Consider the following 108,195-nt stretch of genomic DNA (forward strand, 5'->3'; position numbering starts at 1 on the left):
TGAAGTGGTTATCATAATTGAGCTAGTTAACACGTCCGTCCTCACATTACCATGTGAGGTAATGGACATGTTAGCATATTTTTCTATGTGGTGCAAAGCTCTACTCTCAGCAAACTTCAAGAACACAATACAGTAACTAGAGTCACCATGCAGTCCATTAGATCTCCAGGACTTATGCAGCACGCAGGACTGAAACTTTTGTACATTTTGATGAATATCTCCCCATTTCCTTCAAACTCCAACCTTAGGCAACGACCACTTTAAAATTTCTGCTTTTATGAGTTCAGCTTTTTTAGAGGCCTGCCTCTCATTCTTTTTAAAGCATGAAGACGGTTCCATCGTATGGCTATGCCATAGTTTACTTAACCCCCTTTCCATGGATGGAGATGTAGGTAACTGCTGTGTTTTTTCCCCCTTAACTATTACAAACAATGCTCCAGCATATAATAATGAGGGGTTCCTCGGTGGCTCAGGGGTAAAGAATCCGCCTGCAATGCAGGAGCTGTAGTTGTCATGGGTTTGATCGCTGGGTCAGGAAGATCCCCTGGAGGAGGGCATGGCAACTCATTCCAGCATTCCTGCCTGGAGAAGCCCATGGACAGCGGAGCCTGGCAGACTACAGTTCATAAGGTCACAAGGAGTCTGACACAACTGAAGCAACTTAGCATGCACACATAAAATAATGATGGTTTATTAACATAAAAGAAACCAATCTAGGGATAAATGAGCTAGGGCAAATTTGGGAAGATAGTTCATAACAAAACTCTTCCTGTTTGAGCCCAGTGTGGGAAATCAGAGGTGAGTAGAACCGTCTCAGTTTAGCTCTCCACGTGTCACAGTGACGACCGGCATGGAAGAACGAACCCAGGGGGAAAAAAAGAAGCTACAGAAAGCAAGAAAGAAAGCACAGCAAGATTTTTGAGCAGTCAGGTGAATTGAATTAAGGATAATTATCAAATGTACAGAAACTGTACAGAGAAACTAGCTATAAAGCTCTGATTTGTGGCATTGTAAGATGGAAAATGATGGCGAGGGTGAGAAAGTGTTTGAGCATTTAGTCTCCACGACAATCCCTCCCCACCCCCTCAGGATAGGGGCTGTGTCTTAGTCCTTCGTAGCCTTGATACTGGGCAAAATTCCTGACAAGTAAAAGGTGTTAATAAGTATTTAAAAAGCAAGGAATACTTCTCTCCAGAGCAAAGCCTTTTGGACATAAGCCAGCAGAACCTATCTGAGTGTAGATAAATCTTGATTTGTGATGTAAAAAATAACTTGAAAATATAAAAATATTATCTTGAGTTGAAATGCAGTAAGTTAAAAAATAGTTTCACTAAAAAGCCTCTGTTTGTAATTTACCTGACATATTTCTCTGCTTACTGTTCTTTGTGTTTTAATTCATTGCCTGCTCACAAACATATATTAAATTGTAACCGGACAATAAATTTAAAAAATGTTGAATCGACCCCATCTTCTTGAACCCATCACTAAGTTGTTTTGTGTCTAGTTGCCACTTCTGCCAGTTGGCTGATTTCTGCTGCTTGGCTTCAGCATCCATGCTCCTAAATGAAGTAAAAAGAATCAAGTGCCCCGTGGCACATCTTCAGTCTCGTTAACCAGGAATTCAAGAGAAAAGTTTAAGACATAATCCTATGTGTGATGGTCCTATTGATTAGGTAACTATGTTCCAGTCAACCAGAGATCAGATAACTTGACTTGGGTGTGTGTGTACATTCCTGAAGATATTTTTATGAGAAAAGGATAAGTGAAAGATAAGCAAACTGATGTGAGGGATTTACTTTTAAAGGGGAGAGAGAGAGAAGAGTCAGCTTGATCATCCTCACCTTCTGCATCAGAGTCAGAAATTTACCAAAAATACACCAAAGGGAAGATTGCCAACCCCTGTGCTTCATCAGCTGAATTCTCCAGAGTGGTAATCCATACTCATTATGACCTTAACATACTAGGGGAAGAAAGACTGAATTAAATTCAGTAGAATCACTGGTATTACATTTCAAAGCTCCATATATTCATTCATTCCATAAATATGAGCAAAACCACTAGATAATCAGAAAGACCATTCTTGAGTCATTCGGAATCAGCAGGATTGTTCTGCAGTCTTTTAATGAGTTCAGTACCCCCTCAACCCCGCACCCCCCAAAACTCTTGAATCCTCTTTGTCCATTGGAGCCGAAGTCCTAGTTCATGATGAGACATACTCCAGAGGGCTCTCGCTGGCAGGGCAGGCAGGGTGGAGCTGGAAGAGGATGTGAGGAGCTGGAGGAACTGCAGACATTCTTCAGTCACCCTGGCAAAGCAGACATGCCCTCCTCTCTGATGGCTGACACAGAAGCAGCAACGACCACCACTACGAGACTTGATTCAATACAACCTGACTACAAGAGCGTTTCAGGTGGTGCTTATGTAGGTTATGCGACTGTGCAGCGCTATACAAATGATCTCAGCTCTTACATAGTCATTATTTGCGAAACGTGGGGCAAGAGTGAGAGGCCGTGGAGGTGAGAGAGCCTGACTACCGCTCTCTTGGCTAATCTGCTCTTTCCCTACAGCTCTGAGTTGGCTTATGGAGAGAATTATTTGCAGTGTGGTGACCCAATGGCCTTGTATAAGAGAGAAGGAGTGATCAGTTTAGGAAGTCATCCTTTAAATTGTCATTTTGGCAGCCTGGCTCAGAGGGTAGAGAACTAGGATGGGGTCAGAAGTCTTGGGTTCCAGGCCTTTATTATTTTAGTGCTGTGTGACTCTGGACTTCAGTTTCTTCATCATAAAATGAAGAGTTCAAAAAGGTGACTGTGGTACGGGGTTGAGTGCCTTCCATCAGTGTATAGTTGTTTTTCAGTCACTAAGTCATGTCTGACTCTTCCCAAACCCAGGGACTGTAGCCCAGCAGGCTCCTCTGTTTGTGGAATTTTCCAGGCAAGAATACTAGAGTGGGTTGCCATTTCCTTCTCCAGGGGAATCTTCCCAACCCAGGAATCAAATCCATATCTCTTGTATCTCCTGCATTGGCAGGCAGATTCTTTACCACTGCACCACCTATAGGATAAAGGATGCTGATAAAATCATACCAAGGTAAGTTTCCAAATCCTAAAGACTTATGAGTCTTTATAGAAATGAAAACAAAACTCTATAGAGATTCTAAGGGGACTCTTCAAGGACACCAGCCCTGGGGTGGGTTTTGTCCCAAATCAGATGTTCTTTGTACTCAGGGATCCTGGTGAGAGGGCTCCCTCCTAAACTAGATCGGCTGTAAGCCCTGTTCTTCCTGAAGGCCAAGATAACCTGGAGTTTGCATCAAGGTATACATCTGGCATAGGGTGCTATGCCAGCAGTTCCATTTCCAGTGCTCTGCCCAGAAAGGTCTTTGTTGGTATTCCCTCGAGCTCTATGAGACCCACCCACGGCACTAAACCCCAGGCTCCATCTTCCCTCAGCTCCCATCTCAAAAGGAAACCTCAGCGCCTCTCAAAGAGAAGCCTTTCATAGGGCTGTTGATTGGGGTTGAAACTGAACTCCCTGGCCCTGACAGAAGACATCATTTGTCTCATAATTGTGACCCATTTGGAGGAGTTAAGAAAGTCTCAGCTCTTGGGCTCTTTACTTCTGTAACCACTGTCAGGCAGATGATGCCTCTTGTTATCTTTTGGTTATTTTAGGTACCGAGAGTTGTTCTAGAAGAAGAGAATCATAAAGATGAGTTTTCTGAATTGTTTCTCTAATCTGATTAGATTTAAAAGCACTTAGGACCGTATTTTCTGTAGTAAAGAGGATACTGACAGTCCATGGTATGTTGCGGCAACAGAGATATACAAAATAAGATCACTGAATACTCCGAAACAAATACTTGTAAAAGGCAACGTTCTTCAAAGGAAACCCATTTCTGGCTCTTACATGAAAGAGTTGTCCTTTCCTACCCTCACCCCTTTCCAGATAAGACAAAGACTTAACGCTACCCTGAAGAATTTGACTTTGGAAATGGCCGGTTTCACTTTGCTGAAAGCCCTGGGGCTGGAAGCAGCAGCCTAGAGGCAGCCTGTGTTGTGTTACTTGGCCAGGAGAAATCTCGTGAGGCAACATGAAATTATGTCTCTTTGGGTCATTTACTTTTCTCCTAATAGTCAGTAAAATAATAACACCACCATAACAATAGTGATCACTCACATGGCCCTTGCTCTGTGCCAAGTACATAGCTCTTAGCCACAGACAGATTCATGTTTTTAATTTTTACAACAACCTTATGAGGTAGGTATTATTGTTAATCCCATTATACAGTTGGGGAAATGGAGGCAAAGTCAAATAGCTACCAAGGAGGTATGTAGGATTTGAACCCAGGAAGTCTGGCTCCAGAATCTAGTCTCTTAGCACGGCTGGGTGATGAACAGATTTGGACTGAATCCTGGCCCCGGGGACAGGGTCTTGGACAAGACCCTGAAGCTCTTCCAGCCTCTACCTCTGAATTTTAACATAGGAATAGTAACAGCTTCTGCCTGATAGAAATGCCGCAAGATTGAAATGGGTTGATAAATGTAAAGGGTTTGGTCCAGGGCCTGCTGCATCAAACTCAATAAATGGGCTTCCCATCCTCTGAGATGCTAATGTGCAGCTGCTGCAAATAATATTTTCTCCCAGTTTGGACCCCGTCTTTTCATCCTCTTAACAATATCTTTCACAGAGCAAAAGCTTTTAATTTTGGTGAAGTCCAATTTATAGATTTCTTTCCTTTGGTGTCATATCTAAGAACCCTTTATCAACTCTTAGGTCCTGCAGATTTTCTCTTAAAATTTTTATAGTTATGAATGACTTTTTGAAAGGGCATTTTTTTCCAAAATAAAAAAGAAAGACACGCCTATTGTAGACCATTTGGAATATAAGGAAAAAATTAGGAAAGTTAGAATCACCAATAAAATCAACATACAGAAATACATTTGGTATTAGATTTAAGGTTTTGCAACTTTAATAAAAATGTCACGTCTTTTATAATGGGGAAACAGAATTCTCCAACAGTAAACTGCATTATTGAGTACCAACTGGAGTGCTGATGGTAGGCGCTTCTCTTAATGCCAAGATCAGCTGGGGGAGTTGCCATTCAGAAAACACTAAGAACTACTGACCCAAACAGTGAAACTCATGTTTATGAACCGCAGCTGTTAGTCACAGGCTGTAATTGCCCCACCAGATAAAGAAACTATTTAAGAGAGCAGGTTGCTATAGCTGAAAAGAAACAGAAAATAATCTTTTTGGAAATCACAGGATTGTAACTAAGGGGAATGTCAGGTTTGAGGGTGGAATGGATCTTTGTGTATTTGCTGACTTGGAGACAGACAGGCTGATCTGGCATGAAGACAGTCCAGCCTTGGCTGCTGTTCTGTTTTGCTGGAGAGTAATAGATTGAGGAAGGCTTCCCTGATGGCTCAATGGTCAAGAATTCGCCTGCCTGTGCATCTGATGCGGGTTCAATCCTTGGGTCCGCAAGATCCCCTGGCAAAAGAAATGGCTACCCACTCTAGTATTCTTACCTGGGAGATCCCACGGACAGGAGCCTGGCAGGCTACAGTCCATGGGGTTGCCAAAGACATGACTGAGCAGACACACACACATGCACACAGTCGGTTGAGGATCCCTTTTTCAAGTCCAGGTGTGTGGGGACTTCCACAGCTAGAATCCCTCCAGCCTACCCACGTCTGATTCTGACACCTGGAATTCTGCCTCTTGTCCCACCGCCATCACCTGTCTGACTTGTCAAGTCAGTTGGTAACACCTGTGATCAGAGCCCCTGCCCTCCCATCCCACCTCTGCACAGAATACCTGAGGTGATCTTAAAATAAAGCATTAGACATTTCAAGAGACATCCCTCCCTACCTTCATTGCCAACCTTCTGAAAAGCTGATACATTTCTAAAGGGCATTTTGAATGAAAGAGGTGAGATTTGCTATTTAAATTGTTTAGTGAAGTTAAGGAATAATTTTGAAGTTTAGATTTTCATGTATCAAGTTTGCACCCAGTGGAACATCACGTGAAGTACTTAACTATAAACCTGCAAAGAAAATTCTATTTCTTGATTACCAAGTATCACTGTTGTTGGTTGAATTTTGAAGAATCAAGTATAATCCTAGGATGGTGACTGGTACAAAAAATTTCATGAAAACTCAGATTAAAAGTTAATTATGTGGTGAAAATTGCAATCTAAATGCTCATCCAAATATATATAATTATAAATTATTATATATTCATTCAGATGCTTGACATTTATTGCCACAGAAAGGTGCCTACATATACCATGTTTTTAAAAATTGGTTATAAATGAACAAGTAGAATTGGATCCTATTCTTTAAGAGGCACTGGGAAAGACATACAGTTGTCTCCCTTTATCCAAGGTGGTTACAGTTCAGGACTCCCAATTGGATGGCTGAAACTGTGGATAGTACTGGATCCCAGATATACTGTTTTTTCCTGTACATACAAACTGGTGGTAAAGTTTAATTTATAAATATATAAGGTACAGGACATTAAGGACAAAAACTAATAATAAAATACAATAATTATAACAATGGTGCATGCTAAGTCTCTTCAATCGTGTCCAACTCTTTGCAACATTATGGACTGTTCAGTTCAGTTTAGTTCAGTTGCTCAGTCGTGTCTGAGTCTTTGCGATCCCATGAATCGCAGAATGCCAGGCCTCCCTGTCCATCACCAACTCCCGGAATTTACTCAAACTCATGCCCATCCAGCCATCTCATCCTCTGTCGTCCCCTTCTCCTGCCCCCAATCCCTCCCAGCATCAGGGTCTTTTCCAATGAGTCAACTCTTTGCATCAGGTGGCCAAAGTATTGGAGTTTCAGCTTCAGCATCAGTCCTTCCAATGAACACCCAGGACTGATCTCCTTTAGGATGGACTGGTTGGATCTCCTTGCAGTCCAAGGGACTCTCAAGAGTCTTCTCCAACACCACAGTTCAAAAGCATCAATTCTTCAGTGCTCAGCTTTCTTTACAGTCCAACTCTCACATCCATACATGACCACTGGAGAAACCGTAGCCTTGACTAGACAGACTTTTGTTGGCAAAGTAATGTCTCTGCTTTTTAATATGCTGTCTAGGTTGGTCATAACTTTCCTTCCAAGGAGTAAGCGTCTTTTAATTTCATGAACCCGCCGTGATTCTCCAGGCAAGAGTATTGGAGTGGATTGCCGTGTCCTCCTTCAGGGAATCTTCCCAACCCAGGGATCGAGCCGTGTCTGTTACATCTCCTGCATTGGCAGGAGGGTTCTTTACCACTAGAGCCATCTGGAAACCCCAATTATAAGAATATACTGTTTAAAAAAAATTACGTAAATTGTCTCTCTCTCTCAAACTATAATATTGTACAGATTTAATGCTTTTTCCATCTTAACCCAGCACTCTCACTCACTATGGCCCTAAGTTTTTCAGTTAGAGGTGAAACAGCAAAACTAACACAAATTTCTTTTTCCTCCGTCACAATTCCATGGATAGAAAACTTGTTCTTACCATGGATCTTAGCAACTTCAGCACAGTAAAGATTTTTTTTTCATTACTTATTAAATCGAGAACTTTCACCTTTTCACTTTGAAGGAAGCACTTTATCACTTTACTCTGGCATGTCCAAATTGCCAGCATCACTACACTAATGAGCTTTGGGGTCATTATTAACTAAAATGAGGGCTCCTTGAACACAAGTACTGTGATACCTAACTGTTGGACTGATAACCAAGATGGCTACTACGTGACTAAAGAGCGAGATTTCATGGAGAAAGAGATAATTCACATCCAGGGCAAGTCGGAGCTTTGGGCCCAATTTTATCAGGCTACACAGAGTTTAAGACTTATAACTTGTATATTTCTGGAATTTTCCACTAATATTTTTGTTATGTGGTTGACTATGGGTAACATAAATTGTGGGAAGTGAAATCTTGACTAAGGGGGGGACTTCTGTATACCAAGAGAATATTAGTGATAATCTCTGGGTCATTCAGTTATGACAAATTTTATTTTTTATTTTTTCCTGAGTTTTCCCAAGCTAATTGCATTGAGCTTGTACTGCCTTAATAATCAGAAAACAAGAAAGAAAACTAATTCCCCACAACGGTCATCAGGTGGCATGTTAAACAGAACTGTATCTGTAGTTTACAATGTTAATGGTTTTGTAAGTTATAAAAAACTCATAGTTAAAATATTCAAAAGAGAGAATAGGACGAAAAATAAGACTCTTTTCCTTGCAAATCCTCAGACCCCCCTCCACATGTAACTACTGTCAGCAAAAATATATATTTAAAGGAGAAACTGAATAGACAGAGCAGATATGAAATATGGAAGCTACTGTGAAGAAGCCCCAGACAATGTTGAAGAGAAGTGAATAAAACTCACCAGCTACCCCTCTCTCAGGACATTCCTTCATAATCACATGCCACTTCACATAAAGGAAATCACCCTCTTTACACTTTGAACACATAGGTTCCTATAGACACTGACACCTAGCCAAGCATGCAAATTAGTATGGACTCTAAATTCCAAATGAATCAAATCAAATTTGAACTTTGTAGCACATTGGGTAGAGAGCCACAGAAGCAGCAGACCCTGCCCCTGGGTGTGGGGAAGGCTCTTCCTTCTTGCCCATACCCACCCCCCGCCCCCCGCCGCCTTGCCCAGATGTGCTTATTTAATAGTTTAATATTTGACACTTTCTCATCCCCATGTGTGTCTGTGTGCTCAGTCGTGTCCAACTCTTTGCCATCCTGTGGACTGTTGCCAACCAGGGTGTTCTGTCCATGGGATTATCCCGGCAAGAACACTGGAGTGAGTTGCCATTTCCTTCTCCAGGGGATCTTCCCAACCCAGGGATCCAACCCGGGTCTCCTGCACTGCAAGCAGATGCTTTACCATGAGTTGCCATTTCCTCCTCCAGGGCATCTTCAGACGCAGGGACCAAACTCAGGTCTTGCACTGGCAGGCAGATTTTTACCACTGAGGCCGCTGGGAAGCCCCACTCTCATTCCCCACGCTTCAGCTTAAATGTCACTTCCTCAGAGAAGAGACAAATGGCCTTGGCTGGATGGGTGTAACTCCCCCTACACCCTTTATCCTCTCACCATTCCTGATAGTATCCTTGGGAACACCTATCACCATTTGTACTTTTTTACTTTATGTATTTATGCCTGACCCCCACCTCTCCCCTCTCCTCAGGTTGTAAACTTCACAAAAGCAGGGACCCTGTGTGTGCGTTTGTGTGTGTTTAATAGCTGACTTTGTTTAGTCAGCTTTCAGTCCATAATAGGCATTGAATAAAACAATGTTAATAAGATGAAATATTTTACCAGTTCATTTTTGAGCTGATATTCTAATTTTAGAAATGTTTTAGATAATGGCTGGCCCTTAAATGGCAGGTCTGTTCATTTCTTCATTCAGTCAACCAACAGATTTTTGTTAAGAGCCTGGTATTTGCCAGGCCTTGTGCTAGGTACTGGAGATAGAGGTGCCCAGCAAGGAAGAGAAATCAAAATAGGCATATACGTTCTAGGGAGACACAAGCTGTAATACAGGTTTTAGGAAAGAACTGAGTTAGTAATTTCCTGAGCCTTATGAGAACCACAGCTGATTTTTTTCTCCACCCAAGTCACCCTGTGGCATCCATTCAAACTCAACAACTTCATACCCAAAACGTTGACTGGGGTTATCTGTGTATCTGTAAGTTTGTATAGGAAAGATGATAATCAATTTTTTAAACAGAGATTAAATAGTGTAAGAGGTGACACTATAGCAGACGAGTGAGAAACCAGACAAATAGTTTTAAAAACGACCTCCGCAAAGTAGGGCTCTATAAAATGCATTCTCTCTCTCTCCTCCATCCTTTCCTCCCTCCCTCCTACTTTCTCTCTCACACACAGTTCAGACACAAGACATGGAGAAGCAAATGTTTTCTGACTCGATGACTTCAGCGGATTAACGCTCCTTTGAAAGTGATATTGCTACAGCCATAACGTGTTTATGTGTAACACAGACATCTTTATGTATAATGCAGACGTGTCTGTGTGGGGAACATTAACATCCTGGCCTTGTCATTTAGTGAGGTAGGAAGTTCAGCCTAGAACTCGAGATCCCCAAAGCCTTGGGAAATCTTGATACGGGAGGACGGAGCAGGAGAGAAGAAGGGAGATTATTTTAAGGGTTATTTCTCTTTTTTTTCTAACCCCCCTGGGCTTAACTCCTACTCTCAAGAAACAATCCTTTGCCAGCACAGCTGGGATGGTTGTCAGGCAGAGGTATCCTGGCTGAGGATAGCAGTCATCCAAAAAAAGAGTCAATTAGAAGATGCTGGTAAATCACAGAGACACTAAAGTGAGAGTTCCATTTTCTAATAACTTGATGGCAAAACATTTATTTGAGACCCTGACCCTCCATCCCCAAAGAAATTAAGAAGAGTATTTTCTCAAGAATGTTCTTTACATATCAAAATATATCCTGGAAATTATCTTTTTACTTTAATATTTTAAAACTATTGTTCTTTGTAAATTATGAAAGTTACCCAGGCTTACTATAGCAAAATCAAACAATTCAAAAGTATATCAAGTAAAAAGTTAAAGTCTAGCTCTCTCCCTTCTCCCACTACCCAAAGCAGCACTGTCCCATAGAAATGTAATGTGAACCACACGTGCAATTTAAAATTTTGTAGCAGTCACATTGAAAAAGTAAAAAGGAACAGGTGAAACTAGTTTTATATATTTTATTTAACCTAATGTATCCAAATATTATTGCTTCAACATGTAATCAGCAAATTATTCATGAGCTGAAAATGATTAAGATATTTTCTGTTATTTTTTGTACCAAGTTTTCTTGGTACAAATCTGGTATGTGTTTTATACTTATAACATGACTCAATCTGGATGCTAAATTTTCATAGAAAAATTTGACCTATGATTGAGATGTCTTAAAACATATAGTTGAAAAAGATTCACATATCCAAGTTATTGCAAACACTACAAAGTTTTCCAATAACTGAAGTATCAGTTTTTAAGTTAAATATGAAGTAATTAAAATGAAATAAAATTTTAAAATGTGATACCTCTATTTCACTAGCCACATTTCAAGTACTCAGTAGCCATATGTGTTTGTAACTACCATATTGTAGCATGTAGTCCTGTGGGAAACACTGTTGTAAGTTTGGTGTGGAACCTTCTTCACTTTTTCTCCATTCACATATACATAAATACATAATTTAACAAACATATGTATGTTACACATATCTGTATTTAATTTCAGAGAATTGTGCTATATATTTTATTCAATCTATTTTTTCAATTAAAGTTATATTTTGGATATTTTTCCATTACAGAAGGATCTGTATTTTTTAAATAATGCTTGTGTAGTGGGTTTATTGAACCACTTCCCTACTAATGGGCACACAAGTTGTTTCTCATGTTTTACGTTTATAAATATCTGTGCTTGCCTATTATGCTAGTATTTCCGTAGGATACAGCCCCAGAATTGACTCTTCTGAGCCAAAGGGTATATGCATCAAAAAATCTGAATGCTAAAGCCAAATTATCCTCCCAAATGGTTAGGCCAAATTTTATCCAACACTTTTGGCTGTCATTTCTTGTCAGCACCTGTAAATACTTGAAATGCCAGAATCATAAAACATGAAAAAGATCTTAGGGATCATCTATTCCAGTCCCTTTATTTTATGAACCAAGAAGATGGTGCCAAAACTATGGGAAGAGGCCATGTAGCTTATTTGTGGCCAAGCTGGGACCTGAGAAGCTGCCGGGTTCTTGCCTTCTGTCTGGATCCTGGGGAGCACGGAGAAGCCGGGCAGCACCTTTCCAGGCATCCTCAGGAAGGTCATCCTTTCTCTGGCTCCCCGTGCTGTATCATCATCAAACCCACGCTGGCCAGCTCAGCAGGCCTTTCAATGGAGCGTCGCATCACGCCTCAGTAAACAAGGAGCAGGAGTCAAGGGAGCCTTGCCTTGACATTTGTATCCAAAATTGAATTCAGTCTGCTCAAATGCTCGCTACAGTTTCTAGTGTGCCTTTTCCACCTCCCTTCTGCTAAGCACCGCCAAGTCATAGACTCAGGCAGAAGGAAAGAAAGTGATGGGTGGGGGTGGGGCGTGTTTTGTTTCATGCAGAAATAAACTCCACTGGTCAGCAGTTCCTGGCTGGCCAGCTCAGAAACAGTCTTTAATAGGAGTCACTTTGGGAGGCCATGGCAGAAGGGTGTGAAGGTCTTTTGCGGGGGAAGGTGGTTCCCTCTAGCCACCCTTAAGCTGGTGGGGCCCTTGAGATGCCTGAGGCATCTTACATGTCAGTAGGACGGGCTTCTCCCGAGGACTCCTACCCTACAGTTCCCTACAGCGTTACAGAGCCCACGAACACAAGTGCTGGCCCATAGAATCCTTCCAGGGCAGGCACCATGCTCGAATGTGCACTGGTGGCAAACGGCTAGAAACGATCTCTCTTGACTCCATCTCCAGGACACCTCTCTCCTCCTCCTCATTCAGCCCCCAGCCCCATCCCACACCCTGCTCAGCCACCAGGGCCCCTCTCTCCTCTGTCTGTTGCCTACACCCTCAGCTCAACTTCATCACAGACATTAAAAATAAAAAACATATTTGCTTGTGCTAACTCATTTATTTAAAAATCAACTCAGACATCTTAATTCTATTTAATTTTTCTTTCTTTCCTGTCCTACACCCCCACTTCCTTCCCAAATATGATGCTTTCTTGACATATGGGCACCAAAGAGCCAAAATCCAAATTGAATGCTCATACTTTCATTATATATGGGCCAAATAGTTCATACTCCTGCTAAACTTGGAGACGCCTTTTGGTCCTAGTTTTTATTTTTCTGATGTTTCTTTATTGGAAGGAAGGAAAGAGGCATCACAGTAGGAGAAGATGGAGGGTGGGGAGAGCAGAAAGCAAAATAAGGATTTATTTCATGCTGTTTTAGCAGGCCATTGTAAGGCTTCTAACTTTGTCATGCTTGGCACATTCTTAGCCCCTAAATGCAGTTCGTCAACAGACCTCGCTGCTGCGATATCCTGACCTCTGCAATATCTCTAAGTCTACACATTTCTCTTCCTTTTGACCATCTTCACTCTAATTCAATCTTCCCTCAGTTAGCTCCTATGATATTGTACCCACTCTGGGCTGGTAAGTGTATGTCTCACACTGTAGGCAGAATGACTGCAAAGGACTTTTAAGCCTCATGTTAACCCCTGTAGGGATAAGGATAACAATTACGAGCAGCATTGTTAAAATTTGTTGAGCACTTCCTTTGTGCCAGGCACAATTTTTTAAAAATTTTTATCGGAGTATAGTTGGTTTGTGATGTTGTGTATCAGGTATATAGCAAATGAATCTACTTACACACACACACACACACACACACACACACACACACTCTATTTTAGATTCTTTTCCCATATAGGTCATTACAGAATATAGAGTTCTCTGCTATCCAGAAGTTCCTTATTGGTTATCTATTTCAGGTTCCTTTTTTTTAATGCTTAAATATCTGAGTCATTTAATCTTCATAACCTTAGAGGTAAATATGATTATTCTCATTTTAGAGATGAAGAAATTGAAGCACAGAGATGTATGTAATTTGCCCAAGGACAAAACAGTTAAGTGGTGGAACTAGTTTGGGAATCCAATCTAAAAGAATTATTAAGAAATGCCCGAAAAAGAGATGCAGATGTATAGAACAGTCTTTTGATCTGTGGGAGAAGGCAAGGGTGGGATGATTTGAGAGAATAGCATTGAAACATGTATATTATCATATGTGAAATGGATCGCCAGTCCAGGTTTGATGCATGAGACAGGGTGCTTAGGGCTGGTGCACTGGGATGACCCAGAGGGATGGGATGGGGAAGGAGGTGGGGGGGGGGGTGGGGCAGGATGGGGAACACATGTAAATCCATGGCTGATTCATGTCAATGTATGGCAAAACCACTATAATATTGTAAAGTAACTAGTCTCCAATTAAAATAAATAAGTTAAAAAATATATATATTCCCCCCCCCAAAAAAAAAAGAAATACCCGAGTGATTAACATTTACATATGTGGCAATGACAAAAAGGTCACAGACAGGTGTAAATTTTTATACAGACCCCACAGGATGGCAAGGGAGTTGCATCTCACTGATTGATTGGGAGGAACTGCCTGGGCCGCTGGGTTGAGAAAGATCACAAGGCTACATCGGGACCCAGTGGGAAACTATGAAGGATTAGAGATGTCTGTCCTGGGCCAAGTCGTGCCTGGAGTGAGTAGTGCATTTGTTTCCTTGTGCAACAAATTACCACAAATTTAGTGCCCTAAAACAACACAAATTTATTATCTAACAGTCACAGAGATCAGAAATCCCAAGTGTGTTTCCTTAGGCTAAACTCAAGGCATGGGTTGGGCTGCACTCCCTTCTGGGGGTTCTTCCTAGTCGAGAATCTGTTCCTTGCCTTTTTCAGCTTCCAGAGGCTGCCTACATTTCCTGGTTTGTGGTCCAAATCCAGGAATTGCATCACTCTCACTTTACTTCTGTCCTTACTTTTCTGTGACTCTGCCCCTCTCGTCTGCCTCTGTTGCTTAAAAAAATTTTTTTTATTCATTTATTTGGCTGCGTGGTCTTGGTTCCAACACATCAGGATCTTCAGTCTTCCTTGTGGCATAGAGGATCTAGTTCCCTGACCTGGGATCAAATCCAGGCTCCCTGAATTGAGAGCAGGGAGTCTTAGCCACTGGACCACCAGGGCCTCCCCCTTCTGCCTTCAGTCTTTCCCAGCACCAGAGTCTTTTCCAATGAGTCAGTTCTACACATTAGGTGGCCAAAGTACTAGAGCTTCAACTTCAGCATCAGTCCTTCCAAAGAATATTCAGGGCTGATTTCGTTTAGGATTGACTGGTTTGACCTCCTTGCAGTCCAAGGGACTCGCAAGAAGTCTTCTCCAGTTTGGGCTGCTATAACAAGTTACCACAGACTGTGGCTTATAAACAACAGAAATGTATGGCTCACAGTGGTGGAGGCTGGAAGACTGAGATCAAGGTCTGGTTCTGGTGAGAGCTCTCTTTCAAGATGCTGACTTTTCACCGTGTCCTCACATAATGAAAAGACAGCAAGCTAACTCTCTGGCCTCTCACTAATCACATCTGCGAGGGCTCTGCCCTCATGACCTACTTACCTCCCGAAAGGTCCACCTCTGAATACCATCACATTGGGGATTAGGATTTCAACAAAGGAAATTTGGGAGTAGGGGTGGGAGCACAAACATTAAGTCCATAGCGTGAGTCTTTTCTTGACATTGCTATCTTCTAACTGCACCAGGGGACAGAGGTCTGATAAGAACACAAGTGTGTTGCATCCGTTCACTCCTACAGAAGACAGTGGGAAGGGGGGGTGAGTTGCTAGCCTTGCCGCAGCTTCGTTCTTCCATGGGGAGAACATCTCTCCTTTCCCAGCTGCAGCAGCTGGGATTAGAACAATACCAGTCTGAGTCCCAGATAAAGTCAGGTCTTTCAGGAGCTCTCACTCTGCTCAGGATATAGTTCTAGATTCTCAGCAAAGGTGCCCTGTGCTCTAAGCCTTGCCCTCGTCTCCAGTCTTGCCTCTTATTCCACTCCCCCTACCAGCAATCCAGCCTCCAAGTCCAACTCCTGCCTCAAGGCCTTTTGACATGCCGTTCCCCAATTCTGGAATATTCTTGTTACCTCCTTGTGTCCAATTAATTCCTACATTGCTGCTGCTGCTAAGTTGCTTTAATCGTGTCCAACTCTGTGCGGCCCCATAGACGGCAGCCCACCAGGCTCCTCTGTCCTTGGGAGTGTCCAGGTAAGAATACTGGAGTGGGTTGCCATTTCCTTCTCCAACATACCCTTAAGCTCAGCCTAAAATTATATCCTGGAAGAAACTTTCTTTAACCCACCAATCTAAATCAGCACCCCTTCCCCACTCAGGTCATAAAACATGGGGTAGTGTCAGGAACTTGGGGCCTGGACTTAACTGCTTGACCTGCTATCCTAGGCCCATCTCTCATTAGCTTGGGCAGGTTATGCAGACCTCCATACCTCTGACAGCTTCTACTGCAGAGTATCACCATGAGGATTAAATGAGATAATCCATGTAGAAAGTTTGGAAGAGTGTACTATGAGTATAAGCTATTGTTTTCCTTTATAGCAGTTATCCACATTATAATTATAAAATTGCTTGTGTTATTATTTATTTTATATCTGTTTTCCAACATGTAGCAGGTTCTGCAGTGGTAAGGTAGTGTCTTTCTTGTCCGCCACTGTACTGGAGGTATCTAGCATGCTGTCTTCCATGCTGAAGGTTCTCAACAGGTATTTCCTGGATGGATGGGTAGATGGATGGCTGGCTGGCTGGATGAACATATTACCTATTCCTGGAGTAGGTCCCATGAAAAAGTATCACTTTGTCAGAAAATAATCAATACAATTAAAGGGCATTATCTGGAAATTTTTGATTGTCAGATTCCAGGCTGATTAGTAGCCTAAAGTTGGATGCAACATTCACCGTCTCTCCCTTTCTGGGGCCTGTTCTCACCCAGGGCCTTGTGATGCCCATTGCTGGGCAGATTTATGAAACATCTCAACCGACGCTTACATTCCATATGTCACCATTTACACATTCCTGCTGGGGTCAAGGTGGGGAATGGCATGCGTGCTAATAGCTGCATTTCTCACATGAACTTTCTCATAAACCCTCTTCTCAGCTCATTTTACTGATACATTATAATATGCTTTTATAAACAAGTGTTCAAGGGCATGAATGAATGCTTCCTAATTTCCATTTTTTTGAGGACTACAAATCTTGCAAGGACAACTAGAAGTTTCTTACCTTCACCCTTCCACAGGCTAGAATTCCATCTGAACCATTCTAGAGGCTTCCTAAGGAAACAGGACAACATTTTCCAGTGATTCTAAGCTCTTGCCAGATCCTCCTTCCTTAAGTTTCAAGGATACTACATCTATATGTGTTAATTGTGTACTTCTTACTCTCATTCTGTCTGAAGTCCTATAAAAAGGGCTCTTTTGCCAGAAAATAGCCAACAAAATCACCAAATCCAAATGGCCACCGCTGAGCCTTGTTCATCAAGTTGGTGGAAACCTCCCACGGAATGTTTGTTTCTTGGCAAGGAGGCCAACCAACATCAGTCTTCCTGTGCCTTCATTTTCTCTCTGACCTGAATGGTCAGCCAAGCCCTATCTTTGTTCCATTTGTCAAAACACCATTGTTCTTTCTCCTCCCTGTGGCAGTTTCATTTCTATTGTTAAAAAAAATCAGAAGTCAGAGCAGCCTTGGGATGACAGACACAGGTCTTGTTGACTGTGTAGTCTGATTTGTGGCCAAGAGCCAGTCTCATCTATAGCGCTCAACTGACTGTGGAAATCATCTCATGCTAACCAACTCTGGCTCCATCAAACTACAACCCACAAAAGAATTTCTGTCACCAATTGTTCGGTGCTGGGGGGGGTCACGATTTATTGGGTGGTGGTTTCTACAACAGGGCAATCTCTTCTTCCAGCTATAACATCCTCACGTAAAACAATAAGATCATTAAGAAAAAAACAGATCATTTTTCTAAGAGAAATGCCTGATAAATCTGCATTTTGGTGAGTAGGTGGCCCCAGGTTATTACTGAAGAAACACACACAGTTCAGTGCTGGCCTCAGCCTGTTTTATTCAACAGCAGTTTTCATCTGAGCCTAGGGCGACTGAGGCCTTTTTAGATGCTGAATAGAAATACTATGATTTTGGATGCTCCCACTACCATGAACTTTCCCTCTTCCTCTCTTAACATTATTTGCCCAGAATATGTATTTTAAAACAGAATTTGTAATTCAGTACCTATGTTAGATTGGATTTTAGATGCTACTTAAGGGGAGAGGGATTTCTATGAAAATGGGTAAGACATTTTTTCTGTCTTTAAAAATTCTCTGTAAATCATCATTCTAAAATAATTTTTGGGACAATTTATTTAATAGGTAGATTCTTTTAAACAAAGATTATTGGGAATTGAACCGGGCAGTTTGGGGGATTTCTGAAGAGAAGATCCTACCGACTATCAGAGAGAAAAAGCTTATTTCATACATGCGCTCCAGAATCAGATGACTTTGTATTCCCCAAAGACAACGTCTAGAAGCTAAAAAGCAAAGAGCAATGCCTTAAAAATCCCAGGGGAAAATTATTTCCAACCTATCATTATTTACCTAGCCAAATATCAGTCAAGAAAAGGCTAGATTAAAATTATTTGCAGATATACAAGCCCCCTCCAAATCCATCTCCACCTTTCTTCACCCTACCCTGGGCCCCGGGAGGCTGACCTGAACTGACTGCATCCATGAGCTCTCTTACCTTCCATTTCTCATAGGATTTGGTCCATGCAAAGTACTGGCAGGGCTTGGAGGGAGAAAGATGAGATCAGATTATTTGTCCCCGGCTCCTTCCCTGCCAAGTCAGCTCAGGTTGACTTCCTTACCCAAGGCCAGGGTTCATGAAAGGTGGGCCTCTCCACTCTTTCCAACAACTTCAGTTTCTCTGGGTTCCAGGAAACTTTGCTTGCCCCCGTCTCAGTCCCAGGGATGGTAACAGGATCCCTTCACTGACTGTGGTTAGGATGCTTCACTGCCCTTATTGGTTTGCCTTTAACCCTGCCCATATCTTCTTAAATAGACTCTTCATTAAACATTCCTCAATTACCCCATGGGAATGTGGGGTAAAGGACCTGTTTCCTAAAGGACCCCAACCTACGCAAGCAGTTGCTTGGATGACAGTAGATGGTTTCCCTCACTGCTTGAAGGCAGTATATTTACGATGAAAGGCTTCAGCATCATGTCAACCTGGATATATATTCCAGCTCTGCTATTTTGTACTTGTGGAACTTTGGACACGTGACAAGCTTTCCACACCTCATAGATAAAATGGGGATGTTTATGTGACTTTCCTTCCAGTTTCTATGAGGATTGAATGAAATAACCTAGAAAAAAATGTATTGCAGTGCCAGTCATTTAATGAGGACTTCCCAGGTGGCACTAGTGGTAAGGAACCCACCTGCCAAGGCAGGAGACATAAGAGAAGTGGGTTTGATCCCTGAGACAGGAAGATCGCCAGGAGGAGGGCATGGCAACCCACTCCAGTATGCTTGCCTGGAGAATCCTATGGACAGAGGAGCCTGGCGGGCTACAGCCCATGGGGTCGCAGAGTCAGACACAAGTGAAGCAACTTAGCATGCATGCAGGCACAGTAGAAGGTAGTTATTATTAATTATTATTCATGTGCCACGTCTAGCCTGCCAACAGCAGTCCATACTTCGAAGGGCCAAGTGACCCAAAGGTCAGAGATGCCACCCTCATAAGCCTCAAAACCTCCCTTGTGAATCCTGAAGGGATGCCCAAGGATATGGAACCACACAGGGACCCACATACCCAGCCCTGAAGTGTGGTTTGGGTTGAGAGGGCTGCTCTTGCTTATGGAGGTGGGGGTGGACTCTGACAGGCAGGGTGGGGCATCCTCTGGCACCTGGCTCCAAGTTCTGCCCACTGTCCCCAGTTCATGCTCACAGTGGTCTTTGCCAGAGTAGAGGGAAAACTGAAGTCACGATGTATTTCTCAGTAGAGTTCTGATCCCGAATACCTGGATGAGGGTTCTGGTTATCTTCCTTTTGAGGGCTTGACTCCCTGCCTGGGATACTTAACCCCCCTCTTCTACCAGCATCTGAAAACCTCCAGAAAGTCAGCTTTGATGGAGTTCTGTCTTTTAGTGTAATTGCACGTTCCCAGTTTGCCCCTATGGGGCCATCTTCCTTTTTTAAATTTGCAATATTCCTTTAGTTCAAGACTTGAGGATTGTTTGTATGAAGGGGAGCGTGGAACAGAGATGAGGTATAAACAGAAGTTGCTTTTTCAGGAGAGGTAAAAATGAGAAAGCCCAGGTCTGTAAATGTCAGATATGTGCATACGCTTGTGTGCCTGTGTGTATGCATGCTTGTGTGAACAGCTAAACGTACATATGAGCTTCTGGGTTTATACATGTGCATTTTCTTCTTCCTGTGATCACCAGAAATAGCCTAGCTCTGAGATCTTTTGAGAGTCTTCTTGCTAAAAACCTAGGTAGAGTCTTCAGTAGAGCTGCCGCCTGCCTTATTTAGACACAGCATTGGTGTGCGCCCACATTTCGTCTCTGCTCCCCATCCATCCTGGCATACGAAAAGTCAAGTCTGGAGAGAGGGAGAGAGACAAAGAGGAAGAGAGGAGTGATTCAGGAGAGAAAAAAAAAATCAACTTGAGACTCCTTGAAATAGCACATTCCTTGAAATAGCACATCCCCCACAGTACACTGACACAAATTCACGTATTTAACAAAAAAATTAATTTCAGGGACACAGCCATTGTATTGAAGCAGGGTATGCCAGAATCTGACATAAACAGGAAGTGGGTGGGTCAGACTTTAGTTGACACTGTGTGGTAGAAACAGATTCTGTGGCAAAAAATATTTATTTTTACGTTGGCCCATGGATCTTGTCATGATTGGTTAGGACATTAAGTCTGATTATGAGGATAAACTCTGTGCCAAGGGCTGGTGTTGAAGTGGATCCCCAAGGTCTAACCACTTTACTTCCTTCCAGAATTCAGAAGTTAGACTGTACAGAATGATGACCGTTGCTCTGGTTACACAACCTTCTAGATGGGCAATAGTGGACAACCCAAACCGTCTGGTGTCTATTTGCTCATCTTGGGCATGGTGATAATAACTGCTAATTAAAATGGTTGTTATGAGAAAATACAGAGAATGCATGAGAAAGCCTACGCACTTTATAAATGATGGCAGATAATTACTATTATGCAAAGGAGAGGAGGAGGAGGGAAGGAGGGATGGAGAAGGGAAGGAGGGGGAGAACTAATTACATAAAAAAGTCACCCAGAGGGCCATCTGGGGAGCATAGAGTCATTTTATAGTACCCTTTAAAGAAATTGTGTTCCACATTCTCTTAAATAAGCTTGCTAATTTCCCTGATGGGGCTATTTCTTTGTTTCTAAGCTTCAGCATTTTATTCTGTTGTAATTATACAATATTTCAGGTCTGACATCAAAAAGTGCATCATCTGTTTTTATCTTTCTCAGCCTCATCCACATCCTTAGTGACTGGTGCCAGGTATCCTGGGGTCACCCAAAGTACTTTTGTTCCAGAGACCTTGCAAAGTAAGCCAGTGCAGCAATTTAGAAAACTTCTCTTGCTTGTGGACAAAAATACATTAAAACAACCAAGGGAGTGATTACTCTTTGGGATAATTATTTTTAATGTCTTACTAAACACGTTTGCAATGTTTTTCAGGTCCTTTGAGATTCAAATTAGAAGAAAATCTTTTTTGTTTGTTTTGTTGTGTATCTTGGAACTTGATCATGGGTAAATGTCTGTGATGTTTGCATATTGTGTTAACACTAAACTCTCCCATCCCCACTCCTTACTTCCAAAGGCTGTCAGGATTTCATCAGCATTGAATAGGCAACAATATCAAAATACACGGTGGAGAGAATTAATGGTTTCTTTGTGGCTTTCTGGTTATCTTCCTTTGACTGTGATACCAAATGCAACTCTGAAAGATGCTTGCTGTGCTTTGGCGTTTGATCAGCCACTCACTTCAATTCAGTTCCAAACCAGAAGAGCTCCCCCTTGGGGTATCTTTGTTGCTAAATCTGTATGAGGCATCATTGACTACTTTTAAGTGAAAAGATCCTGTCAGCATAGTAGGTATCTTGTTAAGTCCTCCTTAAAGTACAATGATGCTTTCCTAATTTTAATAATATTGTGGTTAGCTAATTATGTCACAGGCCACTAGAGGCCCTCTCTCTAAAACCTAGTCTCCCTGATCACCATACTGAGGAGTTTAAGAGAATTCTTGGACTTGATCTAAGTGAGACCTGTTACAAGGAGACTTCTTACAGCACAAATTCCACATCCTGCTTCCACTGTGACCGAGTCCTACAGCATAGCCAGACAGTGAGCAAGTTGAGAGCAAGAACTGTGTCTCGCCAGTTCAGTTGCTGGGCCCATAACAGGCACACAGTAAGTGTGGATGAGTGAATAAATAATACATGTTAGTCACTCACTTGCAGCCAACTCCTTGTGACCTATGGACTGTAGCCTGCCAGTCCCCTCTGCCCATGGAATTTTCCAAGCAAGCATAATAGAGTGGATTGTCATTTCCTACTGTGAGGGATCTTCCCGACCCGGGGATCGAACCCATGTCTCTTGCATCTCCTGCACTGGCAGACAGATTCTTTATCATTGCAACACCTGGGAAGCCCTGGATGAGTGAATGCTATTATACAAAGATGGTTCTCATCCAGCACCAGCTTGGCCTTGGGGACAGCTCTGCCACTACCTAGCTGTATAATCCTGGGTTAATTATGTAATGTCTTATCTGAAATATAAGGGGTAGGGCTAGAAGCTTTTTAAAGTTCCTCGCAGCTGGAACCTGCCGCAAACTGCTGCTTTACCACATAGAGAATTTATCTTCTATATCCTGTGTGCAATGAGTGGTACCTGGTAAGGCTTCATATTGAGTGAGGAAAAGGACATGGTGAAAAACTTCTTAATAGGTGATATTTAGATTCCTCTTGCCCCAAATGATTACTTAAAGCACGTGCAAAATGAAAAAGTCCAGCTGTCTCAAATATTCTCATCTTTTGAAAATGGTTCTGTTGATAGAATCCACAGGGTAACTGAAGTCTCTGTGGAGTTCTCTATGCACGTAGCCTATCTGAGAGGAGCAGGTGAATTTTTTTTTTTAAACCCAGCCTCAAACAGAGAGATGATCAAGAAGCAGTTATGGCATTAATAGGTTCACTTTAGATCTATCTGTGATAGACATAATTAGAAATGCGTTTAGCAAATACAACTGCCTTGAGGAGATGGGGCTAAATTGACCTAACAGATGTTCATGTCCAATAATAATAATGATACACTGTGTTTATTTGGACACCGATTAAACTGTTCCTGCTGACTTCAAGGTCCCAGTGCAAAATCCTGGATTCAGATCCTGTGGATTTATCACACCCAATGGAGGACACTGGCTCTCTAAACCTCTGAATGGATTATCCTCTTCCATTAGAGTGGGCTCATCCTTTCCAAAAGATAACATCTTGTTTCTCTGGCCTGAATTTCCCTTGACTTCTTTCAAAATACAATTTGTGAAAACAATGTGTGAGAACACATGACAATGGGAAGTACTCAGTGGGAACCCTGCAATAAACATGTCAGGTGTATAAACTAGCTGATGCTATTTATTTGGTCCTTAAGAAGGAAGTATTGGGATAGGATAAATTGCAATCATTTTTCAACATCTTAGATTTCTCCAATAACGCATATATGTTGGCAGACCTTAGCAGATCATGCTAATTTATTTGTAAGTCATCAAAGGAAAGAATAAAATATATGACTTCAGGCAAATGAATGGACTGGAAAACCAAATTTGGGCAACAGCTATATTTTCTTACGCCAGAAATAAACATGTCAACATGGTAAGGAGGGTTTTGTCCCACTCCTGGCTGAACTTTTGAGGGGTGAGATGGCTAATATCGAGGGACCCAGTTTTGTGGTCTTTTCTCACAAATTGTTCCACGATTTAAGAAAAGGACAATCTGCAGCGTGACACAGCAAACCAGGTCAGAATAATATTTCTTAATGGCGATTCCTGCAATGTTCTATTAATTACAGCAGCGGTTCAGAATTTTCTGTGCCTTGATGGGTTGTATTTTTAATAAACAGGCACCCATTTTAAAAAATTTAATGTGATATAAAACTGAGTTCCAAGGAATCTCTAATATGTAAGTGATGAAAAATGATGTGGGAGAGAAGAAGCAAACATGTGCCTATCTATATATACACCATACACCAGTGTCCAAAAGATGATCTTTGTGAACATAAAAGTTTATGCTGCCTCTGATTTGTGTGACTTTTAAAATGCACTCGCAATATTTAGGGATCTTGGAGCATAACATCAGAATAGAAACTCTTTGCCCTAAATTTGCGTGTACTCTCTGGCTTTCTCTCTTACTTGCTCCACATGGATTCTCCCTCTTTTCTAGCCAAATTAGTTTACCCACAATTCCCTTTGTGGATGGCATCTCTACAACATGCCTCACCTTACAACATTCTTACCTGCCTATTTCTATTGCCGCCGTTCCTTGAATCTGGGGACAGGGATCCTCCAGCTCCTATGGGGTGGGGTGGGGTACTCTAGTTCAAGTCCCACTCCTCTAAGAAGAATTTTCCTTTCTATCCCAGCTAGCAATAAAGATCTCTTCTACTGATAATATTCTAGGGCAGAATTTCTCAACCTCAGCACTTACTATTTTAGGCTAAATAATTTTTTGTCATGGGGGGAATGCCCTGTGCATTTAAGAATGTTCAGCAGCATCCCTGGCAGCTACTCACTAGATGCCAGTGGCATCCAGCTTCCTACTCCCACAGAGTTGTGACAATCACAGATGTCTCTAGACATTGCCAGCTGTCCTCTCCCCCAACACCAACCTCGGGTTCAGGGCAAATCACCTCAGTTAACCACTGCCCTACAGTTCTTCCCAAATCAGATCACTGATTCTGGAGAACAATGATCAGGTCCTTAGCAGTACTTTGGTTCATGTTCTAAGTTATTTGAAGATTAACGAATAAAAGATGTTTTTTAAAAATTATCAGTTGGGAGTTTCTAAAAATTAACACTAGGTTAACTTGAATCAAGTACTCTTGCCTGGAAAAACCCATGGATGGAGGAGCGTGGTAGGCTGCAGTCCATGGGGTCGCACAGAGTCAGACACGACTGAAGTGACTAGCAGCAGCAGCAGCAGCAGCAGATCCTCAGAAAATTTTAATAGGAGTGTATATTATTGCCTTGTCCCTCTTAAAAAAAGCTTTATAGAACTATAATTTTAATACCACACTATTGAGTTGAAATGAGAATACACAAGTTTACAGACTGTCTCTGCAACTTTAGAAACATTACTGTTGAAATTACTAACCATTGCTGATAACCCTTATAGAAAATTCAGTGATGTAAGTTCCTCTCAAATAATAAGCTCCGTTTGTTGCTAGAAAAGTTGGTCTCTTCCGAAAAACTAGGTTTCTTCTTTCTATTGCCTAGAGAGAGATATGTAACTAGTTTTATTTTCCCTTTTTGAGTTGGCTGTCAGGAAGCTCAGAGCTAAGATTTATGTTCAATTACAGTAGCTATTCTCATTTTTTCATTTCTAACATCAGTCCAATCTTTCCTCCACTAGCTCCACTTAACTCTTATCTTTCACCTTTGCTCTAACAGCTTTCTTAAATCCATCTTTTTTATAAAATAAAATTTTAAGCAAGTGGAGTCCTTATCACTTACCATCAAAACCAGGATGCTTTTGGAAGTAAAGGGAAAATAATAACTAAGCTGGGACAACAGCTTAAACTGAAGCTTCCCTGGGCAAAATCAAAATGTGATGTCACTCTAGAAACACATAATAAATAGATGACAGCAATTACTCCATTCCCAGGTTGGGGATAATTAAAGATAAACATGCGCCCTGAATAGAAAGTCAAAGTTATGTGCTTCTTTCTTATTTATCATGTGTCAATCTGTTGATTAGAGTTTAACATTTATTATCCCTTGGGAAATGTTGTAATTAACCTCTATATTAGTAGAGGGAAAAAATTTAGGCATTCTTAATCTATTTAATTTCTACCAAAGGGAAGAGGGGGGGATCCTTCAGATCTGGAACAGTGATCACAATAGAAGTTTCATCTGTTTGTGATTTATGGAGACTTGGAATTAAATGCACTATTGACCAGTATCAGATTTCTAATGACTCTATCTTGTTTTTCCTAAGCAACTTCTCATAAACTTTTATAATATCTTGAGCAGCCAGCTAATACTATGTTCAAGCCTGTTTATAGAACTATTAATAAATGCTGTGTGGTAACTCCAGGAAGACAGTCAAATTGCTTTTTCTCTCCACTGGCTGAAAACAGTTTCCTGCTTATTTTGAAAAAGCATGGGATGACCAACATCTTTGATATATGTTAGATATTCTGCAAAGATCCCAGTGGAACTAAATAAAATTCTAATTTTTATCCTAAAGAGCTTATAGTCAAAAAGGAAACACTGTCAATGCCTTGATTGCAAAGTCTTTCACAAATGAAAGAGTGAGATATCTATGCAGCCCCAGGTAGTTTAAAAGAAGATAGGAATTTGTTTCTGTGTGAATGCTCAGAATCATGTTATAATTCAAGTTCTTGAGGGCTGATTTGTTTTTTGAAGTCAGCTAATATTCTCTGATTAGACAAATTAAAATTTAATTACTACCATTTAGATTTCTGACCACATGCCAGACACCATGCAGGCACTTTACATGCATTGTGTTAATCTGTTCTCAAAACAACTCTGAGGCAAAGGTATTATTAGCCCCATTTTACAGTTACAAAAATTAAGGCTCAGAGAGAATACAAAAGTCACCCAAAGTCTACAGAAAATAAGTAGCAGAGGAGGATTTAAGCCCCAGCCATCTTATCCTTAAGTCAGATTCTTTACACTAGTCTGTGCCTCCAGAGTAAGAAGCTACTGGTGTGAAAGTGTAGGGCCCACCTCTGAGCCTAGGAAAATGACCAGAGAAGGATAATAATAACAGTAACAGCAACATCCATATAGCACACACTCTCTGCTGAGTATTGTTTACATGTATCTCATTTAATTCTCACAACAAACACAAGAGAAAGGCCCACTTTTCAAATGAAGAAAAACATGAAAGCAAATGATGGACCCCAGTGCTTCCAAGAGTATTCCTGTCCACTGTTCGTTCTCACGTTACAGATCACCCTGATAGTTCTGTGCATTGCCTAGAACTTTACAGTTTTCAGATCACTCTGTATACTTTATTTCATTGTTTTCATTATCCTCCTTTTCCAGATAAGGGTACTGAAAAATCAAGACCCTAAGTTATTTCTCCAAGGCCATGGTCATTGGCAGAGACAGGATTTAAGTCCAGGTTTTCTTGTGGCTAGCCTGGGATTTTTATTCTGGACCTGGCTGTATACCTGAAATGTAACTATAAGGAAGAAGGCAATCCTAAACTTTTCAAGCTGACTTTAGCCTTGACCTTTCTGTACTGAAAGGAAAGAAGTTGATTTTGAAGCAAAGTTACATATTTCCTGTTTCAGGGCCAGGTGTAGGGCACAATGATTTCAATTTACTTTAAGGTGGCAACATCCTTGCCTGAGATCAGACTCTTGAGCAAAGGGCTTCCCTTCCTGGCCTTCTCCCCGATCCAGCAAGAACAAAGATTGCTACATTTTCTTAACTCACACCAATTCCAGCTCTAATTCTAGAACTCATTAGTTCTTCATAGTTAGAAGCAAAAGGCAAAGCAACAGAAAACCAGACTGTATGTTAATATAGATAACAGCCACCATTTATGGAATGCTTCCTTTGGGCTAAAAAGTTTACATGCCTTATCTCATTTAGTTCTCACAACTTGAATAAGTGCTGTTATTTTTACCTTTGAAAAGGAGAAAGTCAAATTTTTCAGAGTCTCAGTACCTTTCAGTCCCTCAGCTAGGGCTGACAATTTTAATGCAGCTCCACCTAAACAGCTACCCAACCGATTCCGTAAAGTCCAGCCTGGTAGGCAGAGATTTATCTATACCAAGCATTCCAAATCCTTCAGAATCTCCCTGCATCTTGGCAGTAGGGTGGGATACTCAGTAAACATGTTAAAATACGGCAGTGTGGGTAGAGGGCAGAATGAAGTGAGAGCGATTTGGTGCTGCCATCCCCAGGCCTCCTTGTTCCTTATAGCAGTTATCACAATATGAAAGCACGTGACTTGTAGCTTGTCTGTCATTCCCACTGGAATGTGAGATCCATGGGAGCAAGGCAGACCTTGTCCCCACATCGCTTTAGTCTCAGTCCCTGCTACAATGCCTGTCACATAAGATGTGCCAATGAATAGTTGCTGCGTGGTGAATAAATGAATGGAAATGAAAGGATAAGGATGCCCCTGCTGGAGATAAAGGGGAGATTATTCCCTTTTTCTGGTTGACTCCATGATTTAAAAAAAAAAGCTTCAGAGCAATCATTCTAAAGACAAAACAACAACAAAATGCCCTGCTTTGCCGAGGTTTACCGAGAGCCCCGGTTATGGGTTTTTCAAGCCACTGCTCCTTAAACATTTTATCGATTTCTGTCTTGGGTATACCTCTGCTAGGAATGCTGGCAATTCCCTCCCCTTGCTCCCCCACACCTCTTCTCCCAGACGACCTCTAGTGAACACACATCCTTCTCCTGCTGATCAGCTGCATATCCGGGTTCGCAGACGAAGGCCCAGGTGGCCCTACCCTAACGGCTCATCCGTTATCTGTATGAAGAGCCAGTGCTTTTCTGAGCAGATTTTTTTTTAAAGCTAAACATTCTATAGAAAGCAATGCCTTTTGTTCTTTATCTCTTCTTTCCTTATTCCTGTGCTTCTGATCAAATATATCCTTTAAAAAACCTGTTTACTGAATATTCCAAATGCAAACTGTTCAGATTTTTCCTTTCTGTCACACATTTTGAGCACCACAGTGCTAACAGGCTGCTCTAAAGAATATTCCCTTCGTGCCCTGCCATGGCCCCCATGTTCCTTGCTTAACATTTGGATATTTTTACAACATATTCAGTTTGAAAGATAATACTGATACCTCGTTTTATATGAACATTTATACACCAGGACCCTGGCAAGGAACTGACTTCATTGGGATGTTTTATGGCTTAATTCATCTGAATGATTTATATCTCGTTTTGTCTAAGTATTTATGCTAATAAATTTAACAGATTCCCCCTTACTGCCTGGTCCTTCGTTTTCTTCAGGGGGTCAAAGTGAGAGGAAAATAAAGCAGCATGTTACTAAAGAAAGAAGGAAGAAATTGGCACAACTGATTTAGGACACAAATAAAATTACAACACAAATAACATCTCTGATTACAGTTAAGGTGGGGCAAGTAAAAAAAAAAATCCTAGATCCAGATAGATTTCCGTAATTAAGCTATCTCTCAAAGGCAGAATCGCAAAGGTGACAGAATATTTAGCAAGCTAATTTACTGAGGAAAGTTTTGTTCCTATATAATTAAATCCAACACTGAGGAAAAACTGACAACTATTAAATCGAGTGCAGTCTGGAGAGGGAAAGGGGATAAGATAAAATCCAATCTATAAAATATATTCCATTATCTTTTATAGGTTAAAAGAAATACTTGGAAAGAATCTTCTAAGATGAGAAGATTTTAAGATTGTGTGAGGATATTTTTTTTTACAGGTGCAGAGTAAGTTCGGGGTTTTTTTTCCTCTTGGTTTTTTTTCTTTTCCCCATCTTTTTTTTTTTTTTTTTTCCCATGTTGTTTGCAAAGTTGAATCTGGGGTCAGGAGTTCTAATTGTAACCTCAGACTGGAATTCCAGATGGTGCGCTCAGGACTAGAAGCAACTCTCAGCTCATCAATTTCATAGGCCTGCGTATCTGCTCTGGCCACGGCCCGGCCTCCATCCCCACTGTGGCATTAATGCAGAACAAATTGAGACATATCCTCTATATAATTAGTTCCAGAATTTAAAAAGATTTACGGTACAATAATAGAGGCAGCGCTGCGGAATCCTTTCATTGGGGACTCTCTCGCGGTGGCATCAGAACAGACGGGTAACCCTGACCGCTTTAGACACTGCGAGCCGGGGGTGGGGGAAAGGGGAGTTTTGCTCTGCGCACCTCGTAGTGCGCACGGGTCCTGGGACCCCAAACCAACTGAGTCTGAACCGTAGATGGGAGATTGGCCAAAAAGTCCAGTTAATTTTCAAATGAACAGAGGAGGCCGGGGGGTAGACAACAAAAGCCCTTCTCTTCCTTTTTTCAATTTAGATAAATGAAGCTGGGATTTCCACCGCCTGCGCGGGGATGGAAACCAGCCTAAGCGCCTGCCGCGGTCCGGGGTAGGCAGTCTGCTAAGAGCTGGAGTCGTCGGGGAGGACAGCAGCAGCGGTCAGAAGCGTGGAGCTCGGGCGCTGGCCTCTGCGCGAGGCGCTAAATCGAACGCTGACTCCTCCCCGGCAGCCCACCACTCCTTTTTGCTGTCTGCGGCCCCGGGCGCGGGCAGGCGGCCCCAGCCCTTGACAGATCGCAGCGCCTTGGTGTGTTTATTCAGTTGTCGGCGGCCGCGGGGGTGACGCCCGGAGCGCGGCTCCGGAGTACGGTCTGGTCCCTGGGGCCGCGGCTACAGGGCCAGGCTGGGCACTTGGTCAGCTCCAGTTGACGGCGCCGGGGTCAGAGTGGGGGTGGGGATGGGGGTGGGGGTTAGAGGACCTCCCTCCCCCTCCCACTCAGCCTCGATTTTAAAATCTTGGAATAATTAAGCCCCTTCCAGGCCAAGATGAACTTTACCAATGACACCAAAGCCACGTAGGTTTCCAGCATCTCCCTCCTTTCCTTTGCTCCCCATTTCATTAGCTCTAAAGAGGCCGAGGGTGGTGTGTTAAGCCCTGAGAGGAACCTGGGTTCCTTGGTTTTGCCACTAATTTGTTCAATGTCCTTGGACAATAATAACAAAAACCTCTAACTTTCATCGAGGACATAGGCCAACACTATCTTTTGTCTACTCCTGAAGTCTCCTTGAGGGTGGGTACTAATAACTCATTATTCCATGCGACCAGTAAGGAAACTGAGGCTCCCAGCGGCTACAGACCGCGTCTGGTTACCTGGTGGGAAGCTGCGGTCCCTTTCTCTGGCCACCCATCCCTTGAACTTAACCACTGCACGCCACAGCTGCCTCTCCGCCCTCTGCCTGGGCCTCAGTTTCCTTTTCTGCAGAACGAGAAGTTGAATTTCTAGCTCTGTCAATCGGTGGTTCAGACCACATCCTCTGCCAGAGGTCTCCTCGCTATCTGGGGAGTGGGAAGGTGAGTGAGAGAAAGGAGTAGCCAGGTCTCCGCAGCCCCCAGATCCCTGGGACCTTGGGCGGCTCTCGAGCTGCCGGAGATGCCGCCGATCGCCCTACCTGCGATCTGCTGGGGCGGGCAGAAGTTGGACCTTCTTTCCGACCAGACTGTCTGCCCGGCTAAGGGCGCGGAGGCTAGCCGAGCGGGCGCGTCCGCCTGGGGAACCGCAGAGCGCCCGCCGAGAACGTTATCTAGCGGAGGAAGACGTGGAGAGCTGAGGACCCGGATGGGCGCGGTAGTTTGCGGGTTTCCCGGGGTTGGCTCCGGGGCGCCTGGGCTCAGGGCACGGACGCGGGCGAGACCGAGGGACCTTCGAAGATCTCATCTCGGGGGAGGCTGCGGCTGCGGATGCACAGCACTTATTTCTCTGCGCTGTGGATTGCAGGGGACTCCTCCCACCGCTTCGAACTACAGGTCGGGGCGAGGGGGTACCCCAGGGTCGAAATGGGGATCGCATCACTGCTTTTCCCTCTCTCAAGAATTTGCAGGCAACAAGTAGAGTCCTAAATTTCCTAGCCCCCCCCCCCTTCCTCTCACCCCAGGCAAAAACTTTTTTCCCCCTCTTCAAGTCAGAATTAAGCGCCCTTGCTCTCTCTAGGATTCAAAACCACAAAAGGTCACAATCAAGCCACCCTCCTCCAAATACCCCCAACAAACTGCACAGAAGGATAAAAAAAAAAAAAACAAACCTCAAGCTTCCCCGTTTAGAGGTGGAAATCCCTGTCTTTTCCTAAATGGCTTGCTTTCCCTCACAGCGCTTGAGAAAAAACTACTTCGAAGTATAAATAAGAGTGAAAGGTGTGAGACAGGGGTTTAGGGCATCCTAGAGGGCAACTTGGCCTGAGAAGTCTGAGAGGCCTTTCTCCATCAAAAAGACTTAAAGCCCATGTCCTCTGCCCAGCGATGGAGCCCCGCGCAGGCTTACAGATGCGGCGTGCGGGAGAGGAGTGGGCGACCCACAACGAGTGTGGGCGAGAAGGAGCTGGCCTCGAGAGCCTTTTCACTTCTTTAAAAAGAAGAGAAAGAAAAAGCTTCTGAGCGCAAACTTCGAAAAGTCAGGCACCAAAGTCGCGCAGAGAGGTGTCCATCACTGCGAACGTGGTCCGGCCATCAAATGGGTAGCGCCTGTTCCCGACCTTTGCCCTCAAGGTTTCCTGCGCCTCCAGGACGAGCGACCTCCAGAGGGACCTGTACTTAGCGTGTAGGTGCCGCACACGCTGTGGGTCCGCACCCAGAGCTCCTGGCTTTTACTTAGTGCAAATTAATTAAAACCAAAGCTCCTTGTGAGTAAATCAAGGCTTTAAAAACGCCCAGCTTCTTTATAAAACTGCAACCACCTTGATTGTTGCTTCACGTGGACTTGGCTGAAAATCTTCGGGCCCCATCCGCGGCCAGCCTCGTGTCAGAGGCCAGGCGGCACCCGGCCGCTTCCCGCCCCGCGCTCCTGGCAGTCCCAGGCTGCGCCGTCGCCGCTGCCTCCTGGGCGTTTCCACGCGCCTCTGAAGCGCACTCCCATCCAGGTTGCCGGCGCTTCTAGCCTAGGGTCTTTTTTTCCGATAGAAGCCGACTATTTTAGAAAAACCAACATAAACTAAACAAAACCTCAAACACCTGTTCTGGGGCGCGGGACTCCCAAAGAACGACTAGGTAGAGCTAGGAACGTGATTTGGCTGCGCCAGGCGCTGGGAGCTCCCAGCGGTAAGAACCCTGCCTTGGGCCGCTTGAGGTGCTCCTCCGTCCCCTTAACCTGGCTTGTGCCTCTTGGGCAGTCACCGCGCATCCAGAGAGGTACTCCCGACTGGAATGAGCGGAGGCAAAGCTCAGCAGGAGCGGCTCCGGGAGCCAATCTCACCTCCTAGGACTTCGTATCCAAACCTTCCTCACCCCCTACCCTCCACACTCGGCGCCAGGATTCTCCGACCGGAATCTGGGCATTTTCCTAAGGGTTTTCTTTCCTCCCAAACTAGCCGCCATTCTGTTTTGCCGGCTTCACCGTCGAAGAGTTAAGATACTCCTCACTAGAAAGGGAGATGAGGTGTCGCTGGCACCGATTTCAGGTGCGCGGAAACCGCCCTTCTCTGGGCGCAAACCTCACCATGTCACCAGTCAATGGAATTACGCTCCGTTTATTACAATTGATGCAACCTCCAGGTCACCCACCTACGCCTGAGTCTGGCCTCTGGAATCCACAAAAAGCCACCCCACTCCCTAGTGACTCTGAGATTATGACCACCAGCCCAGTCTGACGGCTCTAGAAGCAAGAGCCGGACTCGGGGCGCAAAGCAAGAAATCCGCGGTTTTGAAGTCCAGGAAAGTTCTCTGCAGCTATTCCGAAGTTCCCGCCCTCGTGGAGCCCCCTGCCCCTCCCTCCAACCCGCCCTCCCCGATTAACAACCCCATCCCCACCCTCACCACAAAGGGATGCAGGGGGGACATTCCCTGCTCACCTGGAGCGGCTCGCCAGTGCCCCGAGGCGCCCACACTCGCGAAGGCCGAGAAGGGGAGGTGGGGGGGGGGGAGGCCTGTGTCCCACAGGCCAGCGGAGAGCGCGTGGCGGTAGGAGAGGAGGGTGTCTCTGAGAGGGACGCTCCCTCTGGCCCGCCCCCCACCCCCACTGCGAGGACGCCCCCAAGGAGTCGCGCGCCGGGCCTGGATCCGCTAGGGCTGCGGTGTGAATGGAGCCGCCGAGACTCCTGACTCCTCCTCCTCCCCCGCTGCCGGCCCCTCTTATTTGAGCTTTGAGAAGCTGGGGGCAGCCAGGCAGCTGGGGTAAGGAGTTCAAGGCAGCGCCCACACCCGGGGGCTCTCGCAACTCGACCGCCTATCCGCTCCCCCCTTCCCGCCCTCCCTCCCACTCATTCACTCACCCACCCACCCAGAGCCCGGACGGCAGCCCAGGAGCCGGGGCCCCGCCGCCTCCTCGCCGCGATCCTGGACTTCCTCCTGCGGCAAGAGCCGGCGTCCACGTGTGCCCCGGAGCCGGCGTCTTCGCACACGCTCCGGCCCGCGCCTGGGTGCCTTCAGCAGCCCCAGCTGCCGGGGTTCCGGGCTCCGGAAGGCATCTGGGCCAAGTTAGGCGCGGCGGAGTCGAGCGCCGAGCGTCTGCAAAGCCGGAGGGGCCGCGGAGCGTCCGGGGTTGAGCCACAGCAGATGGGCTCCGACGTGCGGGACCTGAACGCGCTGCTGCCGGCCGTACCCTCGCTGGGCGGCGGCGGCGGTTGCGCCCTGCCCGTGAGCGGCGCGGCGCAGTGGGCGCCGGTGCTGGACTTTGCGCCCCCGGGCGCCTCGGCTTACGGGTCCTTGGGCGGTCCTGCGCCGCCGCCGGCTCCGCCGCCACCCCCACCGCCGCCTCACTCCTTCATCAAACAGGAGCCGAGCTGGGGAGGCGCGGAGCCGCACGAGGAGCAGTGCTTGAGCGCCTTCACCGTCCACTTCTCGGGCCAGTTTACCGGCACGGCTGGAGCTTGTCGCTACGGACCCTTCGGTCCTCCTCCGCCCAGCCAGGCGTCGTCCGGCCAGGCCAGAATGTTCCCCAACGCGCCCTACCTGCCCAGCTGCCTCGAGAGCCAGCCCGCTATTCGCAACCAGGGTAAGCGGGCTGGGGAGCGCCCCCTACACGCGGGGCGGTGGCGGCTGGGTTGTGACCGCGCGCGGGCACTCCCCGGTCCTACCCCTTCCCTGACCACAGCTCTTACCCGGTCGTCTCCCGAAGGACTGTTAAGGGTAGAGGAAGCCGCAGCTGGGGCAGACAGGAGGCCCAGGGAAAGGAGGAAGTCCACAGCGTGGGTTCCTGACATCCTCCAGGGCGGGGAACCGGACCCTTCGCTTGAGCCGGGAGGTCATCTGGGGCCCTTGGACCCCAGGAAATTATCAGGCTACTACTCCCCGTGGGGATGGGAACCGGGAACCGGTGCAGTGCCTGGCTCTGCCTCGGGAAGAGGTTTTGTCGCCTAAGGCACCACCAAACGTCTGCAAGCATTGGCGTTTTAAGACCCTGGATTCAGAGTGGGACCAGCGCGTGGTGAGCAGCCCTTGCTGCGTCTGCCCGCCAAAAATGCCAGGAGCTCCTCTGGCCCTAATAGAGGCACCATAAGTACCTTGAAGCCCTAGAATAAGTGAATGAATGAGCTGGAGACAAAATAGTGGCTTTCCTGGATCCATGTGCCCGTTTGCGTTTGGCTCCAGTGTATAGTAGTGTAGAAGTGGATAGCTCCTGGGTACCAGCTCAGGTGCGGCCACGCGGGCTCCAGGGCTGGAGAACCCCGTTTATCCGATTCCAAACTCTGCGCGACGGGGTCCTACCACAGGCGGGTGAAATGAGGCCAGAGCGCCGGCTTCCTTCCAGTCCGCCTCAGGCGCCTCCTCGTCGTTGAACCCGGGTCGTAGCTGGAGAAAGATTCTTGCAAGACTTGAAAGTTAAAACAAAGAAAGTTTTATTTTCCGTTTTCAGTCCTCGTACAGCAAGGGACACAGTCTTGGTTTTCTCATTTTGAGCCGTCATCCGCTTTTTCTCAGGGACCAAAGCAGAATCAATCACGCCGACTTATGCATTTTATTTTGTTTATTAGACTTCTGCGCTGTTGTGAACCTAAACCAATTCTGGTTGATTCAATGTTTTAGGAAATGCTTTTAAAACGCAGGGGCGGATGCTTTTCCTAGAGCAAAAATTCGCTCGGGCCTAGGACTAGTCTGTTTCTGGAATGCATGAATTGGGAGCAGAGAGTGCGTACTGTTTGCAGGAGGTGCTGGGGCGCCCAAGGAGCGCGGAAGAAGGGCGGTGTTCTTCCCGCCTTGGCGCGCAAGTTCTAAATGCGTATCTTCATACGCGCGACCCCATTCACACCCAGCCGAGAGCACCTAGCCCGCCAGAAGCCCTGGCGAAATCGAAACCACCCTCCTCCCTTCGTTCGGGGAATCTGGGATCCATGTCCTGTGGAAAACCTCAAACCCACCCATGAGGTCCCTCCAGTCTAAATCTTTCATAAAGGAAAACTAGTGTTTGGAACTCAAGGAGTATTGGAACAGCTCAGTGACGATTGCAGATTCTTGTTCTCTGATCGTTCCACCTCTAATTAGCACGTTGGTGTTACCTTTGGTAAATCTCCAGATCTCAGTTTCTCTATCTTGTAAGAGAGCCCAGATGCCCAACCTGATGTCTGACTCTGGTTTGAAGTTCTATGCCACAGAAGTCCGCCCCCCGCCCCCCACCCGGGTTCTAAACACAGAAGGCAGCAGCCACCTAAACTTGGTTGGACCTAAAAGGGCAAGACTGGCAGGCAGGTGTATGAGGTGAGTGAGTCTCTGTTTGGCAGTGTGCTATTTGAAGACACCTTAGAAACCATTTGATCTAAGTACCCCATGTGCAAACACCATTATCATTTTGAGTCCATCTAGGTTCTATAGGGTTTTTAGAACTAGGACTCTGTGGCTTTGCTTGGATTCTTGTGTCCAAACTTTTACAGGGTCATCTGATGCCCAGAATTCCATCAACTCAAGTCTCAGGGTTGAGACTGTGGGCTTCCTAGCCAGTGTGCACTACACATAAGGGGAAAAAAAAAAATCTCAATTTCTCTCTAGAGGATAGGCCTGGGATGTCAAAGAGAAAAGGGGCTTGGGAGCTGGGGACCACAACTAATAAATAGGTAAAGGAACCCCCCCCCCCCAACTTCCTGGGAAATTACTCAGGAGAGAGGCCACAGACCCAGGCCACAGCCTGTAAGCTGGTTCCTGTCTTTAGGCTTAGGTTTTCTCTTGTGATAAAAACATAAGGGGTCACGCTTGCCCAGTCTCTGTGAGTCACTTGGCAGCTGGGAGCTGGGATGGGATGTCAGAAGCCACTCGTGGCTCATTCCTGGTGTTGGCAACCAGATTGGGCCCTGAGATTTCAGATTTATTCTCTTGATTTCTGGGCTTCCTGCAGCTCCCCCAGCTCCCCCTCCTCTCCCTCTTGGCGGGAGGCTTGAGTTGGGGAAAGCAAGGGCAAGAGTTCCTTCCCCACAGCCCATCAGCTGGCCAAGGCCAGTTCCAGGGGAGAGGAGTCAAGATTCTGGATCCCAGTCTCTAGGCAGGGCAACCTTCAATGGCTCAGGGGAGGAGACAATTGCTGGCATTCTTGCATCTCCCCCCACTCCAAGGTATCATACCTCTGTTGGTTTTTTTTCGAGTTTCTTAAATATTATACCCAGTATTCTAATTTTGCTTCTAAATACTCATTCAAGAAACATTTATTGAGCACTTATTCTGTGCCAGGCACTGGAAACTGAATGTTAAGACAGAATGTCTCAGCCTTTGCAAGACACTCACAGCCTGATACTGGAGGAAATCTAGACCCTTTAAGAGATGTGTCCAGATCTCTCTCTGGCAAAACTTGGGCTCAAACCCAGACCGTTCTAGGCTATTTCAACCTTCGCTTCTAGGGATCTTTGCCCCCCTGTTGAGATGGATTTCCTCTTCCCTGCTGGACGGCACTGACCCCACTGTAGTCTGTGTGTGACTGGTGGGGGATTTGTCAGGAGGGGGAGGACTTGCATTCCCAAACTAAGTGCGAAGTTTGGGAAGGGAAAAGGAAGACTGCTTGAGAGTCTGAGCGATTTCCCCAGCCTCACTGGAGCACAGAATCCTATCCCTGGAGGATACCTGGTTATCACCTGGCCACCTAGTGTCCCACTGGGGCACCAGACAGCCCTGGGGCCAAGGGCGCCCCCTTCGGGTCGCTTTGGAGAGGGTATTTCGTTGCGAGATAGCCTTCCCCGTACGCTGCCGCTTCCGCGGCTGCGGAGCCATCATTTTTAGCCCTTGGGACCACTTTCCTGATTGAGCCCGCTGTCCCCTCCACCCGTCAGCTCCCACGGGAGCCTGGCCCGGCCAGTCTGTTCCCGGACTCCTCCGCTGCGGCGGGCGGGGGAGAGAAGCGCAAAGCGGGTGTCGCTGCTCCACGCGGTCAAGGTTGCACTGCCGTGGGAAAGGCGCTACCTTGGCCTCTGGAGCCTCTCCCTCTAAGGCCTGTAACAATACAAGGAATCTTTGAACACGCTGTCCCCTTTGGCCGGCAGCTGTCCCTCCCCCGGCCCCCGCCTCCGCGCTGGGCTCAGTGCAAGGCCCCGGGACCACGCGCTCTAATCAGTCCCGCATCGGATAAGCTTCTAATTTAAAGGGCCTTCTCCCCTCCTCTACGAGGGCGCTTTCACCGAGGTGCACCCCCGCTCCGGGAAGGGGGGCCTTGGGAGCCTCGCGGGGCGCGGATTCGAGGCGATCCGCGCAGGAGCGGCCTCCCGCAACTTTGGCGGGGCCGCCTCCGGGGACAGCACGATGCTCCGGCCGCCGGCTCTGGAATGGAGAAGGCTCCGTCTAGAGACGACTTTTTTGTCGCTCCTGTTTCTCCTCTTTATTTAAAAAAGGGTGAAACAGATCACCAGCCCAGGCTGGGTGCATGAGACAAGTGCTCGGGCCTGGTGCACTGGGAAGACCCAGAGGGATTGGGTGGAGAGGGAGGTGGGAGGGGGACCAGGATGGGGAATACATGTAAATAATAAAAATAAATGGAAAAAAAAAATAAAACCAACTTGATATTTAAAAAAAAAAAATAAAAAACAGTTCTTTGAAAATTCGGCCTTCCCCTTGCAAAACTGGGCGCTCCGAGCCAAATTTCGCTTGTCAGAGGATTGGTAGGCCTCAAACAGCGCGGCCTCCGTTCCCAGAAGGAAGTGCCTGGAAGCCCCAGCGTGCGCACCCGGACAGCTAGCAGGCCGGCGGTTATCTTTGCCCACTTAGCAGGCCAGAAATAGAGGCCTCTGGGGTCATGCAAATTGCTAAAGCAGGTGGCTTCTTAAGTTGTCAACCTGTGGCGCCAATTGGTACGACGGACTTGTAAAATTCGTTTATTAAGACCTGCTCCAAGCCTCCCTTCCACTCAAAACAGACCACATTCCCCGAGGTGGACTGTAGAAGCTTGGTTTTTGTTTTTGTTTTTTTTTGGGGGGGGGGGCGTTTAAAAGACGTGGGTATTACCTTTCACTGTTCAATCTAAGTCTTCAGGAACGTTTGTTTTAGAGCCCTGATTATGCCTGGGGCAAGAGTTGGAGAATGGGGGTTGTTTGACTCACCCCACTCCCAAGAATCGAGGAGGGGGTGGTGGTGGTTGGAGGCTCAGCTCAGTGCAAGAGGCGGGGCCCAGCGAGGGCGGGGTAGGGGGACTGGGTTCAGCCCAGTGGCCCTGCAGGGAGCCGATGTGAGCTTCTGGACTAATATGATTCCTCCTTTGACCAGGACCTCAGTTCAGAGACTACGGAGCCTGCGCACAGGAAGGGACTCGATCATTGGGTTCAGGACTCAGAACTGATCTTTATCTTAGCTGGAGGATGCTTTTTCCCCAGAGGTAGCTACAGTTTTGCAGAAACCAGTGGGGTAAATGTTTCAAGTACTTTGGTGACAGTAATCACAGAAGGAGACTACGTTTTTTCAACCACCAACACGTGTTCCCCACCCCACCCCCACCTTCGGAGAGCTGGGGAAGAATGCCGCGACAGTGCCTTCGGTTTCCCGGTAGGGAAACTGAGGCATCGATCCCCGTGCGTATCCTGTCGGGAAAGGGAGGTACACTCTCAGGCACGCTCGGAAACAGGTTTCCCGGCCTGGGACGCAAGCAAGTCGGCCCCTGCGGTGATGGTCACAGTCCGATCCGCAGGGCTGATCCGAGGAAGGACGGGGGAAGGCGCAGGGTCGAGGCCCGCGGGCCCAACTTGAAAGGCCCTTTCCTTTTTTTTCTCCTCAGCAGCTTTCCCAAGGGCTTTGGGTGTCAGTGGTGTCGGGTCGCGCAGCCTCAGACAGATAACATTACTCAGTAATTACTCTTCCCCCATTTAAAGCCCAGGCCATTTAACTGGCCCCGAGTAATTAATGAAAGTTGGTGCGCGGGCCTCTGATTTACGGCTCCGAGTCAGCGCCGGGTCAGCCGAGCAGATCCATTTCGGTCGCCCGCCGCTGCCCCTGCGCGAGAACCGCGCTGTTTTGTTTTGGGGGGAGAACGACTTTCTCCGCCGAGCGTTTGAAAGTTTTCATACTGGCGAGGTTCGGTGTAGAAGCCGCGGACGCCGTGAAAGACAAGGGCGTAAATAAATTGGGAAACTCTGAGGAGGTCTGGGTGTTACTCGGGAAAGGCCGGGGAGCATGTCCCGAGGTCACACTGGGCCCGGCTTCCCTGGGGGCTGATTGGCGCGGGATCCGAATGCGGGACTGGGCGCTCCTCGCCGGGTTTCTGGTTCACGGGGTCCGTGACTCCCCGCTGACGCTGTTTCTCTCTCGGCCTCGCCCGCAGGATACAGCACGGTAACCTTCGACGGGACGCCCAGCTACGGTCACACGCCCTCGCACCACGCGGCGCAGTTCCCCAACCACTCCTTCAAGCACGAGGACCCCATGGGCCAGCAGGGCTCGCTGGGTAAGCCGGGGTGGGGGTGGGGGCCTTCTCCCCTTCTTCCATGCCACCCCTGCCTCCCCAGGAATTTCCAACCCACAGCAAACTGGGGAAGGGGGAAGAGGACAGCTAGAAGAATTTTAGAAATAGCCTAATCGCAAAAGAAAAGATTGTTTTCCCCCAATCCCAAGTATGTTAGCTCTACTCCGACGGGACTGCGAATGTCCAGAGGGTCTTTTCGGTGTTCTGTGCGGTGACTGCTTACAAGAAGGTAAAGGGAGCTTAGCTCACTGTGATCTGGACGCCCGTCTCTCGGCACGGCCCGGGCATCCGGGCCCCCGTGCGCCCTGCACAACCTGGGGCCCAGTCCCCGCCCGCGGCCCCACACCCAAGGCCCTCAGCGCCCGCTCACCCCGCTCTCCTGGCTCTCTGCAGGGGAGCAGCAGTACTCCGTGCCGCCCCCAGTCTACGGCTGCCACACGCCCACCGACAGCTGCACAGGCAGCCAGGCCCTGCTGCTGAGGACGCCCTACAGCAGGTAGGAAGGCGCTCCGCACCGGGTCTGGGTCCCTGCGACCCCGGAGGCGGTGCTCGAGCAGGCGGGCCCTGGAGTGTCCGCCGCCGGGCGGCCCCGCCTGCGAGTCCTGGAGGCCATGGGCGCCTCGAACCCACTGGGCTCCTTGGAGCAAATTAAAGCCCATTACTTGGCTCCTATCTGAAAGTCGTAGGTTTCCTGGTCTCCCGGCGGTCTGTCTTTGAATATCAATGAGGGCTGTTACTGTTTGCCGCTGAAAAGCGGAGCTTTGAGGATGTGTTGTTGTTGTTGTTAAGGGCTCTTTGCTAGGAGGACTTCAGCCTCCTGGGGATCAAGGATTAAACACGGGGTCCACTTCGACCCAGTCACCCAGTTTGTCTCCCTTTTCCAGCCCCTCCTCGCGCGCTGGACACACTCGCCAGCCTTCTCTGGGATCAGTTCGAGGGCGCGTACATTCGGGCCACCCCCTTCTCCCCACCCCAGTCCCCCAGAGTCTCGGGTGCAGCAGCGCCCTGGGGGCGTCTTCCCCAGCGCCCCGCTGCCCCGGCGCTTTTCGGGTGCGGGATTGCAGGCCGGCGGCTGCGGTGCCTCCGGAGAGACAGCTCCAGTCCGCGCCCGCCCTTCTTCCTGTTCCCGGGAGGCGGAAAACCAGCTTCTCCCTCTAAGCTCTTTTCCTGCCCCTCGTGCCTCCTCGGCGTTTGCTCCACCCTCCACCTTCTCTTCCCCCAAATTTATTCTTCAACTTTGGGTGAACTTGGCCGGCATCCCGCGTCGCCGATAGGGTTGCCTAGTAACTACACCCGCTGGAGCCGGGAGGGAAGTGGCCGCTCGCGGCCTTTTGAGTCCGGGGATTGGGCGTGCATTACCTCATTTTCCACCCTTACCCCCGACCCGGTGCTGCGGGGATCCTGATACCGACTGCCCCAGACTCATCTCCATCTTCCCTCCCCTCCGTTGGAAGACCCGGGGCTGACGTCAAGGGAAGGAGGTAGTGAGGTAATGAAGGAAGGAAAAGCGCCTGCCCTGGGAGATTGGTGGAAGGAATGGCCGGGCTTAGGGGCCCTCCAGCCCCACAGGTGGAGGAGGGGAAGGGGTCTTCGTTTCCGAGCTCGCAGCGGCTCATCCCAACCCCAACGCCCCGGAGTGTTTAGGAAGCCGAGCCTAGGACACTGGTCTGATTCTCCCATCCTGGGGAGGGACAGAGTCCAGCCCACCTACTTCTCTAGGCCTGGAGTACACAGACTTCGGAAACCTTTCCTTTTGGCTGGGGAAATCCGGCATATCTAATCTGATCTTGGATTCAAGATCACGTTTTTTTTTTTTTTTTTTTTTTTATCTCTTTATGCCCCACCTCCACTAGATTTTTTTTTAAAAGAGAGAGAGGGCAGTGGAAAAAAAAAAAGCATGCAGTTTGCCCAGGTTCAAGAAGATGTCCTGGAGAAGGGCATGGCAACCCACTCCACTATTCTTGCCTGGAGAATCCCAGGGACAGAGGAGTCTTGTGGGCTACAGTCCATTGGGTTGCAAAGAATCAGGACACGACTGAGCTACTGACACTTGCCCAGATAGAGATTGAATGATCACACCTTCTCACCCTCCTGTCTCCCTCCCGAGCTGGTAGAACCAGTTCTGTTCTTGGTACAGCAGGCCCAGGGATCTGCTCCTGGCAGCCATGGTTCAGCTCACTGGAATGGGTGCAGAATCTGAAATTTCTGTTGTGAACCATCTCCCCGAGCAAAACTGAGATGGTGGGATCATTGCTCCTTTTGTAAGGAGCTGCTTCTGCCTGTTTCCAGATTGGCATTGCTCTTATTCTAGCCTTGAGGTGGGGCGGGCTTTGAAGTGGTTCCTGGTCGGATGACCTTGGCCCAGTCCTTCCTCCTCGGCTCTTGGTTGATGCTTCACCCCACTCAGAGGAAGACCTTGATGCTGGAATGGGTGCTGTTTAAATGGGCTGGGATACCTCCTTGGAGGTTGAGGACTTGGGGGCTTTGGAGTCTGGTTCAGTAGTGACACAGCTACCCACATTTCTTACTCCCCTCTCTTCCAAGCCTAAGTTCACCCTGTGGGTCTCTAAGAAGGGACTGAACAGCCTAGAAAGGAGTCAGGGATAAAGTGATCACAACCTCTGGCTTAACAGCAATTCTCCAAACTGAGTCCCTGTGGTGGATTTTGACTTACGGCTGAATTTGTGGTTGCTATGAAAGTAGGAAAAGTCACTTGGATTGCATTTTATACATAAAAATTTCACATTTTCTAATCCATCTTCTAACTGGCTGCTGTATAAAGCACTCTTGTCAGGTTCATCTTTCAGAGTTATTTGCTTATCCCTTTCTTCTTTCTACATAATTGGAACTTCTTTGCTGACTTTTGTATGAATGTCATAAAAATACCATTTTCTCTTGTTATAGAAAAATTTCCAAGTAATAACAACTCCTGAAAAAAACTTTGTGACCCCTGTAGGAAAAGTTTGCTCCCTTGAAGTTGTTGCTGCCTGAGTCTTTGAAGCTCCATTCACCCTAAATTCACAACATTTCTAATCACCTTTCAAAAATCAGGTACTTCCCCTGCAGTAATGATGATGTACAGGTGTAGGAATGTTTTAGGATATGTGCATCCCCATTACTACTGTTGTGTCATTTCCTTCTTTCCTACTTCTAAAAAAAAGTTTGAAAGGTCATTTAAATGCTTTTGTGAACACAGTTTTTGAAAAACATAGGAAATACAACTAAACTTTAATCACTTAGATATTCAGTGGTTCTTCTGCTGGTCCCTGGCTCTGTTCCCTTTTCTGTCTAAAATTGGGACCTCCTGGGAAAGGCTTGCTTGTATTTTTTGAATTTGTATTTTGTTTTCCTTGTTGCACTTGCTAAGGCAGCCTGCCAGGACTCTTTGCCCTGCCCTTCCAAAGCTGCTTCTGTCTCCCCAGTCTTGGATTTAGTCTGGGGTTAGTGTATTTGGTATATACACTGACATTAAATAAACACTGCACAATGTGAATTTGCTTTGAGAAAATTCTCAAAATTCTCATTAGGAGAGAACTGTAAAGTGACTCCTCTCTTTCAGGTAACAGATCTGAGGAAGGTACAGCTGTATACAGATGTGATGAGTAGTGAACAAAAAATGACCCCAGTCTACTTATGGAAAGTGTTAAGAGATGGTTTTCTCCATCCTTCTCTGCCCGCCTCACTCCACATATTGCAGGTGGGCAGAGTTTCTTCTGAAGGTCACTAAGGATTCTGGAGCCAGATTTCAGCCCTTCTAGAGCCCAGCGATCAAAGCTGGGTGAAAGCTCGAGCCCTGATTACATAATCACTGGGCTTTATTGCATATTTTATGCTGTGGCATAGTGTGCTACATGCTTTGCTCAACTGAGTCATTTAATTCTTCTGATTACCTTTGAGGTCGGTACTCCAATCCCCACTCTGCTGAAGAAGAGATAGATTCAGAGACTCAAAGTAACTTGCTCAAGTTACCTAGCAGTGAGAATCAGAACTTGGATTGGATTCTCAGTGTCTGTCTTTAAAGCCCAAAGGGATTCCAGGTCACTCACTGTCCTCCACCTGAAATATTCCCCTTATATAGCACCTTTGTTAATAATTGATAAGAGCAAATGCTTACATAAGCTTATTACCTCCCGAAACCATTCTAAGCATTTAATCTTACATTTAATCTGAAGCTCTTTGAGATAGGCAGTAGGTTATCACCCCCATTTTGCAGGGGAGGAAACTGAGGCCCTTGGAGGTGAATTTGCTTGGTGAGACACAATATGGGACAGAAGAGGTGTGAGGCTCTGGCATCCATCCTCTCTCCCTGCCCCCAGCTGCCTGTCCTGATGCTTAAGGGCCCTTTCCTTTCCAAAGGTGCTGTCTGCTCTAGGTCTTGCTCGAGGAAGGTCTTTATTCCTCACATCTGTGAAAGAAACCCCTTGATCCTTTCATTTCACCCATAGTTTTCAATCAAAATCGCTCTGTGGATCAGAGGCAGTATTTTCATCAGTGAGTATTGTAAGAGCTAACTTGAGCTTTCACTCCAAAAAGTCTTTAACTTACAAAGCCTCCGTCTTTCAAACTCCAGACTCCTCCAGTTTTGCCTTTACCAGTAGTGTGAACTACTGAAGTGCAGTCAGGCTCCTAAAGAAACAGGCTGAAAGCGCAGAGACCTTTCTCTTCATCCATCTAGACCCAGGGGGAGCAACAGCTTCCAGGGCCACCCTGATCAATGCTTGCCCAGAGCAAGGCCTCAGGGAAGGTGGGACCTCCATGCTCTTAGGAGGGGCAGAAGTAGTGAAGTCCAACCCCACGAAGCACAGTTTTCCCCTGATGCTGACCTACAACAGGCAGCTAGCAGGACTTTCCCCACTCACTTCCCTTGCATCCTCTTCTACAAGTCCTCTCGTTCCCGCTGCTTGTGGAGCCCCTTAAAGCCAGCAGTCCTTGACCATGCCCATTTCAGAGGTTGATTCTCACAGCTACTTTGAAAAGGAGTTCTGGGCTTGAAAAATATTGCCACACGCACTAATCTTTTTAGACATGATAGTTTCCTTTTCATTTTGTTCTTTTACTAGATTTGCGTATCCATTTTTAGTAACTGTGCTACCAATTTAAATGAGAATGCTCATTTCCTTTGGCCCCTTGTCAGGTAAAACTTCGAATGCAGGAGCAGTAGTTGCTGATTTGAATATTTTTGATTGAATGGTGATGATTCACCAGGGATGAACAGATTGTCTTTCATGTGAGAGAAGCTTCTAACAGCTTATAGAGCTTCTGGGGAATTCAGTCAGTGGGAAGTACATGATCTGCCATTTAGGTTGGCCTTCAGTGTAGAATTAAATCAGAGAAGAGCTCTCACCTGAAGAAATAAAATCATAATTAATAATGTCTCTTTTTACATGTATGTCTACAAATACTTGATATGCTGTACAAGCTTCACTGAAGACAATACTTATTTCCCATATAGGTAGACATGAAGGCAGAAAGTCTGAAATGGTTTCCAGGGTGGTGGGCAGTGTTATCAAAGAAAGGCTTGACTTGAACTTGTCTCCAGGGAGCAGGAAAAACCTAGTTTCAAATATTCCTGCAACTTTTGTGCTGATCAAGTGTTTATGAATAGAAGTTAAAGCCCCGGTGGGTTTTTCTTTGGTTCACTGGTGAGCTAGAGAGAAATGACAATACCAAGAGATTGACTGTAAAATGATTTTTCACCATGGCCTGCTGGGCAGAAATTATTGAACAGGCCGCCTCCATGGCGCCTCGGAGGAAAGAACGCAGGAAAAGGTCTGCGTGGAAATTTGGCTGCAGCCTCGGTGCATGGGCCTTGGTTATCAGGTAGAAGTGTGGGGCAAAGCTATTACAGAAAACTCTGGGAACATGAATTCTAAGCACAGATGCCACTTACATGTGCCTTTTTCTTAGTGGGAATTTTTTTTTTCACCCCGGGAAAGACTTTTCTTCCACCAAAATGCTGGTTTGCCAGCTGATAACCGTCTGGCGGGGGGCTTCCTTGGTGGTTCAGTGGTAAAGAACCGGCCTGCCGTGTAGGAGATGTGAGTTTGATCCCTGGATCGGGAAGATCCCCTGGAAAAGGAAATGGCAACCCACTCCAGTACTCTTGCCTGGGAAATCCCATCGACAGAGGAGTCTGGTGGGCTGCAGCCCAAGGGGTCACAAAGAGTTGGACACGACTCGGTGAGTAAACAACAACAACCATCTGTCAGAGGCAACTCCGGTCTTAATCAGTCTTTGGCAGTCCCATTCCAGTGGTAACAAGGATTTTTCTACCTCATTCTTCTGAATATACTTAAACACACTTAAAGATGAAAATATACTTGAATTACACATGCATTTGAAGAGTGAGGGAGTTTTGGTCCAGATAACAGCAGAGAGCTTTTCTCTTCCTTTCTTTTTGTGCAGAGGTCGAGAACTCAGTAATCCTGCAGTCCAGGCCAAAACAAACTCTATATGATCTACTACTGATTTCCTTTTAAGTTCCCCTTCTTACTAGGACTGACTTCCTTTTATTTTACTCCAACTTGCATTAATCCCAGTTATAGAAGTTTTCTTTCCTCTCTCCCTTGCTTCCAACTTCAAACATTTCTTACATAGGAAAACAGTGACTTTTTTTTTTTAATTTCAAGATCTACTTAAAAGAAAATATAAAAGGCACCATGACTTTTGGAATATATTTTGGCAGCCGGCAGTTTCAGAGTTCCTTTCTGAGCAGACAGAGTTAGATGGGGAGCTGAAATGCCTACGTGACCACTGTGGTCGCTGTGAGCCAAACCACCTGCTTATCTGATCTCCTCTGGGAATGAGGTGGTCGACACCTACAGTGGTTATTTAGTAATTAGATGCTCTGTTTGCCAGGGGTCATATGTTCCTTAACTGGTGCTGCCTCTTTCTGTGGGTTTTCATGATGAGAGCTGGGTGTTACCGATCGCTTGAAGAGATCAGAGCTTGGGTCCGGTATTTTTAGCTCAGATTCACATTTTGTTCTCTCCCAGCAGCAGCTATTGTCATTACTATCATTGACGTCCAGTTGGAAGACGGTGCCAACCAAGCTGACTGACTGAGCCGCTGAGGTGCCCCGGCCAGCAGAAGGCAGGATGTGGTTAAAATTGTGCTCTGATTCTATGGCCAGCCTCAGGAAATCTATTTGGTTTCTTGTCTTTTGTTTGGTTTTTGCTTGGGAATTTTCTCAAAGCCCTTCTCCTTTGGCCCTTTTCACCTTCTCTTACGAGGATTTGCAGGCTGAACAATTATCAGGACTACTGAAATCCAGAAGTGGGGTTCCTCCTGGGACCCTGGTACTCTATTCTCTTTCACCTCCAGACTCCTGTCTGTATTATTATTGTATTGTTTTTACTGTTGTTTAAATAGCAGTGAAAGAACAAGGCTCAGAGTTCAAATAATAACAAGAATCCATTAAAGGAGCAGGGCAGGGTGGAGTACCAGGGGTATCAGGCAGGTCAGCACTGGGCAAGTCTCTGAGCCTCAGTCCTCCTCTGATAAATGACGACCATAGGCAGTCATAATGATGTCTGCCTCATAGAGTTGTCATGAGGAATATTGGTGATGTGTGAATGTACTCTACAAAATCTGATGGGTTAGAAAAAGTGAAATATGTTATCTGTGTAGTCTTGAAAGAGTTATTATTAAAGCTTCACAACATCCCTGTAAAGTTAGATTGACTGAGATTAAAATTCCCATTTAACAGATGAGAAAACTGAGGTGCAGAGACCTGAACTGATTTGCTCAGGGTCCTGAAACTTACAGAGGAACCCTGTTCAGTGGAAACATAATGCAAGTCATCTACTTAATTTGAAGTTTACCAGTAGCCACATTAAAAAAATTAGAAACACAAAATTTTTAAAATACTCTATTGAACCCCAAAAGCCCAACTCTTATTTCAGCATGTGGCACTCTCCATATTTCAGGTTCTAAACAGCCATGTCTCACTAGTGGCTACCTATTAAACAGTGCAGTAGAGAGGATTTTCAAGCCCGCACTGGGACGATACGTATATAAGGCATAGATTCCGTAATTAAGAAGGTTTGCTTTCTGGGGGCCAAGAAAATGTACTTAAAAAATTATTTTCTCTTTAGGAATCTGTTGGACTATTCTTTAAGTCTGTGAGAAAATTCCAGAATCATAAAGTTAGATATTTGGGACTCATTGACCCATATGTATAAACTCCTGTCACTCACCTTGCTTCTCAGACCTCTTGAAAACTACAATGTTGTTAGTCTTATGCAAGGATGAAATAATTTCAGAAAGATCCCAATCCCAGTAGGACCTAGGAAAATTGTCAGCCAGGGCTGAGTGATTTTAGTTGGTGAACAATTTTTTAAAAAATCAGTGACAAAAGCAGAGAGCCGCCTGGGGAATACAATGCCTGTTGGCTGAGATTAATGGCAAGATTAATAAATGGATTGCTTGATGAAAAGGCACAGAAGAACAAAAACCAGTAGAGATTGTGGAGGAGGCCGCTTATTAATGAACTGTCAGCCCAGAGAAAGTTCAAGAAACTCTTCTGTGTTAAATGCAGCAGGCTGGCACTTCTAATAAAAATTGGGGTCCTCCAGGAATTAATTACACTGGCCTTACAGCAAGAATTCGTGGAATTGCGAAATGTAGTGGCACAGACCAGCACCAGCCGCTGCTGCGAACAGAGAAGCTGCTGGAGAAACTAATCTTTTTTTTTTTTTTCATTGATATGTAGTATATTGTAGTAGCATAATAGCCAGTTGGACATGGGGATGAATGATGGGGTCCAGATAGGCGCTGACTAATGAAACTACACATACTTGGAGTTTGAAGTCACTTCACATTTCATATGTAAAATTCCCTCCTGGAATCTGATTTCCTCCTCATTCTGTGTACCCGCCACTGAGGAGTTCCAAATAATTTTCAGAGTCATTCTATGAGAGGCAGATGGACTCTACCGTGATTTATCAAGCGATGTTGAGAGAGAGAGCACAAGGTTCATTTATTCCAAGGGATGCATGCTGTTACTTCCCTAACCCCTCCACAGGTTCCCAGTTTGGCTGGCCTGGCAAAACCTTCTCTTAATTAAACTTTGGTGTTGCCTCTGCCGGGTGGATGAAGCAGCCCAAAGGAATGCGGTGACAAGGTGTAGATTGTCCAGAATTTGCGATCTGGTATCACACACGTTAGATACTGAAAGCTTCTTACCTTCTTTCCCTCCTGCCATGAAGGTGGAATGGAAATGGTCTGTAATGTGTTTAGACCAAACGTTCCCAGACAAAACCATTCATCTCTCGGGTCTCAAATTTCATAATTACCATTTTACTTCAGGACTAAATGTATCCCTAATAGAACTTGGCTATTTAGGAGATTTCTGGTGATCAGTTGTTATGTTAGTTTTCTAGGAAGGAGATGAAATTGAAATATGAAATTAATGAATTAGTAAAAATAAAGGCATGTAATAAAGATGTTGAGTTGTACCATGCAGGATACTTTTGAGAAGAATGTTATTTTAGGAAATAAATGTGACAGCTCTTCTATAATGCATTTAGAGAAGTGTTTTAAGACATATGCAATAAACATGGTTTTAAAAAGTTGTATGTGAAAAAAGAATAATTTTTGATTGGTTTATATGGTGATACAGTTTTCCTTTGGGGTCTCAATGTAAATGATCAGCCATTGTTTTCCCTTATATAATAAAGGTCTGGGTTGGGGCCTTTGAAAAAAAACTCCCTTTGACTTATACCATGACCATAAAATTTATAGAGAATGATTCGTTGAGTTGTATCTAGAGTTTATCATCCTCTTTCTTCTGCTTGTCACATCCTTGAGTATTAGACCATCCATCACCCATCACTCTTTGACTTTTCAGGCCCTCATAATCCACATGATACTTATCCTTTTGATTAAAACAAGTTAATGGCCTTTTCACGAATAATTAATCTGCTGTCTTTCTACTTTCAGCTCCAGGCTTTTAACTTTAATGTTGAGCTATCCAGCCTGTGTTGCCTTTCAAAGTTTCACTCCCTTTAGCCTCTTCCCTTCAGAGGTTTAATACCTCTTTAGAAACTTCAGTGTTTGCTCTACTAAGGTTTTTTAAAGGCTTCCAAATTGTTCTCACATCCTTTCTGCTGTGTGTGAGGTGAATGACATGTGGAGATCAGTGGGATGAAATAAAAATCATTTTAGACTCATGTATTCTGTCCATTCTGGAAAATGTGGACGCTTTCACTGTAAAGAAAAGTTAAAAGTCTATTGCTTTTTTGGGGGAAAAAAATTGCACATATATATGTTGTATACTATGAATTTCTAACTCTGGACGTTTTCCTGACAGTGACAATTTATACCAGATGACCTCCCAACTTGAATGCATGACCTGGAATCAGATGAACTTAGGAGCCACATTGAAGGGGTAAGTTCTTCTCTACTGTTTCCCTTCAACAGTAACTTACACCTGTTTGAACCAAGGTCCTTATACTGTAGGGAGAGAGCACAGTTGTAGAATAGGCGTGGCTCTCTACAGAATTAAGATGCTTTCCTCCTTCTCCCAGTTGATGAGTTTTGTTCAGTATTAAATTTTTAAGAATATAGTTAGGGGATGTTTTTGTCTAGAATGAGGGGGTTGAGAATACTGGGAAAACTCCATATGGCCTTTCCTTATTGAATGTTTTAGAGTTCCTCAAAGTTGTGTCCATTCAACCTTGTTTAATATTTATGTTTTGCTTGTGATATCACCGAGGTTAATCATTACCTCATCCTCCCAAGAAATGCTTTAAGTTTACAAAGTCCAAGATCTAAACTTGTAGCTGAAGGTGATTTGGACCATCCAAAGTCAGATGTGGGCACACCTGGTTGCCTCAGGAGGCTTTTATCACATTTGATACACAACCAGAATACAGAGAACACAGCAGTCAAACATAGGTAGGGGCAATTCTTTGCACCTGGAAATGAAAAATGCAAGGTGGGACTTGCTTTAAACAGTAAAAGAAGTCATTTTTAGTTTTGAATCTGAGTGGATAGGCCGTCGGATACGGCAGTCACGAAGCCCTCGTGGTGTAACAGGTACTCATCTGGGTCCCCTCATCCAATCTTCCCGATGGCATTATGATGCCTCCTAGGCACTGTTAGGATAAAGAAGTTCGTCAAGCTCAGACATTTAAGTAATTTCCCAAGCTCACATCATACTGTGTGTGATAGAGCTGCGATTCCAAGTCCACTTCTGATTCCAAAGCAAAGGCTCTTTCCAGTCTCCCCATGGGGCCTTCTACTCCCTACCCCCACCGTCGGCCCGAGTGGGTTCAGGGACCCAGTTCAGCACTCTTGACCAGCCGGCCCCTCGAATCTGTGTATTTCGTGGCTTCTCATTGGATTGTGGGATCTGGGCGTGCTGGAGCCTGGCACGCTCCAGTCCCCATCCCCACCTCTTCTTTTCTTCTAGAGTTGCTGCTGGGAGCTCCAGCTCAGTGAAATGGACAGAAGGGCAGAGCAAGTGAGTGGACGATGCGATGATGGCAAAGCAAACGGTGTAGGCCTTGTTGACTGGCAGCTGGGGTGATGCAGGAGTTAGGACATGACGGGTAATCAGGGCAGCAGTTGGTGCACAGGGATGGGAAGAAGCGATCCATTTTTTTTTCTCTCTCTCTCTGCCTCCTCTTATTTACTGTAGATATGTATGTGGGTAAAAATGGAGGTGGTGACATTTCTCATCCGCATACCCCTGGAAAACAATTTAAGAAATGATGCCTTAGGAACCCTGCTCGTTTCCTGGCAAATGTTTCAAAAAATATTTAATATGTGGTATTACACATATTCCTGTTACATCAGTCAACTCTTTCAGCCATACTTAACTTGCCTTTTCTCTATTTACCTTTAAATCTCTCAGGGAGAGCTTAATTTTTACCCCAAATCTATGGTCAGACTTTCTGCAGAGACTTTTTAGAATTCCTAAACATCTGTGTTTTCCCCAGCCTTACAGCCTGAACCCTGGGACATTTTTGTAACTGTTTCTTTTGATTTTGTTTTCTCTGCTTAAACACCAGAACCAGCCTCCCTCTTCTGGCCTTTCTTTCTTTTGTTGGTTCTGTGCTGTTTTTTGGATCATCCTTTGGTGATCAGCAAAGTTGTTTTTCATCTTCTAAAACTATTAGATCCTTCTTTCCATACCTAGCCCCCAATTTTGCACCTATTTTAACCGAATCTCTACTTTCGTTCTCTAGACCCGAAGTATAAAAGCCTGCTGTTGATTGGGAATTTTTCTCTCCCGACTTCCATCCAAGGGTTGATGACAATTTCAGCATTGTATCTTTCCACCTACTTGCAACTTACGTTATCTTTCCTGGTCCCAGCCTTTCTTTCTGAATCTCTTACTTTTCTTCTCCCTTCTCCTCTCAGAATTCAGTAACTCTCCCCAAACTACATGCCAAGAATAGAACATGATTATGAAGTGAGGAGTATGTTTCAGTTTTTTTAATTTCTTCATGATGGAATATAGGGTTGTTTTGTTTACTTAATTACAAAAATTATGTGTAAAGAATCTTGGCATATATTTTAATCTGGGTCTTTCCATTGGTGATATAATCTTGGTATCTTTTACGATCTTCAGGCACATGATATTAGTCACTTGCTAGGGAGTCAGAAGCTATGAGGATGAAGTGCTAAGTGCGAATAAATTTGTTTTGTTCAATCCTGTATAAGAAACAAAAACTAGAAGAGTTTTCATTGATCTGGTGTTTACATTTTGGAAAAGGATTCTTGAAATTAAAATGTACTTCTTGAATACTTTATTCAGAGAGCTGTGTGAAAAGCATCAAGTGACTCCCAGTAGATAGTCTTATTGAAGAGTACTATAACTCTTTGGAGAACAAAAAGTTACAATTGTCTAGTTTGTTAATATCTTCTCTCACATTGGGTTTTTAATCTCTTTGGCACATACTGGAAGTCAGCTAAGTGTTTGCTTCTGTGTGGGAATTGAATATTTATCTGAAGATGGATGGGAGCCTTATTTGGCCAGATGTGAAGGGCTTTATGTACTTCTCTTTTGTTTTCACGACAATCCTGTAGTCACACACATCTTTTCAGATGAGGGCTTGAGAGGTTATGCTACCTAACCAAGTTCACTTAGTGAGTAAGTGTCAGAGCCATGTTGGAACCCACTTCTGTCTGACTGTAGGACCTGGGCTCTAGATTAGAGTTTCTTAAACTTTTTAGACTGTGACCACAGTTAAAAATACCTTTACACTGAGACCGAATGTATACAACACACACATACACACACATTTTCACAAAACAATACTACATGCTTTACTTACTGATGTTTTCTACTTTATTGTATATCATCTTAAAAAATGCTGGTTGTGATTTTACAACTCGCTAATGTATCATGACCCACAAATTGCCTCTCTTTTAGCTCTAAAAATAGCAGCTCCTTAGCTCTTTGCTTCAAGCCCATGAACAGCTGAGAACTGGATACAATTGAAACTAATATCCCAGTAGAAAGTGCTTTTCCCCAGGGGGTGCATAGTCTGAGTAGCTGTCTTTATTCTCTGTACCAAATTTGTTTTCCTTTGTCATGGTATGAGAAGGCTGTTCATGAAAAATTTGGGCAAAGATACTCTGTGAAGAAAGGCAAAGAGAACTAACTGTATTTTTGCATTAATCCATAACTAGTGTCTGGACACTATCTGAAATCAGTGGTGTGAAAAGTCATGGTGACATCGTAGATCTGTAACAGGAAAACTGGATGTCTGAGTCATGTTTTGGGGGGGGGGGGAAGGATGTAATTTCTAAATCAGTCATAAAAGAAAGAAGCATCATCACATTTTTATTAAAAGATTGTGTACCTGAGACTAATACCCACTAAATATTTGTTCACATCTTCTTTCCTTGAAAATCATACTTTTTTAAAAAAGAATAAGCTTGTTTCCTTGTGTCCCAAGCAAGTCCACAGAGACATCTTCCATTAGATGTTGGGGAGCAGTGTTATACTGGGTGGGGATAGAGTTTTAGGGGGAGCAAGGGCAAGATAAGAAGAAAACATGAAACATGGGTGAGGAGGGGCTTCCCTGATCTGCCTGCAGTGTGGGAGACACAGGAGATGTAAGTTGGATCCCTGGGTTGGGAAGTTCGCCTGGAGGAGGAAGTAGCAACCACTCCAGTATTCTCGCCTGAAAAATCCCATGGACAGAGGAGCCTGGCAGGCTACAGTTGATGAGGTCGCAAAGAATCAGACACGACTGAACGACTACACAAGGGGGAGGAAAGAATCTTGCCACTGATTTACTCCTGTCTCTCCTCTCCCTTTAGTCATTTTCATCTCTGCATGTCCATAGGGATCAGAGCTGCTTTTATGACGTCAACTGGGAGAATGCTGTATTTCAGTTTAAGTCAAAGAGAAGATACTTTATGAAGCTACTTTCCTAACTCTGACCGCTTTCCTTACCTACAAAGAGTGAAGTTAAATTTTCTAAGTGGGTCATTGGGAGAAAAAATTGCAGGGAAATCTTTTTCAGCACTAGTCTGCTTTTCTGAATAATTTTGTGTGTGGCATCTTGCATTGTTGTCTGCTTTGTATTTCTTTAGAAGCATTTTTTGTGTGTTCCTGCCTGCTGATTTCCTAACGCTGCTCCCAAGCCCAGCTCCTCTGTCAGCCTCTGTTTTGTCTCTTCTGAAGAAAATATCCTGCAAAATGGAGAAACACATCAACCTTGACTGTGGTCCAAGTTGTTAAAACAAGGAAGAAGTTATTCTCTGGGGACTTGGGTAGGGGGAGTGGGAAATTGAACACAATAGAAATGTGAAAGGAGTGCTGAGCAAAATGAATGTCCCCTTTGCTGGTCCAAGAAGTTCAGACTGTTGGGAACACACAGTATTTGACCTGTGGATGCTTGAAAGGAAAAATGAAAGATCTCAGGATGAGTGATGTATGGTGAAAACAAAGCTGCGTTTTTGGGTAGGGCCAAGGCTGTCGAATCTGGAGAGAATCCCCACTAGACATGGTCTCATCCCTGAGAACCTGTGCCAGAAGAGATAGCTGTCTTCTCTGGCTGGGAGTTCCAACACACAGCCCAGCACCTTCCCTCTCCAGCCCGTGAACAGAAGGTATCCGTCCAAGAGATTTACTTCTCGAAAATGGATAGCTTGCTTTTCAGGGGCTCCTGGAGCTTGTGATGCAAACACAAAGGTGGAGAGAAGCGGCTCTGGGAATATCAGCATTCCTGAGCGTACTCCTCCACCTCCACTCCCAGGGTAAAGCTGTTAATTTCTTCTTTTATATGGTTACATTTATGCATTTCAACTGTGCTGGACTTGGCTAGAGTCCATTAGCCGGACTTCTCAGAACAAAGCAGAGGACTCTCCTGGGTTTGCAGGATTGAGATGGGGACTGTGATTTAGTCCCATCTCTCCTGTTCCTTTCCAGCGTGGACTAGTCCAGTGGTTTCTTTGTCTTCACTTCACTTCTCTGCTGCTGCTTTCCTTACTCTAGCTTTTCATCTCTTCCCGCTTTTCTCTTTGGGCATATAGTCAATTCACGTGTACATTTATAGAACAGAAAATCCAATTTTATAGGAAAGGAGATTAACACTTCCTGCAGCAGCCCCGTTGAAACTCCTGTTAATATTATGTCGCATACCCTTCAGACCTTTTCCCATTTGTGTCCTTTTCTTTTTTATAACAAATGATCGGCTTCGACTTAGATCTGATTCAGCAAAGGTAGTTCTGTAGGCCGTTGCAGAGGTCTGTGTTTTCAGCTTCATGAGAGTGCTTTTGAAAATATTCTCAACCTCTTAAAAATACTTCGCTTTAAAAAGTATTTTGGGCTTCGTAGACTTATCGCCTCCATACTGTGTTTCTAACTATTCTGTTTAAAGCAGGGAGTGAGTTTTATCTCGTAAACAGAAGGGTAAATGACAGATCTGTTCAGGTCAGGAGAAGAAAGAGACAGAGCGCTAATCATACAAAAGGAAGGTGGTGGTGAAGGGGGCCCAGCTGGGAATGAGGAGCATGGAGGACTCAGTGCAGGAAGGGGTTAATGAGGGTCCCAGTCTGTTGATAAAGGTGTGTGTTGGAGTTTGAGAAGGTATATCAGGTGAATGGAGGATCTCTTTCATGACCTCAAGGAGTCTTTTGGACCTCTCATGTCTATGGTTCCATCATTTGAGACCCTCTGCTCTACCATTTCGGAGAAGGCAGTTGCACCCCACTCCAGTACTCTTGCCTGGAAAATCCCATGGACGGAGGAGCCTGGTAGGCTGCAGTCCATGGGGTCGCTAAGAGTTGGCCATGGCTGAGCAACTTCACTTTCACTTTTCACTTTCATGCATTGGAGAAGGAAATGGCAACCCACTCCAGTGTTCTTGCCTGGAGAATCCCAGGGACGGAGGAGCCTGGTGGGCTGCCGTCTATGGGGTCGCTCAGAGTCGGACACGACTGAAGCGACTTAGCAGCAGCAGCGGCAGCTTTACCATTTATTCTTCTCCCTATCATCTACCCGCCCCTATCATAATCTCTAGCTAGAAAAACATCAATATAGAAGCTGCACTCATAAAACGTCATCCAAATAAATGCACCTCTAGGATGAGGGGCTGCTGCCTATTTTAGTAGGGTTTTTTTTTTCCTGTTGAAAGTGAGCACCTTCATTTATTCTAGTTACATTTCTAACTCTTCACTTTAAAAGCAAAGCCACAGATGTAGTGTTCTTAAGGCTAAGATAGTAACTTTATCAAAATGAAAACAGCTTTTTCCCCTTTGATTATAAAAGTAACACAGGCTTATTATATAATGAAAAAATTCAGATAGCACCAAAACATTACAAAGGAAAAAAGAAAAGTCACATGTTGTCTCACCACACAGAGATAACTAGTTTTTAAACATATTGGGGGTATATTTGTATCTGCAGAGAAAAAATTCTGGAAACATTTACTGAACTACTAACTGTCATTGCCTCTGAGAAGATTAGAGGGAAAGGGCAGAAGCCTGATAGAGATGAGTTTAAGAATCCCTGGTGGTTCAGCAGGTGAAGAATCCCCTGCAATGCTGGAGATGTGAGTTTGATCCCTGGGTCGAGAAGATCCCCTGAAGAAGGAAAGGGCAATGTTCTCCAGTAGTCTTGCCTGGGAAATTCCATGGACAAAGGAGCCTGGTGGACTACTGTCCATGGGGTCGCAAAGAGGTGAACAAGACTGAGCATGCATGGACTAAGCACTAGGAGGAGATATGCTGGAGACATTGTATTAAAACAACACACTTCATGGAGTTTTGCAGCAAAAGGAAGCAAAGAAGTGGGGTTCTAGCTCAGTGGGGAGAGAGGGTCAGGAAAAGTTGGATTTTTAAAAGTTGTTTTATTTATATTTAGATGGAAGCGCTTGCCTGTTTGCTACTGAGACATGATCAAGAAGAGTGAAATTAATGATGAGAAGGGATAGAATTGCTAGAACAGGGTCCTTGAAAGAGAAGAGACTGCATGGGCACCTAGGAGCTGAGATAGTTTATCTAGTGATAATATTGGTTTTCAAAAGCTGTTTGTTCCTAAGGATATTAACCCTTTGCTTGTCGTATATACTGCAAATGTTTCCTCTGTTTTGTATTACATTTCAACATTATTAATGTTTTTCTGTTAGAAATTTTTATTGTCATAGTAAAAATGATCAGCTTATGTTTCATAGTTTCAACTTTTGGCTTTTGTATTATGCCTAGAAAGATTTTTCCAATTCCAAGTTTGTTTGTTTTTTTTAATTTACTTTCTATCTTTTGGTATATTCTTTTGATTGACTTCTTAATATTTAAACATTTAATTTATTCTTAACTTACTTGACAATTGGATTCCATCTTAATTTATTTCTAAATTTATTTCTAACTAATTCTATCCCCAAACTGCTTTGAATAATCCATCCTTATTACCTTTATCAATTTTTGTCTCATTCTATGTATGTCAGATGTCCCTATTTTGAATTTCCTCCTTTTCAAGATTAATCTTAAAAAGATTCATGATCTTAATGCCTCTGGCTTCAAACATCTGTTTGAGAATGAGTGTGATTCCTTTTAACGTATTACAAGGTTTTTCTTCTGTTTCTTCACCTTGAAATACTTTATGTTACTAATGTCAGCTGAAAAAGTGAAAGTCGCTCAGTCATGTCCAACTCTTTGCGATCCCATGGACTATACAGTCCATGGAATTCTCCAGGCCAGAATACTGGAGTGGGTAGCCTTTCCCTTCTCCAGGGGATCTTCCCAACCCAGGGATTGAACCCAGGTCTCCCACATTGCAGGTGGATTCTTTACCAGCCGAGCCACCAGGTGAGCTCAAGAATACTGGAGTGGGTAGCCTATCCCTTCTGCAGGGAATCTTACCGACCTAGAAATCAGACCAGGGTCTCCTGCATTGCAGGCAGGTTCTTTACCATCTGAGCTACCAGGGAAGCCCTAATGTCAGCAGTAAGGTGGTGCCTTTGAAAAATAATTCTGTCCACTGGCCCTCACATGTACCAATCTCCATTTCAACTGGAGAGGCAGGAAAGGGCTTAGTCTTAAGACCCCTGAGCTTGATTCTGGGGTTTTAGGGAGGATTTTTTTTTTTTTTTTAGATAGTTGAGAATACTTGAGTAAAAATGTTCAGATTTAAGAGTGTATGAGCAAGCTGGGTGGGAGCTTTGAGAACTCAGGCTGAAAAAGACCCTGCTAATTTTCTATAGACATAGAATTTGTCTATCATGTGAATTTGGGACACCTGTTCTTAGGGTGAAACTAGTGGCAATCTCTGGCCATAGAGCCAAAGCATTGAGAATATAGAACCCAGTGAGTTAGATGAAATTTGGATTCTGATGAACTAGCACTTTAGTACCAGACACATGTAAGAGGAGATCCAGCTCTTTGTTGTATGGTCTGGTGAGGTCGTCTGTGAGAACATGAGTTCCTGTGTTTGTATGTGTTGAAGTAGGAAGCATGCCTGAAAATATTCTTCCCAGCAGTAGCAGTCAGTAGAGTGGGATTTCTTTTGAAGGGGAGCTGTATTCTCCCCAAACTGTTGTGGGAGACTAGATTTTAAATTGCTTTTAGCTGTGCTCTGAGTGTAAAATAAGAGAAAAAAAGACAGTTGGAGGAGGTTTGTATACCATGTCAAATGGTGAGGAAAGCTTGATGGTTCATAATGGCTGATTTATATAAACGTTGTTATCAGGCTATTAACCACTCAGCCTATATTCCCTATTAAATAGTGGCCAACGACTAGACTGCATCGAAGTGAAAACATGAACTGTGACTGTAAAGAAGCTCTTGAAACAGAAATCCAAACAAGTTTCAGTAGTAATAGCTAACATGGTTGGAACAAGTGGTCATTCTCCACAAGGTAATGCTTTGAAGGACCTTTCTCACTGCCCACGTATAGGTATCGTGTTTTGGTATGTTTGTTGAAAAATAAATACGATTACTTTTAGATAACTGTTATATTACGTATCAGCAGGAATTTTTCTATAGCAAGTGGCAGAACCCCAGTTGTAACTTGGCCTAGGTCAAAGAGGGAATTTAAATTTAGTGGCGTACTGTATTTTAAATCCTCCCGTATGGATTCAGGAGCTGAGACAGTGTCTTTAGAACACTGTTTAATTGTCCCTTGCCTCTGCTCTTTTGTGTTGGCTGTCTTCTCAGGCTCTCTTCGTTGTGACATAAATAGCTGTTTTTGGCACCTACAGTTTCATAAGACTGCCTCCCTTTTGGTTCTTCTCCACCAGAGGACTCAGGGAAGGCTCTGATTGGCCAGGATTGGGTCATGTGGCTAGAGAATGCAGTGATCTGATTGGCCAAGCCCTAGGCATGTACTCACTCCTGGAGCCTGAGGGTGGATTCGAGAGGGGTCGCTCCCTGAATGGAGAAGAGGTCTATGTTACCAGAGGAAGGTGGGCAAAAAGATAAAAGGACTTGCGAGGGATTTGAAAAGTCAGAGTTAGTGAAAGTGGAGTCGGTCCTCTTCCCCTCCAGATATGATGTGGAGCTGGATGCTGCAGGGATGTACAAGACCAGGATAGAAAATGAGGATGGAGTCGGGATGGGGAGCCTTCTTTTTAACGCTCATGGAAAAAAGTGTTCATTAAAAAGCATAATAGTAAGAATTATTAGTATAATATAATTTTTGATGAAAAATGATATACAGATATTTTAATTACACATAAAAATAATACATCTTTTTCTTGAGGTCTGAACTGAAACGAAACACCTAAAGGCAGGAAGAAAATAAATTGTTGAAGTAAAAATGTGGCTGATTGTTTCCTGCAGACTACTGAGGAAATTTTATACTCATAAATTATCAGTTTACAGATACTAAGTTTTTTTTAAACTCAGTCAAGTTTAACTTGGTTGTTTCATTTTTATATCCTGCTTTCTATGCTGGATTCGTAAAAGAAACTGCATCTTTCAGTCTTTGTTTTCAGTATGCTTGTTCTAGCTATAGGGAAATTACATTTTCATTCAGTAAAGCTTTAAACCCAGGCATTCTGGTGTGACCATGGAGGCTTCCCGGGGGACTTTTGACCCTGAGCCTCTAGGACTGATCAGTTCAAGTCTGTCTGTCTCTGGCTGGTCTGTGTGTATGGTGAGCATTTGTGCATATGGTTATTGTTTTGTTGAATTTTTTTGTTAATAATTGTTCTCTCTCATCTCTTTTACGCTGTAACTGCCCTCCCCACCCCCACCTCCTCTCTTTTTCTCACACTCTGATTTGTTGAAGATAGCAGGTCAATTGGTCAGTAGAATATTTCACAATCAGGTTTGGCAGATTGCTTCCTCTTAAAGTCTTTTAACTTGGGATGTCCGTGCCCTGTTTTTCCTATAAATAAGTAGTTAGATCTGGAGGCTTGATTAGATTTGGGTTCCTCTTTTTTTTGGCAAGAATAATTGAGGAATGGTGGTATGTTCAGTCTCATCTCTTGTGTTTAAACTTTCAGGAAGTGAACTTTTAAAATGTGATTCCGTTGCTCTTTTCCCTCCAAACTGGCACACTAGACAGGGGTGATGGTTCTGAAGGCTTGCAACAAAGAGTATTTTCTTTTTGCACTGTGTATTTTCAACACCAAAAAGAAATCCGGCATCTCAGCATCTCATATATAAGCTTAAGTAGCAAAATGGAGTGAGAAGAAGGGTTGATGAGTAAATTTCATTTTCTAGATACACCAGAGTATGAGGTTTCCCCATGTGTTTCCATTTAAATCTGATTAATTCTGCAGAGACAAGAGGAAAGAGGTGAAGATGGGGGGTTACTCACCTGGCCAAAGATTAGAGGTGGGAGAGAGAAATCACAGGTGGAGGTTTCCCCTTTTTGAATATTCATATCAAATGCTAGTTGCCCTCAAAAGGCTCTCTCTTTTTTTTTAAACCTCTTCTGTTGATAAGGGATTTCAGGGCAGCTCTGGTTTTCCTCATCTGTAAAACCTCAATTCCTTTTTATTAATCTTCTTGTGCCTGTGAAATATCAAAATTAATCATTTCTAAAGAAGCTACTCTTTAAACATTAAGTTTTTTTCTGGGTTGAACCTCAATGTACAAGTTTTTTGCAGGAAGAGGGCTCATAACTTGTGTTATATGAGGGACATTTTTCTGTTTTTACAAACTTTCTTAGGGCACGTGATTATGTATTTTAAAGCTGTCTAGGCAAAACAAACTTTCTCAGGATACATTTTAATGCATTTTAAAGCTGTTTAGGAAAATGTACAGTCTGTGTCACAGCCAAAAGTGGAGTCATGAGATGTATGCTTTGCTGATAATTTCTTACGCTTAGTTTATTTTCCCAGTTAGGTAGAAAGAAATTTTCTTGTAAAAATTTTGTTCACCGTCAACTGCTCTATTGCACACAAGCAGACCATTTCCTTCAGTGTACCTTGCCCTTTCTTATACCAAATAAATATTGTGCCTCCAAGCAGAAGCTCAGGTGTGCTAAGAGTACATATTTGAACTTGCCCCTCACAGCCCCCATTCTCCTATCCCACTCCCACTGTGTTTTTCAAACCTTCAAACATGAATAATTTCATTCATACTCCAGGAGAAAAGAGCTAGGGATTATTCAGGTGTCATGATGATAGAAGTGAACCCAGGCTGGGCTTGCACCACCAGAATTGTCTAGCTGGCTTTGAAGGAAGACGAGCTACACGGACCTGGACGCAAACACCCTGTCCGCTGCTTGCCACCTATCTGACTTTAGGCACATAATTCGATCTTTCCTTAAACCTCAGTATTCTTTGCTTTAAAATAGGGATAGCACTGTTTAGTGCCATTTGTTGAGGGCATACCATGCACCAAGCAGCGCTTTACTTACCTAATCTCATTTGTAACAGTCTGATGGGGAGTACTGTTTTTCTCATTGTGCATGAAGCTGAGGCCAGGAAGGCTAAGTCATTTGCCTCAAGTGATGCCCTCAGTGACTCCTAGCATTGTGCTACGGATAAAAACTATGTTTTATAGATCTCAATCAGGCTTCCCTGGTGGCTCAGTGGTAAAGAATCTGTATACAATGTGGAAGACCTGGGTTCAATCCCCAAATTGGAAAGATCCCCTGGAGGAGGGCATGGCAACCTACTCTAGTATTCTTGCCTGGAGAATTCCATGGACAGAGGAGCCTGGTGGGCTACAGTCCATGGGGTCGCAAAGAGTCGGACGTGACTGAGCGACTAAGCACACACACACATCTCAATCACCAGGCTTAGAAGAATATGAGAAATAACTCCTGTGGTTAGTCACCTCGTGCATATAACTGTAGACCTGAACATTTTCTTAGGATAAGATTACTGAGTGATTTTTTTTTTGCTTTTGCTCCTCATATAGCTTAGTTCTTTGGTTTTCAAGCAAATGTATAAAATGGGTTATTGCTTCATTTTACAGAGAAGGAATCTGAGTCAGAGTTTAGATGATTCACCCATGACCACAGAGTAAATAAATGATAGACGTGGGCCTGAAACACAGGCATTCAGAGGCAAAACCCATGTTCTTTCAGACTAATCTTTTGGGTTAATCTAGAGATAAAGACTCTAGGTTAATTTAGCTCTGTCAAATATATCTGAAAGAAACCAAACAAATCCAGTTCCTTTGGTATGGTAGGCTGAATAATGACCCCCAAAATATCCAAGTCCTCATTCTTGGAGGCTATGAATGTTGCTTTCTGTGGCAACAAAGGACTTTGCCGATGTGACTAAGTTAGGGATCTTGAGATGGGAAGACTGTCCTGAATACCTGAGTGGGCCCTCACTCTAATGAGTGTCCTCATAAAAGGGAGGCAGAGGGAGATTGGACTACAGAAGTGTGATTGGGGGTGTGATGAAGGCGGCAGGAGGTCAGAGTGATGTAGTGAAGTGAAGGAGGGGCCAAGGCATGCGGATGAGTTCTGGAAACTGAAAAAGACATGGAAAGAGATTCTCCCTTAAGCCTCTAGAAGAAAATAACCCTGCTAACACATAAACTTGAGTGCAGTGAAGCTTATTTTAGACATCTGCTCTCCAGAATTGTAAGAGCATCAGTTTGTGTCCTTTCAAGCCATCAAATGTGTGATAATTTGTTACAGCATCTGTAGATACACTTCAGCTTGTGTGTATGTGTGTTAGTCAACTCTGTTGTTCCAACTCTTTGCGACCCTAAGGACTGTAGCCCACCAGGCTTCCCTGTCCATGGAATTCTCCAGGCAAGAATACTGGAGTGGGTTGCCGTTCCTTTCTCTAGGGAATCTTCCCAACTCAGGGATCAAACCTGGGTCTTCTGCGTTGCAGGCAGATTCTTTATTGTCTGAGCTACCTGGGAAGCCCCATACTTCAACTTACTGCACAGCAACCGCTGTTTTCTATCTGTAAGTCAGTGCTAAAGCCTACTTTCAAATGGGCCAGTCATGTTTAGATGTAAACCGCTAACCCCTATAGATGATAACTTCTGGATTTTGGTCTAGCAGCACTGACCATTCCTGCTGTTCAAGTATGCATCCTTTCAAACTCTCAAGGGTTTGGAAGATTCTACTCACTTAGTACTTAAAGAATGAGACACATCCCCACCTCCACTCTGTTGCCAGGTAGGAGGAGGCAACAGAATCCAGATGGAATTTTCTAGCTTGCAGTTTAAACTTCACCGCTCAACCTTTAAAGCAGAGGTTGCAAATTGATTGCCCTTGGGCCAGAGATGGATTTTTTTTGACCTGGCAGGGATTCCTTACAATTTCAGTTATTTCCCAGAATTAAAACTCAGGTGATCTCACATAAAAGTTGTGATTTCTGACTTTCCTGGAGAATGGAAAGATCTGGCAACATTGGGGTTATGTGATCGATAGTATTTGCCTGGTAGATGGGGGTCCTCGCTGCCTCCTTTGGGCAGGAGTTGGGTGGCTGGGCTGGCTCTCCCTGTCAGTTTGTTGCCATCTTTCTTTCCAGGACCTTCGTCATTTATTTTTCTCACTTGCTTGGCCCCTGTAGGTAGGTACCTGAGTTTGTGGCTTTGCTTTAAGGGAAAAAAACCAAATCCATATTCTGAACAGTTTAGCAAAATCATTGACCCTTGGCTGATAATCATGGAAATTCATGGAGCGAGGTGACAGAAGAGTTGAGACTTTGCCTTAGTTTTTGCTTAAGTGAGGCAAATATCTTAGATTTTAAATAGGAAAGAAAAAAAAAAAACCCAGTAGATTCTGGAAACCATAGAGCAGTGAGATTAGCATGATTGTTGGTAAAGCTATTAAGCTGGATTTTGGAAAGCACATAGGGAAAAAAGCAAGAGTTTAGGAACAAAGATGTGTTAATCATGCACAAGGCAATACTCAAGTCTGTTTCTAGAATTACTAGTCTCCATGGAAGGTCACTAATGTAGTTGATCTTTATTGCAAAAAGACACATGATAGTTATTTTTTGATGTCTTTGTGGATAGTTATTGGCTGAGTACTTAAATGAGTGATTTGTGCCTAGTTGAACAACAAAACCTAAGGAGCTGTGTGCAGTATCTTTATCAGCCTGGTGAGTGGTGTCTGGTGTAGTGCTCCAGGGTGGGAAGAAAGCAGCAGTTGCGTTACCCTCAGCTTCCTCTCCCATATGGTTCCCCGCCTGCGCCAGGCGCACCGACTCTGCTCACCTGCTGGCCCAGGGCTGCCCTCATTACACCTCACCGTCCATCCCTGTGCTTTCTGTGATCATCTTGGCCAAAGAGTCATCAAATCCTTTTTCTCTGCCATTCAGCCGAGTCCAATATTTTATCTATCAGAGTATTTCGCGAGGCAACAAAGCATGAAAACATTTTATAAAGCACCATTTTTTTTTTCCTAAGAAAGCCCAGCCTCTCTCAGGCTTGGGTCACAGGCCGTGCCGTACATAGTGCTAGGGCTCCTTTGCCTTCCTCTCATTATTTGGTTTAGAAGGAAGTCACTGTGTGTGCATTTCAACCCCGAGGGAGATGTGGGACTGGTGGGCTTTATGCTGTCTCTAGAACTTGCCTTCTGATACCGATTGGCTCCATGAATAATAACACCCTTGTCTCTGGGTCATGACAAGTTTTTACCGCACCTCTGGAGCTCTGTGATTCCTTTCTTGAAAGGAGCATCTTTGGCCCCAGAAATTTCTTCTCTAGGCTGATAACTCCTTGCCCTTCTTGAAAGGCTTAATGGTTTCAGACCTCTAGGATTCCTACTCTCACTCCTATTTGGTTCATCTACAACATACTTACTGCAACATGTACTGGCTGATCTCTGGGAATAAAGCTTGGTTTCACTTGACCATCTAAATTAGCAGCTGGTTCTTAACAGTGGCTATTGATGTAATGGCAGCTGCCATCTTCCTGAGCCCTTTCTCAGATTGATATCTGCTGATGACTTTTGCTCTCTTGGACTTAACCCCATCTAAGTGACTAGATTCTTTATTGTAGCTTACCTCAGGGTGTCTCATGGAGACGCCTTTTAGAATCTTTTCACTGCCTGAATGTCAGAGATCAATTTTGCATACTGTAAATATATGCAGCAACAAGGAAGAGCCTTTTTTCTTATGAAAACATTGAAAAGGTACTTTTCAAATGTTGAGATAACATGAAATGGGATGGAAAGCAAATGATTTGGAAGTCAAACAGTTGAGGATGACTCTCTAAAGGAAATAGAATGGAATTTGAAAGATAAATGTGTGGTCCTGAATTGCAATAAAAAACAAAAATCATGCCTTCATGTTCAAGGTTGGAATACCTGACTTAATTGTGGTACATGCTAGGGTGGGAGTTAGAGATTCATTTGACCTGAGGAAGATCACCATGACCTGAGTGCTAAGAGAGGATGTGCTCTTACATGTGTTAGCAGCAATGCTTTGTCCAGGTTGAGAAGGGAAGCCCCAGACCCTCTACCCAGGGATTGAGTCCCAGCAGCTGGTGGGCATAATGCATCATATTGACTAGCATATTGACTTAAAAATTTTTGGAATGAAATTTCTCTGGGTGAGGCATTGCTCTCCAGTGTTAGGTATTTGTTACTTCTCTGATTCTAAAGACTCCTGTGATCCTTCCTTCCCAGTCCCTTATATAAATACAGTTCTCCGGGACTAGGGTCCACCCTAAGCCTACTCTTTGAGAGGGACTTAACAAAATGAAGGGGATGAAGAAGAGGATGTTCTGGATGGCACAGAAATGAGATGCCAGTTCACGTTGTTGTAGTTGAGAGAGCCACAGGTCTATAATCTGGAGAGTTGTCTTCAGATACCTGAAGGGTTGTCTTGTGGAAGAGGAGTTAGATTCAGTCCATCTTAGGGAACTCTTTTAGACTGTCTGCCTTACTTGAGTCAAAGTTGAGAGGTGCAGAAAGGAGCAGCTTGGTCTCTGTTTTCCAGGCTGTGTTTACTGTGCGGTGGAGGAGACACACACAGATGGCTGTAAAAGAGTACTATGGTTCTCCAGGAGACATAAGTGAGGAGGTGGATTTCTGCTCAGTTTAGAAAGGCCTTTCCCAACAGTTAGATTTCTCTTGGCTCAGACAGTAATGAATCGGCCTGCAATGTATGATACCCAAGTTCGGTTTCTGGGTCGGGAAGAACACTAGTGGAGTGGGCTGCCTTGAACACTAGTTACCGGTCATATAGTCCCGCTGATAAAGATGAGCCGGAGGAAGTCGGAATGGATGACTTTTCTGCCCTTAATCTATGGTTCAGGCCCCTCAACTGGCTTTGCTTTTCTTACCCGGGGAGAGGCATTGTCAACCTGAATGCCCACGGGTTGAACTCAGTGTTCTGGGTTCCATGCTAGAAAGAGTGTGAGGTGGCGTGGTTTCCACCAGGTGGAACTGCATTGGTGTGTTTGTTTTATGGAGACCCAAGAGCCAATGAGAATGGACCCGGCTGTTTTTCTTGTTCATGGACCTGCTAGAAGAATCTAGTGGCATATTTGGCGGGTACAGTCTTGTTGCTGCTTTTGTTTGTTGGTTGCATCTGGTGGTGAAGATCATGGCATCCCATTTGAGTGGGGCAGCATTTCATTTCCTGGGACAAGGAGGCTGAGAAAAGTCGGTTTCCCATGTTTCCCACCTCGAGGAATCCAGGTAACATCCAGAGATTAGCTGCTGAGACAGGAGATTCCGAGTTCTTCCCGTTTGATTAGTTATTGTTGTTTAGTCGCTTAGTCGTGTCCGACTCTTTTGCGACCCCTCGGACTGCAGCCCGCCAGGCTCCTCTGTCCATGAGATTCCCCAGGCAAGAACACTGGAGTGGGCTGCTGTTTCCTCCTCCCGGGGGATTTTCCCAACCCAGGGATCGAACCCAGGTCTCCTGCGTTGGCAGGTGCATTCTTCACCACTGAGCCGCCAGAGAAGACCTTCCCCTTGGATACTGGAACTTGAAAATAATTCAGACTTCTGTTGTTGGGTCCCTGAATTGTATGTCATATTTTGGCTCCGTGCAGAAGGCTGAACCAAGCAAAGGCAGCCTGGGCGGCAAAATGTTCTGATGGCACCATTCTTGTTCTGTCTGTCCTCTTTCTGCTGCTGTATCACCATTCTCATCAGCGCTCCCTTCCCCACTGTCTATAGAATGCAATTGTAAGGAGGCCAGACGGGACCTCTTTCTTTTGGCAGACGCGTTCTAAAGTTCCAAAAGGCAGACACTACCTGAGTTTGGCATTTCCTCCCAGTTTTGTGTGTCTGACCCTGGGTCGGCTCTTTGGGACATTTTCCCCCCAGATATGTCAAAAATCATCTGAAGGATGTGAAGATGAGGTGTAGGAGGTTAGAGAGAGCAGAACTGCCACCCACCTCCCCCAACTGCTCTCATCACTTCGTAGGAAGGAGACAGGCAGTTCTTTCTAGAAAGCCCGAAGCCAGAACCAGTGGTGAAATGCCACAGCTGCTGTGGTCGCAGGGTCTGTGGACGTGTGCATCGTCCCGACAGACACTCTTCCCTTCCAGGAATTCTCTCCCCTTGGGTGAGTGAGAGCTGAGCCAGCCTTGGATGGACTGGGCTACCGCCTCCTATATCGGGCCCCTGGGAATCTCTAGAGTAACAAGAGGCAGAGGGTGGGAGTTCCCAGTCCTGACAGTTAACCTTCACCCAGAGGCTTAAAAAATGCATGGACCCCAGTCCCCAGAGGTAATTTTTTTTAAATGAATACTTGCAATTTTATTTTATTTTTTTGGCACAGTCACTTTAATTTTTATTAAGCGTATGGTTGATTTACAATGTTATGTTACTTTCTGCTGTATAGCATAGTGTATCAGTTATACATACACAGGTAATCTACTCTTTTTTAGATTCTTTTCCCATTAGGCCATTAGAGAAATAGAGTTCCCAGTAGGTCTTATTATCTATTTTATATTTGGTAATGTGTGTATGTCAATCCATCTCCCAGTTTATCCTTTTCCCCACCTTAATTTTTTAAGAGCTTTATAAATTTCCATAGTGTACCGTTCACTCATTTGCTGTGTACAATTCAGGGGTTTTAGTATATTCACAGACTTCTGTGACCAGTACCACAGTTGGAGGACATTTTTAACAATCACGGGCTTCCCTGATAGCTTAGTTGGTAAAGAATCTGCCTGCAATGCAGGAGACCCCAGTTCGATTCCTGGGTTGGAGACATCCACTGGAGAAAGGGATAGGCTACCCACTCCAGTGTTCTTGGGCTTCCCTTGTGGCTCAGTCGGTAAAGAATCTGCCTGCAACACGGGAGACCTGGGTTCAATCCCTGGGTTGGGAAGATCCCCTGGAGAAGGGAAAGGCTACCCACTCCAGTGTTGTGGCCTGGAGAATTCCGTAAACTGTAAGAGTCGGACACAACCGAGTGACTTTCAGTTTCACTTTACCAGTCACTCTCCATTTCCCCTAAAAATCCTCAGTCCTCGGCAATCGACCACCTGTCTGCTTTCTATCTCTATAAACTTGCCTCTTCTGGACGTTTCTTGTAAAGAGAATCATACAGCAGGTGGTCCTTTGTGACTGACTTCTTTCTCTTAGCATAATGTTTTCAAGGTTTGCCATGCACTTCATTATCGTGTACTTCATTCCTTTTATCCTCAAATAAGATTCCATTTTAGGAATATACCATATTTTGTTTATCCACCATCAGATGACAGACGTTTGGGCTGATTCTCATTTTTGGCTATTATGAGTAATGGTACAAATTGTACAAAATGGTACAAATGGGTACAAATCTTTGTAGGGAAATATGTTTTAATTTCTCCTGGGAATAGACCTGGATGTAGAATTTCTGGGTCACATGGTAACTTTACATCTAAGCTTTTGAGGAACTACCAGACATGGTTCAAAGCAGCTTCGCCATTTTACAGAGGCATTTCATAAAAGCTCCCCATGGTGAGTCTAGCTGCGATTATAATGTGCTGCCCTGTGGGTTGCAGTTCTCACCTTGCCTCATTTGGCGGTGGTGGTTTTAGTTTTTGTAATCTTTGACCGCACCCTGTGGCATGCGGGAGTTTAGATCCCCAACCAGGGATCAAACTCACTCCTCCTACGTCTTAAGCACTGGACTCCTGGGAAGGTCCACTCGGCCTCATTTGGAAGTAAAACAACTGAAGAACAGAGAGCAGCTTTTACCCAAAGGAGAGAATATTTGTAGAGCAGAACATCCACCCCTTCCAAGGTCTTCTTTCCAACCTTCTCCATCCCTCAGCTCTCGCTGGTAGTCCAAGGCTAACTGAGCTCTGGCTCAGGGACTGGTCAGTCTAATGCTGGAGGAAGTGTCCACCTAGGATCTGGCTTGGCTGCAAAGAGTTAAGTTGATCTGGAAACCTGATCTGCGGTTGAAGTGGAGCAGAGCCCCAGATGTGTAATCCCCGCTTCTAAGGATGCGACATCTCTTCTTGTAAGCGTCATCGCTTTCTTGGTGCTATCTGGTAAAAATTGAGTCATGAGGTGCCGACAAAAAATCCCTTGCATTCAACGTGAAATTTGAGGCATCTGCTCATTCCTGAGATATTCACAGCTGTCAGTCCTGCTGTCTTGATGGTAAACAACTTGCTGGGAATGAACTCCTGCCACTGTGACTTTTCCCTGGCTTGTCTGAGAGAGGCGTGGACCCAGATGGTGTGCGCTGGAGAGTGTGAGGGTAAGGGGCTGCGTGGGGGTCACCCGAGGATTGAGCAGCCCCTCCTTTCACAAAGCGCTGCTTCCAGGGTAGCCCCAGTGGAGGGAGGCAGAAGCCAGCCGAGTTGTCCCGGGAGCTCTGAAGGGACATTCCTCTCCCTGCAGGGGCGCATGGCCCTGCAGTGTGCCTGTGAACCAGCCTGAGTCCTGTTCTCCCTTCTCTGTGTTTGCAGCCACGGCGCGGGCTACGAGAGTGACAACCACACCACGCCCATCCTCTGCGGCGCGCAGTACAGGATACACACCCACGGCGTCTTCAGGGGCATTCAGGTGAGTACCGCGGCCCCGGCTGCCTCTTTCCTTCCCAACAGCCTCTTAATTCCTCACTGCTGGCCGTTTGGCCCTGGCAAGTCTGTCCCTAACCATTGGCTCCTGTGTCAGCAGGGATCCCCCCTCTTCCACTGGTGCAGGCTGGGGGGCCTTCTCCTCTCCAGAGGCCAGTGTGGATGCAGCCACCTCACTCAGACCAGGGTGCTTTCTGCAGAATTCCCTTCTTTCCTCCTTCACTGTTTAATTCACCATCTCTAGAGTAGGCTATGCACATCTTATGTTGGGGCTAAATGAGCTTGAATTAATGACCTGGACTCTGGACTTTTAAGACTTGTTCTGCACGGTCAAGTGCCCAAAGGTAGACTCTGTCTTTGCTAAGGGAGAGTGAGGAAAGGAAAATAAAATGGAAACTGGACGGAAGACCATCTCCCGGAGCCTCTTTTGGGCGTTCAGAACCACGCACAGTTACCAAGGATTTGTGTTTGTGCCTTTGGCGTGTGATTCTGTGGTTGCAACAACATGAGTAACGGCTAAGATACTTTCTCCAGAGTAGTCAGCACGTTAGAAATAAGTTGTGTGTGGGCCAAGTTCCCACGTGATGTGTGGAGCAAGTGCTCTGAGATGTTCTGATGAATGTTTCCAGAGGCACCGTGGGGATAGAATAGCGTGTTCCCTCATCCCAAGCCTTCTAATGGTGAGAATAAAGGTGAGGGTGATGGAAGTATGGACATCTGATGGAAGTCAGACAAGTACTGTCGGGCTTCTCCACCAGGACCGGCTGACACTGACAACTCCGTTTTATTCCCTGTTGCCGTGTGTGCTGCCTCTGGGGTGAATTAAAGGAACTCTGTGAAACTCCTTTTCCCTTCCTTTTCACCAAGCCCAGTTTATCAAACTTATTGTGGCCTGTGTTCGTTTTCATATAGAGTGAACCAATCTGACACAGCTGGCTCCTCATTTAAGCTTATTCCACCTTTTGCCTTAAGACACTGTGTCATCAGTAGTAGAGCCGTATAGCACTACTGTATGTTTACTTTAAAAAAGGTCGCACAGCAAGAGGTGAAATAGGAGCTTGGACATGTGCTTGTGGATGGTGTGGGAAGTTCACAGGGCAGGAGTGGGTAAGCTTAGAAGTGGTCCCGGGTCTTAACACAAACTGTGGATGTGCTCTCGGGTCGTGACTCACACGTCTGTGTGAGGGCGAGAAGGGTTCAATGGTCCCTCAGCCACTTGCATTGCTTTTGTCTATGACTCATCAGTCCCCGGAGCCTAAGGAGCATTTGCCTCACTGTTTCCCTCTAGCTTCTTCTCATGGAGGACCGACCATGCACACACACTCCTACAGGGTAAAGGTGATCCACAGAATGCCCTGTGATGCACATATAAAGTGGGCAGAGGGCACACACACAGTGCTTCCTGGTGTCTCTATTAAAGGATCGTACTGGCAACACTGTGGGCTTGCTGTGGTTTCAGCTCCCTTCACAGACAGAACCCTCACCTCCCCGGATGTATTATTCTTCCTTGTCACTGACTCACACGTGGGAGGTTGCTCAGTTGGGGGCTCATTTTTCTCTAAAAAGGACTTCCCAACCCATTGCAGATGGGGCCCAAGGTCATGTGGCCTGGTGTCCAAGTGGGAGGCCATAGAATAGAACCTGGGGCTTTGACTTCCAGACCTCTTTGCCTCAAGATGAGAAGCTGAGATTGGGAGCTCTGCCAGTGTGCAGCATTTCTTTTCCAGATGTTCTGGATCAGCAGCCCCAAGACAGACTTCATCTCGGGTCCCGGTTATGGTTGATCATTAGTGATGATCTCAGGGCACTGCACTGTCGAATGTTCTGCTCTGTCATCCACTAGCAATGTCTCCTTTGGGCACCTCAGGTGTTGGGGGGAGTGGTTTCAGGCATCGCATCCACTGTCCCTGCTTTGGGAATACGTCAAAGCTCACTTTCCTTGGGACCAGTGTGAGTGTTCACGTGTGGCTCAAAACCTCTGTTTATCTTCTGCTCTGTTTGCAGGATGTGCGGCGTGTGCCTGGAGTGGCCCCGACTCTTGTCCGGTCGGCCTCTGAGACCAGTGAGAAACGCCCCTTCATGTGTGCTTACCCAGGCTGCAATAAGAGATATTTTAAGCTGTCCCACTTACAGATGCACAGCCGGAAGCACACTGGTAAGTGCATTTAGCGTCCAGCCTCGGTTCCGGTGACTCAGGGGAGGCTTAGGAGCCCCTGCTTCTGGCTGTCACTGCCAGCACACAGATGATTTCTAGAATGCAAAGTAGGCACTACTTTGAGGTGATGGAAAAAGGCTGTCAGGCCATTTTGTATCCTGAAGTTCTATCCTTTATTAAAAAAGGGAAGAGCACAGTAGGTAGAGAGAGAATTTCACAGAATTAAAGAGACCTATGCTTGAAGTCTGGTTTCACCACCAGGTGGTATGACCTGCAGCAAGTTACCTAACCACTCTTCAAACTTCATGTGCCTTACATGGAAAATGGAGATGATAGCCTCCCTTATACAGTTGTTGAGACTAGATTATCTTCTAAAATAAAATTGAATTAAAGGAATTAGAGATATGAACCATCTCATACAGTTTGCTGTGTCAATAAGTCTGAATAAATGCTCTTATTAGTTTTATCATAGTATTAGCATCTTTTAAGGGAGAGGAGCTAGCCTGGGAGCTTGGTAGTTGGATAATTCTAGGAACTTGATGTGCAAGGTCATTCTGGAGACTTAGGATGAGATGATCCGAAGAGGAACTTAACTGCTTGGGTAGGTAATAACCAACCAGGTAGGAATGGGAAAATGGCTTCTAAGTTTAACTTTGGTTTTGAACCTAAAAAAAAAGATGATGATTTTTGATGATGTTTTAAAGAATACTGAATTTTCCCACAGGTCACAGGGTCTGCCTCTGGAAGAGAACTGGCCACGTTTGGTTGTTGGCCACAGTGAATGTGAACATCGGTTTCACAAATCTCTGTTCTTGGTTGGCCTTGTGGGCACTGGATGGGAATGTGACTGAGTTTTCCTACAGGAAATCAGGGCAAAGTGCAGGCTTTCCTACTAGGGAGCTGGTACCATTTTTTTCCACAACTGAAGGTAGCTTCTTTGTTATAAGTACCATTATTGTTTATTATTGCTTCCCTCATAGCTCAGTTGGTAAAGAATTGCTTGCAATGCAGGAGACCCTGGTTTGATTCCTGGCTTGGGAAGATCTTCTGGAGAAGGGGTAGGCCCACTCCAGTATTCTTGGGCTTCCCTTGTGACTCAGCTGGTAAAGAATCCGCCTGCAATGTGGGAGACCTGGGTTCAATCCCTGGCTTGGGAAGATCTCCTGGAGAAGAATACTGGCTACCCACTCCAGTATTCTGGCCTGGAGAATTCTGTGGACATGACTGAGCGACTTTCACTTCCATTGTTTTATTGTTACTGCGGACTTTTCTTTGGGGAAGCTGAAGAAGAAAATGAACTGGTTTCAGATCCCTTGAGACTATTGGTCTTTGCTAAGCCATTGTGTCTGAAGGCTACAGTTCCAGCATAGACCTGAGCTTGCACTCAGTAGACCACCTGCTTTGATGCTGAATATGAGAAGTTGCATGTTATATTGTTATGTATTTCCCCAAATGAGATAATTTGAAAAGTAAAGATAAAGTAAATGATAAAGTATGATAAAGTAAAGAAATGATAAAGTAAAATTCTGCCTAGACAAATACAAGAGAAAACATTGAAGGCAATATGGTTGTAGAAATTATAATGGAAAAGAGGCACTTAGAAAACAGTAAGGGTTAGATGTCTATGGGAAGGGAAGGCAGTAAGAAAGATAGCCATGACCCTCAGACCTGCTGGAACCTTTAAGAAACTCATCCTTGCAGAAGACGAGGAGGGAAGGGTATTTAACATCACTGAAGTTCCCTTCTTGAAAGAGTGCCATCTTTTTGTATCTATTCCTAATAATAGTACAGACTATTATGTTAAGAACCTTTTATTAAATACTTTCCATGGGCCAAATTCTCTACATTCATTATTTCATTTTATTCTCTCACACAGAACAATTATCCAATGGGTAGGATATAGGGAAGCCAGACTGAAACTCATGCCTTTTAACTCCAAGTCACAAGCCCCTTGCTCAAAGAGCTGATGGTCTGTTTTGGAGCCAAGACATACAAAAGTGAAAAGGGAGGAGAGAATGTCTGATGATAGAGTGAATCTGGAGGCTCTGAGAAGATTCATTCAGAGGGTATTGCTTCGAGTGAGCATCATTTGTTTCTTGGAGAAGGAAGGGCTTGGGTTAACCATTAAAGGGTAGGCAGGGTCGGGCAGAGAAAGTAAAGGATGAGCAGAAGCAGAAAGGCAGAAAAAAGACATGAGACTGGATAGAAGTATTGCTTTTTCCAGCTTGAAGAGCTGAAGTTAAGGTGCTAGGCTGGATATCAATAGAAAGTTGAGGAAAGGTTCCTGCTTTCAGGATTTTCCAGCCTGTGGCACAAGGTGGATCTGACAAGGCCCCACGTCAGCCATTCTGTAATGAGGAAAGGAAAGGCTTTCTATGTGAACATGAAGCTTCCAAGAAGGCATCGCAGAGGAAACAGCGTTTGAGAGGGGCGTGCCGTAGAGTTTATGGTGGGTTAGGAATCTGGAGATAGGGACTAAGGGTATTTAGTGTGAGCGAAGTTCAAGGCAGGGTTCAGGAAGGGTGAGCTCTGTAGAGCAGGAATATAGATGAATTGGGGAAGCTGAGGAGGTCTGAGGCTAGAAAGATAACCAGGGACTGCCTGACAACAGAGAGAGCCGGCTGATCCTGGGATGGCTTGCTCTCCATCCCAGAATGCTGGTGACTCAGAATTCTCATAAGGAGGTGGGACAGTTCAGGGTTGCTCAGTGTACTCAGGGAGCACAGTTCCTGGGATTTGGCTGAACTTTTTCCTGCAAAGACAGGGGCGGGGCTTCTCCATTGTGAGGCAGGAGGTTGTGTAATCCCATTCCTGTCTTCTCTCGAGTCAAGGGATCCTCAGACCTCTAAGGCTCTGGCTCCTAGTTTAATTTGAGCCTCTTACAACCCTGGAGTTGTTTATACCTGACTCGGGGATGGGAAGTCAGTAGCAGAGAACACCAGCACCTTAGGCCATAAAACATCAAGTCCTTACTCCACGGGGCCAGCTCCAGGGGACATCCATCCCAGAATTCTGCCACAAACTCAAGTCTTGGACTCAAGACCGCTTTGGTTTATTATTTGTTTAAATATTAGCTGCCAGTATTTTTTGAGCACTGCCTCTGTGCTAGGCTCTAAGCTAAGCCCTTTCTGTGGATGGTCTGTTGTAATTTGTTTATAAGTCCTTGGAAGCTGTCAGGTCATTGGCCCCATTTCACAGTGAGGAAACGACACCTCATCCAGCAGATTGAAAGAGCTTGGATATTCCCCACTGTGTCAAACTCCATGACCCGAGTTCCCTTTGCTTCCAACTCAGCCTTATTCACCCAGCCCCTGATTCTGCGCCTCCTGCCCATGAATGTATGTATGTAGGTGGGACTTCCTCCTAACCCTGTGGTTGGCATGCATGCATGCTAAATCACTTCAGTCGTGTCTGACTCTGTGACCCTATGGACAATAGCCTGCCAGGCTCCTCTCTCCTTGGGGGTTCTCCAGGCAAGATACTGGAGTGGATTGCCATGCCCTTCTCCAGAGCATCTTCCCGACCCAGGGATTGAACCTGCGTCTCTTACCATCTCCTGCATTGGCAGGCCAGTTCTTTACTGCTAGCGCAACCTGGGAAGCCACCTAAGGTTGACAGCATATCCCTGAAACCTTCCGCCCACGTGCCTTTCAGCATTTCGGGATCCTTTCAGTCCCAGTAAGAGAAGTTGCCTCTAATGAGATCTTTATTTCCAATATCATTTTCCAATGGAATATATGTCTTCCCCAAGGTGAGAAACCATACCAGTGTGACTTCAAGGACTGTGAACGAAGGTTTTCTCGTTCAGACCAGCTCAAAAGACACCAAAGGAGACACACAGGTTTGTAGGCTCCCTTCTCGTTGCCGGCAGTGTGTTCCCTTGGGTCATGGTTGATTTTGTGATTCTCTTTATTGTTCAGTATGGGTGTAAGAGGGTCAGCTGTTTTTTTAAGTTTCTCCAATAATTTTCCCTCCTAATTGCTGGGGATTTACCTTCCCTTTAAAAAAAAAAAAAAAAAAGGAAAGGAAACATCCCACATTTTCTCCTGAAAACCACAGAGTCATGAGACTCCCACTAGCAATTTGCTGATGATACAACTGAGTCTCAGTAAAGAACACGGGTGGGTGGAGAGCAAAGTCCCATCTGTAGTGTGTGATTCACTTTTTCAGTCTCAGACACAGCTGAAACCTCCCTGAGAAGCTGGACACTTGTGGTTAAGCAATAGTTGTTCCAAGACAACAGGTCTTCAAGGATCACTGTGCTGCATTAGGTGGCTCCTGCTGGGCCTGGGGTGTTGGGGAAATCTGAGGGTGAGCCAGACTGCAGGTATGGCTGGAAATGCCCAACTCCTCAGGCTGCCGGGAAGCAGGCCTTGTGGGTCTTGCTATGCCCCCACGTGGTTAGGGCCGCGGCTAGACCTTCTCTGTCCGTTTAGGTGTGAAACCATTCCAGTGTAAAACTTGTCAGCGAAAGTTCTCCCGTTCCGACCACCTGAAGACCCACACCAGGACTCATACAGGTAAAACAAGTGCGTAAACTTTTCTTCACATTTATTTTTCTTTATTTTTTTAAACTACTGTTGAATGGAGTTGCTTGTGATGCGAGAGATTGGAAAAGATGGGTGTAAACGTTCTAAACAGCTTTAGATTCAGGAAAGAGAAAGAACAGTGCATGGCTGTCTTTAAATAATAATATTGTTTAAGAAGGAATGGGAGTGGGAGGTATGGAGAAGAGATGTGAAAAGAACTGTTTTCAGGAGTGTCCAGAATGAAATGAAGAGATAAGTTAGGTCCTTGCTGTTCCCAGTTTGTTGCATCACATCTTTATCACTCAGTTTGATAGGATAATCAACCTTGGAGAAAAACAGCAGAAATTCTAGCAAGCCAACCACTTGTACTCATGAAAGTTTGCATTTTATAATACTGTTTTCAGAGACATGAATCTTTGCTCTGCTAAAAGTTAATGCCCCAGGAGCAGTCATGGTTTCTGCCAGACTCATATTGGTGTGTGGGTATTATTTCCTTCATAGTAGAATAGAGGGAGGGACTTCCCTCGTTCTCTCTGGCCCGGTGGTTAAGACACAGCATTTTCAATGCAGGGAGCACAGGTTCAATCCCTGGTCAGGGAACTAAGATCCCACATGCTGCATGGCCAAAAATTAAAAATTAAACAAACAAAAGGAATATAGAGAGAAAGGACATTTATTCACAGCTGCTAAAAGTTTTTGCTTCTCCACAAGGCTGGTGTGATTCATAATGAAAATAGCACCATCTTTGTTTATTTTCTAGCTTTAGAGGGAGGACCAATGCTTAGGTTATCTCATTTTATCTTTACAACATCCTTGGAAGAAAAGTAGGATAGATAACATTTTATCCCCATTTTACAGATGAGGAGACTGAGGCACATAATGATGAAATAACTGTTTAAAGTCCAAAGCTAGTAAGTAGCCAGTTCTGTCTGCTCCCAGCCCACCTACCCACTGCTTCTTTATTGGGGAAAGAGTCTGTGTTCACTTTGTGGCCCAGGAAGGAGAGAGAATCAGGAGGAGACCCCCAGTCAGCAGAGTTGAGTTCCCTTGAGAGTTTGAGGAGGATGATGACTGACAGGGGAAGAGGTTAGGATTTGTCCATTAGGAGGTGACCTTTGACAGCATGGTTGGCAGTGGGAGCAGGGGACAGAAGCCAGATCAGGAAGGGCAGAGGGACAGTGAGTGGGAGGCGAAGGAAGTGTGAGCCGTGAGCCTCCGTGCAGTCCTGGATTCTCAGCCCCAGCAGGCTGTACTTGCAGACAATCAGAGTACCTGTGCCCCAGAGTCAGTGGGATGGACAACTCATTTTCTGACTCGAGTACCTTTAATGTCACTTCTTTGCCTTAGTCCTGAGCTCATAATTTGGTGGGAAAGAGTTATCATCCCTGGTACCCTGAGCCCCACCTCATGCATATCTGTATATGTACAAAATGACCCGTGTCACCAGCAGACTGTTTAATATCTAACTGGGAACTATAGTTGATTAGCCTCCAGTTCCGACCCAGGGACAGTGCCTCCCGTGGGATATTTCTCAGTGTTTGTCCCATCCAGTATTTCTCAGAGAAGGACTAGCTATATCCTGAGAACCTGCCCAGGTGGTGAAGGAATTGGCTCCTGTGACGCTTTTACTTAGGATAAAGCCACAGCTGTATTTCCGTTATGCCAAGGCCCAGGAAGTGTGATGCAACCAGGTGTGTCCTACAGACAGACCTGGATTTGGAATCAGACAGACCTATGTTTAAGAAGTCCTGCCTGTGTCTGCCCTCACCGAGGTTCCAGCCTCATCTGTAGAATGGGGATAGTAATGCTCACCTTACAGGTTGTTGGAAGGAGTACATGAAATTATATATATTATGTATAATTAATATATATAATTTTATATGTGTGTGTGTATATATATATAAAAATGATAACCCAGCATAGAGCTTAGTACATAGATGGGCATTCAGAAATGCTAATTGTCTTTCCCATCCAAAATGAGACTTGGAAGAAACTTCTGAGGCCTCCTTAGATAGAGAAGGAGGCTCGATATTTTGGTAAGCTTTTTAAAAATCTCAAAACCATGCCTCACCTCAAATCTTCTATATAATGGGCATTGCTCTCTAAATAACCCTTTAAGGTAAAAGAAGCAAATACCATATGTACTGATGTCAGTAATTTATTTAAAACACCCAGCCCATCCAGAATATCTATACAGACAGAGATATTAAAGCCGTAGTTACAGCTTTGCTACTGGATGGCTGTCCATTAACAGTATCCTGCGTGATGATCCTAAGTGCCTTGCCTTCCAGTTAAGCTCAGTTCCCTCCTTAAACAGCAAACGGGAAGCATTTACACAATTCCCGAAACCGTCTAATGACAGGGGTTTTGTTTTACCAAGTGTTTTCCCCCCTTGATTAAGTATGAAGTGCCCAGACATTTCCATTAACTAGACTCACTCCTTCTCTCCCACTTCCCAAGTCTTCTGACTCAGTAACATTTTGTCATTGTCACAGCATTTTAATCCTCGCGGCCCCAGAGGTGCTGCCATGTCAAGGCCGCCTTGTGAGATGAACTAGATGTGTGAGCTTAGGGAAAGAGCCAGAGGGAATCTGGAGTGGGTGCCTTGTGATGACTTAACTCAGGCCTTTGGTAGTTGAACTTGCAGCTCCGTTTCTCCACGGCAAGTGTCTCTGACTGGCCATTGTGTCAACAGGTGAGAAGCCCTTCAGCTGTCGGTGGCCCAGTTGTCAGAAAAAGTTTGCCCGTTCAGACGAATTAGTCCGCCATCACAACATGCACCAGAGGAACATGAGCAAGCTTCAGCTGGCGCTCTGAGGGGTCCGCACCGGCCACCGTTCCGTGTCCCAGGCAGCACAGAGTGTGGACTCCTTTCAAAGCTGACTTTAAAATTCCTCCTCACTCGCCTGTCAGAGAAGGAGACGGCGGTTGATCTTTCTTCATCCAGCGTCTGAGACAAGATGCCTGTACTACTGGATTCTACCAGGTTTGCCCAAAGGAGTTGGTCTCTGCTCAGCCAACTTTGAGTTGACGCGTAAGGCCCTGGAGAAGTGGCTCTCAGTGTCCGGTCAGTTAAAAGCCCGTCACCATTTGGTCTGGATTTTGCACTGTAAGCAGAGCCACTGTTGGCCCCTTCTCACTTTACGCTCATTTTCACGAGGAGCGGAGTCATTGTACCATTTTCCATCATAGAATATTTATGGGCCCGGGCATGTGGATGTGTCTGCTAATGTAAACTTTGTCATGGTTTCCATTTACTAACAGCAACAGCGAGAAATAAATCAGAGCGCAAGGCGCTGGGGGTGAGTCCTGTCCGACATTCCGGAGGTTAGGCAGGCTGCTAACCTGGACCAGGCAACTTTTAAAACTCAAGCATTTCAAGCAGCTGATAAAAAAAAAAAAGAATCAGAACTAACCAGTACCTCTGCAGAGATATCTAAAAGAATCTTAGCATTCAGTTAATTCATTGTTAACGTTAGCACAATGCTCTTAAGAAATCATGCTTGAGGATTGAAGATTTTGTTTTTGTGTTTCTGTTTGACTTTTGAGTTGTAGTCATATACATCTTCAGAGGTGTACATATCTCCTCACACAAAGGAAGTGGAATTCATTTTTATCATTTGGGGTGTCCTTAGAGTATACAGACCATGCTGGTTATGTGGCTTCAAGTTGTAAAAATTAAAATGACTCTAAAAGAACATAAGGGCTGGTCCAGAATTTCCACTGATAAGATTGTTCTTAAGTAACTTAAGTAACTTTGGGTCTCCAAATATATGTGAAAAAAAAAAATGAGACTTAATTGTGTGAGGAAATCCATTGTTTAAAGGTGGTTGGGTGTATGTGTGTGTGTTTTGTTTTTATTTTTTAAGGGAGGGAGTTTATTATTTACTGTTGCTTGAAATTATTGTGTAAATATATATATCTGATAATGATCTGCTCTTTGACAACTAAAGTTAGGATATGTATAAATGTTAGATGCATCACTGTTTTGGTGTTGATCTTCCAACATATTGATGATAACACTAAAAATGTAACCTGCATTTTTCACTTTGCTCTCAATTAAAGTCTATTCAAAAGGAAAATGGTAAGATTCTATCAGCTGTATTGTGTTCACATCTTGGGGAGAGTTGAACCTCTTTTCTACAGGTAAGATGCTGACACTGACATCAGTGACCACTTAAGACTAACCAGGTCCTGACCATTCTTTGTTTCTCTCTGTTGAAACTCAGGAGGCAATCACTGACCCTAGAAGCTGCCAGAGAGCATTGCCTCCTCTCATCATAAAGTAATTGTGATCACATGGGCTTTTGGCTGGACGGGAGGACTTGTGTTTTCAGAGTCATTTTCATCAGGCTATCATTGCATTACTTCTTATTCCATATCAGCAAAAGAGCCTAGAGAGATGCAAATGATAACTGGTTTTTTTTTTTTTTAAAGTTCACAGGTACACACTGCAATCAGGAAGGTATAAACTGAAAACCTAGTACAACTGAATTTGCAGTTGTAGTTGCTATGAAGTAGCTCAGCAGGTTGGAGACAGCTCAGGCTTTCCAGGGCAGCTGAGTGTGAAAGCAAAGATCTACATTATCTATAACTATAAACCCTCTTCCTGGTTCTGGTGGATAGTTTTTCAGTTGTAAATAAGGAGATTAATTTGGTGCCGCTTCTCTCCACTCCATTATCTGGGAACTTGCATGCATTCCAGGCTTCATTTCTTCATTTAAAATGTATCTTGAACAGACAGCAGCTCACCGCAGGGATTTTTCTGTGTTGAAGTGCAGCTCAAAGTTTGGGGCCGCCTGAAAGTCAGGTCCTGAGGCCCCACTTGGTTTGCATCTGGCTCTTGCATCACTGTTAATTATAGCGAATGTGGTGACTCATTTGTATCAGCAGTTTTTATCTTTTCCTGCCAGAAGACAGCATTTCTCTGGAGAAGCTCAGGACAAGCATGGCAAACGTCAGCGAGTCAGAGCGAGCCAGGTTTCACAACAAAAGCGGCCGCATTGTTTCAGCTGCTCTAGGAAGCCCAGAGAGTCTCACACCACCTCAGCAGGTCAGCCTGCAGTTAAGGTCATGGGCTTTGGAAAGCAGACCAAGCTGGGTTCAGATCGTGAGTCCTTGGTTTCCTCATCTGTAAAGTGGGGACTCTTTTGTCCCTGTCTGACAGATAGTTGTAGTGAGGATTAAACAGGGGGGGAAGCATTAAAACTTCAAGCACATAGCAAAGGCTTCATGAACAGCATCTAGGAAAATGATTACCCAAGAACTCATGCTAATTTCCTTTCCACTCCCCTCTCCCACCTCCCCGCCCTAAACACTACCACCACCTCCAGTGTCCTTTTGCGGTATCCAGATATCTTCACAGGTCAAGTCCACCAAATGACAAACAAATCCGTTTCACAAGCTCGAGTTAAGGTTCGCAGCAACAGAGCCCTTGTCAGCCTCCCCACAGAGACCACGTCTGTTGGTTTTGTGTTTGGTGATGCACCCAGTGGTGCTGAGTATGTGTTCTGAGACCTGTGCTGTTGGCCATGAGCAGATTGTCAGGAAGAAAGTTGGTCACAGGGAGCTCTCTGTAGCTCAGGCTAGAGGCTATATGAAGTGCAGATGTCAAAATGTACATTTTCCCATTTTACTTTAGTAAAGTGTGTGGTCCAGTATCTTTAAAAGGCCGCTATTTCCTGCCCTTCAGTGGTTCTTCCCAGACTCTCTCATCCTGGAACCTCTCTAGCACTTGGAGTACATAACATTCAATAGCATCTTACATGGGTGTTGTGCTTTCCCATCTAGGACCATCTGTCTATAAAGTTGACAGGATAAGTATTATTCCCACTTTACAGATGGGGAAGCTCAGGCTCAGTGATAGTAGTGACTGAGGCTGGTCTTGGTAGTCCATATCCAGTTTTCCTTCCAAAACGTGCTTGATGATGTAGACATGCATTCTGCTTCATAGTTTTATATCTGCAAGTTATACCTTCCTAACCATGTGTGAGCTCCTAGAGGAGTGGATCATCTCCCTCCCTATGTTACTTCTCAAGGACTTCTCAGCTTTTACTATCCACAGACATTTCCTATGGAACGGAATTTGTTCAAGTACAGTCTGCCATTCTGGAAGTTCTGGGGCAAGGCCTGAGACCACATTCCTGACACGTTCCCAGGCAGTGCCCACCCTGCTGGGCTGTGGACCACACTTCATGTTAGCCACTCAGTCGTATCTGACTCTTCACAACCCCATGGACTGCAGCCAGCCAGGCTCCTCTGTCCATGGAATTCTTATATTTCTGGTGGCTCAGATGGACCACACTTTCCAAAGACCTAAAGGCTGGGCTCCATAAATACTTTCTGCTGAGTTTTGCACCTGACAGTCCCAGGACCACCCCGAACCTGCTTATTAGCCTGTAGACGGTGACCATGAAGATGGCCTGGAGCTCTGCAGTAACGGGCCCTGGGGCTGAGGGGCAGGGCACTGGTGTTGAATGTGGTCAGAAGTGCTGCGTGCAGGCGAGTCCATCCCTGCAGAGGTTTGTTTTCAAACACAATCTGCCCATCCTCTGTCAGTGATGTTCCACAGGCAGAGAAGACACTCTCTCCCCCAACCCAAGTCCAGATAAGGAGAAGCATGGCGCACGGTCCGCCTGCAGATCCAGTCCTCACGCCCCACTGCCTTCACATCTCCACCACAGGCCTCTCCGTCCCTGACGCCATGATTGCCGGTGCCCATAGACCAAAGCCTTCCAGTTTTTTGGAGAGGATTTATTTCCCATGAGCCAGGCAGGAATCCCCCATGTCTTGTCCCCACTAGGGGCCAGTGTTTAGCTCTTTGGATACCAAAGGGAAAAGGGAGAAGGCAGTGTCTTCCAGAGCCCTCTGCTCCCTGCGGGGTGTTTGCACCACTGACTTTGGACTTAGCAGGTCAGGCATGTCAGGAACAGGTGTGTGTGTGTGCGTATAAGTAGAAGAGTGGTTCTCAACTAGACACATTTTTCTTCAGAGCCTTGCAGCCAGCAGAATGCCTCATAGGAATTGGTCACAGGTAAATGTGTAAGAACCACAGTTAAGAAACAAATCTCCAAGAAAATATGAAAGGCTTGGCCCTTTTTATTCAGGTCTTTGCTTCTAGTGATTATTTAATTGTATTTCAAATGATTGAAATCTGTGCAAAACTTAGTAAGTGATCACAATGATGACCACATGGTCTGATTTTTTTACACTGAGAAAGTAGCTCCCTCAGTGGAGGGTTCTAGGTTCTTTTCCATTTTTCAAGCAAAATCCTGATTGTGTGAATTCTCAGACTTGTCTTAAGAAGGAAAGAGATGCAGGTAGCAAGGAAAGGAAGGGTCACTTCTCAGAGGGCCAGAAACACAGCAGACCAGACAGCCATACTCAGTCAGGCTCTTCTGAATAAAGTTTTGTTTCAGAGACTGGTGAGGAGACGTGGACAAACTCCTGAGGACACTGAGAAGTCTGCACCTTTAAGCACAGATCGAAAAACAGCCTCCTCCGAGTGGGAGCCTCAGACAGAAAGATCTCAGATAGAAACAGCTAAGGCAGAGCAAATGAGCAAATATAATTTTAGGAGATCACAAGGTATTTGTATGGAGCTCAGAAGGATTGAGAGATGGTCCATGGGGATGGGGCTGAGCTCATTGTAGAGGGTGGGTTGGTTGAAACGAACGGCATCTCTTCATCTGGGCATCCTGGGAGGATTGATGTTGACACTGGGCAGTTGCTTGACACAGTAGGGACTCTGAGGAGGCATTTGGAGTCCAGGAGAAAGAGGAAGGAGGCATGGAAAGAGGGGGACAACCCTGGGAAAAAAGATGAGGGATGGAGTGTGGATGTTAGGGAAGTCTGACAGGAAGTGAGGGCTTCTGTCTGACAGGGCCCGACACCCACGTGAACCCATCCCAACTCTGTTAACATGTACCCAGGGCCTTTCCAAATGGGAGATGCTCAGTGATAATAATGGGGCCATTTACTAGATCTTTATGTACAGGCCGGTGCCATTGTACATAATTCTCTTATTGAGAATGTGCCTAGTTTACAGATAAGGAAACTGAGGCTCTATGAAACACCTCACACAGGGTCTCACAGCTCTTGTATGGCAGAGATTCAAACCAAACTCTGACTCAGATCCCACACCCTTAACCCCTTCATTTTACAACACTTACCCCCTCGTCCCAGAGCATGTTGGCCCCACGAACCAGAGGACAGAAGTGTTGAGAGAACACAGCAGTCATATCTTCTTGCCCACTAGCTTGTTCAGATACTAGGAATGTTTTCTGAGTGCCTGGAGGAAGGGTAGGTGTAATTGGTAAAATGTTCCTCCCATATCCAGTGATAGAGCCTGTTTGTGAAGTATGTTTTTATTCAATATTTTATATTAAATACCGGAACTTAAATGACATAGCATAATGTTAGGCGGACAGTGATAAAAGGGGAAAATTGAGAAACACATTTAAGAGTTCAGGGTCAATGAGTACTTTTAAAAAGCAGCATCCTGCTTTCCCAAGCAGCTCTACGTCAGAGGGAGGGGGCGGGGGAGGAAGCTGCTGGTGTCTGGTGATGGTGGGGGTAGGGGGAAGTCTTGGGACGGGTCCCTTGGACAGGTTTGTCCCTTGGTCTCAGCAGGCAGCCTTCATGTTTCGAAGACGACTTTGGGCTCTTAGCGTCCAAAGGAGGAAGTTCCAGGGAGACTCACAGCTGTCTCTTGTCCTCATTTTTCTGAGGTCTCCAAATACAATGATCCGTGTCAGTGGGCTTTATGCCTCAGTGCGGGCATAGCCTTCCTTCCAGCCACCACTGCAGCCGAGCTGGCCCCTGGCAGGGAAGGAGGGGCACGCTCTGCTTGGAAGGCTTGTGGAGGCCTCATGGGGGCAGAAGTCCAGCGAGGCCACACCTGCCCTCACGGCAGCAGCAGGCCGAGTGAGGCGGAGTTGACCCCCACTCACAGGCTCCGCCTGATAAAGATGCCTTTGAAATCTCTGGGTGGACACCACAAAGTTTGTCTGAGGAAGACTCCTGATGCTGTCGTGTGGAGATAAGCTGCTGCTGTTTTGAGACTGGGACTCCCGGGCCCTGGGAGAAGCAGCTGTGAACCACGCAAGATGCCTCCTCCACCTGTGTCTAGTAAATTCTAACTGCTAGTGGCAAGACACGATGGTTCTGTCTGCTGATCCAGCCTCTGGCCAGTCCCTCCATTCTCCTCTGACAGGAGGGGTCTAGAAAGGTCCAGAGCAGAGGGTGAGGATTGTTGAAAAAGGCCTTAGGGTCGGCATGTCCTCCAGGAGCATCCCAGCAATGAGATACAGGCTCTGCGGTTCAAACCGCCAGATCCAAGACTTCTGAACCTGAGCTTCTGCTCAGATAACAACACTGTTCTCCAGAGTGGTCCAGAAGCCTGAAGGGGATGCTCAGCTGGCATGCTCAGGCAGGGACGCCAGGTCTCCAGCTGTGCAATGATCGGGGCAAAGCCTTTCAAGAAGGACTGAGGCAGAGCCAGCAAGCCATGGCCCACTGCACTGCAGAGAGGAGACGGGGGCAGCGTGGGGCAAAGCCGGGAGGGGCAGGGAGTCGGTCACTGCCAAACCTCACTTGTCCCACAGTCTTCTGTGTGATCCTCCAGGAGACTGAAGGGGCTGGGACATAGGTCACCCTGAAGAGATGGCAGCTGTCAGTGGGACTGGCTGGGACCCACCTTCATCAGATGTCAGGTCCACGCCCTGGTGTCCCGAGGCATCTTTCATATAAAGGTCCTCGCTGAACCCTTCAGAATGCCTCCTGCTGATTTCAGCTTCCCAAGTAAGAGGAAAGGAAAAAAGTTTTCAGAGGCCTTGGCTCAGGCACAAAATGTGGGATGTGTCAGCAAGGGGGACAATACCAAGGAGTCTGCAGAGCCGTGGGTCGCAGTTTTGGGGTCTGTTTGGGTCTTTGGAAACAACCTGATTGGTTTCCGAACAAGAGGAACAGTGTCTCCAATAGCAGCAGCGATGAAAAACTCCTGGTTCTGGGTTCTGAGATGAATTTATAGTGTGTGGGTTTTAAAAAACCACAATGATAGATTCAGAGTTTATCAATATTTTACTACAGTCATCTCCATGGCACTACTAAACCGGGATGAAAATGGAAAAGTCTATCTACTGTAGAGCCTCCAGATACTTATTTCACTTTGCCTGTTTTCCTCCACACCAGTCCTCCTAGGATAACAGGCTGTCTGGATGGAGGTCACACCAGTTTCATGCCCCAGCGCTGCCATTTCCCAGCCCCACGACCCTGGATATGCATGCTGTCTCTTCAGTCATGTTCGACTCTTTGTGACCCCATGGACTATAGCCCCGCAGGCTCCTGTGTCCATGGGATTCTCCAGGCAAGAGTATTAGAGTGGGTGCCATGCCCTCCTCCAGGGGATCTTCCCCACCCAGGGATCAAACCCGCGTCTCTTTCATCTCCTGAATTGGGAGGCAGGTTCTTTACCACTAGTGCCGCCTGGGAAGCCTAAGACTGGACAGCTGGACTGAACCCTGAATTTTCTCATCTCTAAGGTGGGAAGGTAACACTGGCCTCAGGGACAGTCGTATGGGGCTAACCTGACGAAGTGCCTGGCGTGGAGCTTGGCACATGATAGGAAGTTAGTTAACAAACAGCAGCTTGTGCTTATAATTTTGTCTTTGACACAGTGGACACCCATGGGTGTCTGGCTTGGTGTGCCCTGGAGAACCTCTTGTCCTTTCCTGGGCACCCATTGCCTGCTGGTCAGGGAGGGGAGCCCAGGCAACCCGGAGGATGGTCAGTGTGGGCAGGGCATTCAGTCCTGGTGGATCTGCCAGGCCCTTTCCTGCCGCAAGCATTCCGTGCCTCCTCTGAAGGCAGAATGCAGACCCCAGGCGAGTTTGGTACCATGCCCCAGCCTGCCAGCACACACTCCTTGAAGCAGATACGTGTGGGCTCCAGCCCGTCAGAAGAATTCATTAGGACAGTCAGTGATATGGTGCTGAAACCGGAGGCTCATTCGGGCGGGCTGGGGATAGGGAAGTCTTGTCCCTGCTGAACCTCTCCAGCTGATAAAGGCAGCCTCCGCTGGCAGATTTCATTTTTCACTGGGCCATCTGTATCCAGTCAAGGATAACTTGTCTTTCTGAAAAAGCTCCTCGTCAGCATCAGCCCTGCAGAACATCCCCCTCTGTGAGTCAGGCACCGCTCCTGCCGCCTGAGGTCATGGGGATGGGGTGGTGTCAACAAACCAGTGTCATCGTAATATACACGGAAGCATTGAAGTGACCGAGTGTTTATGTGGCTGATGCCCTGTTGCTTTTTATCAGCCCGAGTTATTGCCGATTTAGCTCTGTGTTAGCTGGCCTATAAATCTTCAGAACAGTGTTTTTATTTTCTTAATTTTGTCATTGCTGTTATCAGCTTTTATCACCTGTTTATGTAGAGAGCATTACACTCTCTGCAGTCATTCTTATTCTTTATCCCTTCTCCCTCACTCCTTTCATTCCCTCCCTCTCTCTTACAGGTTGGAAATTCCCAGTTTGAGAGAGTCAGTCTAGCCCTTCCTCTGATGCTATGGCTCTCATGTCAGTCCTAAGAGGACATCTTAGAGGACATGGCCCATCGTTATGGAAGGCTCATAGCTTTGAGGGGAGCTTAAGAGAACGATCAAGTTCTGGCCTTCAAATCCACTCTGTCCTCTGCCTTTTTGTGACTGCCAAAAAGTTTAAGACCAACTGTAGTGGTTGGGTCTTCCCAGAACATCCCTTTGGAGCCAAGGTTGACCAGAGATGCTCTTGCCCTACAGTAGGTACTGCCAGTCCACAGCTATAGATAAAACATACCCTGCTAGCCACTGTTGTCCAGCCACTACCATTAGAACCACTTTTATGGACCTTCTGGAAACAGGGACATTTAAACTAGGCTAAGGAGTGATGTAATTCACTGTCTGACTTAAGGTCAGAGATAAATTTATAACGTCATTCATTTAGTAGTCACATATTGTGAGCCTTTTATGTGTTTGGCCCCTAGTTCAGAGATGAAGCAAGCATGATCCGCTCCCCAGGGCCTCACAGTCTAGTAGGAGAAGCAGAAACTAAAGCAGATAATACAGGTGTGGGGGAAGGATCAAGAATGAATTTTGCCTGAAGAGGCTAGGGAAGGCTAAGCTGTCAGAATAGTTTTCAGCCTGGACTTGAAGGATGCATATGAGTTTCTGAGAAGAAAAAGAAGGGGAAGAACTTTCCAGGTGGAAGGATCTACCAGAATTAAAAGGACCGGGAGGACTTCCCTGGGGGTCTAGTGGTTAAGACTGAGCTTCCAATGCAGTGGGCATGGGTTTGATCTCTGGTCTTGGAACTAAGATCCCACATGCCGAAAGTAAATAAATAGAATATATATGTTGAGTCGTGTCTCTTTGTGAACCCATGAACTGAAGCCTGCTAGGCTCCTCTGTCCATGGAATTTCCCAGGCTAAGAATACATGAGTGGGTTGCCGTTTCCTCCTCCAGGGGATCTTTCTGACCCAGGGACTGAACACACATCTCTTGTGTTTCCTGCATTGCAGGCAGATTCTTTACTGCTGAGCCACCGGGGAAGCCCATGTCTGTACTCAGAGTCAATTACTCCCTTCTCCCAGAAGCCCTTGCTGTGTGGTTCTTCAACAGCTGCTCCTTAAGAATGAGGTCAAAGAGAAACAGAACAACAATCTCTGATTTTTCTGTTTTGAAGATGGCTCAGTTTGCCAGGGCTATGTCCCTGCCCATATTCTTGTACTTCCTCCCCCGTGCCTGTTCTTTTTTTAAAAAAATATTTATCTGTTCATTTTTATTTATTTGGCTGTGCTGGGTCTTTGTTGCTACATGAGGGCTCTTTAGTTGCAGCATGCGGGATCTAGATCCCTGGCCAGAGATTGAACCCCGGGCCCCCTGCATTGGGAGCTCAGAGTCTTAGCCACTGGACCTTCAGGGAAGTCCCCACGTGCCTATTCTAAAGCCTTCTTTGCTTTAGAACCTAGAGTCCGTCCCTGCGGTGATCGGGACCATAGACTTGATTCCTCTCTCATGGGTAGGACAGCACTCGTCCAGAAAGAGATGCTGCAGGGCAGGAACTGGGCCTCTGGCCCTGGAGACCCCAGCACGGCCAATGGCAAGAAAGGAGTGATTTTAAAGAAATATTTTTTCTACCTTTCACTGAGTTGACCAGTAATTTCCTTGCCAGTTGTCATAGCTTTGGCCTTGATAACAGTGTATATAGTTGCTCAGGCCCTGAAACCTCTGACCACAAATAGTTGTCCCAGGGCAGTGATAGGAGGAATGAAATGTAACATGTTCAGACCACAGCTTTGCTGCTGACTGGTGGTGATAAGTGTATATGAGGTATTTGGACTTCTCTGAACCTCATTTTCTTCATCTGTATAATGGGAATAGAGTAACAATTTCACTTAGAGTTTCTGTAAGAATTAAGCTAGACTTTGTGTACAAAGTGCCTGGCTTTGCTGGTAATCAACCAGTTGCCCTGACTACTCCTACCCCCTGCCTTAGCCTCATATAGTGATGGAGGTTGATGATAACTTAAAAAAAAAAAAAAAAAGACGCATCTACCTACAATTCTGCTGGATCCCATTCATCAGGTTAGGAGAACAGTCAGTGACCCATCTGGATAGAAGACTGTAGCTGTGGCTTTATTATGACTATGCTCCCATCTCTCTGAATCTGTAACACTGAATAGTAATGGGTTTGCAGTGAGACTCCGAAGAGATAATGCCTTTAAGGTGCTTAGCAATTTTCCCAGTACATTGAGAGCCCTCAACAACGGACGCTGCTCTGATTTAAATCGCTCTGATGAAATAAGGCTGAAAGGATTCTGAGTCAAAGGACCATAGAACTGGAAAGGAGCTTAGAATCCAATCTTCTTCTTTTCAGAAAAACAAGGGGCCACATCATGAGTGGCAGAGGCCGGACTCAAATCCAGGTAGCCTAGCTCATAGTCCAGAGTTCCCTACATCTAATCATCTAATCAGCAGGAAATGGTTAATCCTCGCACAAGACTTTGTTTTTCCTACAAAGCTGGAAGACCAGAACAACCCTCAAGGAAGGTCATTAATATTGGGATTTTGTTATTTTGAGGCTAATTAGGACTCACATTGCTGTGTTCCCCAAGGGAGATACTGTAAGAGGAGGCCGGGGCTTCGTTTCCAGGAATATGGAAGCTGTTCCATGTTGCTTTTGAGCACAGCCCCAGTGGGGATCAGAGTCCCTGGGAGTTAAAGGGACATACATCATCCAGAAATCTGGCTGTCTTGAGCCAAATATTAATACAAATACAAGCAAGACCCCAAATTGGGATTTCAGCTCTCTTTAGCAAAATGAGGCATTTTAGCAGATAAGACAAAGCTGGGGAAATTGGCAAAAATCAAATATCAGCCTCAAAACAATTGTATTTGGAGCAGAATATTGACCATATGTAGAGAGTGTAAAAGTGATTTTTAAGTAGAATTTTTTCTGTTTTCTTTTCCTGTGTGTTTATTTTGGCCATTAGCTCAAGAAGACTATTGAAAATCTTCCTCTAGGAGCTGGCCTTGTTTTTACATTTTTTTGCCCTTGTTTTAGTCTGAAACAGCCAGGATCCATAAGCATGGGAAAGGAGGGGGTGAGGGGAGGTGAGCCCACTGCTCTGTGTCTCCTGCGGTGTTTTTACGTGGACTCCTAGTTAGTGGAGCAGATGGTGAAAGTCAAAGGTTTCAGAGCCCAGAGTCCCAGGTTTGTATCCAACTCTGCCATACCCCTCATATGATCCTGAGCAAGTCATGTAGCCTATCTCAATCTCATTCTCTTATCTTCCAAAAGGAAATAATAATAGTACTTGTATCTGTCTAGGTCCTATCAGGAGACAGAAACCGCACAATGATTTGGACAGGGGTGGCTTACTCTCAAGAAGTATTAAGCTCAGATATTGGTGCATTCAAAGATATGAAGAGAATCCTAAAGGGTGATCCAAGGCTGAGGGGAACTGCTCAAGGAAGGACAGACATGGAATGGGAGGCCTTCCTGAGGCTGATGTGCAGACCTGGTGGGAGAAGGTGTGGGTGGAGACCCCGGGGGGCAAGCAAGTCTGCCAGGTTGTTTGGTCCAGAGATGGTCCACAGTGGCCAGGCAGTAGGAAACAGCCCAGGTACAGGTGAGCCAAGGTGGGCGGGCAAAGAAGTAAGGTGATCAGAGTCCACTTCCTAGCAGGTGACATTTGGCCTGGAATCTGAGTGTTAGTATCAGGAGGCCACGGGAAATGATGGTCCAAGGCGCAGGCAAGCAGAGGCTGGTGGGCAGGTGTAAGGGGATTAGGGAGCCTGGGAGGGGCCTGGAGTGTCTGTATGAGGAAGATCAGAGGGAAGTGGTCACGGCTCTAGGTGGGGCTCCAGGCTGCTGAGAGACTAGGCACCCTAGGTGGGCTGGAACACCAGTGGACATCTCCACACATGCATGAGCAGAACAGCAGGAGCAAACAAAAGCAAAACAAGTGCAAAAAAAAATCCACCCCCCCCTCCCCACCCCGTAATGTCTCTCCATTGCCCTCTGTTGACAACGCTTGACATGGTGCTCCGTGTGAAGAAGAAATACATCAAGAATCCCATCTATCATTGCAAAGCAGGTACTGAAGGGTGAATTTGGAGCTGAGAGGCAATAAACTGATTAACTGGAACAAGACATCAAAGAGTTGTGTGAGAGATTAGATGAAAGAGATCATGGAAGGTCTTCGTCACAATGCCTAACTTGCAGTAAATGGAATCTGTTCTTTTGATTGATGCTAGAGGGTATTCATCTACATTTTCCAAAATGTATATGGTCTTTAATTTATTTAGTAATAAACTCCATTGTTTAATGAGAAACCAGCACAGAAGGACAGCCTCAATATCCTATAAATGCTGTAGATGAAAGCACTCCCACAAGGTACAGGCTTTGTATGGTGAAAATTAGCAAGTGACACCTTACGGATGCTTTCTGGGTGGATGCAGCCTGGCCACTCTGGAATAGGATTGTGATGACCTGTCTCCCATCCACCAAGATTTACAGAGGTGCTGAGGGGTTCCCAAAAAGTGACACTTGTTTTGCCTTTATACCCTTCCCCAGCCTGTGCCATGTCTCCTGGTGGCTCATTTTCACATTTCCTTGCATAAAAGAAGCTTCATTGGCCCCCAGAATTTTGGGAATAAAGTGAACTGGATCTTAGAGGCCACCTGTCCAGATTTCATTTTTCGGAGGAGGCCTGGAAAGCTAAAGTGGATTTCCCAAGATCATCCAGCTCCAGGCCAAACAGTGACTAGAATCCAGGACTTACTGAGTGTACCATGCCATCTACAAAGGGCGTGCAACAAATGAAACATGTGTTTTATAACCTGAAATTGAGTTCCCAAAAATGAGTGGATGTAAGTATGTGTATTTGTTTGTGCCCTCCCTGGAACTCAGAATATGATTTTATTCAAAAATAGGGTCATTGCAGATGTAATTGGTTAAGATGAAGCCATACTGGAGTAGGATGCATGCTTACCAATGTGATTAGTTCCTTATAAGAAGAGGAGAAGAGAGACAGAGACACAGGGGAGAATGTCATGTGAAGATGGAGGCAGAGATTGGGGTGATCACAAGTCAAGGGACATCAGGGTTGCCGGAAACCTCCAGAAACTAGGAGGTGTGCGTGAACAAATATTCCCTCTGGACCCTCAAGAAGAACCCAATCCTGCTGACACCTTTATTTCAGACTTCTGTCCTCCAGAACTGTGGTAGGATAAATTTCTGTTGTTTTAAGCCACTCAGTTGTGGGAAACTGAATACAGTGTGCAAAGATGAATGTCCAGTTATGCCGTGTGCCAGGAGGTCTTGTGCCTAGTGTAACTCCATCATTGCTTGTCTCATTTCACAGAGATTTTTATCTCAGTTCCTCGGTCTGACCATCAGGATTCACCAGGTGTCCATCTTCTAGCCTTATTTGTTCTGTCCTGTGGGAGATGCTGAAGCTTAGAGAGACAGAGTAATTTGCCAGGTCGGAAGGCTGGTGAGGAGCTGATTGATGTTTGGAGCAGCTTTGTTTTCTTCCCAAGTCAATGCTCATTCTACTGCACCATAAATTGTCTCTTTATAACATAAATATCAGCGGTGGGGGGATCTGATAACTGAGGTTATTGTATGAATTGAATTCAGTTTTCTCCTTAAATCTGACAAGGATGCAGCGCCACCTTTACCATGCTGCCCTCACCACCGAATAATTTAAACTCATTACCCTTGGGAAAAGATGCAAAACCTGTGTAACAAATGTATCAATTAGAACAAAGCAACGCTTATTTAAAGAATTGTCCACCATGGTTATGTAAGCCTTTTTCTGGGAATGGAAGATGTAATTTGTAGAAATTAAATGTTGCTGTTCAGTTGCTAAGTTGTACCCAACTCTGTGACCCCATGGACTGCAGCATTCCAGGCTTCCCTGTCCTTCACTATCTTCCAGAGTTTACTCAAATTCATGTCCACTGAGTCAGTGATGCCGTCCAACCATCTCATCCTCTGTCGTCCCCTTTCCTCATGCCTTCAGCCTTTCTCAGCATCAGGGTCTTTTCCAATGAGTCGGCTCTTCGAATCAGGTGGCCAAAGTATTGGAATTTCAGCTTCAGCATCAGTCCTTCCAATGAGTATTCAGGGTTGATTTCCTTTAGGATTGACTGCTTTGATCTCCTTGCAGTCCAAGAGACTCTCAAGAGTTCTCCAGCACCACAGGTCAAAAGCATCGATTCTTTGGCACTCAGCCTTCTTCATGACCCTACTGTCACTTCCGTACGTACTACTGGAGAAACTGTACCTTTGACTACATGGACTTTTCACCACTAGCACTGCCTGGGATGCTGGAAACTATTAATAGTTTCTTGTTTAACAGAAAAAAAAAAAAAACTTATTACTTACTTAATACTTATCTGGTAAATACAACCACCTTGAAAAATTGTTATTTTCCTTGGTCAAACTCTTAAAAATTTCACAGGAAGAATTTCTTCATACATCCACATACATCCACATGCATACACATGCAAATTAGGAAAACAATTGAGATATCATTTCACATTTACTAGACTAGAATAATACCAATTAATGGAGACAATGTGGAACACGGGGATTCTCATATACTGCTAATAAAAGTGTACAACAGTAAAGTCATTTGGAAAACTCTTGGCCCATCCCTTATAAAGTCAAATATACAACTACCCTATGACACAACAATTCCACTCCTCAGTGTCTATTCAAAAGAAATGGAAGCATACATCCACAATAAAAGTTGTACAAGAATGTTTATATTATCTCTATTCACAACAGTAAAAAACTGGAAACAGCTTAAATGTTTATCAGTAGGAGAAGGCATAAATAAATTAATTATGACACATTCATACAATAGAATGCTATGTGGTAATAATAAAAGAATCATTGCAACGAAATGGATGAATTTCAAAAATTTTTGAATGGAAGAAGCCAGAAACAAAAGTGAATGTATTGTATGATCCCTTTCATATGAAGTTCAAGATAAGGCAAAATAATTCATAGATAGAAACCAGAATTGTTGTTGCCTATGGAGAGTGGGGAGAGAGGATCTCAGGGAATTTCTGGGGTGATAGAGATGTTCTATATCTTTACTGAGGTTTTGATTACTTGGGTATATACATTTATCAAAAGTCATCAAATTTTATGCTTAAAATTGATGCATTTTATAGATTTTACCTCATTTAAAAAATGCTCCAGTCTACCCAACAATCTTTGAGGAGGATGAAGAGAAAAGAATATTTGGAGTAAGGGCAGTAAATAGAACAAGAATTTTTATTGTTTGTAGTTCAGTTTTACTAAGTCGTGTCCAACTCTTTGCGACTTCATGGACTGCAGCATGCCAGGCTTCCCTGTCCTTCACTGTCTCCCAGAGTTTGCTCAAGCTCATGTCCATTGAGTCAGTGATGCTATCCAACCACCTCATCCTCTGTCACCCACCTCCTCTTGTCCTCGATCTTTCCCAGAACCAGAGTCTTTTCCAGCTTGTCGGCTCTTCGCATCAGGTGGCCCAAGCATTGGAGCTTCAGCTTCAGCATCAGTCCTCCCAATGAACGCTCTGGAGGTGTGTTAAAGATTGTTGAGGCTGGGTGTTTAGGTATATGGCAGTTTAGTATGCTTTTCGCTCTACTGTTATGCCTGCTGAAAATTTCCATGATGCTTTAAAAAAATTAAGTGCAAAAGCCAAGGCATCCTCAGTGTGGAAGAATCCAAGAAATTCTCTTTCAGAAGGGAAGCAGACAAGAATGTCTTCTTGTTACCACGATTATTTAACAGAAATTAGCAGCACTGGCAAGAACTATTCAAGGAGAGATAGAGACAAGAGATATAAATAATAGAGACAAGACACAAAACACAAAATGAAAAAGTTTTGAACAAACATTTCATCACAGAAGATGTATAGGAAAATACATCCAAAATATCACTTATTTGTATTAACAGATTACATAATTATATATTTTGCTGATCTCAGGAAAGCATCCAAGAATGATCAGTAAGAGAAAATGAGTCCAGCAGGTGAAAATATAAGAAAATTCACTAGAATGGATTTTATTTGTGTATTGCATCTGAAATATGACTTTAATAGAACAAATGCTCTTCAACATTACACTTTAAATATCAAGACATACAGTTGTCTTAACCCAAAAATAATGGTATTTTTGCCTGATTCTCTTGCCTTTTCTATACTTAAGTATATCAAGTCCTCCAGTTTTTGAATTAAGAAAGATTTTAACCTCCAAAGAAACAATTTCATTATCCATGTTTGTTCATAATACGTTTGTTCACAACATAAATTTGTTCCTAGCAAACATGTCGGGGGTTACCTTAGGTGTGATTGAGTCTGACTACAAGACTTTCCATAAGACTAATGAGACCCAGTGAGCTTTATTTATGTCCCTGTATCTGAGGGTCCTCTGAATTCAGGTTGCACAATTCCTGCCTTGTCTCTACTCACAGAAGTCTGTATACCTCACAATCTGCTGCTTCACTTGACTGGCTTTTGCATTTGTTTGATTCTTAAGATATTTAAGTGTCTCTGGTCTAGTTTTAAAGACCTCTAAACTGGGTAGAATTCTGCATTCTTTTAATATTTTTCCAGTGTTGGAGTCCAACGACACAGAAGAGATATTAAAACAACATCCAACCCAACTGGATTCTGGATATTTCTCATTGCATTGTCTGACCTTGTGCTCACAACTTCCAAAGTTATCCTATTGATGATGAAGATGCGACAGGAATTTGAAATGCTGTAACTCTTTAAAGGGAAATGTTCCTTGAATCCAATTTTTCTCTTATGAAGTTGCTATGTTCATAATTATAATATTTAAAGGAAATAAATTGCTTCTGTTACCTCATAAATCAAAACTTTCCCTTGTAGCAAATGGTACTCTTGCCCAGGAAAATTAATTCCTCTCTCTGAGGGGCAAGTACTAATTAATTCCTCTCTATGAGGGGAAAATATTAATATTAAAACCCTAGGAGAATTTCCCCAGACTTCTTACACGTACTTGTGTGCCCAGATATGTAGATGGAGAACTCTCTTTGATGACAATACAAGATTGAAATCAGAGTGAAGAAAAGAATCAACTCATTGCTTTTGTCGCTGCTGTTGATATTGCTGAGAAAGGGCTGCCCCCCACCTCTGACGCCCACCCAGCTTCCCATCAAAAACAAACCAGCCTACTTAATCCTAGCAATCAACCCAAGTTTCCCTCCTCCTGGCTCCTCCAGGGGATACTGGCAAATTCCTGAAAGTGCACTCAGGGTAGTTTTCTTTTCTCTGAATTTGCTTAATGCTAATTGATGCCTTCACTTCAGCAAATGGCCATCCTTCCTCTGTTAATCCAAGGGACTTGGAATTAAAGTGTGGACATGAATACAGCTACAGGATCACTCTTTTCCTGGCTCGCCTCTCATTTATTTGCCTTTTTTGGTCCCTCTCTACCTGCCTTCCAATGGCTTTCAGAGCATGGTTTATTGAAGCATAGCACAGACCTGAATATAAAACTAAATAATAATAATAATACCTTATTTATTAAGCACATAACTATGTGCCAGATACTGGGCTAACCCACTTTCCATGGATCGTTTAATCCCCACAACCCAATGACATGCTGCTCCCCAGTCATCTCCACTTGGGTCTTCCAGAGGAATCAGCAAATCAATGTGCTCACAATGGAATCCATCACCTTCTTTCCCAAGCCCCCTCCTTCTCCTCAGTGGCTTCAACAGGAAATCTGGGAGTCATCCTGGACTCCTCTTTCCTTATGCCCCTACCTGACATTCAATGAAGCCCTAAATCTAAGTCTAAACCTCTCTCCACTGCCTTCACCTGTCTCCAGCTCCCACCCCTATGGTCTGTCTCTAGATTATCATTACAACCTGATAACTGCTCTCTGCATCTCCAGTCTTTCCCTTCTACAATATACACTGGATCAGCGGTCAAGAGAGACTTGTCTAAAAATGCAAGTCATCTCACCTCATTGCCTGTTTCCCTTAGGATTAAGCTTAAACTTCCCAGGGGTTTAACAGGCCTTTGGACACCTGACCCTTTCCTTGCCCCCAAACTCAAAGCTCCATGAATCTACCTTATAGAGCTTTTGTTCTAAAGTGAAAGTGAAAGTCGCTCAGTTGTATCTGACTCTTCATGACCACATAGACTATACAGTCCATGGAATTCTCCAGGACAGAATATTGGAATGGTTAGCCTTTCCCTTCTCCAGGGGATCTTCCCAACCCAGGGATTGAACCCAGGTCTCCTGCATTGCAGGCAGATTCTTTATCAGCTGAGCCACAAGGGAAGTTTTTGTTCTTAACTGTGTCTGAATTCTGAATTTCTCTCTCTATAGCTTCCTCTTTCCATTTTCCCCAAATCCCATAACTTTTATTCATCCTCCAGGTCTCAGCCTAAACAGAGAGGCACTTCCTGATTTCCAGCCTTCTATTTCTGTGACCCCTCACAAATACTACTTTCCTCCTATGATTGCATCTACCATGCTGCTCTAGACTTTAAACCCCCTACTGTAGGCAAAATGATGGCTCCCCAAAGATGTCTCTCAATCCCTAGAACCTGTGAATATGTTACTTTACAAGGTGAAAGGAACTTGGCTGATGTGATTAAGTTAAAGATTTTTAAATGGGGAGATTATCTTGGAATGGGCTTCCCTGATGGCTCATAGGATAAAGAATCTCCCTACAATGCAGGAGACCTGGGTTTGATGCCTGGGTCAGGAAGATCCCCTGGAGAAGGGAATGGCAACCCACTCCAGCATTCTTGCCTGGAGAATTCCATGGACAGAAGAGCCTGGTGGGCTACATACAGTCCACAGGGTCGCAAAGAGTTGGACATGTCTGAGCGACTAACACTTTCAATTTCTTCATCTTGGATTGAGGTGGACCCTACATACAAACAGGAAAAGGGATAGGAGAATGGAATCAGAGAAGGAGATGTAGTAGTAAAGGAACCAGAATGATGTGGAGCCATGAGCCGAGGAATGTGGGCAGCCTCTTCCTTCCTTCCTTCAGTTGCTCAGTATAGTGTCTGACTCTTTGTGACTCCATGGACTGTAGCCCACCACGGGTGGGCTCCTCTGTCCATGAGATTTCCCAGGCAAGAATACTGGAGTGGGTTGCCATTTCCTCCTCCAGGGGACCTTCCTGACCCAGGAATCAAACCCGCATCTCCTGCATCTCCAGTATTGCAGGTGGATTCTTTACCTGCTGAGCCGCCAGGGAAGCCCATGTGAGCAGCCTCTCGAAGCTGGAAAAGGCATGGAAACAGATTTCCCTCAGAGCTCCCAGAAGGAAGGCAGTCCTGATGATATCTTTATTTTAGTCTAGTGAGAACCATTTTTGACTACTGATCTTCAGAAGGGTAATATTAAAAAATTTATGTTGCTTTAAGCCACTAAGTTTGTGGCAATTTACTATAGCAGCAATAGAGAACAAACCCATCCTCTGCAGATTTTGTTCCCCTCTATATCAATAACATGTTCAGTTCAGTCCCTCAATCATGTCCAACTCTTTGCGACACCATGGACTGCAGCATGCCCAGCTTCAATATGCCAATAATATGTGGCAGGATGCTATTTGGGGGAAATTTATCCTCATTTTTCTCCTAGCATTCTGCTCTCCCTCTTTCTACTCTAGCATCTAGTCCTTGAGTTCGTTTCTTCAGGATAGTATGACTATAATAGGAAAGAAATTTTGTGTTCTATTACAAGTTAATCATTAGAGGGGTGTTGCCTACAAGCTTCAATTATACATAATGGCCTATCTCTGGGAACCCTGCTTTCCAGGTAATGAGCATTAAGCTAAAATACTTTTAAAAATATTTAAATATTTATTTATTTATTGCTGTGTTGGGTCTTCATTGCTGCGTGGGCTTTTCTCTAGTTGTCGAAACAGCTTCTCCTTGTAGTGGCTTCTCTTGTTGCCCTGTGGAATGTGGAATCCTTCTGGACCAGGAATCAAACCAGTGTCCCCTGCATTGCAATTCCTAACCAGTTGACCACAAGGGAAGCCCCCTAAAATACTTTTGTTTATCTCACAGGAAACATCCTGACCAGCCCCACCAGTGAGTGACTGCAGGGAAGAAGAAATGAACACATAGCCATTTGTGGCTGATGGGAACCAGGAAGTGTGTCTGACTTTATCTCTCTCCTTTTAGTGAAAAAGAGCCTGAATTCTAACTCGGGCAAGACGGTTCTTTGGGGCACGAGCCCACCATCTTCTTGGTTTGCTGGCTTTTCTGAATAAGGTCATTATTCCTTGCCCCAACAGCTCATCTCTTGATTACTGGCCTGTTGTGCAGCAAGCAGTATGAGCTTAGACTCAGTAACATGACAAGAGGATATGGCCAGCTGGTCCCTCTTTTGAATCTTTATGTTTGTATTTACCAAAAAATATCATGAAGGGAATGACTCTAAGAGGAAATTACAAGGTTTAAAAGAAGAAGGGATTTCTCTTGAAGACCAGAAAAACATTCCTTCAGGCAAGAGGAGGTAGAAAGAGAAAAGAGCAGCGTAAGAAGAGACAAAGCAAGAGCCCAGGAAGGGGGAGTGATGTGTCTTAGGTAGTCAGGGTGGTGGAGTGCCGTACGTAGCCCAGCTGAATATCTAGTGCCCTCTTGGTCTGGAGAGGCCAGGCAGACAGGGGAAGTGTCTCAGTGGATACCTATTATAAATGCATAGATTCCTGGAACACCAGAAATATCACCTTTCAGGCTTTGGCGATGAGTCTTCTGAAACATAGACTAGGATTTTGAACATTGACCAAGGTTAGTCCTCAGTGATGTGGGAGTTTGATACAGGAATTAAGTTCCATTCTAGAAAAATAAAGTTATATTTCTTGTGCTCTTGAATGTGTGGGTTGGAATTCAAACCCAACACATGCATCCATCAAAGGAATGAAACACCCCCATGGTTTACTGTCTGTGGTTATTGCTTTCACATATCTGCAAAAGTCAGCTTTGCTATGAGTTTAGTAACTATCCTGCCACAATGCAAAATTCTTTCTTAGCTGTCAAAGAAAATATCTTTTAATATCCCATATGATAGCAAGTGTTTGAAGCCTATTTTCTTGAGTTTTGAAATGAAAATTTGAATCTCTAAGCCAGTATTTTTGTGTGTTCCTTAATTCGCTCAATGCATTCAAATATCAAGGTTATATAGTACATTATGAGTAAGTACTCTGTTAGATGTAAGTCCTTTCTCTGACTCTTGCTGGCTGTGTGACCCTGGGCAAATCTCTTAACCTTTTTACAAGAAGCCCATGAGCTAGGCTGGGCTTCCTCAATGACTCAGCAGGTAAAGAAGTGATCTGCAAGGCAGGAGACGCAGGTTTGATTCCTGGGTCGGGAAGATCCCCTGGAGGAGGGCATGGCAACCCACCCCAGTATTCTTGCCTGGAGAATCCTGTGGACAGAGGCGCCTGGCGGGCTACAGACCATGGGGGTTGCAAAGAGTTGGACACAACTGAGAGACTACACACACGTACACACATGCATGAGTTAGGCTAACACATAGGCTTCTTGTTAAGATTGAGTTAATATAGGTAGAATACTTCATTTGGGTGTGCTGTCTAACTTACTTTGTGTTGAATCTTTTTTTAAAAATCTGATATATGCCTAGAGATTGAACTAATGTCCTAAGTTGTACTTGGAGATCAAAGAGATGATAATTTAATATGAAAAGCACCCTGCTGTTGAGTTTGGCTAGTTGTTTTTAGCCTGTGCAGGCTCTGTTGTAGATACTGGGAATTTCGATGAACAAAACAAAAAAATTCTGCTCCTGTGGAGCTTACATTCTACTGGGGGAAATAGGAAAAAACATGAACAACTAAACTAAATGAATATTTTCTAAGTCGGGTGAAGAACAACACATCAGGGTAAAGGGGATGTGTGTTCCGTTTTAAATAAAGTGGTTATTTGGACAGAGGCTGGAGGGATGTGAAGGAGGAGGGAAAAGAGCTCCAGACAGAGCAGCCAAGTGCAGAGGCCTGGGATGGGGCATCATTGGGTACCTGAGGACCAGTACGGAGGCCAGTTAGCTGGAGCGAAGTGGGCAAATAGTGGATGAGAAGTTGCAGGAGCCAGATAGTGGAGGGACCTTGCAGGGAATTGTAAACATTTTTGCTTTCATTCTGCCTGGGAAACCACTAGAGAGTTTTGAGCAGAAGAGTAACATAATTTGACTTGGAAATTAAAAGGATCCTGACTCAGCAATTCCAATGCTACATATATATGAAAAATATTGGCAACAGATATTCAAACAAAAACTTGTATGAGAATGCTCATAGCAGCCTTGTTCACAGTAGTTAAAAGTTGGAAATAACCAAACATCCATCAGCTAATGAATGGATTAATAAAATGTGGTCTATCCAGAAAATGGAATATTATTCAGCTGTAAAAAAGAATGACATGCTAATACATGCTATAACATGGATGAGACACAAAAACGTATTAAGTGAAAATCACATATTTGTGATTCCGTTTAAATGAAATGTCCAGCATGGGCAAATCCATAGAAAAAGAAAGCAAATTAGTAGCCGCCAGAAGTGGGGGAAAGGGAGAACAGGCCGTGACTGGGTGCGGGTTTCCTTGTGGGATAATGAAATGTTTTAAAACTGGATACAGGTGATAATAGCACAACGTAGTAAATGTGCTAAAAGCCATTGCCTTGTGCACCTTTAAATGTTTAATTTCGTCTTATGTGAATTTTAACTCTTAAAAAACAATTTAAAAGATCCCTCAGGTTTCTATGTGACGAATAGACTGAAGTGGAATAAGGAAGAAGATCACTGAGGAGGCTCCCATGATAATCCAGGAGAGGTGGCTTGGAGGAGCTGGTGGTGGTAGAGACGGTGAGCAGTAGGCAGATTTGGATATATAATCTAAAAGGAAGTTTCCTCAGTGTCCGCTCAGAGGCTCTCTCTGTGACAGCCCTGGTATTTACTCAGGACTGAGCGGGACTAGATGTAGGAAGCCTGGATGGTGCTCATCTCAAGGCAAATACTGGGCCCGAGGATGGCCACAGTGATGGGGTACTGTGGGCCACAGAGACCTTTTGTCTGGGACAATATGCTGGGGTCCCATTACCCTGGATGAAGGATTACACTGCACTTAAGAGTGGATCCTGTGTTAAATCTCTATATAAACGATTTTCTTCCGACCCATCAATAAACATCGCTTTGAGAGGGTACCAAATGCAATGCTGGGTCTTAATTGTCCAGAACAGTGACTGAGCCCCACTTGGTCAAGATTTTCTTGACTTAACAGCTGTCCAGAAAGTGACAAATTTATGATTTGAGAGCTGTTTCGTTTTTCTGCCTGAATCACACAATAATTTGTGGGAATTAGTTCCCCGATAAGATAAGGGGGTGGGGGTGGGAGCTGGGGAGGGGAGGGCAGAGGGCATTCAATGCCCCTCAGTGTTCCAGGGAGGGCTGTGGAATTTTCGCCGCAAACCTGGACGCACTGCAGGGACCATTAAAGGATTAACCGGGCCTGGTGGGGCGGCTGCGCAGCGGTGAGGTTAGTAAATCACGGGAGGCCGGGCCATTATCCTGGGAGTTCATTCAAGCTGTATCCGCAGAGACACCAGCAATCCTCTGGAGTCTCCGGGGAGAACAGCAAAACCCCAGGCTGAACTGCTGGACTCAAGGGCTGAGACTTCAGCTCACAGGCACCGGATTGCTTTCTCTTCTTGGCACAAACCCTCCCCCAAGTCTTCCATCCCGCCTTCATTATCAGCACAGTTTTGTGGGGGCAATCCACTGCAAGTTGACTTCTCTCTACCAAAATTGTATCAACTTTGCATTTAGTTGCCTTAGGAAAATAATGTTCTTTTCTGAAACACAAGGACAAGCATATTGAACAAAAGGAAGTTTTCCTTCGAGGCGTTTGTCAACAAAGGCTTAGGTGGTTGCCTTTCCTCTTTCTTTGTAGTTTTTCTTTTTATCAGGCAGAGGTAGGAGTCTTATTTCACTTACACGTGCAGCTATTAAACAAAGAACTCTAATTCATCCTGCACTATGGAATATGGAGGTTCTTGACAAAGGCAATAAGTGGAAATAAAAAATGAATTTGAGTTGCTTGTGTTTCACTCCCCAGATGCCCAGCAAAACGGCAGCAAATCTTTTCCCCTGACCCTTTTCAGGACATTTATTAATTATGCTGCCGAGTGAGACTCTGTTTGAGAAATCTGTCTCTGTGTCCTCATGGACTCTGACCGACATCTGAAAGATCAATTTTGCAGAAAGAGGGGATTTTGCATTGCCGGTTTAAGGGCTCTCTGGGCCCTAACGCACCACTGCTGAAGGGGTGTTAACAGATGAGGAGGAAGTATTCTGCTCGATCCAATCAACTAACCTGCTACCAAGCAAAGGTCCTGAGGGCATCGGGCCTGGGGTGGGTGGCCTGATAAATGGACCGAGGAACAAGCCCGCTGGGAGCTGGAGGCAAGTGTGTGATTAAGAGTCCCACAGCCTGGATGAAATCCTGACTGTGACTATGGACAAGTCATTTGATGCCTCTGAGCCTCAGTCTCTCCATTCATAAAGTGAATAACAGTACTTTCTATTTAGGGTAGTTTGTGGATCTGTGTCTGACATGGAGTAACAACTATGTAGCTAGGTATTATTATCTTTGCTTGGGGAGCAAAGGATTGCTTCCTTTACTGTGTCCAGGGCAAACGCTGACCATCCCCAGGGATGCTTTCTGGTTCAGTGCTGGACTGTGCTTTGTTTGTGGTCCCTTGCCTAGTTTCATCTAGTGGAGGAGAAAGAACATTGGACTTGGGGGTCAGAAAATTTGGTTTAGGGTGCCTTCTTCCACTGATGAGATAAGTACACTTGGGGAAAATTCCTTATTCTGTCCAAGTCTCAGTTTCCTAATTTGCCAAGTGGCACACTCACCTGGGCTCACTGATAAATTGTGAGACTCAAGGTAGAGAACTAATTTGCACTGCTGTGCGTGTAGGCTGGAAAGCGCTCTATGGATGGAAGATGGTGGCAGGAAGGGATGGGCTATTGGATAATGGGCTTTTGATGTCAGGGTTTGTGCCAGTCCCTTCCGATGGCCTTGGTCTCAAGGAGGGACTGGGAATTAAAGACAGAAGGGGTCAGAATGATCCTAACTCCATACATGCTTCACTTTCTGGAGGTGGGACAGACGTGTCATCCTCACCTGAGATGCCAGGTTGACCTTTGCAGGACTTGGCACTGACTTCTAGCAGCTCTGCTTATATCACTAAAATCAAACCAGTAATCGCTAACTCAGTCACCTCATTCTCCTGCCTCCCTGGAAAAGCCATTCTGAAGTGTGGTGATTAACCCTGTCCAGCTTAAACTCAAGAGGCCTGGCTACATGCATACTAGATGGAGAGGCTCCAATAAATGTAACTGGATTCCAGTCCCCAAGACCAGAGGAAACAGAGCAGGTGTTGACCCACTCTTGCTCTCAGGAGCTGGTGGTTTCTCAGTGGAAGGAAAGCAGCAAAGACAGACCAGGACTTAATTCAGAGGACGGACCGGTGTCTTTCTTCTGTGCCCAGTTGAGCTCCCTTTTATATACTGTGTGATATGCTAAGCTGTATGGTTTTGCAAAAGCCCACCCTCAAGGCAATAAATGATTCCTAAATGCACAGGGCCTGTTTTTTTTAGTGCTTTACCTGTTGGTTTGTTTGGCCTTGATGCACAGCATGTGGGATCTTAGTTTCCCCATCAGGGATCAACCAGAGCCCCCCTGCAATGGGAGCACAGAGTCTTAACTACTGGACCACTAGTGAAGTCCCCTTAATACTTTTATCTGTTCTACTCACCACCTTAGCAGGGAGCAGCTCTGGGTTAGATAAGGGGCGGGGCGGGGGCGGGGTGAGGTGCAGAGAGGGATCACGGTTTAAAACATGAGATACCCGATTGCTCTACATCATCAAACACCCCCCAGATGTGAGCCTTCCCTGGGAACTGTGCCAGGTTTGGAACTGTGGAAGCTGGGTTCACCACCCCCTTGCCTGCGTCTGCTTTGCTGCTTTCTGATGAGGATTCGTCCTGGGCTTCTCCTGGTACCAGTCTCTATGAACAGAGATCTTTGATCATAATGCTTTTGTGTTATGGACCTCTGCAATGTAACCTAAAATGATCTAAGGAGACTGTTCTACATGATTAAATTGCTCTTTCCTCAACTTAGACAAATATGCTTGGAAATGTATTTCCAAGTTATTCCGTGGCTTCCCAACTGAACTCTTTTAAATCCAGCAACCCTGTATCTAAAGCGCCCTGAGACAGACCTTCCACGTGACCTCCTATCCGCCCCCTGCAAGCCTGGTCCACACCAGGCTTACTGTAAGTACCGGTTCTCAGTCAAGATTAGTTGCCCAGAAATGGTAAATGAGCATTGTCTGATTCAGTCACAGGCATGATTTCTATTTTTGAAGGCTAAATTTTCAAGAAAATTACTATTACAAAAGTAATGTGTCTGCTATCCGAAATAACTCCAAATAAAGTATACAGAATAAAAGGTAAAAGTAATTCTTTCCCTTTATCCCACTCCAATCAGGTACTGAATGTTCGTGAATATACAACATTTAAGTGAAAAATGGAATCATGCTGTATATCCTGTCTACAATTTATTTTTTCATTAAAAATACCTTGGA

The 108,195-nt window shown here is 44.9% G+C and overlaps 1 protein-coding gene and 1 long non-coding RNA gene across 10 annotated transcripts; one reads left to right on the forward strand and one right to left on the reverse strand.

Moving 5' to 3' along the window:
* Positions 1 to 14,619: 14,619 nt before the first annotated feature.
* Positions 14,620 to 33,573, reverse strand: LOC139037107 (uncharacterized). The gene is made up of 2 exons (XR_011489924.1): positions 33,474 to 33,573; positions 14,620 to 20,258 (listed from the first exon to the last, which is right to left on the reverse strand). It is a non-coding gene; the product is annotated as an uncharacterized lncRNA (long non-coding RNA).
* A 588-nt stretch (positions 33,574 to 34,161) lies between these two features.
* WT1 (WT1 transcription factor) lies at positions 34,162 to 82,072 on the forward strand. 9 transcript variants are annotated; one of them, XM_070473213.1, is made up of 10 exons: positions 34,177 to 34,615; positions 40,340 to 40,462; positions 40,874 to 40,976; positions 50,793 to 50,870; positions 51,897 to 51,947; positions 71,190 to 71,286; positions 73,305 to 73,455; positions 77,207 to 77,296; positions 77,892 to 77,984; positions 80,680 to 82,072. In XM_070473213.1, exons 1-10 carry the CDS (start codon positions 34,177 to 34,179, stop codon positions 80,799 to 80,801), a joined length of 1,347 nt encoding a protein of 448 aa, XP_070329314.1. In that variant the 3' UTR covers positions 80,802 to 82,072. The 9 variants fall into 9 exon arrangements, with proteins under 9 accessions (XP_070329316.1, XP_070329317.1, XP_070329319.1 ...); XM_020911284.2 differs by having other exon boundaries at positions 77,892 to 77,975; XM_070473215.1 differs by lacking the exon at positions 77,892 to 77,984 and having other exon boundaries at positions 34,162 to 34,615.
* Positions 82,073 to 108,195: the final 26,123 nt, after the last annotated feature.

This window comes from Odocoileus virginianus, chromosome 10, assembly GCF_023699985.2.
Source record: "Odocoileus virginianus isolate 20LAN1187 ecotype Illinois chromosome 10, Ovbor_1.2, whole genome shotgun sequence".
NCBI lineage: Eukaryota > Metazoa > Chordata > Mammalia > Artiodactyla > Cervidae > Odocoileus > Odocoileus virginianus.

Bases quoted from the DNA above. Each gene is read 5' to 3' on its own strand.
- WT1 (XM_070473213.1), top strand. From the start codon at position 34,177: ATGGGCTCCGACGTGCGGGACCTGAACGCGCTGCTGCCGGCCGTACCC. The intron at 40,463-40,873 runs GTAAGCCGGGGT...GGCTCTCTGCAG, and splicing joins GGGCCAGCAGGGCTCGCTGG to GGGAGCAGCAGTACTCCGTG. The intron at 77,985-80,679 runs GTGCGTAAACTT...TTGTGTCAACAG, and splicing joins GACTCATACAGGTAAAACAA to GTGAGAAGCCCTTCAGCTGT.